The sequence below is a fragment of the Amblyraja radiata genome, chromosome 11 (genome assembly GCF_010909765.2).
Source record: "Amblyraja radiata isolate CabotCenter1 chromosome 11, sAmbRad1.1.pri, whole genome shotgun sequence".
Taxonomy (NCBI): domain Eukaryota; kingdom Metazoa; phylum Chordata; class Chondrichthyes; order Rajiformes; family Rajidae; genus Amblyraja; species Amblyraja radiata.
Window position 1 is genome coordinate 29114711 of NC_045966.1, and position 144179 is coordinate 29258889.

The following is a 144179-nucleotide window of genomic DNA, read 5'->3' on the forward strand; positions in this document are numbered from 1 at the left end:
GGATGCCCTGAGTACAGGTATCTCTGCAAGGTCCTGAGGCGGAGAGCCGCCACCTTGGTGCGAATGCACACCAGCGACTGACCGCCCTCCTCGATCGGGAGACTCAGGACCGCTGCAGAGACCCAGTGCTTTCCGTTGCCCCAGAAGAAGTCCACCAACTTCTTCTGGATGATCCCAGCAAAGGTGGCTGATGGGACCAATGTGGTCAATCTGTACCAGAGCATGGAGGCCACGAGTTGGTTAATGACCAACACCCTGCCCCGGTACGAAAGCACTCTGAGGAGACCCGCCCAGCGCCCCAGCCGGGTGACGACTTTCACCTCCAGCTCCTGCCAGTTCGCCAGCCAGGTCTCCGCACCAGGACTCAGGTAGACTCCCAGGTAGAGGAGGTGTGTGGTACTCCACGTGAAAGACCTCATCTCCTCCGGGAGGGAGTCCACCTGCCAGGGACCCACCAAGAGTCCAGAACATTTCCCCCAGTTGATCCTGGCAGAGGAGGCTGCCGAGAAGACTCGTTGGCACTCATGCATCCTCTGCAGGTCGACGGGGTCGGTGACCATGAGGAGCACGTCATCGGCGTAGACCGAGAGGACCACCTCCATGACCGGCTCGCGTAGAACCATGCCCGTCAACTTCCTCCGAAGCAGACTAAGGAATGGCTCCACGCAGATGGCGTACAGTTGGCCAGACATGGGGCATCCCTGACGTACTCCTCTGTGGAAGGGAATGGGGGCCGTCAAGGATCCATTGACTTTCACGAGGCACTCTGCGGTGGCGTATAAAAGTCGGATCCGGGACACAAAGTGCGGTCCGAACCCAAACGCCCGCAGAGTCCTCAACAGATACTCGTGATCCACCCTGTCAAAAGCCTTCTCCTGGTCGAGGGAGAGAAAGGCAGTGGGTACACCGGTCTCCTGAGCCAGGTAGACCAGGTCCCGGACCAGATGGATATTGTCCTGGATGGACCGGCCTGGGACCGTGTAAGACTGGTCAGGGTGGATCACTTGAGCCAGCACTGGGCCCAGGCGGTTTGCCATTGCCTTGGCAAAGACCTTGTAGTCGGTACAGAGGAGGGAGACTGGGCGCCAGTTTTTTAGACGGCGGAGGTCGCCCTTCTTGGGCAGAAGGACCACGACAGCCCTTCACCAAGACAGGGGCATCTCTCCGGTCGCCAGGCTCTCCCTCAATACCATGGTGTAGTCCTCCCCAAGGATCCCCCAGAAAGTGCGGAGGAACTCTGCTGTCAGTCCGTCTAGGCCAGGGGATTTGCCCCTTCGGATCTGATGGAGGGCCGCGGTCAGTTCATCCAGTGTCAGGGGGGCATCCAGACGCTCGGCACCCTCCGGGTCGACCGTGGCTAGACCTTCCCACAGATCACTGCACTCGTCCCCGCCAGAGCTATCTGGTGAGAACAAGGTCCCATAAAAGGAACGAACTGCTGCGTTAATGTCCTCTGGTTCAGTGACGGAGGAGTCATCATCAGCGAGCAGCTCCACTAACTGCTGACGGACTCCCCGCCACTTCTCCAGCGAGTAGAAGAAGGGTGAACCGCGGTCCAAATCGTGGAGCAATTGGATCCGCGACCTCACGTACGCGCCTCGAGATTGCTCCAACTGTAGCTCCTTCAGCGCGTCCTTCTTCTCCTGGTATTCCCTCCAGAGGATCGTGTCCCCGACGGTCTGACTTAGACGCGAATCCAAATCGAGCAGCTCGCTCCCGAGCTGTCTGATCTTGGAATCGCGTCTCTTGGTCGACCCTCTAGTGTACTCCTGACAGTAACTCCGGATGTGGGCCTTGCCCACATCCCACCATAGCCGCAGGGAGTGAAATCCTCCCCGCTTCCTCTTCCAGGTATTCCAGAACCTCGCAAACGAGTCCCGGAAGCGGCGATCCTCCAGCAGCCGGTTGTTAAACTGCCAGTACGCGGACCCTCCCCTCGTGCGCAGCGGGTTAAACTCAGCCCACACCAGGTGGTGGTCCGAGCACGGCACCGGCAGCATGGAGGCGCCGCGACGCGGGAGACGTACGCCCTAGAAATGTACAGGCGGTCGATGCGAGACCCACCCCCCTCTGACCTTCTGGAGAAGGCCCTAGAGTCGGGGTGGAGGTTCCTCCAAGTGTCTACCAAGTCAAAGGAGCCCACGAGCTCCTTCAACTTCTTCACCGACTCCTGACCACGCTGGAGACCGGAACGGTCTCCTTCCTCGAGGGTACAGTTGAAATCCCCCCCGAGGATCACGCAGTCACCAGGGTCGATGGAGCTCAGCAGCGCAGACACCTCCCGGAACAGGCGCGTCTGCAACACGGCGGGCTTGGGGGCGTACACGTTGACAAAATGCAACGGCACGCCATCCAGGCGCACGGCCAAGTGAAGCAAGCGGCCTGGCACCAGTTCCTGGACCTTTAGGATCTCAGGCCGGAAATTCGGGGCCAACAAAATGGCCACCCCACTGGAAATGGAGCTGAGGTGGCTCATGAAGACCTCGCCAGTGGACTTGTCTCCTGGGGTGGTGTGGGTTTCCTACAGGAAGCTCACCGCATATTTCCCATCCCTCAGGGTTGAGAGATGGTTAAACCTGCGGAGAGGCCTCCTGCTGCCATTTATGTTGTAACTGGCTATGGTGATCGCCATGTCAGGAGTACACTAGATCCCCTCACCAGTCCCCCGGTCGCTGACAGCAGAGCTGCTCCTCCCCCTCCGGACCCTACGTGGATTGGCGGTAGGTTTTACCTTCCGGATCCTGGCTACAAGGGACGCTCTACGGCTCCCTCTACCCTCAGCAGGAACGACGCTGCTCTCGGCCTTGGCGTCCTTCTCCAGGTCATCCAAAAAGGACCTGAGCTGACGCCGGTCGTTCCCCTTCACCCCCTTTGACGCCTTGCCCCTCACCCTCTTTTTGAGGATGAGTTTTAGCGAGCTAGTGAGCCCTTTTATGTTCGGCCACCGAAGGGAGGCCAGTCTGGGCCGATGTTGGGCTCCTTCGGTGGCCGTGATGAACTCGCGGATCTCCTCCACTGAAATGAGTGGAGTGGCGTCAGGGGGAGCGAGAACATCCATTGACTCATTGCCCGAGGAGTCCCCTTCCACCTGCTCACTGCAGATGGAGTCACCATCCCCAACTCCGGACACACCTTCTGTGCTCAAAACACCCGCCTCACCCTGTGCCCCACCCGCTGGTCTCTCCTCCACCTCAGCCCCAACACTGGGATCAGTGGTAGAGGGGCCTTCCCCAGATGTACCCGGGGATTCAAGACCATCGGCAGTGGGGGTGACTATCCCTCCCCCAGTTGGGCCCAGAGAGGACTCTGGTGCATCAGACTCAGGGAGTCCCTCTGGAGCCAGGTCCTGAGGCAGAGAAGGGCTGGGTTCCCCACCCCCCTCTCCATCTACAGTCTCTAACTCCAGAGGTGTACTTTGCGCCTCGTCCTGGGTGGGTTGCTTCTGGGCTTCCTCAGGTGCCTGATGCGGGAGTCCCTCCCCAACAGGAATCTCCCCCTGCTCCATAGCACCGGAGTGGTCCCCATCACCACCCTCCCCAGAATCCCCTCCAGAACATGGGACCGGGGCCTGAACCAGAGGGTGGGAGTCTTCCTCCACCACAGTACTCCCCTCCCCCCTGGAGGATTCCCGTTCGTCCCCCTTCTGCTCCTCCCCAGAGAGATGCCTCCTCCTTTTCTTCACAGGGGAGGAGCTCACAGGCTCTGGTGTCGCCTTAACAGCCTTTTCCTGTGGCTCCCCCTCCTCCCGCCCGATCCCCACTGCCCCCGGCTGGATTATGGGGCTTGCGGACTCCCTAATGGGAGGTGACGGGATGGGTAGATTGCTCTTGTCCTTGGGGTTTTTGTTCCCCAGGTGCTTCACCTTCTTTGCCACCTTGCCCCCCTTCTTTTGAACCTCCCCACCCCCACCCACGCTCTGCGCAACCCCAGGGTTCGCTGCCTCAACTACATGGGGGGTGGGAGCAGGGGGGAGAGGGGGGTTAGTGGCACTGGAGGCGGAGGCCCCCGCCCGGGATTTGGGGCAATTCCTCCGAATATGCCCCACTTCCTTACAGGCATGGCACCTTGGGCGCTCCGATGTCCAGAAGATGGTAAAGTCACGCCCATCCTGCTGGACACAGAAGCGCCCGTCAACTACCTCCTCCTGGTCCAGCATTATTGACAGCTGGCGCCGGAGGGAAAGAACGTGCCGCAGCTCCTTCCTGCGGAACCCCTGGGATATCGGGGTGATGTCCGTGAGTACCTTCCCCAGGGTGTGAAGGTGGGGAAGGAGGGCCTCATTTGTGATGCAGGGTGGGACATTGGACAGGACCACCCGCTGCGCAGTGGTCACCAAGGGCTCAACCTGCAAAAACATTCCCCCCACTGTGACCCCTTTACTCACGGCCGCATTCACCCCCTCAACAGACTCAAGGAAGAGCACGGCCTTCCCAAACATTTTGCCCACATACAGGACACCTGTGGGCTTGGCCGCCACGGCAACGGCAGCCGAGCAGTCCTCCAGGTTGATCTGGGGGGGCAAGTAGCACCTTATCCCATGCTCAAACGGCAGGTTCTTCATGGGGTACCGGGCCCCCAGAGCAGTAGCCGAAGCAGCTGAAGCAGCCGCCTTTGCATAGCTCCTGGAGGGCCCCGCTCCCCCCGAACACTGACCCAGCATAGTATCAGGTGCTACAATTTTAAAACATACCACTGAAAACGACACACAGTCCAAATGGCACGAGGCCAAGTCCAAAGACAAAAAAAAAACAAACGAATGGAAGTTCGAGAGAGGGAGGCAAATTGGTGTCGCCTCAAACGCTGATAATGGCAGCTCCCCCGGAAAACTGCTGCGTCACCACCTCTTCGCTGGAAAACTCTCGGCTCTCCTGCGTTCCCTGGCGAGCTGCTGACCTTCGCAGGCAATCCCAGCTGTTCTTCGCCGCTCCTACAGCAACAAAAGGGGGACTTGCCTGCAGTCTTGTTGTTGGAAGCCTCTTATCCCTCTCGGTCTTACCGAGAGAAAGGAGGCTTCGTCGTCAGCTCCACACTCCAAGGCCGCAAAAGAAGGTCGAGATGGTGGAGGTGCAGAAAACCTCCCACACCCCACGAAAACCAGACGAGTCAGTAAGGGGGTTGTTCTGGACGCAGTTGTACAAGTCCAGAAAGAATTTTCTCCCCTCTTTTGGTACACAAAGCAGTTTCCTGGCAGGTTGCCAGCCACCATAGTGGGAGCTACGCAGTCAGTTGATAAGACTGCTCGCAGTCCCAAAACAAGCAGAAAACTTTAAAACAAGTCTCTGCAGCGTTGCAGCGATACAAAAAGATGTTTAAGGTACCGCTGTATCTCCTCCGAATTCCATAAAGATGTAAAACACACTAGTTCTTTTATCCGGACGGGAGCTCCTAATCACCACACCTCCTCGCGTAACCAGCTTGGAGGGGATGATGACATTAAACGCCGAGCTGTAGTCTATGAATAACAGCCTGACGTATGAGTTTTTGTTGTCCAAGTGGTCCAGAGCGGAGTAGAGAGCCAGTGAGATTGTATCCACCGTTGACCTGTTGTGGCGGTAAGCGAACTGCAGTGGGTCGAGGTTCTTATCGAGGTAGGAGTTGATATGCGCCATAATCAACCTCTCAAAGCACTTCATCACCACAGACGTTAGTGCCACTGGTCGATAGTCATTGAGGCGCATCACCTTGCTCTTCTTGAGCACTGGTATTATTGATGCCCTTTTAAAGCAGGTGGGAACCTCAGGCCTCAGATGTGGGAGGTTGAAAATGTCCGTAAAAACTCCAGCCAGTTGGTCTGCACAGGTTTTTAGAACACGAATGGGTATACCATCAGGTCCAGGCGCTTTCCGAGGGTTCACCTCCCTGAAGGATCTTCTGACGTCGGCCTCTGTGATTGTGACTGAAATACCATCATGGCGAATGGGGGCTCGGGAAGGCACATCAGTGTTCTCCCTATTAATGCATGCATAGAACGCATTGAGCTTGTCAGGGAGTGATGCTTCGCTGACATTTGAGCTGCCTCCTGATTTTGCCTTGTAGGAGATGATGGCATTCAAGCCCCGCCACAGTTGCCGAACATCCGTCTCATCATCCAGCTTGGAGCAGAAGTCCCTTTTGGCCTTTTTGATGGCCTTACCAAGGTCGTATCTGGACTTCTTGTAGACCTCTATACCTCCAGACCTGAATGCCTGGGATCTGGTCTTCAGAAGAATGCGGATCTCATGGTTCATCCAAGGCCGTCCCCCCCCCCCCCCCCCCCCCCCCCCCCTGACCAACTCTGTACAGTCTTTTATCTCCCACAGTATTGCTGCTCCAATGGTGCACCATCTGTACAATGTAGCTCTCCCTCTAAATTGCAATATTTCTTCAGTAGTGTCCCTCTAGTAATACAGCACTCCCACAGTGCCTCCCCTCTTCTTTTGAATATTTGGGACATTTATATAGGTGGAGTTTTTTAAGTATAACAACATGAAAGATGTTGTTGAATTGCTCTTTTGTTCTTACTTGGCAAACTACCTGCTGTTATCAATCTTTGTTAAAACCTAAAATATTGGATACTTTTCATAAGGTACCACTTTAAAAGTTTAGCAAAGCTGCCTATTATGGGACTGGCAGACAGATACAAATATTAAGATGAATCGCAAAATAGCAATATTGGATCCACATGGATCCAAATAAAAAATGAAAGCTGGAAGGACAGCAGGCCAGGCAGCTTTGAAAGTGATCTCTCAAAAGAACCGAGGAAAGAGAAATCCATTTTAAGCCTGTTGTTGATTGTCATTATCAAAGATCTGAGTTGAGCCAACAGGAGAATGCGTTGGCTTGTTTATGTGATACAACATTCAATATTGACAAATGTAACAAGCTGCAATTTGGACTGACGTGATTCCAGGCACGTATACAACAAGCAAAGTTAGTAGGAACAAAAATTGAGGGCTGAAATTCTCAGATCAATGAAGGTCCATCATCAATATCCTGAGACAGTTGTGAAGTTAAATAAAGGATCATTTAAATCTTTATAATTAAAAAAGGATTAAAATCAGGCAAAGGCAGATTTGCTATTTAAGTAAGATAGAAGGGTGGGAGTTATCAATACAGGCTATGAGAGCATAAAGTTAGAAAGATTCAAGAAGAACTCTCTTCAGAACAGATCAGCATAAGACATAGGAGCAAGAGGCCATGGCCAATTTCAACTGACAGCTTGCATTGTTTCCGCCTTTTCCATTCCTCCTTTTGAAATGTTTCTATGTAACCACCATGTGCAAACAAAACCAGGCATTGTTAGGCTGGACTGTTTACTAGTGACATTTTGTAACAATGGAAATTCCTACTTACTGAAGCAAATTCCTGCTGTGTCCACAAAGCATGTGAAGCCACAAACCTAGTTCTGAAATGTCAGTTCAACTTAAAATGTAATGAAGATTAAGGGTACCACTGGCACACAATAAAGTCACCTCAGAAAATCTTGTTTTAAATTGCATTTTGCCACTGTTGTTGTCAGATCATCAACAAAACAAAGTACAGACACCAACTGCTGCAGCAACTCAGCGGGTCAAGCAGCATCTCTGGAGAAAAGGAGGCAAGGGACAGGTATAGGGAGGTATAAACTATTTGCAATTAATGATTTTTGATTGAATTTGCACATAATTGATATCTCCTTTCCTTTTCCATAAGTCACTTTCTCTATCATTCATGTATGACCTGTAGTTCCTTCCTACACAAAACAAAGTACAGGAAATAAATCAAGATCCTTATATCATGTGGTCAGGACAATAACGTAGCTCTTGACGTCAACAAAATGAAAGAGTTGGTTATTTTCCTAAGGAAGTGAGGGGTTGAACACCACCCTGACATAATTAATGGAGCTGCTGTAGAGATGGTCAATAGCTTTAAGTTTCTAGGTATCCTCTTCAACATCAACCTAACCTAATGCCTTCAAATTTCCTCTGCATCTGAGAAGATTCTACATGTCCATAAGGATTTTCTCGAACTTCTACAAATGCACGGTAGAGTGTTCTGACGGGATGCAAGTCAGCCTGGTATGGTATCTGCTTTGCTCTTGACTACCTGAACCACAGAGAATGGTGAACACAGGCTTGTCATTTCATTCCATTCAATTCATCTTCACAGTGCATTGCAGCATGAAGGCTGGAAGTATCATCATCGACACAGATGCCTGCCACCTTGGCTACTCTTCTAGACTACTATTTTCTCTCTTCTAGCTTCTGAGAGATACAGGAACTTGAAAGCTTGGACATCCAGATTTCAGAACAGCTTCTTCCATACAGCTATCAAACTCCTCAACAAATCATCTATTTCACGCCCACTTCACAGAGGTACTGCCATGTTCTCTTACTGTTAACTCTACCACTTTGATTATCCCATTATTATACTTTTATACACTATTTTGGAACGCACTACAATCTTGCACCATTCTGCTGTTTTGCAAATGTTGTAGTATTTATTGTTATATCTCATGCTTCTTCTTATTGTGTCGCTACACTTTTCCAAGCCACTGCATAATGCAGGCTCTGGCACATGGGTTGAAGACCTTGAGATCTTCTGCTTTGCAGGGCTCTGGGAGGAGGAGCAGGTAAGGCACATTCATTTCTTGAGCAGATATCAGCCTGGGGATGTTGCTTGGCTGCTGAAAGGCCTTCAATGTTGGCTGAGATGACTGTCAGTGCCGGTCCTAACAAGGACATAGCTTGCCAACATCTTGGGCCGGTTTGTACATTTTCATGTTACAGTTGGTTAGTTAGTGTAGCGTGGTAGAAGGATTCGTGGGTGTAAACCTGACAGGGACCACAACGTGAACGCTCCTTCTTTGGCCCCCATCTATCGTGCTGTACATACACTGTTTACTCTGTGTTTCATATGAATAAGGAATTTTATTGCAACTTGTTGTTAAACTACTCTGAATCTGATCTATTTATTTTACAGATTAACTCTGATGACACAAGCTAGAAGAAAAAACTTCCTGAAATAGTGGTAAAACAATGTAGAGTCCACCAACATGTTTACATATCATTGATTTTTAAATGCATTTCCTCCTGAAGGATTTTGAACAGTTTTTCGGGAACTTTAAGTTCTGGAATGCAAATGCAGTACATCCAGTTCTTTCTCTGCCCAATTTGTTCAGTAAACATTTGCATCCATCATCTTTATTGGTTTGATGGTTGGTGAATTGATTGCCTTCTAACTACCTATGTAGTTAATCAGTCTATGCTCCTCCAAACATTCAGCCAAATTAAAATGCCTTTAGAAACAAGGAACTATAGATGCTGATTTACAAAAGGAGACACAAAGTACTGGAGTAGTCAGCGGGTCAAGCAACATCTCTGGAAAACATAGATAGGTGACGTTTCGGGTTCGGACCCTTCTTTACATGGTCTATTTCTCCCATATTATGTCATAGTCAAAGAGTTTAACAGGAGTACCTTCTGTTCCCACTCCTGCATGCTACAGCTGGAGCCTATACCCCCTCCCCTCTGCCAAGTACATATCTTTGGCCTTCCTCATCTTCTTTTCAACCGTCTCCTCCTTCGTGATGTCAATGCAAATATGACATCAAGTTTCACATGAACATTCATGACACCAAAATCTATCTCACCAGCACCACTCTTGCCTCCTCTACTAGCTCAGATTTATCACTGTGTGTTTGACATCAAAAAATGAATGAACACTGACATTGGTTTACTTGCCTTTGCAGAGAAACTGGAGGATTTTGCAGAGATAGTGTTGGTAGTATCTTTAGTGTGCTTTGAGGTACCTGCAGGAGATAGTTCAGGTCTCAGGAGTATAGAGGATGGAAAGTATCTCCACTACCTGGTAAGTCCATGAATGTGTCAGTTCAGAAGTCTTGATACTCTCAACTTTTTTTCCTTAATTAACAAAAAAAGGTGTGATGTAGCATTAAAGTCAGTGGTGAATATTATCTCTTAGGTCTTGCTTCTCTGAAAGTGGATCATACGATATTGAAAATGGTTCATATCTTACCTGGGTATTGCTGTAAACATTTTATTGTTGGAGGTTCAATGAGAGCGAGTGGGTAGAGAACTTCTATTTGCGGATGTGTGTAAGATCCATCCTCTCATGTGCTTCTGAGAGCGTCGGCTCTGACTCGGTGCTCGGCCTCCATGCATCATATGAATATTGCTGAGTTCAGGTTAACATCCCAAGGTCCATGCCCCAGTAAAGAGGCCCTACTGAGGCAGCCTCGCCAGCAGCTGTCTGTCCTTTCACCTTTTTTGTTATTTTTAGTCTGTCTAAATGTTTCTGGAGGTCTTTTAATCTTTTTTATGTGGGGGGTGGGGTGGGGGGAAGGGGGAAACCGTTTTCTCAGTCACTACCTGGTCGAGGATGCGTCTATTCTACGAGCCACGTCTTCGCCCCCCCCCCCGTGGCCTACCATCTGGATTGGCACGACCATTCCTGCCGGAGACCGGCCTGAGCTTCAGCAACGGCACAGCACTGGATTCCATCGCGGAGCAGGACGATGCCTTACTGTGTATCGCTAGAGCTCTGGAGTGATGGGACTGCTGTTTAACACCATGGAGCTGTGGTTTGAGGAGCTTTCAGCTGCGGGCGGCGCCGACTTTAACATCGCGGAGTCCTGGGGACCTCTTGCTGAGGTCGCCAGCGTTGAATCTCCGCCCAGCTCGGCCTGTGGACTTCGGGAGCCGCGGTCTCCATTAGGAAGTGGCCAATTCGGAAACTCCAAGCTGCTGAGAGTGTTCTCCGTTCCGACGCCGGAGCTCCGATCATCCCGGCAAGAGGGCCTGAAGGCCCCGACCACGGGTGAACAAAGAGGAAGATGACTGAACTTTATTGCCTTCCCTCACAGTGGGAAACGTTGATTCTGCTGTGTGGGGATGTTCATGTTAAATTCTATCGTGTATTGTGTTGTTTTTATTCGTATGACTGTATGGTAATTCAATTCTCACTGTACCAATTGGTGCAAGTGATAATAAATGTCTCTTGAACTCTGGAACTCTTAATTACACATGTTCAGCTATATTGGACTATTTGATTTGCATGTCCAACACCAGCTTCCTGAAGTGCTGTCATGGGGAGATCTGCATTGGCCACCTCTTGTTCCAAATGTGGAAGAGCCTGTGATTCTCACATTGACCTCATTAGCTACCTCAGAAGCCACAAAACTGTCCTGGAAACAAGTTTAGTATAGTTTACTGTTACATGTACTGAGATACAGTGAAAAGCTTTTTTGTTGCGTGCTGAGCAGTTAGCGGAAAAACTATACATGATTACAATCAAACCGTCCACAATGTACAGATACAGCATAAAGAGAATAACACTTAGTGCAATATAAAGTCCAGTAAAGTCCGATTCCAGATAATCCAAGGAGGTAGATGGTTGCTCAGAACTGTTCTCTGGTTGGTTCAGTTGCCTGATAACAGACGATAAAGTAAACTGTCCCTGAATCTGAAGTTATGCGTTTTCACACTTCTGCACCTCTTGCCTGATGGGAGAGGGGAGAAGAGGGAGCGTCTGGGGTGAGATTCATCCTTAATTATACTGATGGCCTTGCTGAGGGCAGCGTGAAGTGTAGATGGAGTAAATGGAAGGGAGGTTGGTTTGCATGATGGTCTGGGCTGCATCCACGATTCTCCGCAATATCTTGTGGTCTTGGATGGAGCTGTTCCCAAACCATGCTGTGATGCATCCCGATAAAATGTTTTCGGGGGACATGCCGAATTTCCTAAGCCTTGTAAGGAAGTAGCGGCATTGAGTGTGCTTTCTTGGCCATTGCTTCAATATGGCTGGCCCAGGACAAGTTGCGGGTGATATTTACACCTAGGAACTTAAAGCTTTCAAACATCTCTATTTCAGCACTGTCAATGTATATGTGTATTGCTTCGCTTCCTGAAGTTTATCACTATCTCCTTTGTCTTGCTGACATTGAGGGATAGGTTGTTGGCTTGACACCATGTTACGAGGTCCTTGATCGAATGCCTTAGAAGATTGCATGAACAGAAATGTTCTCAAGCAAAATAGTAGGAAGACTAAGAAAATTGCTTTCAGCCTTCTATACCAATTACTAGCCATCAATTGCATCTGGTATCAGTCTGAGGCTGAATAAATTGTTTTTAACCTTGCTGACATCAGGTTGACCTTGCAGCTACATAACATACCATCACCCACGTCACCCACTTCCATCAGTGCATTTTGCTCTCTTACTCCCTGCCGCAGCTCATCTACTGTTGAAACTTCCATCTAGAAATCTATTACACCGTCAATTGTGTGAAACACCTTCGGATAATTTACTGTGAAAAAGAATATCAATGCATGTTGTTGTTGAGCTTTTCTGTATTTTTCATCCTCTGGTAAACAAAATATTTATGTATAACGACATATTTTATCCTCCTTAATTTCTTTCCTCAATCATCCCAGGCCAACATGACTGATCAATAACTCAAATGGGGAACCTGCAAAGTAAAACATTTTTTTAAGGCAACATATTAAGGTAGTCTAATAGGAGTGTCAATGTAGCCAAATTTGAATGACAGATGCATTGAATTCACTCACAGATGCCAACCATGGCTCAAAGGCACATTATCAGCGCAATTTGCAAGCCAGAAATTGATGATGATGGCATAATCGAATTGAGTGGTAGGAAGTTCCATGACAAGGTAAATGTGAAGATCTGTTCTTCAGAGCTGCACCATGGTAAAAAAAAAAACATAAGTTAAATGAAGAAAGGATTCCAATTTAAACTGATCGATCCTTTCTCCTAAATCCAAAATTAATTTTTCTGAACAAGTGCAAATTTCATTGTTCCGTTTCAGGACATATGACAATAAAACACTCTTGACTGCTGATAATATTCTCCAACCTGCCTTTCATTCGAACTTCATTTTGTTTTCTGAAATCGTGTAAGATTTCTTTCAATGTGGTGTGGAAGTCATATTGTATTGTGGAAAAAGTGTATGATTTATTTCAATATGTTGGAGAAGTTGAAAATCAGCTACCATCTGGATACTTCTTGTTTCCTTTGATAGGATGCAGGATCAACAGAGGCTCCTCCTTTGGGACCACAATGCACATTATCCTTTGAATTAAGCCAATTTTCCTGCAATAAAATTAACATTTCAGTTCTGCATCCAGACAGAAAATATCATTTCCAAGCACTTTATGATCCCTCTGGGATCATCAGATCATTCTTCTGTCTGAGATACATTTTCCAATTCCCTGTGTTGTACAAGTTATGCATGTGGATACCCCTCTACATCACGTGCACTCTAAATACAGTTTCATCACTGGGTTTACCAATTCCTCTTTGTGAGAATTTTTTGATTTCAGATCCAGTCTTCAGATGGAAATGTTGTTCAGTCATGACAGCCTTATATGTTCAATTGTGGAAGGAAACTTGTAGGAGGGCACAAGCTTATTACAGGTTTTATAGTCATGGAGAGATAAAGCACATAAACAGACCATTTGGTCCACCAAATCCACACCAACCATGGATTACACTAGTGCTACATTAATCCAATTTTTATTCTCCCACATTCCCATCAATGCCACCCTTCCAAATTCCACCACTCACTTACTTGGGTTTACTATGGAGCAGCCAATTAACCAACCCACATGTCTTTGGATTTATCCCTGTTTGCGTTTACTATTTCTATCTAACTTTTACTTTGAACGAATGAGAGTTGCTGTTTTTGTAGTTTTTATTCCATATCAATTTTCCTTTTCTTACTCTCCATAAACCTGACATCATCCAAAATGCTGTTGCCCTTCTGTAAACACCAAGTTCAGTTTACCAATGGCTCATATTTTTAAAATTCCCAACCTTGACTTCAAATCCCTAATGCTTTAACTCTCTCCAGTGTAATCCCTCCAGCACTACGACACATTGTGCTCCTCCATTTCTGGCCTCTTGATCAAGTCTGAATATAATCATTGAACCATTGGTGGCAATTGTTTTTATCTACAAGGCACCTGGCCCTGGTTTTCCTTCCTAAATGTTTTTTACCCTTCGTCCTATCTTTCCTGCTTTAGGAAGATCGTCTCTGATCAGACTTTTGGTTATCATCCCTCATAGTTTACAATATGGTTTGGTGCCAAATTTTGGTTGACAACACTTGTGCATTTATTTAGAACATTTTACATTTAGACGTGTTACTTGGATACTGTTGCCCTGATAATGAACAATTATAAGGACAAACAGTACAGTACAGGAACAATCCCTTCAGCCCACAATGTCTGTGCCGAACATGATGCCATGACCAATTTTTATATGCCTGTACATAATCCATATACCTCCATTCCCTGCATAACCATATGCGTATCCAGAACTCTCTTGAATGCCACCATCTTATCTGCCTCCACCACTACCTGTTAAGGTACCCACCGTCCCTGTGCATGTGTAAAAAAATGACCATGCACAGCTCCTTTAAACTTTGCCCCTCCAACCTTCACTATGCCCACTAGGATTTCATAGTTCCATCCTTAGAAAAAGCTTCTGAATGTCCACCCTATCTATGCCTCTCCTAGTTTTATACACCTCTATTAGGTTTCGAAATGCACGATTTGACTCTTTCAGCGATGACTGGTACATATCTTATGTTGGGGCACATGTTTGGCTTGAAAGCCATTCATGAAAGTGTAACAATTGTATTGAAAAAAATAACATTTGCAGAACAACCAAATCAAGTGCTCAAATAAAAATATGAAATGCAGGTTACACAGAATCCATGAAAAGAGAAATAGTTAATGTTTCAGATGAGGGACTCTTCATCAGAACCAAGAGCTTTTCTATTTACTGTATCTTTCTCTATTAGACAACATCCAGCAATTCAGCTCTTACAACTATCAACAGTTGGAGGATCTTGATCGGCTTGGACAAGTTGGTCAGAAGGGCCTGTTTCCGTGCTCTATGATGTATAACATGTAACAGGGAACTCATTGAATAGAATCGAGCCAAATTTCAGAAATGGTGTCAAACATGAACAACCAAATATAAATCAATATTTTCCACATTCAACCAAGGATAAATTTCCATCCCAAAAAACACAAACTATTACTTGGGGGAAAAAGTTCATTTGCTAAAGGCCCTGAGGAAACATTATCACGCAAGTGTAGTGGACAGGATTAAAGTAATGAAACACTCTGTTTCTCTGTCCATAGATGCTGCTTGAAAGTATCCAGAGTTAAAATAATGGCCCAGCATTTGCAGTTAGTGGTGATGAACCCATGCTCACTGACAGCCACTGAACAAAATTCATATTTAACCTGTGTATTTCCTCCATTGGAAATTTCTAATTTGGAAATTACTTGTTTGCTCATTCTGAGATCTTGCTTATCAACAGGGCCTTCATAATGTAATGGGATCATGCAGGGTTGCCAGAGCAAGCGAGTTACCTGAGCAACCAGTCAAATGTATCAGATATTATTGTCCATTTGAAACAGACCTTTTGGAAAATATTAATCGAATTAGGTAGAGTCAACATGGATTTATGAAATGGAAATCTCTGTGACAAAGTTTTTGGAATATTTTAGATTGTAAACTAACAGAACAGAGAAGGATAAAAGCAATTAATGTGGTGTATTTAGTGTTTCAGAAAATCTGCAATAACACATCACACGAGATTATTAAACACATTTTAATTTCAGATTACTGTGATAATATAATGGTGTGATTTGAGCATTGTTAACTCACAGAAACCAGAGTGTAGGAATAAATGGCACAATACATGTTTGGGAGACAGTGATAAATTTGGTGTCATTCAAAATCTACATAAGTAATTTGAATAAGGTGGGGGGTTGTCAGGTGTATTATATACATCCAGATTTTCCAACGATACTAAACTTTGTGCAATGTGGCCTTGAGGAAAATGCAGATTAACTTGCAGAGTAGGTATGAACAGGTCCATTTTTGAGTGGGTACTGCAGGATTTATTGCTTGGATCCCAGTTTCTTTTGTTAATGATTTAGTTGATGGGGTTAAATGTAACAAATTCAAATTTGCTGAAGATAGAAAGTAGGGCAGAAGTGTGACGTGGGGAGAATGCAGACACTCCAGCTTGATTTGGCAGATTTAATGAGTGCGTAAATACATGGCGGATGCAGTACAATGTGCATGTACGGTTATCCATTTTTTGATGGAAAAGACAGTAAGGCAGATTATTATCTGAACAGTGAGACGTTAGCAAAGGGGGAGGTGCATTGAGATCTGGTTATCCCTTACAGAGAGATTTGTGGAGTAAGTAATAAAGGCGAGAGGTGAAAAGGGGACAAAATGGTGTCAGAGAAGGAGGAGAGGAGTAAAATGTAATGCCACAGGGCTATAAGTGGAAAGGGACAAGGGGGAATAAAAGGGAAATTGGGGACTCAGCGATGGGAAATTGTACAAAGGATGGGAATAAGTTGACTGGGGTTGGAGATGGAGAGAGAAATGGGAGTGCACCAAGGTGGGGGTTGACGTAACTCGGCCTCGCGACGCCCGCAGCCGTTGATAACTGCCAGCTGACAACAGCCCTTTAAAGCCGCTAAGGCAAGACGCGTTCGCCCAGGAGCGAGCGTTCACAGCAAAGAAGCACCGGCTTCTGTCTCAGCTGGAATGAGCGCGCAGGGCTTCGCGAGCTAAGCCGGCTGTGAGGAGAAAGGTCAGCGGTAGCGGAACAGAGCTGCAGAACTTATGAGGAGAGTTCAGCGCGTGAGGAGTCGCTGCCCCGAGATCTGTAAAACATAGAAGCTACAGCGGAATGCAGCTGTAGAATCTTTGTTCTGCAGAACTTTCTCGATATATCTGCGCCTTTAATCCACAGCGGCGGGCGAGCGGGGCCAGGACGCAGGTGGGCCTGGATTGGTCGGCATGTGGGCATTGTGACGTCAGCAGCAGGTGAGAGCCGTTTATATTTTTTAAATTGAGTTTTGTGATTAATTTTATTCAAAATCTGGGGAAATAATTGACCAAGGAGTGGATTTCTGCTCATAAGATAAATCCATACCAAAATTGTAAAAATCTCAGCGTTTGGCGTCTGGTTTTCGAGGAGATACGTAGCAAAGGCAAAATTCTGTACACCTACACACACACACAGTTTTAAAAGTATAAAGATAATCAGGTTTCCAGAAACCTCAAAATAGACACTTACTAAAGAATCCCCCTAAAAACAAAACCAAGCTGGGCTCATTAAATGACAAAAGATCTATTCTGAAATGCAACAGTTGGACAAGAAACGGAGGATACATCTTGAACTTCTGACAAAGGTAAAGGTGTCAAAACATTAAATGTGTACAACGGAACAGCAGATGCTGTCGTACACTCAATATTGATGTGGATAGAGAACTGGCTGGCAAACAGGAAGCAAAGAGTAGGAGTAAACGGGTCCTTTTCAGAATGGCAGGCAGTGACTAGTGGGGTACCGCAAGCCTCAGTGCTGGGACCCCAGCTATTTACAATATATATTAATGATTTGGATGAGGGAATTGAATGCAACATCTCCAAGTTTGCGGATGACACAAAGCTGGGGGGCAGTGTTAGCTGTGTGGAGGATGCTAGGAGGCTGCAAGGTGACTTGGATAGGCTGGGTGAGTGGGCAAATGCATGGCAGATGCAGCATAAGGTGGATAAATGTGAGGTTATCCACTATGGTGGCAAAAACAGGAAAGTAGACTATTATCTGAATGGTGGCCGATTAGGAAAAGGGGAGATGCAACGAGACCTGGGTGTCATGGTACACCAGTCATTGAAAGTAGGCATGCAGGTGCAGCAGGCAGTGAAGAAAGCGAATGGTACGTTGGCATTCATGGCAAAGGGATTTGAGTATAGGAGCAAGGGCATTCTACTGCAGTTGTACAAGGTCTTAGTGAGACCACACCTGGAGTATTGCGTACAGTTTTGGTCTCCAAATCTGAGGAAAGACATTCTTGCTATAGAGGGAGTTCAGAGAAGGTTCACCAGACTGATTCCTGGGATGTCAGGACTTTCATATGAAGAAAGACTGGATAGACTCGGCTTGTACTCGCTAGAATTTAGACGATTGAGGGGGGATCTTATAGAATCTTACAAAATTCTTAAGAGGTTGGACAGGCTAGATGCAGGAAGATTGTTCCCGATGTTGGGGAAGTCCAGGAAAAGGGGTCACAGTTTAAGGATAAAGGGGAAATCTTTTAGGACCGAGATGAGAAAAACATTTTTCACGCAGAGAGTGGTGAATCTCTGGAATTCTCTGCCACAGAAGGTAGTTGAGGCCAGTTCATTGGCTATATTTAAGAGGGAGTTAGATGTGGCCCTTGTGGCTAAAGGGATCGGGGGTATGGAGAGAATGCAGGTACAGGACACTGAGTTGGATGATCAGCCATGATCATATTGAATGGCGGTGCTCGAAGAGCCGAATGGCCTACTCCTGCACCTATTTTCTATGTTTCTATGTTTACATCGAAGATAGACACATAATGTAGGTATTTTACAATACTTACCTATTCTGCCACTGGCATTGTGCGCGATTTTGGCGCCTTTGAGGGGGGGGCGGAGTTAAAACGCGTTTTTTTTCCTACCTTGTCCTGGATTATATTTGGTTGGAGTGCAAGCTTTTGCTGAAGAATCGTTCCGACGACCGTTCTGTGTATTTTTTTTTTAATCGCCCGACTAGTTCAGCGCTGGAGTCATTTTAAAATCAGCTTCTAAAGCCGACAACGGGGACGGATTTCAAGGTGACAGGTAAAAGAATGCCGTTTATTTTTATGTATAAATGTGGTCCTTAAGATGTCTTTAGTTCACATTTTAAGTTGCTAAACGGTGATTTAGTCCTCATACGAACCGGCATGCCGATATGGGGGGTTTAAATCACCGCAAACCGCAACGTTCCAAATGATCGCGTTCCAGAAAATCCCACTCGCAAGATGATTTAAATGGCCATTAATTTACAGGTATTAAACATTAAATTCCTTCCATTTGGCCTATAAATCCATGACAATGAGATTTTAAAATTATGTTATATTGTGAATTCATGTGTGAATGTTGTAAAGAAGTGAATCTCACACACTTGTAACTTTACTTAACTCTTTAATAAACACACAGATTAAACATGATCCAGCACTAACTGCACGCAGTCTGTCACCGTGCTGGAGAGAGAGAGAGATAGGATAAGAGAGTGTTATTATACTTGATAACTAAGGCGTGGTTAGTGGTACTGAGGTAGCTACATTATTGGTTGCATGCATAAACCATCTACATCCTTCCCCTTAGAAATCAGAATTGAAATAGAGCCATGGCAGTGTGATTATATAAAATATACGAATCTAAACAAAGTCACCATAGCGGACAGGCGGCTTAACAATGCGACCTGAACGCGTGCATACAACACCTTCCCCCCCCCATCGGAAAGAAGAGAGGGCGCAGCAGAAGTAGGCGAGAAAGTTAAAACAGGAGGAGACGCATCCGTAACAGCAGTTAAAGCAGGAGGAGATGCAGCCGGAGCAGGAGAGACGGGAGGGGAGGGAGAACTTGCAGGATGGGAGGCAAACCGGCCAGAACCCGGCGGCAGAGGAGAACGCAACAAGTGAGGGGTCCGGGGCATGCAGGGATCAACAGGAAAGCCGGCAGGGGCAGGCTGGGACCGCAGAGGTGGAGCATAAGGACCTGCAGGTGGAGGCTTCGGCTCGTTCACAGCCAACAGGTGTTGACGGCTCCGACGATAGACAGTCCCTTCATAGCCCACCAGGTAAGAATGAAGCGAATCAGCCACACCAACTACGGTCGCGAGACGGGAATAGCCGGTGCTAGTTTGCAACCGAACGGCTTGCCCGGGCAGTAGGGACGTCAACGGGCGGCAGGACCTGTCGTGGGAACGCCGTTGAACCTCATGCTTCTGTTCAATCCGCTGCTGGACAACGGCAGGCTCTAATACCTTAGGTAGCAGGGTTTGTTGAGCGATCGGCATAGGTGGCCTGGTTGTTCGCGACATCAGACGCTGGGCAGGGGAACCCATGGTCGGGTCACGGGAGATATTACGGAGGTTAAGTAAGCCCAGGTAGAAGTCGGAGTTAGACAGGCGGGAATGCTCAAGCAGACCCTTAGCACTCCGCATGGCTCGCTCTGCAAGGCCGTTGCTTTGTGGATACTCAGGGCTGCTAGTGTAATGATGAAAGTTCCACTTGGCAGCGAAAGATTTGAATTCAGCGCTGATAAATTGTCGGCCATTGTCAGTTTGTAAACGGACAGGGGCACCGAAGGTGGCGAAGTGCCTGCGCAGTCTGCTAATGACCATCTCGGAGGTGATTGAAGGAAGCAGGTCCACCTCGAACCAGTTGGAGTACGAGTCCACCAGGACAAGAAACTGCTTGCCCCGCCATTCGAATATGTCGGCAGCCAGCGATGTCCAGTGCATGGCGGGCGCTGGTGCTGCAAAAGGGGCTGTCGCTGCTGGTGCGGGGCGAGGTTGTTGCAGGTGGAGCAGGAGGAAACTCGGTCCTTGATATATTTGGCCATACCAGGCCAGTAGAATTGTCCCTGAGCGTGAGAAATAGTGGCATCGACCCCAGGATGACCGCTATGGGCTGCTTTGTAGTAGAGATCATACAGAGAGGCCGGAACCACGACCTTGTGGCCTTTGACGATAACACCATCTTGGAGCACCAGCTCATCGCGGACCAGAAAGAACGGTTGGGCACCTGATGGCAAAGTTGTCCGTCTGTCGGGCCAGCCGCGCTTGATGACAGCTGCAAGCTGCTGCAATGCAGTGTCAGCGGCGGTGTGTTCGATCAGGCACTGAAGTTGCCTGGTTGGGACGATGTTGACGTTCAGCACCAAGAGGTTTTCTTGCTCGTAAGGGTGGTGGTCACAGGTGGCCCGTGGGGCACGAGATAGAGTATCGGCCACATGCATTTCAGTGCCCTTTTTGTAAACCAGTTGGAAATCAAAACGTTGGAGCTGCAGCATCATGCGCTGCAGTCTGACAGGGGCAACATGTATGGGCTTGCTAAGAATTGTCACTAGTGGCTGGTGGTCGGTCTCGACCGTGAATCTGCTGCCGAAAAGGAAATCTTTAAATTTGGAACAAGCAAACACAACCGCGAGGAGCTCCTTCTCGATTTGAGCATACCGTTGCTCCGTGTCGGTCATGGTTCGCGAAGCATACGAAACAGGTAACAGCGATCCGTCGTCAAAGAGTTGCAGGCAAGCAGCACCGTCCAAAACGGGAGGCATCGCTGGTAACAACAATGGGACGGCGCAGGTCAAAGAATTTAAGTGTCGGGGTGCTGGTCAGCTTAGATTTCAGAAATTCGAAAGCCTGTTGGTGTTGTGGGAACCAGGACCAGGCAGTGTCTTTTTTAGTTAGTTGCCTCAGGGGCGAGCTCAGCTCGCTGAGATTAGGAATAAACTTGCCGAGGTAATTGACCATGCCCAGAAAACGTTGCAGACCGAGGACATCGGTTGGGGCTGGCATCTCGGAAATTGCAGCAGTCTTTTGTGGGTCAGGCTTTAGTCCATCAGAAGTGAAGATGTGTCCGACGTAAGGCGCTTCAGAGACGCAAAATCTGCACTTTTTTACCTTCAGTTTTAAATTGATCTGTCGAGCCCGGTCCAGGACCCGGCGCAGGTTTTTGTCATGTTCGGCGGCATTCTCCCCGTAGACTAGGATATCATCCACGATGATGGCGCACGGCATGCCAGCGAACAGCTGTTCCATGGACCTCTGGAACACCTCGCTGGCAGAGTTGATTCCGAATGGCATCCGCAGGAATTTGAATCTGCCATAGGGAGTAGCAAACGTTGTAAGATCGGAGGAGCCTTTGTCGAGTGGTATTTGCCAGAAGGAACTTTTGGCATCGAGGACGGAGAAAACCGTGGCCTGGCCGACTTGAGCCGCAACATCTTCCACGGTTCTCATGGGGTAGTGTGGTTGCCTAATTGCGAGGTTCAGGTCCTTTGGGTTGATGCACTCTTATCTCGTTCTTGTCCTTTTTTAGCGTGGCAACCATGGTGGAGACCCACTCGGTGGGCTCGCTAACTGCCTCCAGCACTCCCATCGCGACCATGCTCTTCAGCATCGATTCAACCTTGTCCTTCATAGCGAGGGATACTCTGTGTGGTGCACGGACCACAGGCGCCACCTTTGGGTCGGTGGCGATCTTGTAGACGAAAGGCAGTTTGCCCAGCTCATTATCAAACAGGTCCGGGTACTCAGATATCGGATCCAGCATCACCCGCACCTCATGGACAGTGCGGTCGAACGAGACTAGTCCCAGGTCCTGGCATGCCTGGTTGCCCAACAAAGTCACACAATCAGAGTCGAGAACATAGAACGTGAGAGCCCGCGATGACCTCTGCAGCACACAATTGAAGATGGCCTTGCCCACTGGTTTCAGCACCTCGCCCCCGTAAGCATGTAAAATCGAACGGTCAGCGCTTAGTTGCTCATTGTGCCTAATCTTTCTGAACAGGCTTGTTGACATAACATTGACCTTCACCCCCGTGTCAAGCTTAGCAGAGAAGGTCGAATTGTTGACAGTAACGAGGACCGAAGGATCCGCGAGTCGGGCAGGTGCGTGTAGGAGTGTGAAAACACTAGCATCTCCTTGAGAACTAATTGGCTCAGAGTCGTGGGCAGTGTCGAGAGAGGACTGGGAACCAAACTCGCTATCAACTTGCACCAAGTTGTTTAGGACTTGTCTAGAAGCTGGGGGAAGTTTCCCACGGGAGCGGCAGACAGCCGAGAAATGGTTCAATTTCTTGCAGAAATTGCAGGATTTTCCGTAAGCCAGGCACTGCGACTGCATTGAATGCACATAACCGCAATTAGGGTATTTTTTAACGCCTTGGCCGCCGGGGACGTAGATGGCCCGCGACATGGGTCTGGTGTTAACTATGTTAGGACGTTGAGACCTGTTGAGACCAGTTAAATTAATCGATTTATTATCAGACCCCCGCTGTCCGAACAGCGGGTCAACGACTTCGGCTAACCTGCATGCGTGCATGGCTTCGGTTAGAGTAAGATCTGGTTTCCTTAGTAGCTCCGATCATAATTTCTGATCGAGCATCCCTGTCACTAGAATGTCTCTAGTAAGCTGTTCAGTCATATTATCAAATCGGCACCTCTGAGCGAGGTAACGCAGATCAGCAATAAAACATTCAACAGGCTCATCATGCTGCTGCTTTCTCGTAAAAAACTTGGCTCTCTCTTCTGGTCGCCAATTGGAGGCATGGGTTCGAATCCCACTTCTGACACCATGTAAAGATGTTAATCTCACACACTTGTAACTTTACTTAACTCTTTAATAAACACACAGATGAAACATTATCCAGCACTCAGAGAGTGGTAGCTGTGTGGAATGAGCTTCCAGTGAAGGTGGTGGAGGCAGGTTCGTTTTTATCATTTAAAAATAAATTGGATAGTTATATGGATGGGAAAGGAATGGAGGGTTATGGTCTGAGCGCAGGTATATGGGACTAGGGGAGATTATGTGTTCGGCACGGACTAGAGGGGTCGAGATGGCCTGTTTCCGTGCTGTAATTGTTATATGGTTATATGGTTATATGGTAACTGCACGCAGTCTGTCACCGTGCTGGAGAGAGAGATAGGAAGAGAGTGTTATTATACTTGATAACTAAGGCGTGGTTAGTGGCACTGAGGTAGCTACATTATTGGTTGCATGCATAAACCATCTACAAATGTTATTTGAACACTTAGGCTATTTAAAAATGTTAATCTATTCTTAAGAAATTGATAGATGTTTAGATCTAGTAATTGAATTTTGTAATTAGCTACAATTAGATAACTAATTATATGCTTTAATTTCAAGTCATCTAAGTAAGATTGTTTCATATTTGTTTCAGAATGCTTCAATCTATAATAACTGGAAATTTATTTTAGTTCTCTTAATTTTTAAGAAAGTTATGACCATTTGACTGTTCTCGATCACAGCTTTTGTGTTAAGCCAATGGAAAAGCAATAGGGAACAAGATGCTAATTTCCGAGTATGAAAATGGCCATAACTTTTTTTAATACTGAAGATATGAAAGTGAATTAGGTGTCAAATTAAACTTCTTTTTATGCTTTATCTGATGGGATAAATTGCAGACTTGATTTTTAAAATCTCAAAATGTTGTAACATTGCTAAAGGGTCTATTCTGAAATGCAACAGTTGGACAAGAAACGGATGATACATCTTGAACTGACAAAGGTAAAGGAGTCAAAACATTAAATGTGTAAGAAACAGCAGATGCTGGCGTACACCGAAGATAGACACATAATGCTCAGCGGGACAGGCACCGTCTCTGGAGAGAAGGAATGGGTGAGGTTTCGGGTCGACATCCTTCTTCAGTTACACAACTTTAAATGCTTCGCTCTACACAGATGAATCTGCCAGCTTCCAGCATCTGCCTATTTCCTTCGCTCCATAGATGCTGCTGCACCCGCTGAGTTTCCCCAGCAGTTTTGTGTAGCTTCCAGCATGTTCTGTGTTTGTTTATACCGACCGGCGGTGCTCTGCGGTGGACGGACGACACAGGGACATCAATCACAGGGACAAAGCGGGGCGGTCACGTGGGGCTCCGGCCGCGCCGTTAGGGGCGGGCTGTTGCTCGCGCGCCCACGGGGAGGGGGGGGGGCGACCTGAGGAGTGTGACGTCAGGAGGGGCGTGGCCGCCACTCGGCTGCCTTTTAAAGCGGGAAGCGGCCGCCGATCGGGAGAAAATCGCGACCATGTACTTGAGGATGGGTAGTAATGCGGCAAGCAAGCGGCTATGGAAGAGCGGGAGGTGAGTGAAGATGTGGAAAGGGGTTGAGTGACTGAGGAACGGGGGCGAGGTTGAGGGATGGAGGCATTGATGAGTGCAACGTTAAGTGAGGGGGAAGATACCAGTTGGTGAATGGGGATGTGAGGAGGATTGGTAAACAACTGGCTTCTGGGGCTCTTCCCAGTGTACGCGGCTCTCTAAGCTTCCATCCCCCTCCCCGATCTCGGCGCGGTCCCCATTCGGCCGCTGTTCTCTTGATCCCCGGGCAGCCTCCCTCCCTCATCCGTGTCCCCACCCAGCCGTTCTTCCCCCTTCTCCCCAAACGGCGCCGTCGTAATCCCCGTTCCCAGCCGTGTTTCCCCCCACACTCTCCCCAGCCGTTCTCTGCAGTACCACCGACCCCCCCCCCCCCCCCCCCCCCCCCCCATTCCTCTGGCCTCGTCGCCCTCCTACTCTGGACCGTTATCCTCTCCCCCCCGAACTCCTCGCCGTTCCCACCAACGCTCCTTCCCCCCTCACCTCCCGACCCCTCCGTGATTAAGAGGTTGATCGCGGGATATGGCTGCCTTGGTGTCTGCTCTCCCTTGTTGCCGACAGTAATGCGTTGCCTTTGTCTGATCCGCATGCTGATTGCATGTCTGAGGGGAGTCTGTGGGGATGGGGTCAACATTCTCCCTCGTTGCCGACAGTAATGCGTTGCCTTTGTCTGATCCGCATGCTGATTGCATGTCTGTGGGGATGGGGTGTGGGTCAACATTAATTTACGCACCAAGCATCCCCCAAAATCAATAGCTCCTGAAGTGGTGTATAAACTGCTGCCTTGACCCCGAGTACGATATTGGCCAGGTTGCAACTGGTTTTCGCATCGTGCTGATCCTCACGTACGCACTGGGGTTTGTCCATGAAACAGAAAACCAAATGTAAAGTCGCCAGAAATCCAAATTCCTTTCAATCTAAACCTGGATTTCAATATGTCTGTGTAAGTGACATGTGACTTCACTGGATCGCCGTTTAATTTCGAGCAGATTATAGCAAAAGTCGTATAAACGACGATTAAAGTCAAAGGCACTCCTTCGTGCTCGTCTTGTAAATGAGTTGACTATGAAACGTGGTCACAAATTAAGAAATCTATAATTTCCAGTTACATATTTTCAATATGAGCATAGGTCGGGTGGGGAAAAAAGGCTGGAAATTCCTTTGTGTGATCAGACATTTTGCTGCTGCTTCATCGACGGTAATTTCCCTGGTCCGCAGGGGAGTAGAGGATCGCGGGGCGGTTTTTTCCCCCTTCAACGCCATTAAACTGATGTTACAAGATAATGTCAACGCTTTGTCAGATTCCAGGAACTCTAATAGATTGCAGATTATTTTGATGGTGTCTTTTTCATTGTAGCCATCTGTGTTGCTCACTAGTGATGTTAAATAAACACTCTTATCAAATTATCAAACTACCAAAGAGCAGAACCTACACAGTAAATTTCAGGCCTCTGGGTAGTGTTGTAGAGCAGAGGGATCTTTATTATAGAGATAATTCTTCTGCCATCAGCTGTGGAGGTTTCCTTGGCCTGCCAGTCCCTTTGTGATTAGTAAGCTCACCAGTGCTCTCCTAATGATGGTCCCAACAGTTGATTTTGGTAAGCCTAAGGTTTGGCTGATGTCTCTAACAGTTTTATTCTGGATTCCCAGTCTCATAATGGCTTCTTTGACTTTCATTGGCACAACTTTGGTCCTCATGTTGATAAACGCCACTAAAAGTTTCCAAATGGAAAGACAAGGTGCTGAGAGCTCTCTTATACCTGCATAAGGAGGCAATTAAACACAACTGAGCAATTATAAAATCCTGTGACGCCATGTGTCCCAAACATTATGGTGCCCTGAAATGGGGGGGAGGGATGGGACTATGTATGAACACAGCTGTAATTTCTATATGGTAAAACAAAAATGTATAAAAATGGCCTTTATTAAAATGTGACAATGTGCACTTTAACCACATATGATTTTTTTCCTATTACAAATCTCAGATTGTGGAGTACAGAGGCAAATAAATAAATGATTGGTCTGTCCCAAATATTATAGAGGGCACTGTAGGAGTACTGGTGCATGGGTAGATGCTGGCCTTGATGTGCAGACAGTGTGTTTGGCGAAACCGCTGTCTAATCTACACACGAACTGTACACTGCAAGGGCCATGAAGCGAGTGGGTATGTCCTTTAATTCTGAGGGTATGACCTCTAATCCTAGACTCTCCCACTAGTGGAAACATCCTCTTCACATCTACTCTATCCAAGGCTTTCACTGTTAGGTACGTTTCAATGAGGTCCCCCCTCGTACTTCCAAACTCCAGCGAGTACAGGCCTAGTGCCGTCAAACGCTCAGCATATATTAGTCATATGCTGTCATAGACAATTGGTTGGCAGATTGGAAACAGTAGGTATGAACAGGTCCATTTTTGAGTGACAGGCAAAGGGCACTGCAGGATTTATTGCTTGGATCCCAGCTTCTTATTAATGATTTAGAACTCAGCAGATTGAGCAGCATCTGTGGAAACTAGTGAATAGTGGGCAGTCTGATTCAAGATCTTGCATGAGGTCCCAATGTCGGGAGTTGATGCAGGAGTTTTGCCTCTATGGATGCTGTTTGATACACTTGCCAGGGATTAAAACCACTTTTTCTGATTCCCAACGATAATTAAGGTGTTAATAGAACAGCATGAACACAGGCGGTTGGGAATAGAAAACTAATTTGAGGTGCTGTCTGCTATTCCCAATGAATTGATAACATTCAATTTAAGACTGATGTTTCATGTTCAGTGTAGTTTATCTGTGCATGAAGTAAGCCATGATCGTAAAGGTGCATGTAGTACGTTTATTAAAGTACATTTATATGGTGGCAAGACTGCCAGAATGTGGAGAATAGGATTAGGCACTATGTCATGAAATAGTAAAAGTCCCGTGAGTGCTACTTGCATCTGAAATCCAGCATTTAAAAAAATGCCGTTTAAAGAATTGGGTGCAGAATTACAGGGTGGCAGACATGCTGTATGCACTCTCCTGCACGTACAGTTAATGGTTTTATAATTCACAGCTGCCCAGTAAACTGAGTGCTAGGTGTCTCATTGGTTCTGGCAATTTTTCCTTTCAGGTGTGAATATTTGTAATTATCTTCTGCTTTTGAGGCTTCATATCTGAGAATTGTTGGGAATTATGTTATATTCTGTTACCACAGACTTTGGTTTAGGTTGAGATTAGGGCTCGGGGGTGGGGGGTTATCATGTTTATATGCTACTGAAGAAAGTAAATTCACATTTTTGCGAAGAAAATGCAAATGGCCTGGTTGTTCTTGGCAACAATCCCTTAAAATAAATACTCTAGTTTCTGCTGTGAGGCAGTGAGTGGTGTGTATGGTTTACTGGTCTAAGCTTTCAGCCTGACCTGGTGGTAAACGATAATGTGCCTCGCCTCAACTACATGAGAACACGAATGAACCTTTTTTTTTTAACTAGTCATTTAACATACTAACCTCTTATAACTATACAAATTGGAAGGAGCAAGACATCAAGTATGCTTTGCCGCTTTAATATGATTGTAGGTGATGTGATTATAACCATTGGAAGTAGAACTGTTAGATTGCATTGCATAAATACTATGGAATATTCTAAGGCTGAACAATATAAATTGAATTTATTTCTAAATCATGTGCTATATGTTTGAATTCTAGGAGTTTTTTGACCCTCTGTGCTACTCCTACTCAACACAAAACTGAAGAAACTCAAGATTCATTGAATACTGCAAAGGCTCATAAGTGCTGTGCTGAAAACACAGTGCAGCACAAGACGAATTCTAGTCCCTGTGCCAGTCAAAGAATGCTGCGACTCCAATTGAATGAGTTGGACAGAGAATATCGGACCTTGCAGGCAAGTCTTACTTTGGCAGGGATTGCGACAAAAATAGAATCTGCAGCCAAGCCTCTATTTGCTACCATGTTTTTAACCCACACTTTTCACTGGTTAGAAGTTGCTCACCTGGTGAAATTCAGTGCTTGATAGTAACTTTATAATGGGAGCAGTTATTTGCTGTCAAAAGTTGTATCGTAAATTTAAGTTTTAGGTTCTAAAATCTATTTTGTAGTAATTTCAGATTAATAATTATGCATAGACAGGTCTGCTACTGATTTTCTGGCAACTGGTGGCTCATCCCCTCCAATCTGGACAAAATTAGGTGACCACACATAAAATCCACGCACCCCTCCCCAAAATGTGGTACCTAGGCCAGGGGAGCTGGCTAATCTCTACATCATTTGGATTTCTGCAGCTGATTGGTGGGTTGGACTTGCCACCTGTAGCCGGGCTTTAGAACTCTAGCCCGCCCAGAGCCCGCAGATCCGTCCCCATAGCCAACTTTGCGGGCCAGTATGATGGCTCCCTGACAGCCTCAGTGGACTGTTCCGGTACTATTGGACTACTGAGGCCGTGACCTCTGGTCTAGCAAGACGGATATCCAGAAAGGCTCTGGAGCCAAGGGTGCTGGAAATTTGATGGTGGGCCTATTTATTACAAATTTGGTGAATGCTGTGTGTCATGTTCTTCTCCACCCACATACCCAGTCTCTCCTCTGCTGATATCTCTCTGTACCCCTGTTACAACCGACACTGACTCCCAGCTTAGTATTGTCAGTAAACTTAGATGAGGGAATCTGGGTTCAAAGCATTTTTTTGTAGATTACGAACAGCAGTGGTCTCTGCTGCAATGAGTTGTGACAGCCCCCAATAAATTCTTATTTTCTCTTTTATACATTCACTGATTCTTAGTTCACACCAATATTCTCCACCCCCCCCCCCCCCCCATACCGTATTCCCTAGATTTGTTTAATAATCTTTGTTTAGTTTTAGAGATACAGCGTTGAAGCGGGTCCTTTGGCCCAACGAGTCCACGCCAAACATCGATTTCCTATACTGTAGTTAACCCACTTTTGCAACTTGCACACTAGAGGCAATTTACAGAAACCAATTAACCTACAAACTTGGCCACATGGAAGAACCTTGTATCTTTCACAGAAGCCATTAAATCTCTGACTGCCTTTTGGTGGTACAGTATTTGATTTGATCAGTCACCTGCATACCATCATTTGAAAACAAAAAAAAACTGCAGATGCTGAAAATATGAAATGGAAATAAGTTCCTGAGGCAAAACTGTGATAAGGCACTTTATACTAGTGCCTTTACAAAGAAAAGTGAAATAACATTTTAGGTGCCGGCCAGGCAGTTTCTGCACTTTTCAACGGTACTAGAAAAGACCATTGGCCTGAAATCCAAGACTTTTTCCATTTTTTAATTGAATTGAAAGATGCAGTGTGTCGCCGACTTAAGGCAATGGCCTTCTGAAAGATCACTGACTTGCGGCAATGGCTGCTTCTCTCTGCAAAGTCTAAATGACTTGCTGAATATCTCCAGCTTTTCTAACTATTGTATGCATGTCTTATCCACAGCACATTTAATTTGTCATTGGCTGATTAAATTACAAATGCTTTAAATTCAACAGTTCAGATTGTTGATTATTGGCCAGCAAGGCACACATTTACTTTCAAGATGCTTAATAGAAGCATTACATTTTTCATTGTTGATTTTGATTTGCCTTATTGACAATAAACGATCGCATGTAATATGATATACAGGTAAACTTTTTTGTCTTTTTATGGTATTGAACAAATATTTCATTTTATTTTGTTGCGGCTAGTTTGTAATTAGCTCCCAAATAAGGAATTGTATACAGTTTTAACATTGGTGTGAGCAAATGTTACTTGAAAGTGATATTTAAAGTGTGCTGGATTATAACCTTGCATTCTAATAATTGAATTGTATTCCTGAAGCCAAATTTCAGGCCTATGTGGAACATCAGAAGTTTGGATTCTGCACCGGACCATCCGAATGCTATCTGCAGTGACTTGCAGCATCAAGGTGGATGAGCGATTGTTATGAAACCCGAGTTGCAGGGGCTCGGATTCTTGAAGTTGAAGGTGTGTTGTCAGGAGTTTGTTGAGAACAAGCTCTTGATTCTGAACAAATCAAGCCAACTTCATGTGGGGAAAATGGTGGCAAACTGGGAATTGGTTGCAATTTTTTAGGAAGCAACTTTACTGAGTAACTTAAGTTAATATTTTATGTAAGTTGCATTGCACTATATATGTTAAATATTATAGGTGTTAAATTACGCGTTTTCCTGATCTGCCTGTGTTTTCAAGTGTAATTTTGACAGAGCCAGATTATCAGCACACTCGTCTGCGATTGGCTCATACAATAGGCAAAGGACAAAACCTTTGATTTTTGTGCTTCAGCTGATCATTGATGGATAGTCATAGAGAAGTAAAGCGCAGTAACAGGCCCATCAACGCACCACGTCCATGCTAACTAGTTTGTCCATCCAATTCCATTTGCCCACGTTGGATTCATTGAGCTATACGACAGTGTCATTTGCCCTTCATGGCAACTTGTCCATGCTGACCAAGTTTCCCAACTCTGCTCGTCCCAGTTGCCGGTGCCTGGCCCATATCCCTCCCAATTTTTCCTTTCCAAGTATCTTTCCGATGTCAGAATTGTACTCCTACCATTTCTTCTGGCAGTTCGTTCATTCCATATATGCATTGGCCTTTGCGTGGAAAAAGTAAACCTTTGTGTTGGGTCCCTTTTAATGCTTTCTCTTTCCTTAAACCAATGCCCCGTGATTCCGCTGGGAAAAACTAATTATTCACTGCTACATGGGGGGGAGGGGGGGGGGAAATCCCATCTAGCCTCTTATAATTCATTCTCCAGAACCAGTAACGTCCTCTATGGCACGATTTCTATGCTTTGCCTATTTAAGAGTCTGTCTAAATACTTTGTAAATATGGCAATTGAGGATATTTGCACTGTTTCCTCTGGCAGAGTGTACTAGATATTGAGTGCTGTCCGATTGGTCGGGGGGGGCGGGACTTGATTGCCTCATGATTCCAGTTAAAACTTAAAGTTGTATGCTCTTGTTTTTGAACCCTTCCCACTATCTGCATCCCATAATTTTATGCATTTTTATTAGGTTGCACCTTTGCCCCTTTGCTTCAAGGAAAACAAGCCCTGCTTGTCTATTCTATCCATAACTCTTATCCAGTCAGCTTCCTGGTGAATCTCCTGCAACCAGCACAATTGCACCGTTCATGGAGTGTGATAACCAGAACTGCACACAATACTCTAAAATGCAGCTAAGCTTGTGTTTTGTTAACGTTGCAACAAAACATCCAAACTCTTGTAATCTGTTCCCCGATCTATGAAGGCAAAACTGCCATATGTCTTCATCATATTCACCTGTGGTGGTTTATTGAATGATTGTTTTTTTATCCCTCTAGATTTCTTCAGCTGCTTACTGAATATTTGGAAAATATATTGAACTGCGCACATTTCCAACTCGATAGTGTTTGTTTTGAAAGACTGAAGTATTAGTATTTTACAGAATGATCACTGAACAATTTGAGGAAATAGGTGATATGGGCTTAAAACAAGCATCCCTGAATAAAGTATAATTGCCTTGAAATGGAACCCAATGTATATTTTGGAATCTTAACTGTATGAACTTTTTCTACAAAAATATATTTTAAGTGTTTGTTTAATCTCGTGTTTGGTTTTGTAGGAGAATTATAAAAGGGTTTTAGCCCATGCTGAAGACACCAATAGGCGAGTTCGAAAAAGTGTAGAAGATGCCAGAATATATGGTGAGAAGCTTTTCTAGTGTAAATTTTTGTACGGCTTGAGAATTAATGTAAGGATTTCCTGCAAAATAATGACTAATAGATAGATAGATAGAATTTATTGCCACACAACCAGGGTCGGTGGAATTTGGGTTGTCAGCAGCAGTACAATAATAAAGAACACACAGCCACAATAAAAATGTAACACAAACATCCACCACAGCATTCATCACTGTGGTGGAAGGCACAAAATTTGGCCAGTCCTCCTCCATTTCCCCCCCGTGTACAGGACCAGAGTCCAGAGTTAGTCCAGGATCGGCTCTTCCTCACCGGAGAAGTTGGTGTAGGCCGCAGGCCGGCGGTCGAGATTTAAAGTCTCCGCCGCAGCCAGAAGCACCGTAGACTGCAGGGCCCGCGGTCGAAGCTCCCCTCCAGGGGTGATGTTAAGTTCACGCTGGGCCCGCGGTAGAAGTTGGCCGTGGGCCGGCAGTGATGGCTTCTTCTTCCCGTCCCCCACGAGGGATCCCGGGCTGTAGACTCCGCGCCAGCTGGAGCTGTGCAGACCGCGGCTGCCGGCTGCCGCGGGCTTGCTAAACCGAGCGCGGGCTCACCCGCTCCACGCCGAGAGTCCACGCTGCGCCCGCCGCTGAAGTCCCGGGCGCGTCTCCGTGGAAAGGCCGCGCCGATCCTTGATGTTAGGCCACGGGGGAGGCAACCTGGAAAAAGTCGCCTCTCTATGGAGGAGGCGACCAAAGCGGTTTCCCCCTTACCCCCCCCCCACACAAGACACACCGAGAAACATCAAACACATACTTTAAAACATACTAAAAAGTTGAAAAAACTTTAACGCGCTGCTGACATGGCTGCTGCCAGAGCAGCGCCCCCTACGAGCACTAGCTACAATAGAACAACTTCATAATCTTATCAATATAAAATGAGTTGAAAGTGAGATTTTGATGTTATTGCAGTGGGATAGTAGCATGGAACGTCACAATTTGATTTAATAGGAACCTGAGGGATACCCTTTTCACACAAAGGGCGGTGGGTGTATGGAACTAGCTGTTGGGGGAGGTACTATCACAATGTTTAAGAAACATTTGGACAGGTATATGGATAGGACAGGTTTAAGTAATGGTGTAGGGGCAACTAGGGATTGAATATTAGCTTGTTTCCTGGTTTCTCCTGATACAATTGAAGATACTTTGGTATATGTAAAAAAGTGATTAAGATGCGAGTACAGGAAAAAAATGGACCACTGACATTCCATAAATTTGTGAAGAAGGGGAATAAGGTTATCTTGTGCCTAAGTTTTTTTTTTTTAACTAGTTAATATGCTTTGGAATGCATGTTAATGCAGATTATTGTGCTCAGAGATTTATTGGAAATCTTAGTTTGTGTTGATCTAGTTCCAATTAGAAGATTCTACAATTTGGATGTTTTTACAGAAGCTTTATTTTGCCTCACTAGGTATCCATAGTTTTTGCAAAGATATCCTGGCAGTGGCTGATTTGCTGGAGAATACAACACAGGAGGTAACTGAGATGGAGCAGGCTAATACTAATCCAACAATGAAGAACCTCCACGAAGGATTGTGCTTGATAAATGAGAAATTATGCAATATATTTGTCAAGTATGGGTTGGAAAAAATGAGCTCCATTGGTGTCAAGTACAATTCAGCGGAACATGAAATTGTTTTGCGTGTTCCATCTGTGGAAGCTTTACCTGGCACTGTAGTAAAAATAGAGCAAGAAGGCTATAAGCTTCACGGTAGAATCCTAAGAACTGCACAGGTTGGGCTGGCTATTGAAGCTCAGCCACATTTAAGAAAAGGCAGAAATGGGTCTTGACAAATGCATGATGGTCACAATGATTAAGAGAACTATAATTTATGAAAAGCTTACTGAGGCTTTTTGGTATCCTGTGCTTCTTATGGCTAGCTAGAGTGTATTAGGCTTTAAAATGATAAAGATTTGACTTTGGTGCAAACTGGGAGAAAGTATGAAACTTTACAACTTCGTAAGTGCTTTCCATGGAAATGGCTAGGCCACTTTCATGCATGCACTAAAATCAAACCAAATTGACTTCCTACAGTACTTGAAGCTAGGGGCCTTCCTGAAATTGATGTTTTCTCCCTGTCATTGCCAAAGACCCACTTGTTGTGTCCATTCACTTGTTGTGAATGGCAGATGGAAATGGAAAAGGACACTTCCCAGACAATGCTTCCAATCAACAGTTGGACCCTAAAAGAATTGTGGGTGTGCTCTTATTTACAGTGATTGTAGCTTTGGTAGAATTTGCCTTACCATGGGGGGGGGGGGGAAATATTTTCTTACTTATGATTACTGCCCAGTAATCAAATTCATAGTGCCCTTGTGGAGTTAAACTTCATCTACACAGTGAAGAGATGAGCAATTCCCTATGGTTGCATTGGGTGGTCAACGGGTAATCTGTTGTGTGCAGTACAAGAGGGAATGCATGAGGTAAAAGTAGAACCCTTTCACTTTTCTAATAAATCTCCTTATTTTTAATAAGGGTTACATTTCTTTAGACTGCTTTTGGAGCTGTAATTTGATACTAAATTGTCGCTGGAGAAAGCTAAATAGAATATGGAGGAATTACATATCTGTAAACAAGAAAACCACACAATGTCGCTCATTTTTCTGAATTGATAATTTTGCTGCTGTTACATCTTGACTGCTACTGTTTATTTCCTCTGCTCTTAATTTAAGTGAAGCAGTTTGTTCAAAAGTTTGTTTAAATAAGTCCTGTCACTCTCCATCACTGATTTTGGAAGTGTGCACTTGGTTATTCGTTTTTATATATATTTCACTTGAATTTCGGCTTGTAAGAACCCATTTTGTACTTCCATGTAAAATTGCATTTTTCTTCCTGATCTGTGGGAAAAATAGTATGTTATTTATTACAGTGATGTTAAACTGTAAATGCATTTATAACATACCATGACATGCAAGATTTTATTTTTTGTAATCAAATATTGTAGGTATGCTAGTGAAAATTGTAATATATTTGTACCATATCTGGATTATTTTGTCATTTATGTAGATTGAAACTTATTGTGTGCCAAAATCTTGGGTTATATTGAGCCAATATCTTATGTGTTACTGCATGTGAATGGGGGGGAAACAAGCTTAAAACAAAATCACATTGTTGACCAGAAAATATTTTCTTGTAATAAAATGAGTTTGGGAAAACCTTAAGCTCTTGTAAATTGAACTCGCACTGTCTTGCTTTCTAGATTTATAAAAGTTGAGTGCACCATTGGGAATATCTTGCTATTGTTGCACCAAAGATAAAGGAATAAAGTATGAAAAAGACTTTGCATTTTCCTTTAGATGTCATTAGGAGATAAAGGAAACTTCATCCCGAAGATAATCTAGCTGTAGGTGTTTCATTAAATTATCTAATTTGAAAATGCATGATTCATCTAGAATAAAGGTACGTTTGTGTCAAACTATATGTTTCCTTTGACTGGGCAGAGTAGGTGAGATGCGTCTCATCTGCATTCAGAATTTAGTTTTGATTTATAGTGAGCATGATTTGGGAATGCATATTTTATTTATTTTTGTCAGAAATACTCTTATCTGGGATTTATATTTGTACTGATAAAAGTCTGTGTATGGAACAAATGTCAACCATACATAATTTTTAATTTAGATACATTTTTCCTTGAGTATGCTATATGTGGCTTTCATGATGTACATTGTGCTAATTTGGTATGTGATGAACACTGATGAAATATAAACATCAACAGAATCTAATGAAAACATAGAAGCAGGACATAATTTGAGTCATGGTGCAGTTGGAGACTGTAATGAATTGGGATCTTCCTGCTAAGCTGTTTAACAGAAGAGTTCCTACAGCCAAATTTATCACATCCATAGAAACAGAACTGTAGCACAGCACTAGGCCCTTCAGACCACAATGTTTATGCCCAACATGATACCAAGACCAACTATAACCTACATGCACATAATCCATATCCTCCATTCCCTGCATATCCAAAGTATCTTAATTGTGACTATTGTACCTGCCTCCACAGTTACCCATTCAGATTCAAATTTATTGTCATTGTGCAGTGTACAGTACAGAGACAACGAAATGCAGTTGTATTTGAGTTGTATAGAATAAGCCCATGTGGCTCATTCTAAGCACTCACCTTCTGTAAGAAAAAAGTTAACTGCCCGCCTCCTTTGAACTTTGCCCATCTCAGCTTAAAGCTATGCTCTCAAGTATTTGATGTTTCCATCCTCTGAGAAAGGTTATGACTGTCAGCCCTATGATGTGCCTATCGTGCTTCTGTCAGAGGTCTCTGCAGGGTTGCAGTGAAAACAACCGATGCGTGTCCAACCTCTCCCTGTAACTAATACCCTGTGATCCAGGCATCATTCTAAGAAACCTCTGTGCCCTTTCCAAAGCCTCCACATCATTCCTGTAACCGGGCGACTTGAACTGCAGTACTCCAAATGCAGCCCAACCAAAGAACTATAAACCTACGACATCATGGCTTCCTGCTTCTTGTACTCGATGCACTGACAAATGAAAACGAGCATTATATGCCTTCTTCATCTAGTGCCACTCTTGGTTCTGTTTTCCGGGAGTTAATGTATTGGAGCAGAAACCTGAAATAAAGTATTTATAACCTGAGGTTTCTGGGAATGACTTGCGATGCACTAGACTAGAAGCATAGTGGGTGATTAAAAATAACTGCCTCGGCCCCGAAATGCACGGTGCATTAGCTGTAAATTGAGGAATTGTGCTTGTAGCAATTCCTTCAATTTGGTCATATTTTTCAGGAAATTTCTGCATGATCCAAAGTTGAAGGTTTGTGGTTTATGGTTGTGCACAGATTACTGTGAATTTACAGGGATGTATGTACAAGGCCCCACCACTTATTGAGAGTCGTGATAATCATAGAGGATAGAAACTTCACTCGACCGACAGATGGGCACCCATCCAACATAAATCCATCTTTCAGCACCTGGCCTGTAGCGTTTATACATAGGTGATTTAAGTGCTCATTTAGACACTTTTTAAACATCAGCAATTCTGCTACCAACTGCATTCCAGGTATTCACAATATGTGGGTGAAGACGTTTCCTCATAATCCCCTCTTAAGTTTATGAACATCTTAAAATTGTGTCATTTGGCATTATAGGTCCCCTCTGACAAGACAAGTTTCCTGCTATCTACCCTATTTATACCCCTCTTCACTTTATATATCTCAACCACCTCTGGCTCGGAGGAAAACTTAGTCTCATATCTGAAATGTCCAGGCAACATCTAGTGATGTTACAAAACTTACCTTCAGCGGCGCTACAGTTCTGCCACTGGCCGTGTACGCAACTTTGGTGCCTTTGAGAGGGGGGGGGGGGATTAAAATGCCGTTTTCTCCTGCCTGTCGGAGGCGAACTTCCTCGGGCTGCCAGTTGCTGAAGTACAATCGACCAGACTTCCGTTCTCGATATGTTTTTTTTTAATTTAATCGCTGGATTAAAATAAAATGCTACTTCTAACGTCAACGCCTACAACGGGACGGATCTCAAGTAGGGGACAAAACACGGGGTAAGTCTTCTAGTTTACATATAAACGTGCTTCTTGGGATGACTAATCAAAGGTTACTTTGTGAAAATGTGATTTTGGCCACAAACGAACCGGCAGTGTTTTTCCTGCCGATATGGGGTTCAAATTCACTGCAACCGCAACATTCAAATCGATCGCGTTCCACAAAAACCCACTCGCAAGATGATTTAAATGCCCATTAATTTACGGGAATTAAACATTAAATTCCTTCCATTTGGCCTATAAATTCATGACAATGAGATTTAAAAATCATGTTATATTGTGAATTCTTGTGTGAATGTTATTTGGACACTTAGGCTATTTAAAAATGTTAACCTTTTCTTAAGAAATGGATAGATGCTTAGATCTAGTAATTGAATTTAGATGAAACTGATGAATATGAATTTCTTGTTGGGTATTTACTATTTGTTTTAGCGTTTAACTTTATTATTTCTACTTTTTTTTCTAAAACTGCAAATAATAACTTGTTTCTGTTAATGCTGTTAGCGACAGCTGCTGCCTCACCAGAACCAATGCCATCGACATCTAGTGTTTCAACAAGATGTAGCAGAGAATTTCTAAGTCTTTCACCAAGAAAACAGAAATTGAAGAAAAGACTAAACTTTCTGTCCGAATCCAGGGCTGCTCTTACAATAAAGTATCACACAAAGATCAGTGAAGTTAGGGCACGGTAGAAAACTCCCAAACATGTAGTTAATCAAGCCTTAAAGAGAAAGCAAAACCAAATAGATTTAAAGGACAGAAAGATTCAGGAACTCAAAACCAAATTACGTGGGAAAACTTTTGCAAGAGAGCTTGCTGAAACCAAGGCAGAGCTTTTGAGACTTAAAAAAGCACACAGACAATTGCTGATGTTTTATGGCAGTAAGAAAAAGAGGAAAACTGTTTCAATTCACCAGCACAGAAAAGTTCATGAAAATTTAAAGGACAGTGAAGAGGATGTGAGATGCCTCGAATTTGACAATCTTGTCCTCAAAGAAACAATCGAAACTCTGCAGGCTGCCAGTATTGTCAAGTCAAAGGTGGGCCAGAAAACTTACTCCTCAGCAACAAGGATGCATGTGTTTGACTGTATTGTAAACAAAACTCCCACAGCAAACATTCCAATCCTGATAAGCCAGTTCTACAACCGGAGCGGACTTCATCTGGTTCATGTTCCTCGATGCAGTGCAGTTGAAGTTATGGCCCGAGAATTGGGAGCTATTGATGAGTTGCAACAGCAAAGATGATCCTAGCAGCAAAGGGTTTGACTGGGTTTTGATGCAACCACCCAGGATGAGACCCACATTAACAGTGTACACTTCACCACCACAGACAAATGTCTTTCTGCAGCAGTCGATGAATTGGCTGGTGGGACGGCTGAGGACTATGCACTATATATTTGCGAAACAGTTGACAATTTGTGTAAAACTTACACTTATTTCAATGAGCAAGCAGATTTTCAAGATACCAGGCAAAAGATAATCGACAACATTTCAAACACAATGAGTGACAGGTGTGCAGTTAATCATGCTGCTACAGGTGCACAACCTTTTATCCGAAAGCCTTGGGACCAGACACTTCGTAATTCAGAATTTGTCGGCCTTCGGAATGGAAATTTTTTAGCGTAGATTTTAATGGCTGGCTCAGTGGTAGAGTGCTCGGCTCATATCCGCAAGGTCGCGAGTTTGCGCCTTGATCCCGGCAGTTACTCGGTCGCGAGTTTGAGTCTTCAATGTCGTTTTTTCTTGCAGAATAAATGTCTGTATGAAATGCAGTGTAGGAGAGGTGTACTGACTGTGTGGGCAGAACTTTGGAAGTGATTGCCCACCAGTCTAAAAAGCCGCTGTGTCTCCCTGTCTCTGGGATAGCAGGGGGCGACCAAACAGCACAATACCCCCCTCCCCCTCCAACTCCAGAGGAATCCGCTCCCCGATGGGCCGCTACGGCGACAAGTGGCAGTTTGCCCACAGCCCGAGCTGCGCCCCCTCATCCGCCACCCCAAGAACAAGACGTACCTTGCACATCATCAGCTTCTGCCCCTACGTGTTCCTCTGGAGTTGGAGCGGGGCTGGGCTGGAGTTGCTGCTGGCTGTGGGTCTCTGGGATCTCCGTGCTTGCAGTGGGCCTGGGGGTCGGTGTCCCGTTGGTCCTGACGTCTCCGGCCACCCCCCTGGACTGGAGCTGAGACTGGGAACTGTACCGCCCTTGCCCCCTCCCTCTGCAACTGCAAACAACCCCACTCTCCTGCAAGGGCGGTACAGTTCCCGGAGGATGGCAGGTGGGTACAGTTCCCGGAGGATGGCAGATGGCCGGAGACGTCAGGACCAACAGGAACCCGCTCCCCGATGGGCCCCTACGACGCCCCGAGCTGCGCCCCGTCATCCGCAACCCAGGTTCCTCTAGTTGGTGCGGGGCTGGGCTGGGCTGCTGTTGGCTGTGGGTCTCTGGGATCTCCGTGCTTGCAGTGGGCCTGGGGGTCGGTGTCCCGATGAGGGGGCGCAGCTCGGGGAACGGCTTCTGGTGGTCCTGACGTCTCCGGCCAGTTTGCAGTTTTCTTCTGGAGTTGGAACGGGGCTGGGCTGCTGCTGGCTGTGGGTCTCTGGGATCTCCGTGCTTGCAGTGGGCCTGGGGGTCGGTGTCCCGTTGGTCATGACGTCTCCGGTGACTGGCACTGACCTGCTGTCATCGCCGACGTGAAGACAGTGCAAAGCCCCCGCGCCGGTGCAATGAGCGGGGAGCTGGAGAGGGGAGGGAAGGGGTCACACACATGGCCGGGAAGCAGAGGGATGTAGGTGGGGTGAAATTGAAGGGAGCGACAATCTGCTGCTGCCTGCCCGCTGAGTTAAAAAGTTCCCACGCAAGACTCACGATACACTGTGTATCGTGAGTCTACCGTGGGAACTTTTTAACTCAGCGGGCAGGCAGCAGCAGATTGTCAATTATTAACCCTCCCGCGCAATATACCCTCACCTTCTCTTTTATGAATGGGGATTTAGTTCCCCTTTCTTCGAGGACCGACCGGAGGTTCTGCTGTCACCTCTGCGGGCCGCCCTCGGTGAACGTTTTCAAGGACCTTTCTTCAAGGACCGAAAAAATGTCCGCTATTCGGAGGTTTTCGTTATTTGGATCTTCGGATAAAAGGTTGTGCACCTGTATTAGGATTGTAAGTAGTAAGTGGGGTAAATCTTTGAATGAGCTCTACTGCCACTTGCATCCTCTTGACTCCATTGCAACATCAGTTCGCTCAGCCCTCAAAATGCAGAAACAATCCGGAGGAAAATTCTTGTTTGAGAAAGACTGTCTAGCAGTAAATGCCATACTGCGGATGAGCAAACTTCGGTACAAGAATGGAAAAGGGGACCCAAAAGGATTTGCTGTATTTTTGGATGACAGGAACATCCTCCCACGGTACCGTGGCAACAAATTGCACATACTGTTTCATATTAGTGGCAAGCTCCTAGAACATTATGATGACTTTGTTGCCCTGCTGAATAGCGGAAAATCCTGTGGGGGGTTGAAAAGCGCCATCCTCCATGACTTCACTCAGGATGAAGCAAAAGTAGAACTTCAGATATTATGCTTACTTGGCAAATATCTGACTGGGCCTTGGATGAAGCGCTTCTACTAGCAATGTTACAAAATTTTGAGATTTAAAAAATCAAGTCTGCAATTTATCCCATCAGATAAAGCATAAAAAGAAGTTTAATTTGACACCTAATTCCCTTTCATATCTTCAGTATTAAAAATGTTATGGCCATTTTCATACTCGGAAATTAGCATCTTGTTCCCTATTGCTTTTCCATTGACTTAACACAAGCTGTGATCGAGGACAGTCAAAAGCCCACAGCTTTCTTAAAAATTAAGAGAACTGAAAGAAAATGTCAGTTATTATAGATTGAAGCATTCTGAAACAAATATGAAACAATCTTACTTGGATGACCTGGAATTAAAGCATATAATTAGTTAGTTACCTAATTGTAGCTAATTACAAAATTCAATTACTAGATCTAAACATCTATCCATTTCTTAAGAAAAGATTAACATTTTTTTATAGCCTAAGTGTCCAAATAACATTCACACAAGAATTCACAATATAACAAGATTTTTAAATCTCATTGTCATGAATTTATAGGCCAAATGGAAGGAATTTAGTGTTTAATTCCTGTAAATGAATGGCCATTTAAATCATCTTGCGAGTGAGATTTTGTGGAATGCGATTGTTTGGAACGTTGCGGTTGCGGTGAATTTAAACCCCATATCGGCAGGGAAAATACTGCCGGTTCGCATATTTATATAATCACATTTTTGCAACGTAAAATTTGGATTAAGGTAATCCTAAGAAGCACGTTTATATGTAAAATAAACGGCTTACCTTTAGCTGTCCCGTACGTGAAATCCGTCCCGGTTATCGGCGTTGACGGCATTTTAAGCGGATTTTTATTTTACTCCAGCGCTGAAATTGTCCTGCGATTTAAAAGAAAATTCACAGAACAGCAGTCGGAACAATTCATCAGCATTAGCTAGCACCCCGAGAAAATATATCCAGGACAGGCGATAGAAAACCGCATTTTAACCCCCCCCCCCCCCTCAAAGGCACCAAAGTCGCGCACACAGCCAGTGACAGAACTGCAGTGCCGCTGAAGGTAAGTTTTGTAACATACCTACTTCTACACTTCAAGCCATGATCAGATCAACCATGTTGATGGCATCAAAGTGGTTAAAGAGGTGATTGCTGCTCTAAAGGAAGCCACAGACAATCCAGACAACTTGATATTTGCAAGGGAAGATTTATTCGGTGAGAAGATACATCTTGATGCCACATTGACAAAACTTCGGGAGCTACCAGTACATCCACAGTTCAGTTCAAAGATGAGGAGCTGTCTTCAAGCTGTTATCACTGTGTTGGAGAGGCAGTATAGTAAATACTTTGAACTTGATGTAACTGAGAAACTGAAGGAGGAGCCTGCATCAGCAAGATCACACAACATTGATGCAGAGGAGATTATAGGGATGTTTAGCTCATCGAAACAGAAATCTCCCAATGCCACCATGTGTTATTTGTCATGTAGGATGCGAGCCTGCAAGAATAGAACAGTCAATTACCTTGATAATCTCAAGGAGCATTGTATGGAGGAGGTGCTCTGTAAGGCAGTGACATGGGGGAGAGTGCAGAGGAACAGACGGAAGAAAAAACAGAAGGAATTGAGAGCAGAAATCATCTAGCGACAGAAAGGCAAGGAGCATGCTCGGGACACGAAAGAGAGGAAAAAATTGAAAGAGACTGATTTAAACAGCATTCGCAAAGATTATCCGAATTTGGACTACTCCAAATGTGATGATCTACAGGACATTCTTAATGGGAAAGTAGTGGGCAGAAAGGCATGTCATGCGTGGTTTGAAGAGCAAAAACTTGTAGTTTACAATGCCAACATTGAAAAGTTGAGGAAATACAAGGTGTACAGAGTTGCTTATTGGTTGCAATCTGAGGAGTATGATGATGCTACTGATTTTGATATACCAATGTACAAGCTAGCAGCTGATCTTCTCCATAAAGACTTTTGCTAGAAATAGTAAATTATTTACCTATCTATAATGAACTTACAGCATATAATACAATAATATTAAAGTTCTGATCTTGAGAATATCACATTTTTGAAATTTCAAAGCAGTCTGGGTGTTTATTACTATTTCCGTCAAGTGTCAATTTTGTGATTAGCTTCAATTAGGTAATTAACTAATTATGTGCTTTATTTTCAGGTCATTCAAGTAAGATTGGTTCATATTTGTTTCAGAATGCTTCAATCTATAATAACTGAATATTTCATTCAGTTCTCTTAATTTTTAAGAAAGTTATAGGCTTTTGACTGTCCTCGATCACAGCTTTTGAGTCAAGTCAATGGAAAAGCAATGGTGAACAAGATGCTAATTTCCGAGTATGAAAATGGCCATAACGTAAAATACTAAAGATATGAAAGTGAATTAGGTGTCAAATTAAACTTATTTTTATGCTTTATCTGATGGGATAAATTGCAGACTTGATTTTAAAAATCTCAAAATGTTGTAACATTGCCACAACATCCTGATAAATTTTCTTTACACGCTCCCCAGTGCCAACACATCTTTAGTACGATGGAAAGAACTACATGCACTACTCCACTTTAAATTTGAAGAATGTTTTATAAAGTTGGAGCAAAACCTCACTATTTCTGTATTCATTACCCCAACAAATTAAGCCAAGTATCTACCTTCTCTGCCACCTTCAAAGATCTTTGGCCTTGTATAACATTACCATTCATGGTTTGTTCTAGCCTTATTGTTTCCAAAATCAAATACCTCACATTTATCAATAATAAACTCCCTTCTGCCATTTCTTAGACTATTTCACCACACATCAATATCATCCTGTAGCCCGAATATCCTCCACAACTTCACTAATCTTTGTCATCTACAAACATACTGATCATGCTTCCTACATCCACGTCTGAACTATTCACGTATATTAAAAACAGCAAGGATCTCAGCACCAATCACTGTAGAACATCACCAGTCATAGGCATCCAATCACAATAACAGCCCTCTATAATCATTCTCCTATTTCCAAGCCAACTTTAGATCCAATTTGCCAACTTGCTCTGTGGGGGTTTGCAGATCTTTTAGTTGAGGTTTATAGAATGGATGTGGTTTATTACAAACTGCTAACTCATTGAAAAGGACAGTTTGTGAACTTCAGCACAGAGACAAAAACATCTTGTGAATTCAAGGTTATAACTGATAAGAACTTAGAACTGTGAACAACAATCCTTTCATGGTACAAAGGTGATGAGGTAATGCCCACTGGCCACTGAGTTCAGGAGCAATAAGGAAGGGACACAGCATTGGTGATTAGTTTTTGAACCAGTAAGAGACACCACAAGTATTGATAGCCTAACATATCCACTTCATCCTATATAGTCAAAGAAGCTTGTTTTCAGCTGAATATTCAGTGTTTTTTTGTATGTTAGTTTTTAGTCTCTAGTCACGATTCCTCAGTCTTTAGTCTGTTAGTTATGTTATGTCCAGTCTTTTAGCTATGAACTGTAGACTTTTTAGTCTAGTTTAGAAGCACGGTATGGAAACGGGCCATTTGGTCCATCGTGTCCACGCTGACCACTGATCAATAGTTCTGTTATCCCACCTCATCAACTCCCTATACACTAGGGGCAATTTACAGAGGCCATTTAACCTATAAGCTTTGGATGTGGGAGGAGACGAACATCTGGAAGAAACTCACGTGGTGACAGGGAGAACGTGCAACTCCACACTGATAGAACCCGAGGTCAGGATCGAACCCACAGCGGTCTCCAGTGCTGTGATGCGTCAGCTATATCAGTTGCGCCACTGTCCAATCTTCTCTGTCTTAATGCTTTGCTCTGGTACCATGTAACAACTATGCTTGAATAAAAAGTTTTAAACATTAACACTGGCCTCAGCAAATCATTGAGAATTTAATAATCTAATCGTTGGCATAGTCTTCAGAATTGCTGGAGGACTAACAGCGAGACCACCGGACACCGAACCCACACTGGCACCCAAGAGGTAAGGACTACTCTTTATTAAAAGTTCTCAGTCATTGTCTGTCCCGGATGTGCCTTCACATGATCTTTAAGGAATCTCCAGTTTGGTAGAAGGCTCTGGGTCCAAAACAGACGGCTAAAAAACACTGTGGCAGCAATCCAGTGAAATCTTACCGACCTGGTAAATGGGTCCACAACTCCTGAACACAGAAAACTTTAAAGCAACGTCATGGCAAGTAAACTAGATGAGCAATTGCCCACAATGGTGAAAGGCGGGCAGGCTGCGCCGAATGTAACTGATAGTGAGATTTTTGACAGATTAAAAGAGATTATCGAACAACAATTTGACCTGTACAGAAATTGAACAAGATTTCATGGTGCCTCCAAGGGACTATGGGCTTTGGAAGATTTTAAAAGAGCTAAGGAACAACTGACTACAATGCATGAACAACTGCAAAAAGAAAGGCAAAGAACGGAAAAAGAAAAGCAGAAACCTGAAAAATTAGAAGCAGAAGACGGGGAATTAAAAAAACAATTACAGGGAAAAACTCCCATGTATAGTACTCGCCCACCCACTGCTTTAACTGTGGTAACATGGAACTATACAACAAACAGGTTTTATAATCCGAGTCCAATCATAATCAGAGTTTGAAATGTGAGAGTTTTGATTGTTGCACTTTAAACATAATGAATATTTACTTGATCAATAACTTCCAGCATTTCTTTGCTTTAAAGTGTTAAAGTCTAAATATGTCCTTATTGTTTAATTGTCATGTTAACTGCTTAACCCTGTCAGTTTAGGCCATTAACTGGTTTAATGTATGAAGTATCTGTGAGTAGGTATTGAAGGCTGTCTCTTAAAATATGGAGACCATTAATGATATCTAAGGATGTGTGCTTGTGCTCCCTTTCTTTAGAATCCTTAATTGGGCGATTCATTCTTTTTGGTATTGATCAAAGAATCAAAGAGGGGATTGTATGGGGTTTGCAGAGGATTGTTGGAGTTTGCAGATATTTTAGTTGGGGTTTGCAGAGGATGGATGTGGTTAGTTTATTACAAACTGTTAACTCCTTGAAAAGGACAATCTATGAACTTCAGCACAAACAGCTTGTGAACTCAAGGTTACAACTGATAGGAACCTAGACAGAACTGTGCAAAACAACCCCTTTCATAGTATGAAGGTAATGAGGTAATGCTCACTGCTCCCGTGGAAACAGGACCAATAAGGAAGGGACACAGCATGGGTGATTAGTTTTTGACCCATTAAGAGGGCATCACAACTATTGATAGCGTAATACATATATATCTATATTACTAAAAGTCTGATCTTGACCACTTCCTGTTGTTCTGTATACTGATTTTAGAAAAAACGTTGCCACTCACGGTTGTGATTTTTGGCTATCTTACTCAGAGTCCCCCTCCGCTGCGCAGGACAAGAGGATTTTTCCCATCGATGAAAAATAAAAGATTTATTAGAGTTTTAAAAATGTTGAGATTCTCTCTCCTGTCAATCATGCCAAGAAGGCTACGCCCCTTCTGGTGGGAGGGGGGAGGGACTATATAACCCAGGGCGTGGCTCAGTCTCTGCAAGATAGAGAGATCACGACTCACTGTCTTTAGTGGCCTTGCACCCTGCTGGAAATGGTATGAAACTGCACTTGAATTTGGTGGCGTTGCACCCTGCTTAAAATGGAACTTCAAGGAATAGCTATGAGTCAACTGCCAGCCCATCAGCCGTGAGTGAGTGAGCTGCCAGCACAACAGGCTTCAGTGACTGAGCTGCCAGCCCAAGAATCCATTTGGCCCACAATGTCCATACTAGCCCTCTGGAATCCAGTCCCTTTAGCCCACAACACCCATACTAGCGCTACAGAAAGCGCCCCCCCACCACTGGTCACCAATTGGTGGAGAGGTGAAATATTGCATTGGGGGACCAGCCCTCCCGTGTGATGCTGGGACCTAATGGGTCCCACTTAGTCTAGTATATATATATATATAGCGTGTCATCCTATACTTTTGTCTATTTTTTTTTGTCTTTAGTTGTGCTTCCTCAGTCTTTTGGCTGTTAGTTATGTTACATCAGTCTTTTCGCTATAGACTGCAGGGCTTTTAATCTGTCTTTAAATGTTTCACACTGATACCATGTAACCACTGTGCGTGAATAAAATGTTTTTCAACCATTGGAAATGGTTACCACTGGAGTCGACGAATCAATGATCCAGCTTGCTTAACCCTCTAGGATCCTTTAAGACAAGTTTCCCATGTGGGTCTTTTTTGAAAGCCTTAACAAAGCAAAGTCAGACACCCCGTATTGCCCTTTTGGTTACCTCCTGTTGTCCTTTAAAAGTTTCCCAATTCTCTGGCTTCCCGCTACTCTTTGCTATGTTATACACCTTTTTTTTTCGTTTTTATTCCATCCATAACTTCCCTTGTCAGCCACGGTTGCCTCTTACTCCCCTTAGAATCTTTCTTCCCCTTTGGAATATAATGATTCTGCATCTTCTGGATTATGCCCAGAAATTCCTGCCATTGCTGTTCCACCGTCATTCCTGCTAGGATCCTTTTCCAGTCAACCTTGGCCAGGTCCTTTCTCATGTCTTCAGAGTCCCCTTTGTTCAACTGCAACACTGACACTTCTGATTTAACCTTCTCCCTCTTAAATTGCAGGTTAAAACGTAGCATATTATATTCACTACCTCCCAGTGGTTCCTTTACCTTGAGTTGCCTCTGGTTCATTGGACAACACTAAATCCAGAATTGCCTTCTCTCTAGTAGGCTCCAGTACAAGCTGCTCTAAGAATCCATCTTGGAGGCACTCTACAAACTCCTTTTCTTGGGGTCCAGAACCAACCTGATTTTTCCAGTCTACCTGCATATTGAAATCTCCCATAACCACAGTGGCATTATCTTTGTTACATGCCAATGTTAACTCCTGCTGCAACTTGCACTCTATATCCAGGCTACTGTTTGGGGGCCTGTAGATAACTCCCGTTTGTGTCTTATTATCTTTACAATTCCTCAATTCTATCCACAGCGACTCTACATCGTCAATCCCTATGTCACCCCTCACAAGGGACTGAATTTCATCCCTCACCAACAAAGCTACCCCACCTCCTCTATCACTTGGCCATACTCTCCTATCCCTTTGTGAGCTTTCTGTCCCATTAATTCTGATGTATTTCTTAACTTTACCTATACTCTCTTTCCCTTTAACTTGATGGGCCTAACCCATCTTTAGTTATCTATGCCTGCTATAAGCTTCCTTTTTTTACTCTTTATCCAACCCTCATTATCCCTTAACATCTCTGTGATAAAGTCTGACCTTCTGTCTGCTTTTAAAGAGGTGGCTCAAAATATATTTTTATGTCTTTTTATAAATAATGTTTACCAAGCAGAAGGCAATTATGAGGAACAGAGACACTGTAACTTCAGGAAAGATTTGTTTTGGTTTATTACACGTCACTGAATCTCTAAATGCATAATTTTGCAAAATTTCCCAAAGTACTGCAGAAATCAATTTTTAGATGCATGCCCTCTCGGCCCGCAACAAATCTAAAGTATAACAGCACTAGCTCGCTAGAAAAAGGCAGCGTTCAAGTGATCAGAAATAACTGATCTTTTTACGTTATTGACATTTCCCATATCTGATGCAATACAGAGCCTTCCATCTCTTAGATCATCAGTAACTGCAAACTTTGACAAGATGTTTGCCATGATTTGATTTTTCGATTTGCTAATTTGGACCGGCATTTCAACCCCAATTTTTATATTTATGTATTTAATAATTTTGTATTTTTGCAAGCAAAGAAAAGAATGTCCAGAGTATATTAAAGGAATTTTGTTTATAATAATTTTGCTTCTCTTTATAGAGACTGAAAGCTGAACATTTTTTAAATAACTAAATATATACCGTACTTGGAAAACCAAGAAAATGATTACTGGACAATAATATGAAAAATTCAAGCATCATTCATTTTGACTGCTACTAAAAAAGAATGAAATGTATTCTGTTGTTAGTTTTAATAATTCCTTTGTTTTATGTTCACTCTTCACCCCACTGCAACAGTTCAAAAATGGTCCTTAACTGTTTTAAATGCTGTAACAAAGTGTTGACTGTCATTATTAAATGGCAAAGTGTATAATTAAAAAAGCTTTAACTTGAACAAAATGTTTTTCCTGTGGTTAACATTCATTGCTGGCTAAAGGAAGTTGTTGGATGCTGAGATTTTACAATCAGCATCATTAGGGTGCTCATTGCTATTGTAAATTAAAACCTGCTGCAGACTAGAATTTTCAGACAAACGGCTTACAACTTCATGCCCTAAAAGTGAGCATTCAACCACAAATCTACACCCATTTGAAATGCCAATTTCTAATTTCATTATATTCCTCAATTCTACCCCGGCCTTATCTCTTCAGCCACGTTCACCATTTTCTACTCTTTGTTATCTCTCCGCTTGACTAGTCTAACACAGTTTTGGCTAACCTCTAATATTTCATTTCCTCAATAAAAGTATCCAAAACTCTGCTCCCCATGTCCTGTCTCGCAAATTGTTCTGTTCACAAACCGGATTTACAGTGGCTTGCAAAAGTTTTCATACCCCTTGAACTTTTCCACATTTTGTCACGTTACAACCACAAACGTAAATGTATTTTATTGGGATTTTATGTGATAGACCAACACAAAGTGGTGCATAATTGTGAAGTGGAAGGAAAATGATACATGGTTTTCAATTTTTTTTACAAATAAAAAACTGAAAAGTGTGGCGTGCAAAAGTATTCAGCCCCCCTGAGTCAATACTTTGTAGAACCACCTTTCGCTGCAATTACAGCTGCAAGTCTTTTGGGGTATGTCTCTACCAGCTTTGCACATCTAGAGACTGAAATTTTTGTCCATTCTTCTTTGCAAAATAGCTCAAGCTCAGTCAGATTGGATGGAGAGCGTCTGTGAACAGCAATTTTCAAGTCTTGCCAGAGATTCTCAATTGGATTTAGGTCTGGACTTTGACTGGGCATTTCTAACACATGAATATGCTTTGATCTAAACCATTCCATTGTAGCTCTGGCTGTATGTTTAGGGTCGTTGTCCTGCTGGAAGGTGAACCTCCGCCCCAGTCTCAAGTCTTTTGCAGACTCTAACAGGTTTTCTTCCAAGATTGCCCTGTATTTGGCTCCATCCATCTTCCCATCAACTCTGACCAGCTTCCCTGTCCCTGCTGAAGAAAAGCATCCCCACAGCATGATGCTGCCACCACCATGTTTCACAGTGGGGATGGTGTGTTCAGGGTGATGTGCAGTGTTAGTTTTCCGCCACACATAGCGTTTTGCATTTAGGCCAAAAACTTCAATTTTGGTCTCATCTGACCAGAGCACCTTCCTCCACATGTTTGATGTGTCCCCCACATGGCTTGTGGCAAACTGCAAACGGGACTTCTTATGGCTTTTTTTCAACAATGGCTTTCTTCTTGCCACTCTTCCATAAAGGCCCGATTTGTGGAGTGCAGACTAATAGTTGTCCTGTGGACAGATTCTCCCACCTGAGCTGTGGATCTCTGCAGCTCCTCCAGAGTTACCATGGGCCTCTTGGCTGCTTCTCTGATCAATGCTCTCCTTGCCCGGCCTGTCAGTTTAGGCGGACGGCCATGTCTTGGTAGGTTTGCAGTTGTGCCATACTCTTTCCCTTTTCGGATGATGGATTGAACAGTGCTCCGTGAGATGTTCAAAGCTTGGGATATTTATTTATAACCTAACCCTGCTTTAAACTTCTCCACAACTTTATCCCTGACCTATCTGGTGTGTTTCTTGGGCTTCATGATGCTGTTTGTTCACTAATGTTCTCTAACAAACCTCTGAGGCCTTCACAGAACAGCTGTATTTATACTGAGATTAGATTACACACAAGTGGACTCTATTTACTAATTAGGTGACTTCTGAAGGCAATTGGTTGCACTGGATTTTATTTAGGGGTATCAGAGTAAAGGGGGCTGAATACTTTTGCACGCCACACTTTTCAATTTTTTATTTGTAAAATAATGTGAAAACCATGTATAATTTTCCTTCCACTTCACAATTATGCGCCACTTTGTGTTGGTCTATCACATAAAATCCCAATAATATACATTTACGTTTGTGGTTGTAACGTGACAAAATGTGGAAAAGTTCAAGGGGTATGAATACTTTTGCAAGCCACTGTATACTCGCGGGTATACATTGTGTCTGGTCTACCAACACCTTGAGTCTGAAGAAGGGTCTTGATCTGAAATGTCCCATAGAAAAATAGGTGCAGGAGGCCATTCGGCCCTTCGAGCCAGCACCGCCATTCAATATGATCATGGCTGATCATCTAAAATCAGTACCCCATATCCCTTGATTCCTTTCATCCTAATAGCTAAATCTCTCTCTTAAAAACATCCAGTGAATTGGTCTCCGCTGTCTTCTGAGGCAGAGAATTCCACAGATTCACAACTCTCTGGATGAAAAAGTTTTTCCTCGTCTCGGGACGACAGATGGTGGGGACGACAGATGGCACAATGGGCTAAGTGTTCGGCTGGTGACCGGAAGGTGGCCGGTTCGAATCCCGCTTGGAGTGCATACTGTCGTTGTGTCCTTGGACAAGACACTTCACCCACCTTTGCCTGTGTGTGAATGTGTGTGAATGTGTGTGAGTGATTGGTGGTGGTCGGAGGGGCCGTAGGCGCAGAATGGCAGCCACGCTTCCGTCAGTCTGCCCCAGGGCAGCTGTGGCTACAGAAGTAGCTTACCACCACCGAGTGTGACTGAGGGGTGAATGAATAATGCGATGTAAAGCGCCTTGAGTATTAGAAAGGCGCTATATAAATCCCATCCATTATTATTATTATTATTATCTCAGTCCTAAATGGCCTACCCCATATTCTTAAACTGTGACCCCCAGGTTCTGGACTCCCCCAACATCGGGAACATTTATCCTGCATCTAGTCTGTTCAAGCCCTTAAGAATTTTATGTTTCTATGATCCCCTCTCAGCCTTCTAAATTCCAGTGAATATAAGCCCAGTCGATCCATTCTTTCATCATATGTCAGTCCCGCCATCCCGGGAATTAACCTGGAGGTTAATCTTCTATCACGATTCTACCCCATCATAATAACACACAGAATACCGGGAACATGATGCTAGGGGTGGTGATTGAGGCAGATATGTTGGTGGCATTTAAGAGACCTTACAAGAGACTCCCTTGTCAATTCTTCCCTTCCCTCCCGCTCCACCCCTTCCCCAGGTACTTTCCCTTGCAACCGCAAGAGATGCTACACCTGTCGCTTTACCTCCCCCCTCGACTCCATTCAAGGACCCAAGCAGTCGTTCCAGGTGCGACAGAGGTTCACCTGCACCTCCTCCAACCTCATCTATTGCATCCGCTGCTCTAGATGTCAGCTGATCTATATCGGTGAGACCCAGCGTAGGCTTGGCGATCGTTTCGCCGAACACCTCCGCTCGTTCCGCACTAACCAACCTGACCTCCCGGTGGCTCAGCACTTCAACTCCCCCTCCCATTCCGTATCCAACCTCTCTGTCCTGGGCCTCCTCCACAGCCAGAGTGAGCAACACCGGAAATTGGAGGAACAGCACCTCATATTCCGCTTGGGTAGTCTGCATCCAGGTGGCATGAACATTGAATTCTCACAATTCTGTTAACCCTTGCTGTCTCCTCTCCTTCCTACCTCAGCCCTCGGGCTCCTCCTCCTCCTTTTTCCTTTCTTCTCCCCGCCTTCCCCCACCCCCTATCAGTCTGAAGAAGGGTTTGGGCCCGAAACGTTGCCTATCTCCTTCGCTCCATAGATGCTGCTGCACCTGCTGAGTTTCTCCAGCATTTTTGTGTACCTTCGATTTTCCAGCGTCTGCAGTTCCTTCTTAAACACTATGAACAAGCACATGGATATACAGGGAGTGGAGGGATATGGATTATGTGCAGGCAGATAAGAGTTTGCCTTGGCATCATGTTCATCACAGACATTGTGGGCCTGAAGGTTCGTATGCTGCACTGTTCTATGTTCTATAATTAAACAGCTCTGATCAAAGTGACAGATTATATCCTTTATGATTCTGATAAAGATACTCTTGCATCTATTATTTCTAAATACAAAACAACGTGGATGAGCTTGACGCGCAGTTAGGAATTAGCAGGTGCGACGTTGTGGGCATCACAAAGTCGTGGCTAAAAGTGGATCAGATCTGGGAACTAAATATCTATGGATACAAATCCTATTGAAAAGGCAGACAGGTGATGTAAGGAAGAAATGGTACTGTGGTCATGTGCAAGTAGACTGGGAAATTTAGTGTAGCAAAGTATACAGTTATACATTTTGGTAGAAGGAATAAAGATGTAGACTACTTTCTAAATAGGGAGTGGATTCAGAAATCGGAGGTACTGGGAACAATGCATCCCTGCCAACAAGCTCAATGTTGTCTATGTTAGTTTTGAACTTGTCAGTAGAATGATGTCACCCGTCCCAGCCTCCGATTCACCTGTACTCACAGTCACCATCAGAGTCATCAGATCAGTGGCATGAGTGTCAGCAAGCATTTTTAACCTCTGTGAGGGGCAAGGTTTAAAGGAGATATGCGGGGCCCTTTTTTCCCCCCCACACAGAGGGTATCAAGTGCCTGGAACGTGTAACAGGGGTTGGTGGTGGAGGCAGATATGATAGGCACATGAATACTCATGGAATAGAGGGATATGTATTATGTGCAAGCAGATAAGAGTTGGTCGGCATCATGTTCGGCGCAGACATGTTCGATGTCCTCCGTTCGGAGGTTCCCATCTGCTTAAAAAAAAAACATTAACATCCTGGTACCACAGAGATCCAAGGTAACATGCTTAATGACTCCTCTTTGGTGGCACTAACCATCATGAAATGTTTCAAGAGGCTGGTCATGGAGCCAAATTTAGCTCTAAATCAGTTTACAGGTTTACAGATAACAAATACAGGAAGGAAATAGAGAACTTAGTAGCATCTTGTCAAGACAACACCCTCTCCCCCAATGGCAGCAAAACAAAGAAGCTGTCATTCGTCTTTAGGAAACGGGGTGGAGTACATTCTCCTGTCACTTTATCACCTCCAGCCTTGGTTGCTTCCTGTACCCCTTTCCCCTCCATCTTATCAACTACCAAATTATTGACTTTAGGAGGTCACATAATGGAGAATACGCCCCAATCTCCATCTACGGGGACAGTGTGGAGAGAGTGTCCAGCTTTAAGTTTCTGGGCACTCACATTTCAGAGGACCTCACATGGTCCACCAACACCGCTGCGCTGGTCAAGAAGGTACAGCAACGACTGTTCTTCCTGAGGACATTAAAAAAGACTGGTCTGCCCCAACAGCTGCTGACAACCTTCTACCGCTGCACCACAGAGAGCATATTAACGTATGGCATCTCTATGTGGTATCTCAGCTGCACGGAGGCGGAGAGGAGAGCTCTTCTGCGCGTCGTCCACAGGGCGCAGAAGATCATTGGGACACAGCTACCAGCCTTGGAGGGCATCTATCACACACGGTGCCTCAGGAAGGCTGTCAGCATTCATAAAGACTCCTCACACCCGTGTAATGGACTGTTCGAACTACTTCCCTCCGGCAGACGTTACAAGGCCTTCTACGCCCGAACCTCCAGACTCAGGAACAACTCCATTCCCAAAGCTATAGCGGCTCTGAACCGGCCCTGCTGAGTGCCCCCCACCCCCCCTGGACTGTCTCCCTCGGATGGTCACGTCGCGCAGACACATCTGCACTTTAGTCTGTTTGAACTGTTTTGACTATTTTACTGTTCTTTTACAAACCATGTTCTCGGGGTATCTAAATCTAAATTTTATTAGTTATTTATGTTATGACATCGGATAGAGGCTGCATACCAAATCTCGTTGCGCTTATGTGCAATGGCAATAAAAGATATTATTATTATATATTATTATTATTATTATCATCAACCCCTCATCACCTTGATCCATCTATCACACGCCACCTCTTCCCCTCACTTCACTCAATCATCTATCTCTCCTCTGCTTCATCAGACTTTAAACGTTGTCTGTTCACTCCCCCCACTCAGATATGCTGCCTGGTCCCACAGTTTCTGCAGCAGTGGCCGCCTGGGTTTCCTGCTGGCAGCCTGCGCCTGCGCGTTCCTCCGTCTTTGTCAATGCTGCGGGATTCTGCAAAATCCGGCAGTGGGATCACCTCCTGGATTGAATTGAGTGTCTTAGTGGAGAATGCAAAAACAAAAGTGATTCCCGGGAATCTGACCGTTTAGATGGGTTTTATCAATTTAATTCTCATTATTGCCTCCAAAAATATAGCGTGTGACAGGCTGGAGCCCAGGACTGGATATGGGTAGGAAGGAACTGCAGATGCTGGTTTACACCGAAGATAGACACGAAGTAGACTTGATGGGCCGAATGGCCTAATTCTACTCCTATCACTTATGACCTTATGAAAATGCTGGAGTAACTCAGTGGGACAGGCAGCATCTCTGGAGAGAAGGAATGGGTGATGTTTCGGATTGAGATCCAAGTCAAGTCAAGTCAAGTCAAGAGAGTTTATTGTCATGTGTCCCTGACAGGACAATGAAATTCTTGCTTTGCTTCAGCACAACAGACATTAACTACAAAACAGATCAGTGTGTCCATATCTCATTATATACGTAAATACACACATGAATAAATAAACTGATAAAGTGCAAATAACAGATAATGGGCTATTAATGTTCAGAGTTTTGTCCTTCTTCGCACTGAGGCAGGGGAGAGGAAGATACAGAGATAAGGATGTGTAAGCAAGGGTCCGCAACCTTGTTCTGCATTGGGGTTGGGACGCATGTCTGTGAGCGGATGGCAGGCCACATCTATCATGTGTGCACATGGATCCCACCCCAGATAGCAGGCATCAAATCACGTGTTCACAGAAGGTATACAATAATGCTGGAGAAACTCAGCGGGGGAGGCAGCCTCATGCAATCCTTGCATGTCTCACCCGCTGAGTTTCTCCAGCATTTTTGTCTACCTTTGATTTTTCCAACATCTGCAGTTCTTTCTTAAACGTGTTCGCAGAAGGTGCGCGGCCGTGCCGGCGGCTTTGCGCAGGATGTGGTACAGTCAGAGCTCGGCGCTCGGCCGCTGCTCGGGGGAGTGCTCGGCGGGCCGGGTGATTACGGGGGAAAAAATCCGCCTGCGCGCTGGATGATTTCGTGTTACGGGCCGCATTCGGCCCGGGGGCCGTAGGTTGCTGACCTCTGGTGTAAGGTGTATAAACGAGACAAGGATGAACTTCAAGTAAAATGTAGAATAGATCATTGTTAGCTAGGAGAAGGTAACAACAAAGCAGACAGATATAAGCTAAATATGAGGTGCTGATCCTCCAATATGTGCTGCGCCTCACTATGACAATGGAGAAGGCCCAGGACAGACAGGTCAGTGTGGGAATGGGAAGGAGAGTTACAGTGTTTAGCAACCGGGAGATTAAGTAGGTTTAGGAGGATATATGGATACATCTTCTCCATATGGATACGGATATGGCTCATGTTGCGATCCGGCTCCGGGTTTTGTGGAAAGCCCACTCTCTCAGGCTGTGGGCGAGCAGCACGGAGTCAAACGCACCATTGATCGAACTCTCCCCGGCGCCCAGGCTCGAGGTTGCAGAGGTTTCCTATTTTGGGCAGTTTCCTGTCACCTTGTATGGTGCTGTCCGATACAATATGGCTGTTGGAGCTAGGCTAACACTTGTATTCCTAATCAACACTGGAGTCATCCTGTGCCATCTGGAAGAAACGCCTCCTCGAAACATAGGTAGGATCTGAAGGTACACAAAATTGCTGGGGAAACTCAGCGGGTGCAGCAGCATCTATGGAGCGAAGGAAATAGGCGACGTTTCGGGCCGAAACCCTTCTTCAGAGGATCTGTGCCCGTTGTGTGAATTTGATTGCAGGAGCTGTCCATGAAACATCTTATTTGTATTGTTGATAATGCATGGTAAATTGTCATCCTAATCATGCCAGTAATAATATTTAGTGTAATGTCTATTGGTATCCAAATAAAATGAGAACTGGCCATTAGCCATTTGCAAGTTCGATACATTGTGAAACCGATGCATTATTGTATTTGAGTTACATGGGTTGGAGAAAGCGGCATATGAGGTTGAACAAGGGTCCTGCTTTAATGCTGTTCACAAACCTGACCAAAGTGGCAGTGTTACCTCCCTGGAGGTTCTTTGCTTCCTGCTTTAGTCATCTGATTGTGTCTTCAAGAGGATAATCACTGCCTCCTACTAAACAAAACTTGAAGTTATGCAAGAGATCTTGCAAGTGCGTTGTAGAGACCTCAAGAAAGAATAACATGGATTGCCAGTGATTAAATGGCGTGGAAGATGTTTCTAGCTGTATATGGATGCATTTGGTATGGCGATTGTACAAATGCTGGGTTATTAAAACATAAGGGGCTGCAGATGTTGGAACCTTAAGCAAAGCATGAAGTGTTGGAGTATCAGACAGCCTCTGTGGAGGAAATGACACCTTCCCGATAGCAGGAGTGAAATGAGAATGTGGCCAGGATGGTGTGGGTCCTTATGATGCTGGCTGCCTTTTTGAGGCAGTGATACCTGTAGATCCCTTTGATGACGGTGAGGTCTGTACCTGTGATGGACTGGGCAGTGTTCACCACATTTTGCAATCTTCTTCATTCTTGGACATTTGAGTTGCTAAAGATGGCTGTGATGCAACCAATTAATATGCTCTCTACTGTACACCAGACCTTTAAGAGTATTCATCAACATACCAAATCTCTTCAATCTTCTAAGGAAGTCGAGGCAATGGAGTTTCTTTATTATTGCATCAATGTGCTGGGTCCAGGACAGATCTTCAGAGATATGCATGCCCAGGAATTTGAAGTTTTGGCTCTCTTCATCACTGTGTGGTTGATGAAGTCAAGTTTGTGGATCCTAGGCCTTCCTCTTCAGTGGAGTTAATGGAAGAGTCAGTGGCTCGATGTTATAGGAAAGGTGTCAAGCTGGAAAGGATACAGAAAAAAATTATACGGGTGTTGTCAGGACTCGAGGGTCTGAGCTATAGGGAGAGGTTGAGGAGGCTGGGACCCTATTCCTTGTAGCGCAGGAGGATGAGGGGTGATATCTTATCGAGGTGTATAAAATCATGAGAGGAATAAATCGGGTAGTTGCATAGAGTATCTTGCCCAGAGTAGGTGAAACGAGGACCAGAGGATATAGCTTTAAGGTGAAGGGGAAACAATTTACTAGCAATCTGAGAGGTAACTTTTTCACCCAAAGGGTGGTGGGTGTACGGAACGAGCTGCCAGAGGAGGTAGTTGAAGCAGAGACTATCCCAAAGTTTAAGAAACAGTTACATGGATAGGACAGGTTTGGAAAGATATGGGCCAAACGCAAGCAGGTGGGACTAGTGTAGCAGGGACATGTTGGCCGGTGTCGGCATGTTGGGCAGAAGGGCCTGTTTCCACGCTGTATCACTCTATGACAGTGAAGGTTCCTTCTCTTGGTGAAAGTGAGTCACTTCCTGTAGAATTTGCTTATAGGTGCGCACACGTCCGATGAGGCAGCATCAAGTTGGATTATGATAAAGCTGGTGTGGATTGACATTTCGATGCGCACTGTTTAGAGTCACAAAAATTATTTCAAAACCCTAGTACATAGTTATACCACTCTATATCACTGTTTAGAATTAAAAGATCATTTCGAAACACTTGATGCGGTAAACTTTATTGATAGAAAGGTAAACCAATTTAGTAAGTGGGCTTCTGGAATACAGTATCAAAAAAAGTAATTAATTATCCCTATTGTTTAATACTCAAGACCACGTTTCATTTTATTCCAGAGCACAATTGAAGTATCTACTACTGGACATTTTGTCATCCAAGATTTTCAAGAGGAGAATCTTTGCTCTGATATTTGTTGACAATTAGTTTAATCCTTTGTCAATTTTTCCAATTTTTTTGAGACTGCCCTTTATGTGAATGTTGTTTTAGAAGTAAAAATATAACCAAATTCAGTACACTAAAATTTTCTTCTACCTATCTCCCGCAGCTGTAATAGGTGCCGGGATTGGGGGATCTTCAGCTGCTTATTTCCTCAGACAGAAGTTCGGTCACAATGTTGGAATTGATGTCTATGAGAAAGGAACCATTGGAGGTCGGCTGGCGACAGTTACTGTAAATGGCCAACAGTATGAAACTGGTGGCTCTGTCATTCACCCACTCAACCTTCACATGCAAGAATTTGTCAAACAGTTAGGTAAGGCGATGGATGGTAATTCTGTTTTTCTCAAAGTTTTCAGCAGATCTTCTTTCGAATTTTTCTAGAAAACACTGAGGATACCTTAAATCCAGAATTCAGAACCATAATGTAGAAACAAGGAATTACAGATGCTGGTTTATACCAAAGAATTACAGATGCTGGTTTATACCAAAGATAGACACAAAGTACCAGAGTAACTCAGCGGGTCAGGCAGTACCTCTGGAGAAGATGCTGCCTGACCTGCTGAGATACTCCAGCACTTTTGTCTATATTTAGAATCATAAGTTTTTTTTTGAGCAAGCACCCACAATATTTGTTATAAAAAGTCAAAGTTTTGATTTGCTCTGTCAGCCAGACGTTACGATGCAGGCAGGTTGTTGTCTTACAATCTACAAAACGCACATTGTCTTTGGTGTAGGAATGTCACACTATTCAATATTGGACCGCTTTTTTAGTTTAGTTTAGAGACACTTCCTGCTGCTTTTGTGACAAAGTTGTTCTGGTGACAACATTAGGCTGGTACAGTACCGCAGCGATAAGGTTGCTGCCTTATATTGGCAGAGACCCGGATTCGATCCTGACTATAAGTGCTGTCTGTATGTAGTTTGTATGTCCTCCCGTGTGGGTTTTCCCCCGGGTGCTCCATTTCCTCCCACACTCCAAAGATGTACAAGTTTGTAGGTTAATTGACTTTGATAAAAATTGTAAATTGTCCCTAGTGTGTTGTATAGCAGTAGTGTACGGGGATTACTGGGCAGTGCAGACTTGGTGGGCCAAAAGGCCTGTTTCTGTACTATATCTCTAAACTCTAAATTAGCTCATATTCTAGTGTCTTCAGTGAGGGAACAGATTCCCTGATTGTTAGGTCTGTAATACTAAACATTTTGTTTACAAATGCCATGCCTGTTTATAAAGTTCACAACTAAGTAATTCTTATACAATAGATTTGCTCGCACATATCATAGAAACATATAAACATAGAAAATAGGTGCAGGAGTAGGCCATTCGGCCCTTCGAGCCTGCACCGCCATTCAATATGATCATGGCTGATCATCCAACTCGGTATCCTGTACCTGCCTTCTCTCCATACCCCCTGATCCATTTAGCCACAAGGGCCACATCTAACTCCCTCTTAAATATATGCTAGCTAATCTTCCACCCAGAGAAAAACCTTGCATTGCTTTTTCTTACTCCATTTCTGTCCAGTTGCTTCTGCCAGCTTGGTCTTGCCTGCTGCTGAATCTTTTATGTTTACTCCTCTCTAGTGGGACATTGTTGGCCAGTGTGGGCGAGTTGGACCGAAGGGCCTGTTTCCACGTTGTATCACTCTATGACGCTATAACTCGATGCAAATTTCAGAATGACTTTCCTTTAATTCAGTCTCTCCAAACAAAATGCATTTCCATTTCCCCAGCAATCATGAAGGCAGAAGTGACCAGTTGAGCATGTTTAAATCCATTCACAGGCGTTTCAGTCCTTTGCTACAGTCCCCTGTGTATGCAGCTACACCTGCCGATGGATGGCTGATAGCTTAATTTGTTTTGGCAGCTCCCGTATTATCTTCCAATAACACGAACACAAGAAAAATAGGAGCAAGTGTAGTCCACCTGAACCCCTCCCCCCCCCCCCCCCCCATGATTGCCCCACCATTCAATGCCGTCAAGTCAAATTGAGTTTATTGTCATATGCACACATATGATGAGATACAGGTGCAGTTAACATCTTGTTTGCGGCAGCATCACCGGCACAGACTCAAACACACAAAACTATAAATTATGTATAAATGACACAATTGTGTATAAATGACACATAAAATTCTGCAGGACAGAAAAAAAAGAAAGAAAAGCTCTGCTAAAAAATCAAATCATTAATGCAAAACACAATTAGAGAAAAAAACATGTCTATGGTAACGCAGTGTTCATTTTTGAGATAGGGTATGGTTGTCTGGACGAACCTAATGGTTGTAGGAAAGCAGTTGTTCCTGTTCCTGAACCTGGTGGCATGCAACTTAAGGTCTCTGCCTCCTGCCTGCTGGTAGCAGTCAGAAGAGGGCATGGGCTGGATGCATGGTATCCTTGATGATTGATGCTACCTACTTGAGGCAGCACCTCGTGGATTTATTCAATGGAGAGGAGGCCGTGAGAGACTGGGCTGGGTCCACCACTCAGTGCATTCCTGTGCATTGGAATCACAGGCCATGATGAACCCAGCCAAGGTACTTTCTACAGTACATCTGTAAAGGTTTGTTAGAATATTTGGTGACATGCCAAATTGTAACAAAATAGATGCATGGTGATGCATGCTCCTGCATTAAAGGAACTTTGCATATTTGGCTAAAGTGGTGACTTGATATTTCTTGGCTGGTCTCAGTGCCTCTTTCATGTAAGATATAACCATATAACGATTACCGCACGGAAACAGGCCATCTCGGCCCTTCTAGTCCGTTCCGAACACTTATTCTCCCCTAGTCCCATCTACCTGCACTCAGACCATAACCCTCCATTTCTTTCCCGTCCATATACCTATCCAATTCATTTTTAAATGATAAAATCGAACCTGCCTCCACCACTGCCACTGGAAGCTCATTCCACACTGCTACCACTCTCTGAGTAAAGAAATTCCCCCTCATGTTACCCCTAAACTTCTGTCCCATCATTCTCAAATATAGGATCCTCTTGTTTGAATCTTCCCTACTCTCAATGTGTCCTCGATTCCTTATTGCTGGGCAGCTCTAACAATCAGGATCCTATATTTGAAGATACAATGTGTCATCAGCCATCTGGTCTGGAGCATCTATCACTGCCCAGATATGACTTGAGGGCAAAAGCAGCTGGATTATTTTAAGCAATTTGGAGTTTCTGACATGGCCAGAGATCACAAAGCAAATCTCATGCTTATCGTGATGAGATGCCATACACAGGCATCTCCTGTGGCCTTGCAGGAAACTAGTGAGTTTGTCCTAGGAAACACAATTAAAATCCAGCTCAACCACAGCCAGTGGAATGCAAGCCAGACCACTGACTGCAAATGTTTACTTTTTCTAATATCTGATCCTACTGACACCTTCATGCTTAGTATGATTAGATGGAACAGGAACTGCATGCTGTGCCATCTGCACTATCCATGCAACTTGCAGTCAGTCACTGCCAACAAGTCCCATGCTTCCAATTCTCAGGGTCCATGTAGTAATAGAGACTCAGGCTGATGTGATCCAACCCAGCACAAAGAATTTAAACTTTCCCTTGATGTCCAATGCAGGTAGCCAGGTTCCAGTGGGCTCAGCTCAGGTAGCCAGGTTCCAGTGGGCTCAGCTGAGGTAGCCATAGTCTAACACATAGTCTACTGGTGCAGGGCCCCTTTGGTTCAATATTATACTGTTTAATAATTTCTACCACTGAGTTGTCCTTAATGCTGAAATTCTGAAAGTGGTTCTTAGCATCTGCCTGTTGTGAATCTGGGCTTGGTATTTCAATACCAATGCTGATCTATGACAAGGCTACATAAATCTGTCCCCTTTATACCTAACATTTGTAAAAGCGCTGATTAATTGTAGTTTCCAACAGCATAAAAATACACAATTTTACATCCATAAATCTTTAAAGAACGACATGCCAGATCAACAATTTGCATTTGTTGGCAATTATGTTTTTTATTGGCAATCATTGTACGAAGAAACTCATTGAAGTTTTATTTGAAGTGCTTTTTCTCCTATTACTTTCTGTGCTGTGTTATCTGTGTTTGATCAACAAGCAACCTTGTAAATGTGATTGGTTTTATTAAAATGCCACATGTATTGCCTCGTCCTTACTACTTCCCACCCCTCCCCCCCCCCCACGTCAGTCTGAAGAAGGGTCTCAACCCGAAATGTCGCCTATTCCTTCTCTCCATAGATGCTGCCTCACCCGCTGAGTTACTCCAGCATTTTTGTCTACCTTCGATTTTTCCCGCATCTGCAGTTCTTTCTTAAACTTATGTATTGTTTGAGCTGTTCCACAAGCACAATCTTTAAAGTAGTTAATTCACACACTGCATGTTATTTTTTTCATTTGAGTTATGGATCCCTATAGTTTGCAATGCAAACAATTTTGATGATGAATGCAGTGCTTTGTTAATACTTTTCTTCCTGTAACCAAAATAAGCTTAGGAACAAAAATTGTTAGATGCACTTCCAGAAGATTTAAAGTCTGCTTTTTTGTTTCTATCAGTTTCTGGCCCTTCTCCACTTTCTATCCTGGCAACCAGGACTGTTGAATCAAACCAAATGTCAATCAAGGAATGCGAGCCAGGTTGGAATAACTTCCTTTCCAATTTCAACTCCAATTCATGATGCCAAAACCAGCATCAGTCCCTCTGCTACCATCCATAGCACAAAATACCATGAGCACACGTGGAAAATGGATCCAGACTCTTTTTTTTTGTTATTCACTGTCTTAAACGGCACAGCAATTAGAGACCCCTTTTATAGTTAAATCTAGCTGGGGCAGCGGCCCGGAGCGGAGACTGCGGGACCCGGAGCTGGGGCGGCGGCCTGGAGCTGGGGCGGCTGCCCGGAGCTGATGCTGTGGCGGGCCGTCTCGGAGCGGAGACGGCGTTCCGACTTTCGGCGGCGGCGACATCACCACGGAGGTCCGCTGGACTGGAGGGCGGCATCTCCGTCCTGGATCGATCGCCTCAGCGCAGAGGGAGAACAAGGAGGGAAGAGACGGAGACTAAGACTTTGCCTCCATCACAGTGAGGATGTGCTTGGTGAACTCACTGTGGTGGATGTTTAATTTGTGTTTATTGTATGTTTTGTTTTTATTGGTTCTGTGTATGGCTGCAGGCAACATAATTTCGTTCAGACCGAAAGGTCTGAATGACAATAAAGGAATCTAAAATCTAAATCTAAATCTAAATCTAGCTGGATAAAAGCCCAAATATTTCTTATAATCATAATCATACTTTATTAGCCAAGTATGTTTTGCAACATACGAGGAATTTGATTTAAACATGGTTGATTTAACTGACATTTTTCTTCTTATCACTATAGCAACATGGTATTTGTTAATCTTTCTTTCCCTCTCTGTTCAAGGACTGAAGCACAGAAAAGGTGTTCCAGAGAAGGTTGCAATCTTCAATGGAGAGCACTTTGTATTTGAAGAGACCGACTGGTATCTCCAGGATATGTTTAAATTGTGGTGGCGATATGGGTTTGGTTTACTGCGCCTGCAGATGTGGGTGGAGGAAATACTCGAAAAGTTCATGAGGTATGGGTGTGGTGTAATTCTTATATTATCGATTGTAGCTGCAGAGTAACTGTGAAAAATGTGCTTGCCTCCAAAGAACAGGCACTTTCATGTGATTTTTTTTTTTTTCCATTCCATTTATCAATCGTGCAAATTCAATGAAAAAGTAAATTTGTATTGATAATGTGTTTTCCATGATATCAGGATATCTCAAGGTAGTTGTAATATGGAGGCTGCGGTAACGTCAATGGCAACAACTTGTTTGAGTACAGACTACCCTCAAACAGCAGTGAAATAAATACCAGAGATTCCGTTTTTGAATAGAAGGAGAAAATGATGGAAATAGTAAGCAGGCCAGGCAGGATCTTCAGTAAGACAAACAAAATTAATGCTTTAATTCTGAACTGGAAAGATGTTAGGTTTTAAGCATGTATGGAATTGTAAAATGGTGGAAGGAGGAAGAACAAATGGCAAGTTCCTGAAAAGCATCAAGTTCCTGGGAGTGCATATAACGGATACCTTAACTTGGACTACAAACATCACATCTCTGGTAAAACGGGCACAGCAGCATTTGTACTTCCTCCGCAGGATGAGAAGATCACACCTCCACCCTCCCATCCTCACCACATTCTACAGAAGCACCATTGAATCAGTCATGACCAGCTGCATCTCTATGTGGTGCGGCGGCTGTACAGCTGCGGACTGGAAGTGCCTTCAGAGAGTGGTGAGGACAGCGGAAAAAATCATTGGGACTTCTCTTCCTTCCATCATGGACATTGGTTACAAACGCTGCCTGACAAGAGCTAAGGGCATTACCAGAGCCCCCACACACCCACAATATGGACTGTTTACACTGCTGAACTCTGGGAGGAGGTACCGCAGCATGAAGAGCGGGACAACCAGGTTCTGCAACAGCTTCATCCCCCAAGCCATAAGACTATTGAACTCACAATCAAACTGAGGCTAGAACTTTCTTATACATTGCCACTTTTAAAAACTTTCCTACATATCTATTTTACAGAACTATGCACATGAAGTACTTTTTATGGACACACTAAGCACTTTTACTGATCGCCTGATATAAATGTTATATTCTGCTGCTACTTGAAGAGTCAATGCAACGAAATTTCATTCAATGTGCACTGTGTCTATATGTATACCTGAATGACAATTAAAGTTATATTCAATTATATTCAATATTCAAAAGGCGTGTGAGAGAGCAAATAAGATTGGATAACAAAAGCAAAAACTAAACTGCCATAGAAACTCAGCAGGTCAAGCAGCATCTATTGGGGCAAAGGGATAGAAACATAGAAAATAGGTGCAGGAGTAGGCCATTCAGCCCTTCGAGCCAGCTCCGCCACTCAATATGATCATGGGTGATCATCTAAGATCAGTACCCCATTCCTGCATTTTCTCCATATCAATAGAAATAGAAAATAGGTGCAGGAGGAGGCCATTCAGCCCTTCGAGCCAGCACCGCCATTCATTATGATCATGGCTGATCGTCCCCAATCATTAACCTGTCCTGTCTTCTTCCCACGAGGAATCCCTCGATTCCTTTAGCCCGAAGAGCTAAATCTAACTCTTTCTTGAAAACATCCTGTGAATTGGCCTCCACTGACTTCTGTGGTAGAGAATTCCACAGATTCACAACACTCTGGGTGAAAACAAATTACTTCATCTCAGTCCTAAATGGCCTTATTCTTATACTGTGACCCCTGGTTCTGAACTCCCCCAAAATCGGGAACATTTTTCCTGCATCTAGCTTTTCTAATCCTTTAAGAATTTTATATGTTTCTATAAGATATCCCCTCATCCTTCTAAATTCCAGCGAATACGTTGATGTTGATGTTGATGTTTTAGGCCAAGACAATACATCAGGTCCTGATACAGAGTCAAGACCATCTGTGGAAAGATGAAACAGAATCAATGGAAACATTTTGTCAGAACTGAAGCGGAGACAAAAGAAGCTTGTAAAGCTGCAGGGAGAAAGGTGTCATTGATGGTGTGAAACCAAGGTCCCGTTAAGTGTAAACAAATGACGATAAACTGTAAATGAGCAGCAATCAGCGAACACAAACATGCATAAAGGACTGTGGGAGTTGTGAAATGCAGAGCAGGAGGATAAGGCCAGCAATTATCACCTTGCAACTGTCTGTGATATTCGTTCAGGTAGTTTTTTCCTCGCTTTTTCCTCTGGAAGTAGAGCATATACTGAAACCTGACCTGCTGGCCATTTCCTCCTGCTCTGCACTTCACAATTTTCTAATTCCCCCCCATTCACTGAAGTGATCAGATAACCTGTTTACGCATTATCCCCATGTCTCCATGGTTTCACCCTGCCAGAGACATCACCCCTCCCTGCAGTTTAGCAAGCTTCATTTACTTCCTTAGATGACCTAAAACGTCAACTGTTTTTCTTCCTGTCGATGCAGCATGACCTGCTGAGTATTTCCAGCATTCTCTTTCCGAATAGCCAACAATGATTTCTTAAAAAAAGAATGTAAATTGTTAAATTAATTAATATATCAATTGAGTTTAAAGTTGCAAATAAAAATAAGTCATAAAAGTTGTAAAGGAAAATAAGTAATTTTATGATATAATTTGGCACAGGATCTACAAGTACCAGACCCATGGCTATGCGTTCAGTACAGTGGAGGAGATGATGCAGTCATTGGGTGGGGAGCGTTTCATTAACCTGACCCAGCGCTCTGTGGCAGAAACCCTGCAGGAACTGGGAATCTCTCAGCGCTTCGTTGATGAAATAGTGACTGCAGTTACCAGAGTCAACTATGGTCAATCACCGTCCTTGCCTGCATTTGTTGGTATGTATTCCTTTTGTATCTGAATACTCAACAAACAACAGGTATAAATTAACAGGTATAAAAAGTTATACAGTTGCAATGTAATAAACACTGAGGTTCTGTTCATTTATATTTTTTAAGTTGATTGTTTAATAATTTAAAGTTAGAAACATGCAGGAGAACATTATTGCTGATAATTACGGTCCTGGGTATAAATGGCATGCAATAAAAGGCCCCAGGTGGTCAAGATGGGAAGATATACATCGAACACCCTCACCCTGAACACAGGATCCCCCTGGGGTTGCGTCCTCAGCCCCCTACTGTACTCCCTGTACACACATGACTGTGTGGCCAGGTTCAGCTCCAACTCCATAATCAAGTTTGCTGATGACACTGTGATGGTGGGCCTGATCTCCGATAACGATGAGAAGGCCTACCGGGAGGAGGTAGTTGATCTGGCACTCTGGTGCACTGGTGAGTAAGGTAAAGCAGCGCCTTTACCACCTCAGGCAGCTGAGGAAATTCAGAGTCTCTCTGAGGATCCTTCAGTGCTTCTACTCTGGGGCTGTAGAAAGCATCTTGGCCGGCAACATCACAATCTGGTTTGGGAACTGCTCTGCCCAGGACAGGATGGCTCTGCAGAGAGTAGTGCGTTCGGCTGAACGCAGTATGGGAACTAAACTCGCCCCCCTGCAGGGCCTACACATCAGAAGGTGCAGATCCAGAGCCAGCAACATTATGGGGGACCCCTACCACCCCAGCAACGGGCTGTTCCAGCTACTACGGTCAGGCAAACGCCTCCGCTGTCATGCTTTGAAAACAGAGAGAATGAGACAGAGTTTCTTCCCACAGACCCATCAGGACTGTAAACTCTTACCTCACCAGAGAGTAATTTACTGTACTAATTTACAGTTATGTCTTTTTTAAATTGTTTTTTTTCTAACGTAAATATGATTCTGTTCTATTCTATTCTGTAGTTTTTGCACAATCCGTAGGCATAGCCACTTTCATTTTACCGCACATCTCGTAGGTGTATGTGACATATAAAGTTGACGACAATATTCTTCTGTTCCTAATTGGGAGTGTTGAAACAGCACAGCATAGCACAACCTAAATTATTGCACATTTGGTACGTTTAATCTCAGTATATGGTAAACCAATATCTTTGCATATCTATATATTACTAAAAGTCTGATCTTGACCACTTCCAGTTGTTCTGTATATTGATTTTAGAAAAAGCGCTGCCACTTATGGCTGTGATTTTTGGCCATCTTACTCAGAGTCCCCCTCCGCTCATCAGGTGCCGAGGATTTAACCCATCGATGAAAAATAAAAGAGTTATTAGTGTTTAAAAAATGTTGAGATTCTCTCTCCTGTCAATCACGCCATGAAAGCCACGGCCCTTCTGGTAGGAGGGGGGAGGGACTATAAAACCCAGGTGTGGGCATAGCTCAGTCTCTGCAAGATGGAGGAGGGAGAGGTCACGACTCACTGTCTTTAGTGGCTTGCACCCTGCTTGAAATTGTATGAAACTGCACTTGAATTTGGTGGTCTTGCACCCTGCTTGAAGTGGTCAGAAACTGCACTTGAATTTGGTGGCCTTGCACCCTGCTTGAAATGGAATTTCAAGGAATAGCCGTGAGTCAACTGCCAGCCCACCAGCCGTGAGTGAGTGAGCTGCCAGCACAATAGGTTTGAGTGACTGAGCTGCCAGCCCAAGAATCCATTTGGCCCACAATGTCCATACTAGCCCTCTGGAAACCGACTGTAATCTGCAATTGAAAAGAGGTTTAACAAAGTGTAGGGGGAATTCTGCCCATTTCCAGATCTAGTAGTTTGGGAAATTTGAGTCCTGGCTTTTCAGCATTAAATTTATCCCAATAATGCCAACGGAAGATTTTTTGCCTTCCAGTGTGATTTTTTTTCCTCCCCCATGTGCAGTTCACTCCTTACACGGGTCTCTGGAGAACATTGATTTGTAGCGTTCCGGACCCTGCTTCGGAAAGGCATCGATCGCTAGTCGGCGAGGACTCCGAGCTGTATCTCTCAAAGAAGTACATGTGAACATTTTCTCACGGACCATAAAAATGCCTAACCTTTCAGTAAAGTCCCTTTTAAAGTCCCTTTTAAAGATTATAGTTATTTTCTTGAATCTCATTAACATAACTCATGAATAAGTTGATGTCCATATGCGGATGCAAATCTTTATTTTTATTTATTTTTTAAATTCAATCCCACAGAAGACAATTTTTACTCACCTTCTGTCCCCTCTGTCCAGCTTCCGGGTTCACCGTTCGCAGGAGTTCCCACGGTACCCGCAAGAGTTATTACGGATATCGCACTGGCCACTACGTCCATATAATGTTGCAATGCTCAACCACAAGTGTACAAGTCACTCTTGGAGAAATTCAAACTTTCTTGAATTTTCTCCCGAGTGACCAAGATACACGACTACCTGCCGTTAGCGCTACGGTGGTCCACGAATGCCGTACTGTTATCGCACGAGGTTCCCACGATGTTAAACTCTGGTTAACTCTTGCGTCAAGTCGCCCCGTGAAAAGGCCGCTTAACAGTGCTTAGAGAAAATCAGGTATCCTTAAAATACTGTTCAGTAACTGGCTGCAAGTATCTTTTACACTGACAAATTTCTTGCTTTGCAGACCATGTATTCTTTCAGCAGAATAATTTAAACATGGATTTCTTCTCGGGTTAGTTTTCTCAGATAAGCAAGACCTCTTGATTTTTTTCCCCAGTATTTTCTTTGTGCTGTCACTAAATTAAGACAGAAGGGAAGCTCTCCAGATTTTTGGATCTGCCACCTGCACATGACAAGTGTGGAACTGAGAGGGTCTGTATAGACTGAGCTTCCGTCTAGCCAGCCATTTGGCTGGCAGCAATAAATATCGGTCAGCTGTCTCAAATAGCAAAATAGGTGCTTTCATGGTCTGCCTCTCCTGCCTTTCAAGATCAGATGTGGTTTACAGTGGGCTATAAATGAAGCTCATGTGGTACTTCATTTGTACTAACTGTCTATACGGAAGTCTGTGGAATTCTCTGCCTCAGGGCAGTGAAGGCCGGTTCGCTGGATACTTTCAAGAGATAGGAGTCTTAAAGATGGCGGAGTCAGGGGATATGGGGAGAAGGCAGGAATGGGGTACTGATTGGGGATGATCAGCCATGATCACATTGAATGGCGGTGCTGGCTCGAAGGGCCGAATGGCCTACTCCTGCACCTATTGTCTATTGTCTATTTTCTAAATTGTAAATGAGCCAAAGTTTAACAGATATTTAAAGGAGGTGCCTGTAACGCATTGCCAGGGTTGGGTGGTAGATGCAAATAGGACAGTGGCATTTAAGAGACTTTTAGATAGGCACATGGAGATGCAGGGTATGGATTATGTGCAGACAGGTGAAATTAGACTAGTTTGTCATCATGTTCAGCACAGACATTGTGGGCCAAATAGCCTGATACCGTGCTGTATTTTTCTATGTTCTAAATCAAGGGTTCCCAACCTGAGGTAAATTTACCCCAGGGGGTAAATTTGTTGATTCTGGATTTGTACATATTTTTTCTCATTGACTGAGTTGTTCATAAATAAGTGAAATAACCGTGTGCGGACGTAGCGTAGAAGGACGAGAAGCCGAAGAAAAGAAGTGGAAGCCAAATAACCGAATGGAAACTAATTCGAAACGCCAAATAACCGAAAGCATACGAAGCCGAAACGCCAACTAGCCGAAAGGGTGGGACGCCTAAATGCAAACTAACCTAAAGGGCGGGACGCCTAAAAAACAACTAACTGAAAGGCGGCGTCGCCTAAAGGCAAACTCACCGAATGGCCGCTCTGCCGAAACGCCACCTAACCGAAAGGCTGCGTGGCCTACAAGCCAACTAACCGAATGGCCGCTCAACAGAAAATTCAAATAACGGACATGACGTCGCCAAGGGGACGGGACTGGTCAGTGATTGGTCCAGACCCCCGCGTCCATCACATCACTGGCCGGTGGAGACGGGAGGGTGGGGGTCATTTTCCCACACAAGCCATAGCAAACTGGGCACTCTGAACCCGAGCACCAAGTTTTAAGCGGCCGAAGGAGCGCATCCCTCGGGACAGCCCCCACTCTCCCACGGCCACGGCCGCCCTCCGCATCATCTCCCCAGTGCGGCACTGCACTGACGGGCCGTGGGTCGGGTGGAGCAGAGGTGTGGGATAGGCTGGTCCCTCCGCCCACCCAGAATCACTGACTGCGATGCACTGTCATCGGACCCCAACCCCCACACCAGAAATGCCACCCATTCCTTTTCTCCTCGGCTTTGTTTCCATTCGGTTATTTGGCTTCCACTTCTTTGCTACGGCTTCTCATCCTTCGACTCCACGTCCGGGTAGCGAAGTAACATTGTTATGTGCTATTAAAGTTGCCAGGGGTAAACGGGACGAAAAAGGTTGGGAACCCCTGTTCTAAATGTATGCATGTCTTATAGCTAACAGGGCAGTAAGTCAGTCCATAGATTTGGAAAGTGTCAAGATAAAAGGCCTTCCTGAGGCATCACAATGAGAGCATCTGAGGCATCACAGTTCTCATTCAAATATTCCTATTTCTTTCTTCTCTGAAGTGCCTCAGCAAAGTGAACTGAACTATCTATGTGGGTAGATCGGGGAGCACTGAATCTATCTGAGATGCTACATCTCCATTCACTGCTATCCACAGCACCACGATAGCAAAAATCAATTGGTCTCATTGTTGGAAATTTCCACGGGCAAGAAAGTGAAGCAAAAAATTATTAAGCTCAAATCTATATTAAAAAAACATGCCGGAGTTAAATGGAGTGAAATAAGATAATCTGATTCCATTGTAGAGTGGAAATTGCCAGCAGCAGATATGGTCAAAGAAACTGAAGCAACATTAGCAAAATCTTTATTGAAACGAGTGATTGGATTTGTAATCAGTCATCATCTGATAGTTGTGTTCAAGAAGGAACTGCAGATGCTGGAAGATCGAAGGTACACAAAAATGCTGGAGAAACTCAACGGGTGCAGCAGCATCTATGGAGCGAAGGAAATAGGCGACGTTTCGGGCCGAAACCCTTCTTCAGACTGATATTGGGTGGGGGGGGGGAGAAGGAAGGAAAAAGGGAGGAGGAGGAGCCCGAGGGCGGGGGGAGGGGAGGAGACAGCTCGAGGGTTAAGGAAGGGGAGGAGACAGCAAGGGCTAGCAAAACTGGGAGAATTCAACGTTCATGCCATCGGGAAGCAAGCAACCGAGGCGGAATATGAGGTGCTGTTCCTCCAACTTCCGATGTTGCTCACTCTGGCAATGGAGGAGACCCAGGACAGAGAGGTTGGATTGGGAATGGGAGGGGGAGTTGAAGTGCTGAGCCACCGGGAGTTCAGGTAGGTTATTGCGGAGGTGTTCGGCGAAACGATCGCCCAACCTCCGCTTAGTCTCCCCGATGTAAATCAGCTGACGTCTAGAGCAGCGGATGCAGTAGATGAGGTTGGAGGAGATGCTGGTGAACCTTTGTCGCACCTGGAACGACTGCTTGGGTCCTTGAATGGAGTCGAGGGGGGAGGTGAAGGGACAGGTGTTGCATTTCTTGCGGTTGCAACGGAAAGTGCCCGGGGAGGGGGTGGTACGGGAGGGAAGGGAAGAATTGACAAGGGGTTGCGGAGGGAGCGGTCTTTGCGGAAGGCAGACATGGGGGGAGATGGGAAGATGTGGTGAGTGGTGGGGTCACGTTGGAGGTGGCGGAAATGGCGGAGGATTATGTGTTGTATTTGCCGGCTGGTGGGGTGAAAGGTGAGGACTAGGGGGACTCTGCCCTTGTTGCGAGTGCGGGGATGGGGAGAGAGAGCAGTGTTGTGGGGTATGGATGAGACCCTGGTGCGAGCCTCATCTATGGTGGCGGAGGGGAATCCCCGTTCCCTGAAGAACGAGGACATTTCCGATGCCCTGGTGTGGAATGTCTCATCCTGGGAGCAGATGCGGCGTAGGCGGAGGAATTGGGAGTAGGGAATGGAGTCTTTACAGGGGGCAGGGTGGGAAGACGTGTAGTCCAGATAGCCATGTGAGTCAGTTGGTTTGTAGTGTATGTCGGTCAGAAGTCTGTCCCCTGCGATGGAGATGGTGAGGTCAAGGAATGGTAGGGAAGTGTCGGAAATGGTCCAGGTGTATTGGAGTGCCGGATGGAAGTTGGTGGTGAAGTGGATGAAGTCAGTCAGTTGTGTGTGGGTGCAGGAGGTGGCCCCAAAGCAGTCAATGTAACGGAGGTAGAGGTCGGGGATGGGGCCCTGGTACGTCTCGAACAAGGATTGTTCAACGTACCCGACAAAGACGCAGGCGTAGCTGGGGCCCATGCGTGTGCCCATAGCTACGCCTTGTGTTTGGAGGAAATGGGAGGAGTCAAACGTAAAGTTGCTGAGGGTGAGGACCAACTCCGCTAGGCGGAGGAGGGTGTCAGTGGCTGGGTATAGGTTGCTCCTCTGGTCGAGGAAGAACCGGAGGGCTTTGAGGCCATCGTGGTGGGGGATGGAGGTGTAGAGTGACTGGACATCCATGGTGAAGATGATGGGGTGAGGGCCTAGAGAGTGGAATGCGTGGAGGCTGCGGAGAGTGTCTGAGGTGTCTAGAACATAGGTGGGAAGGGATTTGACCAGGGGGCATAGTATGGAGTCAAGGTATGTGGAGATGAGTTCGGTGGGGCACGAACAAGCAGAGACAATGGGTCTGCCGGGAGAGCCGGGTGTGTGGATTTTGGGGAGAAGGTAAAAATGGGCCGTGCGGGGCTGGGGAACGATGAGGTTGGAAGCTTGGTCGGGCAGGGCGTGGGAATTGATGAAGTCGGTGATGGTGCTAGATATGGTGACCTGGTGCTCGTCAGTGGGGTCATGGTCCAAGGGTAAGTAGGAGGAGGTGTCCGAGAGTTGGCGCGTGGCCTCAGCTTTGTAGAGATCGACGCGCCAGACTACCACGGCACCTCCCTTGTCGGCTGGTTTGATAACCCAATCTGGGTTTTTGCGGAGTGATTCGATGGCAGTGCGTTCAGGGGGGGAGAGGTTGGAGTGAGACAGGGGAGTGGAGAAGTTGAGGCGGTTGACGTCGCGGCGGCAGTTCTGGATAAAGAGTTCCAGAGCCGGGACTTTACGAGAGGGGTTCCACGAGGAGGGGGTGCGTTGGAGACGGGAAAAAGGGTCATCATTGGGGGGCGAGGACTCCTTCCCATGGAAGTGCGCTGTGAGGCGGAGGCGACGGTAGAAGCGCTCCAAGTCATGGTGGGCGCGGAACTCATTGAGATGGGGACGGAGGGGGACAAAGGTGAGACCTCTGCTGAGGACAGACTGTTGGGTGTGGGAGAGGGGGAGGTCGGGGGGGATGGTGAACACCCTGCAGGGATGGGAGTTGGGGCCAAAGGAAGGCAGGTGGGTAGACTGGGGACGGGGCGATGTGTGGGGGGGGGGGGGGGGGTTGTGGGTGTTGGAGGGGTGGGGGGGGGGTGAGAGGGCTGTAATGTGGGTGGGGAAGAGCGGGGGTGACATAGTTGGAGGGGGATGGGGGAGAGTCAGTGGAACAGCCACTGAGGTTAGCAAGGCTGGGCAGATGGGCACTAGGACCCAGTGGAGTTAAGCCCAGGAGAGTGGGAGTGAGCAGCGTGGAGGCTCCAGGCCCAGTGCAGAGTCCAGGCTCCAGTCCAGGCTCCCATCCCCCCGCCCTCGGGCTCCTCCTCCTCCCTTTTTCCTTCCTTCTCCCCCCCCACCCCCTATCAGTCTGAAGAAGGGTTTCGGCCCGAAACGTCGCCTATTTCCTTCGCTCCATAGATGCTGCTGCACCCGCTGAGTTTCTCCAGCATTTTTGTGTACCACCCACCCTATCATCTGATAGCTTCCCGGATATAGAATTAGACAAGGATCTGGGACAACTCCAGATGCTGGGAACACTAGGCTATAGTTTGTTCTACAGCCCTGTGCACTGGTATTGGAGGGAGTGAAGGTGGAGCATATGGTATCAATCTGTCAGGCTGCTTAGTCCTGGATGGTGTTTAGCTTCATGAGCGTTGTTGACCCTGAATTCAGGAAAGTAAGCAGTATTCCATCGCCGTCCTGACATGTATTGTGTACGAAGGCAGAAAGATTTTAGGAAGGGGGTCATTGTTCAAAGTTTCTAGTGTCTGTCTTCTTCATGTATTTAGTTGACTACTAGTCCATAATGATTTCCCAGAATGTTAATAATGGAGAGTTTGATGATGGTAATATAGTTAAATTCTTGTTGGATTTAACATATAATAAAAATAAGTAATAATCATACACATGGGACAGGAGCTCAGAATTTAGTGCATTAGAAGTTTTGAGCTTGAGATTGTAATGGCTGCTGGTATCTAACATTTTTATTCTTCCTTTCATTTTAGCTCGATGGAATCTGACGCAAAGTGCTAGAGCAATTCACTGGGTGAGGCAGCATACCTGGAGAACATGTACAGGTGATGTTTCAGGTCGGGTCTGAAGAAGAGTCCCCACCCGAAACATCACTTATCTTTGTTCTCCAGGAATGCTGCCTGCCCCACTGTGTTCCTCCAGCACTTTGTTTGTTTGTTTTTGTAAACCTGCATCTGCAGTTCCTAGTTTAACACATCAATAGGTTGGTCTTCAGTAACTTCCCAGTAAAGGGCCTGTCCCACTTTCACGACTTAATTCACGACCTCTGCCGAGTTTTCCCTTGACTCGTACTCGCAGCATGGTCGTCACGAGGTCGTAGGTAGGTCGTAGGTAGGTCGTGATGCTAGTCATTGATACTCGTGGCATCAAGTAGGTTGGGCCGTTTTTCTAGCCTGATGAGAAATATTCACAAGTAAAAAAGGTCGTGAATTAGGCCGTGAAAGTGGGACAGGCCCAGTCCTGAACTTTCCCAAACAATGGTGGGTACGTTTATAGGGCGAGACCCAACATAATTTGTTGCTTTGCTGAATTTTTGTTATTAGCAATTGTCCTTGTTCTGTGTCTGCACAGTAATCTATTATCTGTTAACTGTTATTGAAGTAAAAAAAAATTAAGCTGCTTTTCTCATAGAAACTTACTCAAAATGTAAAATTTAAAGGTTAACAGATAATTGGATTCTTATAGGACTGTGAACCAATTTGATGTCTTTGATTTAAACTGAAATATCTATTGAACCTTTGCAAATTCTCCTCCAGATTGAAAATCACCAAACAGGAAGAATGTGCTAAATGAGGTTAAACCTGCTTGTTAAATATAGCCCCTCCCCCCCCCATTATGGTACATGTTCCAACATATTTTCAAGCCGTAGATGTGCCATCTGATCCTTTCATTGATTGGGTTCCGAAGGTTACCAAGTTTGTGAGGCACGCGGTGGGATAGGGAATATGTGGGGGGAGAAAATTAATTTGGGTGCAGTTGATCTCCAAGGTAAAACTGGCAGTTAAGTGTTTGTGGGTTGAAGAAAAGATAGGACTGTTTTGGAAGGAATTTGGACAAACCATACAGGTTGGAAGGTGGGTGTAATCATGGAGTCAGAGTTGTGCGGCTTTAGCGCAGTGAAACAACTCCGTGGAGTGGTTCTCGGAGGGTGTTATTTCATTGTGGAGGTATTGAGAACCATAAGTAATTTACTTACCTGCAAACCTACAGTTTGATACTAAATTTGGCAAGACCATGTTGTCACACAAGTGGCCCAACTATGTTCCCCAGGACAACGGTCAAAGCTCCCTCATAGAGCTAGTTTCCCTAATTTCCTGTTCTGTAAGATATTGAAATGGTAATCTTTCGAAAAAGCTAAGTACTAAAGTAATGTAGTTATGCACACTGATTGTGGCCTGGATCAATTCCCTCGCCACGCACATAAGTTAGTTGCAGTGCTCAAGCAAGAGCAGCCTGGGAACTGAGAAACCATGTCAGCATTACAGAAGCAACCGCCTTCTGTGTGTGTCCAGATTAATTTTCTGGATCTTGTGTAACAACCCTGAAATTATTTTTAAGTGTTTCATTGTGCGCCATTTTGTTTAATGTCCAATTAAATTTCAATGCAGGTGAAATTGATTGGGACCACAATAAATGGACAAAAATACATTACTTTTGTACTGGTGTTTTTCAAAAGAATAACATTTTTAATTATTTCTACCAGGATGCATTACCAAGCACTTTGCTATGCTGTATTCCATCAGGCACTTCTTTACCCACTCTCCCTACCTGTCCAAATCCGTTTGCCGGCTCCCTGCTTCCTCAACAATACCAGAATCAGTTCTGAGTACTTCAAGCACATTTTATGTTTATTTACTTAAACCAATAATTTTAAGAAGGATGAATTAGTTGATTAATCATATGATCTTCAGTTTACTGGTACCTTTCAGATATCACTTCTTCCTTTATATCTGGTGACCATATCAGGCTCGATGGGTTGCCACTGAAGAAAGACACAAAATGCTGGAGCAACTCAGTGAGAAAGGCAGCAACTCTGGAGAAAAATAATAGGTGACGTCTCGGGTCGAAACCATTCTTCAGACTGAGCATTTGGGGGGGGGGGAAGGGAAACTAGAGGTATGAAAAGGTTCCGAAAAACTCAGAGCTGGCACCGATGACCTAGGAAAGGTGGAGCCCACAATGGTCTGTTGTTGGCTGTGAAAGAGGTGATAAGGAAGGGATATATGGATGGAAACAGTGGAACTGGCAGGACGACCAGAGTGGGTGGGGGAGGGGCAGAGAGACAGGGAATGCAGGGGTTACTTGAAATTAGGGAAATCAATATTCATACCGCTGGGTTGTAAGTGCAACCACATGGCCAACTCGCGTTCCTTTCCAATGAATTGCACAGTGAACAAAGTTCTCCAGATCACTGATAAGCACGAACAAGTTGACCAGAGTCCATATCACTGGCAACTGAATGTGTCTTGGTGCTAATATTTGCAGTGATAGCTGGAAGAGGCATGCACTTTCTTATTTGTGACTTGGAGATTTAGCAGGATATATTTAATGGAAGCACTACCTCTGAAAATTCCACCCAGCAGTTCAATTCCACAACCGCTGAATAAACTTTTTATAAACACCTGAAGTTGAAGAAGCAATTGATATTAGTTAAATTAGCTCCACTTACCACGCCAATGACTTGCAAACTAACAATTCAGTATTGCTATAAACAGATGCAAGATGAAATCTTACAATTTGCTTCTTTTATTTAAACTGTATGTTGCAACTTTATAAAAACAAAACAAATTGTATTACAGGATTTACACATTAATACTTAAATTGTCTTCTAAATTAGGAAGGAAATGAGGCAAAATAAATTATAGGCCGGTTAGTCTGACTTCAGTGGTTGGTAAGATTTTGGGGTCATTATTAGGATGAGATTTCAGGGTACTTGGAAGCATCTGATAAAATAGGCTGAAGTCAGCATAGTCCCAGCAAAGGGGGATCTCGTCTGGCAAATCTTTTGGAATTCTTTGAGGAAGTAACAAAGAAAAAGTAACACGCAAGATAGACAGTCAGTGAATGTTGTTTACTTAGATTTTCAGCAGGCACATGATAAGGTGCTGCATGTGAGGCTGTTAAACAGCATAGTAGCCCTTGGTATTAGAGGCAAGGTATTAGCATGGATAGAAGATTGGTTGACTCGCAAGAAGGCAAAGAGAGGGAATAAAGGCGTCTTTTTCTGAGTGGCTGCCGGAGACTAGCGTTGTTCTGCAAGGGTCGGTGTTGGGTCTGCAATTTTTCACGTTTTATGTTAATGATCTGGTGATGGAATTGATGACTTTGTGGCCAAGATTACAAATCATACAAAGATAGGTGGAGAGGCAGGTGATATTGAGGAAGCAGGGAGCCTGCAAAAGGATATGGACAGGTAGGGAGAGAGGGCAAAGAACTGCCAGATGGAATACAGCATAGCAAAGTCTATGGTCATGCACTTTGGTTGAAGGAATTAAGACATAGACTCGATCAGAGATGCAAAGGGACTTGGGAGTGCTGGTGCACAATTCCCACTGGTTAATTAGCAGATTGAGTCGGTAGTAAAGAAGGCAAATGCAATGTTAGCATTCATTTTGAGATCATTTTGGGTAGCACGGTGGCGCAGCGCGGGAGACCCGGGTTCGATCCTGACTACGGGTGCTGTCTGTACGGAGTTTGCACATTCTCGCCGTGACTGCGTGGGTTCTCGAGATCTTCGGTTTCCTCCCATACTCCAAAGACGTACAGGTTTGTAGGTAAATTGACTTGGTATAAGTGTAAAATTGTCCCTGTGTAGATGGTGTTAATGTGCGGGGATTGCTGGTCGGTGTGGACTCAGTGGGCCGTAGGGCCTATTTCTGCGCTGTTTCTCCAAACTAGACTAGAATATATTAGCAAAGATATAAAGCTGAGGCTTTATAGGGCACTAGTCAGACCACGTTTGGAATATTGTGAGCCCCATTTCAGAGGAAGGATGTGCCACCATACAGATAGTCCAGTGAAGGTTATGACAATGAGCCTGGGCATGATTGGATTGACGAGTGTGGAGTGTTTGGTGGCTCTGGGCCTGCAGTTGCTGGAGGTTTAGAAGGATGAGGGCGATCTGATTGAAACCTACTGGATAATGAAAGGCTGAGCTAGAGTGGATGCCGAGAGGATGTTTCCCGTAGTGGGGGAGTCTAGGAGAGAGGACACAGCATCAGAATTAATGGGCTTAGCTTAAGAATGGAGATAATGAATTTATTTAGCCCGAGGATGGTGAATCTGTGGAATTCATTGCCACAGACAGTTGTGGAGGCCATCATCAGTTATTTCTAAAGTGGAGATTGTTAGGTTCTTGATTAGTAAGGGCATCAAAGGTTACAAGGAGATGGTGGGACAATGGGGTTGAGGAGCAATAATAGATCAGCCATGATCGACTGGCTGAGCAGACTCGATGGACCAAGTAGCCTAATTCTGCTCCTATGCCTTGTCATCTTATGATCTTGTACAAAGGTAGGCTGTGCAATATGATAAAACTAAAGTAATTTGCAGCATGCGGCTGCAATGGCTCCAGCTTATTTTGCTCCACTAATTGAAGTATGACCCATCTTCTGCACATCGTTGTAATGAATAACTTTGTAACTTTCAACTTAATGTGTTAATGTGTTCAACTTAAAAGGTTGATAATTACAAATTGTAATTGATTAATTGATTGAAAGATACAGCATGAAAGCAGACCCTTCGGTCCACCTAGCGACACCGACCACAATCTCCTATTCACGCTAGTTCAATGTTATTCCATGGTGGAGACTTTGCAAGCAATTTTTTATTGCAGGTTCAAACAAGCCCAGCTCTCAAGCTTGTACTAAATGCAGCTCATTTATTAATTCAGCAGAACTATACACCCACAGAAACCTGCATTCAGGGGAATGTAGGGGCTCTAACCAGCTATTAACTTTTTTTTTTAACCCTGACGTCTATAACGTATCTTCACTCTGGTGACTATATTGGCTGCTTTCTAGATGTCAAGCTTCAATGTTCCCTTTCTCTCTTTCTCTTTCTTTAAAACTTTTACGTATTTAAGTGTTTTATCATGTCACTTTTGGTTTTATTTCTGTCCAACATATTCTACTTTAACCTTGTGATGATTAAAAGGTTGTTAATTACAAATTGTAATTGTTGATTGATTGAAAGATACAGCATGAAAGCAGACCCTTCGGCCCACCTAGCCACACCGACAATCAATCTCACATTCACACTCATTCAATGTTATCCCACTTTCGCATCTACTCCCTACACAGTGGGGGCAATTTACAGAAGCTAATTAACCTGCATGTCATTGTGATGTGGGAGGAAATTGGAACACGCGTTCACAAGGAGAAAATGCAAACTCAGGCAGACGACACCCCAGGTCAGGATCGAACGTGGGTCTCAAATGTAGAAACTTAGCATCCAATTCTGCAACCATCAGTCTCCCTGAATCCAGAATGTGCGACATATATAAAATAGTAAGATTAAACGAGAACTTACCAGTTTGAAGTTTGATCTGTATTTTACGAGGAGTTACGATAAGGGATTACGTGAAGAGCCCGCTCAGCACGCATGCACGGCATACTTCAAAGCAGCGGTGTGGAATCACAGATAGACACAGTTATTGAAGTAAACATAGTAAAGACAAGGAGACATCAGTTTATCAGTTTGATCCATATTATTGAGGGTGGGAGCGGAGGGCACGTAATCCCTCATCGTAACTCCTCGTAAAATACAGATCAAACTTCAAACTGGTAAGTTCTCGTTTAATCTTACTATTTTACTTCGGAGTCACGTGAGTGATTCCGTGAAGACTTCAAAGCTCTGTGATTTCAAACCGTGTAACAGTTATTACTTCACGCACTGCCGAAGTCCTTGAGGGAGGAAGTGTGTTATCGTAATCAACCAATTAATCTGTTTGTAGAAAAACACAATGGTAATTTTTAACAATAACAACAAAGAAATTAAATTGCTCCCCTGGGCTTAAATTAAATATTTGCAGTCTGTAAAATCTTTCCTGCAAATAAAACAGGTTTTGCCAACGGCTTATTATAAAATTTCTGAACGGTCTTTCCCCCGACCATCCTGCTGTAGCCAGGATGTGGTCTATAGGCACGTCCATTCTTTTAGCCGTCGACGTGGATGCTGCCCTGGTGGAATAAAATGTGTACATGTTAGTGTTTATCCCAGCAGTTTTTAGCACCTGCTTGAGCCATCTCGCAATGGTTTGGCTCGTCACCCGACCATAAGGTTTTTTATGACTGACCCACAAGGCTTTTCATCTCCCTCGAATATTTTGGTTGTGTCTATGTAGGATAGTAGGTGGGTCATGGCACATAACCGTGGTTCTGGCGGGTAAGTCCGGAATTCCACGACTGGATTAGGTGTTCCTGGTCTGCTCTGTTTGATCAGTCCCTGGATAACGACAGAGATCTGGTCTGGAGCTGTGAGCATGCTGTCCAGTCGCAATAGGTGTAGTGACTGGACCCTCTGTGCAGATACAAGTGCCATCAACATGACTGTGTTGAGCATAGATTGTTCCAGGTTGAGGGATCTGGCTGGTGGCCATCCCCTGAGGTATGTCAGGACCACACTGACATCCCATGTATGGGTGTACCTTGGTCTAGGGGGTTAGAGTTGTAAATACCCTTCATTAGTTTGACCACCAGCGGGTGGGACCCCATGGCCTGTTGTCCTGGAGCTGGTTTTAAATAGACAGGCAGGGCACTTCTAGCTGTGTTGATGGCTCTGTAGCTGAGTCCTTCATCATGGTGAAAGTTCGCCAGGAATTCCAGTACGTTGGTAACTGTAGCGGTTGAGTAGGTGGTCCCTGTATCCAAGCAGTACTTCTCCCATTTTTTGATGCTGGACAAGTGCTGTTTTTTAATGGATGTTCGGAGGGATGCTGACATGGTGTCGACGGTTTGTTATGATAATCCCAGTCCCAGAAGTGGTTTGTGCAGAATCTGCAACCCAGGTGTTTGATTTTTTCATGGCACGGGTGGCTTGTGCCCGACACTGGGTGTTAATAACTCTGGGTCACTGGGGAATACCATCGGAGCTTCAACAACCATGTCATGGAGTATTGGGAACAGTCGGTGTACTATCAAAATGTGTAGGCCAGTCGGGTACTATCAAAATACCTGAAGCAGAGTCCATTTGTATTGTGCGTAGTCCCCGACTGATGAGGCAGAAGGGAGGAAATGCATAGAAGAAGAATTTCCCCAATCCAGCGCGAACACATCTACCGCTGCTGCCTCAGGGTCTGGTTCCCAAGCGACATACATAGGTACCTGGTGATTTAGCCTTGATGCAAATAAATCGATATCTGGCGTGCCATATTGCTTGATAACTTTTGCGAAAAACGTGACCTGGTGTCTGCCACTGTATTTAGCTTACCTGGCAGGTAAGTTACTGATAGCCAAATATGTCTTTGGAAACACCATTGCCAAATTGTGTTGACCAACTTGTCGCATGATACCGATTTTATGCCGCCCATATGGTTAATGTAGGCCACCACCGTAGTATTATCTATTTGTAATACAATACAATACAATACAATTCAATTTATTGTCATTTGGACCCCTTGAGGTCCAAACGAAATGTCGTTTCTGCAGCCATACATTACAAACAAATAGACCCAAGACACAACATAATTTACATAAACATCCATCACATTGCTGTACCGTACATGCAAGTGATGCATATTTATGCATATGCTGTTAAACCATAAAAGTCACCCAACATCTCTAGATAATTAATGCCCAGTGTAAGTGGTAACGATGACTCTGGGTTAGTCCATCTACTACTTGTGCTGGATATAGAGTTAGTTGCTCCCAAGCCTTGAGCACTGGCGTCTGTTTGGATAACTGACGTAGGGTTAGTGATGATAATAGGCTGAAACTATGCCAAACGTTTTTGCTCACCACTGTAGTTCTGATATTGCTTCAGTGGGTAACTTCATGACACGATCATAATGACCTGTATGTCGTTTTTGGTGCAAAGGTCCGAATTATGTAGCATGAAATGCTGCTACCATTTTCGCAATTACTCTGTTACTTGTCGAGTAGTTGGTAGTTTGTTGACCATTAAATTGTTGCATGATTGTGCCAATTCAACTATTTTGTCTCTTGGCAATGTTACAGTCACGTAGACTGAATTAATTGTGAAGCCCAAGTAGTCCATGATTGTGGATGGCTTCAACTTAGATTTATCTGGATGTAAGACAATTCCAGGGTTTCGAATAACTGTTTGGTAGCTGATACAGCTAACATAGTCAATTTCATGGTCTTGCCTACCATTTAAGATATCATCAAGATATGCCATGACAATATGTTTTTGTCTTCTGAATATTGCCAGAGCTGGTTTTAGTGTCTTGGTGAACAATCTTGGGCTGATGTGAACCCATTGGATAACGCTTTAAACTGCCATAGCTGCCCCATCCAGGTAAATTTCAGGTATCTGCGATGTTCCCTGTGAATGGTACTAAATAGTAAACATCTTTAAGATCAATGCTTGCCATGAAGCATCCTTTGGAATTTAGTTGTTTGGCAGTAACAACCGTTTCCATTTTGAAATGTATATACTTAACAAACATATTTAGTGAAGTTAAGTCAATGATGATGCGACATCCACCATCTTTTTGGGGTTTAGTGAATATATTTGATACGAATCGCAAGGGTTCAGGTTTTCCCATGATACCCTTTGTAATTAGTCTCACCAGTTCAGCTTGTCCCTCTCGTTTCTTTAACGGAGAGGGGAAAATACCCTCTAGGGTGAATGTTGACCTGGTGGCAATTTTTCTAGTATGAATTGTATTTGTATCCACTAATGCCATTGAGTATATACTGATCACTCGTGATAGACTCCCATGTGTTAGTATTACTCTATATGCTGGTGGGAACCAGACCCACCTACCTCCATGGTTATGGGTATTCTTCTGTTTCCTGCCGGTCCAATGAGTGTTGCACGTCGCCTGACATGGCGATGATGTTGGGGGGTGGCACATTTTCCATGGGGTCTGTTCAGGGCCCTGGTATAAAAAAATACTTTCGGTGATAGAATGCGAACCCCGAGCTTTCATCAGTCCCATATGGTAGACGTCGACTGATGGACGCGATGGGGTGCTGCTGCGTAGGAATTATTGTTTTTGGTTTGCTCGTCCCGGCCCTGCCCTCATGAGACCAAAAGTTTTTTAAAACCTCTTTCATGTCCTTCATATGCTTTGTGAGGTTTTTGCCAAAGAGCAGTGGGCCTGGCTCAGTGGCTGGGGTATGCACAACCCCGCAAATGTAGGATTTTTATGGCAGGTCTTATGATTTGTTTACGAAGGTTGTGGTCATCTCCGTATTTGTCCACGGAACGAGGAAAACGATGTGATGGCTGACGTCAGGCTTTTAACGGCCTCCTGCACGTGGGGTTGCCACGTAGCGGTCCACCACACCTAGCAGCTCTTCCTGTTCCTGCAACCCTTGCATACTCCCAAGATCTTCAGCGATTGTCCCCTGTTCTTGACCAGCCCAGTCCTGGTCACCAAGAGCCGCTCCATGCGGCTCAGGCGGCTGTCTCCCCTCCCTGTGCGGGTGGAGAGACGTCCCCGTCCGACAAGTCGGAGCCACCGGCCGGACGCCTCTTCCGTGGCTTTACTTCCAGCCTGCTGCTCAGGCGTTAGCGGGCTGTGCTCGGCACGGTGTCGGGGTATAGCGGAGTGCCCGGTAAGCGGTCCTACCGCCTTGTTGCTGCCCCCGCCAGATGGAACGCTCCTCCGTGGAGTCGAGCGGGGGGCAGGTCTGTTCAGGCGGCTGTCTTTACTCCCGTGCGGGTGGAGAGACGTCCCGTCCGACAAGTCGGAGCCACCGGCCGGACGCCTCTTCCGTGGCTTTACTTCCAGCCCGGATAGAACGCTCCTCCGTGGAGTCGAGCGGGGGACAGGTCTGTTCTGTTGCTGCCCCCCCCTGATGGAACGCTCCTCCGTGGAGTCGAGCTGGGGACAGGTTTGTCTAAGAGCCTTTCTTCTCTGCCTGAAAGCAGAAGGCTCCCTGTGAAAGAAAAACCCGACCACAGAGCTTACCTGACGGTCCGTTCTTTCACCTCCGTAGCGGGAGCGCCTGACTCCCGCTGCGCCACTGTTGCTCTGCTGAACGTAATGCCGCGCATACGTGCTGAGCGGGCTCTTCACGGAATCACTCACGTGATTCCGAAGTAAAATTTGACTCGCATTTAACATTTTAATAAAAAACTTGCTCCAAAGCATTATTCAGTTTTTGCCCATTAAGATTCAGATGGATATCCCATGCTCTGAAGCATTTTATAATTAATCTGCGTTTTATTAAATACTTAAATATATGACTTTCAAAGTGTTTTTTTCATTTTGGTGTGAGTTTTCATTGTTATCTCTGTGGGCAGAAATTTATGCCACTCACTGCATGTTTAATGGAAACTGTCTTGTTCAGTTTTATTTAGAGATACTTCTTCAGTATAATGCTCCACTGGTTAAAATTGTGGTGGTAAGCAGAGGAATGCTGGTTCAGGCACTGTTCGTGTGAGACCATAAACCAATCCTCTCATGTATTAACAATATGTTAACCCACAAAACTGTTACAATTCAGATAGTCATTTTCTCTGAAAAACTTCAGGGCACTCGCAATGTGTAATCATGTATTTAATGGAAAATTAGGTGCAATCAGCAAATGGAGAAGTTAAATGTTCTTGACGTCATGTAAAATATGGTTTCCACGGGAGGTTACTTCCTCCACCTCTTTATTTTCAAAAGGGTAAAGCAGACTGATCATATGACCTAAATCAACAATCAACCAATTCACCTGTCGATGTTATTATTTGCCGTTAATAATCTTATTTTTCTGAATTGCAAGCTTGCAAGCAGTCATGATATTTAATATGCGTGGCTTGTTCTTAAATGCAGAATAACCCATAATTTGACCTAACCTGCTTGTGCCTAATTTTGCATTTTGCCCCATGATATTCTCCATGGACTTCACAAAACATAAAACTGGGTTGTGTGTAGACCCCGCACTGTCACCGAGCATGTCACTATACCATGGAGAGTATTGGGTTTAAATTACCCCCCTTGAAAGAAACATAATTGACAGCACTGCACAGTTTTGCAATTTGCTGTTGGCAATATTATTTTCCAAGATAGTGCTAGCTTCTCAATCTTTTTTGCTTGTGGAGGTAAACGCTTCTAAACTCCAGCATGCACCAGCCAAGCATGTCAAATAACCTAGGTACACACAATTGCTGGGGAAACTCAGCGGCTGCAGCAGCATCTATGGAGCGAAGGAAATAGGCGACGTTTCGGGCCGAAACCCTTCTTCAGACTGATGGGGGGTGGGGAAAGAAAGAAGGAAAAGGGGAGGAGGAGGAGGAGCCCGAGGGCGGGCGGATGGGAGGGTGGGAGGAGACAGCTAGAGGGTTAAGGAAGGGGAGGAGACAGCACGGGCTAGCCAAATTGGGAGAATTCAATGTTAATGCCATAAGGACGCAAGGACCCCAGACGGAATATGAGGTGCTGTTCCTCCAATTTCCGCTGTTGCTCACTCTGGCAATGGAGGAGACCCAGGACAGAGAGGTCGGATTGGGAATGGGAGGGGGAGTTGAAGTGCTGAGCCACCGGGAGGTCAGGTAGGTTATTGCGGACTGAGCGGAGGTGTTCGGCGAAACGATCGCCCAACCTACGCTTGGTCTCACCGATGTAAATGAGCTGACATCTAGAGCAGCGGATGCAGTAGATGAGGTTGGAGGAGATACAGGTGAACCTTTGTCGCACCTGGAACGACTGCTTGGGACCTTGAATGGAGTCGAGGGGGGAGGTGAAGGGACAGGTGTTGCATTTCTTGCGGTTGCAACGGAAAGTGCCCGGGGAGGGGGTGGTGCGGGAGGGAAGGGAAGAATTGACGAGGGAGTTGCGGAGGGAGCGGTCTTTGCGGAAGGCAGACATTGGGGGAGATGGGAAGATGTGGCGAGTGGTGGGGTCACGTTGGAGGTGGCGGAAATGGCGGAGGATTATGTGTTGTATTTACCGGCTGGTGGGGTGAAAGGTGAGGACCAGAGGGACTCTGCCCTTGTTGCATGTGCGGGGATGGGGAGAGAGAGCAGTGTTACGGGGTATGGATGAGACCCTGGTGTGAGCCTCATCTATGGTGGCGGAGGGGAATCCCCGTTCCCTGAAGAACGAGGACATTTCCGATGCCCTGGTATGAAATGTCTCGTCCTGGGAACAGATGCGGCGTAGGCGGAGGAATTGGGAGTAGGGGATGGAGTCTTTACAGGGGGCAGGGTGGGAAGACGTGTAGTCCAGATAGCCATGTGAGTCAGTGGGTTTGTAATGTATGTCGGTCAGGAGTCTGTCCCCTGCGATGGAGATGGTGAGGTCAAGGAATGGTAGGGAAGTGTCGGAAATCGTCCAGGTGTATTGGAGTGCCGGATGGAAGTTGGTGGTGAAGTGGATAAAGTCAGTCAGTTGTGTGTGGGTGCAGGAGGTGGCACCAAAGCAGTCGTCAATGTAGCGGAGGTAGAGGTCGGGGATGGGGCCCTGGTACGCCTCGAACAAGGATTGTTCAACGTACCCGACAAAGAGGCAGGCGTAGCTGGGGCCCATGCGTGTGCCCATAGCTACGCCTTGTGTTTGGAGGAAATGGGAGGAGTCAAATGTAAAGTTATTGAGGGTGAGGACCAACTCCGCTAAGCGGAGGAGAGTGTCAGTGGCTGGGTATAGGTTGCTCCTCTGGTCGAGGAAGAACCGGAGGGCTCTGAGGCCATCCTGGTGGGGGATGGAGGTGTAGAGTGACCGGACATCCATGGTGAAGATGAGGGGGTGAGGGCCCAGAGAGTGGAATGCGTGGAGGCGGCGGAGAGTGTCTGAGGTGTCTAGAACATAGGTGGGGAGGGATTTGACCAAGGGGGATAGGATGGAGTCAAGGTATGTGGAGATGAGTTCGGTGGGGCACGAACACGCAGAGACAATGGGTCTGCCGGGAGAGTCGGGTTTGTGGATTTTTGGGAGAAGGTAAAAACGGGCCGTGCGGGGCTGGGGAACGATGAGTTTGGAGGCTTGGTCAGGTAGGGCGTGGGAATTGATGAAGTCGGTGATGGTGCTAGAAATGGTGGCCTGGTGCTCGTCAGTGGGGTCATGGTCCAAGGGTAAGTAGGAGGAGGTGTCCGAGAGTTGGCGCGTGGCCTCAGCTTTGTAGAGGTCGGCGCGCCAGACTACCACGGCACCTCCCTTGTCGGCTGGTTTGATGACCCAGTCTAGGTTTTTGCGGAGTGATTCGATGGCAGTGCGTTCAGAGGGGGAAAGATTGGAGTGAGACAGGGGAGTGGAGAAGTTGAGGCGGTTGACGTCGCGGCGGCAGTTCTGAATGAAGAGTTCCAGAGCCGGGACTTTATGAGGGGGGTTCCACGAGGAGGGGGTGCGTTGGAGACGGGAATGTCAAATAACCTGTCCATTCCAGGTGTTAACATACTAAACCTCCTCTGAAATGCTTCCAGCACCTTAACATCCTTCCTTAAATAAAGAGACCACTACACATAGTACTCCAGGTGTGATTTCACCCGTGGCATAAATTCCTAATGTGTGTGTAATTTCTCTGGCAATAAACCATTCTTTTAGTTTTCCCAATTATTTGCAGTCTTGCATACTTGCTTTTGTGAATCAAGCACCATGACAACCGACTTTTTTGCATCTCAATTATGCAAGCTCTCACCATTCAGATCATATGCTTGTTTTTAGTTTTCCTGTTAAAATGGACAATGACACAATTTCCTCTCTGTCTATCATTTGTCAGATCTTGGCAGACTCTCATAACCTGACTGCATGGCTTGCTTATGTCCGCTTCACAACTTGCATTCCTGCCAATCTTTGTGTAAGGGGCACATTTAGGAACTACTGATTTTGCATCTTGAGGTCTTGGCTCTTAATTCCATCCATATGTATTATCCAGTGTCTGCAACTGAATACAATTGTAGTTCTTGCGAGAAGGCTTGATTGATGCTCTCTCCACATTCAGTCAAATAGCAGAGATTGGGGATGTGAACATGAGTCACCTTCATCAGATGAGAGTGAAACCTCAAAGTCACCATCCATCAGGTAGCAGGTTATTCTGCTGATATTTTGGAGATTAGTTGAAAATTTTGTAAAGTTTGCATTTTGCAACTATAGTTTAAGTCACAGCAGCCTTCATCTGATATGCTATTTCTGAAGAGTACATATAAGTGAAATGAGATATTCTTACGTTGCTTTTTGTCTCTGTGCAGGAGCAGTAGCGTTGGCAGGTGTGCAGTCAGGCCTTTGGGCTGTGGAAGGAGGGAACAAACTGGTTTGTTCACGGTTGCTTGAATCAGCAAAAGTCCGTGTCATCCACAACATGGTGACTTCCATCTCTCTGCAGCAGTCAGGTAACAAAGAAAAAACATTTACATGCCGCAGGAATTCAGATCACTTTGAAATTGCATGCAAATAATTGTTGAAATATCCAGTAAACTGTTCATTATCAGCAAGGAGCCAATTCTATTTAAACTTACATTTGTTTAATTGATGTTACAATGCCTACTAAATTATGATTGAGATGACTAGAATCATATGCAAACTACATCCTTTAGCTGCAATGAATAGTGTAAATCAAGAGTCAAGAGTGTTTTGTTGTCATGTGTTCCAAAATGGAACAATGAAAGTCTTGCAGCAGCACAACGGATATGTAAACATTGCACTCTGTAAAACTCATAATAAGCAATAGTAAAATAGGTCCAGTATACATAAAACAAATAAACAATAGTAGTGCAAAGAAAAAAATATTGCTCCCAAGTCTATGTAGTTTGGAGCTTATTTGGAGGTTGCAGTGTTTAATAATAGCCCGAAGGTTGTAGTGAAGAAACTGCTCCTGAACCTGGACGTTACAGTTTTCAGGCTCCTATACCTTAATTCCAGTGGCAGAAGTGAAATGAGAGTGTGGCCAGGGTGGTGTAGGTTTCTGATGATGCTGACTGCCTTTTTGAAGTAGCGTCTCTGATAGATTCCTTCGATGGAGGGGAGGATGGTGATGGACTGGGCAGTATTCACCACTTTTTGCAGTCTTCTTCCGTACTGGGCGTTCAAGTTGCCGAACCAGGCTGTCATGCAACCAGCCAATATGCTCTCTACTCTACACCTGTAGAGGTTCAAGAGAGTATTCGTTGACATTCCGTATCTCCTCAATCTTCTCAGGAAGTAGAGGCATTGATGGACTTTCTTTATGATGGCATCAATGTGCTGGGTCCAGGACAGATCTTCATGGATATTAATGCCCAGGAATTTGAAACTTTTGACTCTCTCCACCACCGTCCCGTCAACGAAAACAGGCTTGTCGATCCTTGTTCTTCTAATGTCCACAATCAGTTCCTTGGTCTTACTGATGTAGAGAGCAACGTTGTTGTTCTTGCGCTATTTGGCCAGTCTGATCCATCTCCTCCTATACTCTGATACATCATCATTTGTAATTTGTCCAACAACGGTGGTAAACTTGAAGATGGAGTTGGAACTGTGTCCGGCTACACAGTCATGAGTATAGAGCACGCAGCCTTGAGGTACTCTTGTGCTGATGGTTATCAAGAAGGAAGGAGTCCAGAACCAGGGGCCACAATTTAAGAATAAGGAGTAAGCCATTTAGAACGGAGACGAGGAAACACTTTTTCTCACAGAGAGTGGTGGGTCTGTGGAATTCTCTGCCTCAGAGAGGCGGGTTCTCTAGATGCTTTCAAGAGAGAGCTAGATGGGGCTCTTAAGAAGGCAGGAGCGGGGCACTGATTGGGGATGATCAGCCATGATCACATTGAATGGCGGTGCTGGCTCGAATGGCCGAATGGCCTACTCCTGCACCTATTGTCTATTGTTGCTGCCAATTCGTACAGATTGTGGTTGATGAGGATGTCGAGGATCCAGTTGCAATGGGATGCATCAGTAACTTCACCACCAATTTACATCCTGCACTCGAATTTACTTGGACCATCCTGCACTCACATTTATCTCCTCCGTCGACTCTGTCCAGGGACCCCGACAGCTCTTTCAGGTTAGGCACAGGATCACTTGAACCTCCTCCAACCTCATCTACTGTATCCGTTGTTCAAGATGTGGACTCTTATACATCGGGAGACCAAACGCAGACTGGCCGAGCTCCACGATGTTAAAGTCCGCAGGCTCCCGCGGTTGGAGCTCCCGAAGTTGGTCGACAGTAAAGGCCGCCAACTCCTCAATGTTGGGTCGCAGTGCGGACGGAGATAAGATATGGAAACAAATCGCATCTCCATCGAGGCAAGAGATTTAAAAAAGTTTCCCCCAACCCACCCTCGACGTAAAACCAGTTAAAGAACACTAAAACAATCAGTTAACACATACTATCAAACAACAAAGCAGGAAGGGACAGCCATTGCTGGCGCCACCCAGTAGAAAATTAGTAAAAGAGTTGGGATTCATGTTGCAGATTAATAAAACATTGCTTATCCATTCCCTCCACTAATGCTGCCTGACCTGCTGAGTTCCTTCAGCACTTTATGTTTGTCACGGCTAAACATGGCAATTATGTGCTGTTTTCTCTCAATATAAAAGTATGTTCACTTCAAAAGTGCTTGTCTAGCCATAAAGCACTTCAGAGCATTCTTAAAGAGCTGTGTGATGCACTATAAATAAATCACTGCAGAATGGACCCTTAAACTAATTTCAGAAGATGGATGATGTTTATTTCAGCATACACCTACCAACTGCTGTGTCAAAAGGGCAAAGGATGAGCGCCCAGGCCCTTCAATGAAACATTATTTGCTTTTTAAAGACAAATGAGGACTTGTAGGAACTTTCTCATCTAGCTGACCTAAGAGTTTTACGTTGTGGAATATAAGGTGGAAGAGCATGTTGCATGAGAGTATTAGGACAGCAAAGGCCGCCAATGGATATGGTTAGTTTGAGTGAATGGGTAAAAACACTTAAACATGAAATGAAGATATCTACTTGGGTAAGAAGAATTTAAAGATGGAGTATAATCTAAATTGAGAACAAATGCAGATTAGCAAAGAACAGAGGGATCTTGGTGTTCTTATGCATAAATTACTAAGGACAGCAGGCAGGTGCATGGATAATTAGGAAGGCAAATGGCAAATTTATTGTAAAAGGGTTGGCGTTTAGAGATGTGGAAGTATTGTCACATTTATACAGGGTTTGATAAGGCCACACCTGGGACACAGCATTCTAGATCACCTTAGTCAAGTAAGGTTATGTAAATTGCTCGTTCTAAGCTTCCCCCCAGTCTAGTTTCAGTCAAAAATCACTGAGTCAAGCACTTGCACATCTGAACTTTATTTTGACAAAACACAATTTTAGTTCCAACTACTGTACCTAACTATCGCAGGTTCGATCGTCGTATCTGCCTGATCAAGCCCTCTAGGCCTCGCTCAAACAGAGACACTCCAGAAGGTCACATAGTCCCAAGCGCTCTCCCAGAAGATCGACACAGGACCTCATGGCAGTGGACTTTTATAGGTCCCTGGACCTCGAGGGGCCAAACCACATGGGGGTAGTCTCTTTACAATCCAATTACAGATATCGATTAACCCCAGACATGACAGACATTTCCCTAGCCCAATATTACAGTGGCTAATACATTGTATTCAAACAGTATTTCTCAGAGGAAACAAACATCGCAATATTTGCCGTGATATGCAAGAAAACCAGACAAGGCTGAATACCTCATCCAATCAACCTTCAGCAAAGTAAAGCTTTGCAACATTATTTACAATTATTTACAAAGTGGATGTCGGTTTGCATTCATCCAATCCATTCTTTGCATTTTGCACCTAATTGTCAGGGTCTGCAGATGTTCCCATTCTCTTCCTGCAGCTCAGATCTAGGCTCTAGACAAACTGGCACCATTCTGCAGCTTGTCCCATTTCTACAGAAAGCACTTTTAAATTGATAAAATGGCCTAGCAGCCCTGAAACCAGGATTAACAGATATACTGACAAAGGCTAATTCCTAGGGACGAACAGTTAAAGAAATTAGAAATTAGATTCCGGATATTGTGTTGGCCAGAACATTGCGAGTGCTTAACGAGAATGCAGATCATTTTTTAAAGATTGTGGAATTGAGTGGGGCATGAGGAGATGAGGCCAGGGGCAGATCAGCCGTCGTATGGAATGGTGGATGGGCTTCAAAGGTCAAGGTGCTTGCTCTTGTTCCAAATTTGTTACATTTTGCTGAATATGTCTGGGTCTGAGTGGAATCAAATTAATGTCCTGGTTTCCCAAAGACTGTGTCAAAACTGAGGGGTTAACATCTGTAGCTCTGGCTAGAGTTTGGCATCAGCGTATTAACCATCTTCTTGAAGATTATGAACTTTTCCCAACCCACAAACTGCTCTATAAATAAATGGAAGCGTGAAGTAAATTATTGCAAATATATCCGAATTATGATGTTTTATGTTCAACCAATTAGTTTTTAAATCATTTTTATAATGTATAACCCCCTCAAGAATGGCTTGGATGCAGCATAAGTAGCCAGTCCCTTCTGTGGTGTTGCTATGTGGGTGGCCTGATCAGGTGCAAACAGCTCATACTCTTGTGCAAGTGGGGAGCCAAACCTAATGTGGGTTGTGCCTCACAGCTGTTTCCTGTCCAGGAATATTTTCCAGGATGGTAAACTGGTGTTAATTAAATTCCAGGCCCACGATGTTAAAGCTGTACTTCAGTGTGGATTCTTAGTTGTGCAGATCCTTTCAGATCTGTGCTATTTATACAGGAATGACAATGAGCAATGGGATCTTGCTAGAAACAAACACTTATTTGAGGTATGGGCGGTCAAATGTACACCAGAGCCACCTGAAAGTACCAATAATCAACCTGCTAGAGCAGGGGACTTCAAACTATGGCCCGTGGACCACATCCGGCCTGCCGCGAGACTTTATTTGGCCCGCAGCAAGCTCTTAACACGTTCCATGTAGCGGACTATTTAGCGGGTTCTGTGCTAGCAAGATAAAACAGCACCTCGGGGACCCGACAGCTCCACGGGTAAGTATTCTTTTCTACCCCCACTCCACCCCCCCCCCGGGCAGGCCATCGCCGGGGAGAGGGGGGGGAAGGCGGCGGCGAGTGTCGTGGAGCCGGGAGAGGGGGAGGCCCAGGGTACCCGGCGCGGTGTCTCCCCACTCCCGGACCTACCCGTCGCGGCCTCTCCCCGCCCCCGGTCCCCGCACTGGCTGCAACACGAGGTCGGGGAGACACCCCGCCAGGTACCCTCGGCCTCTCCCTTCCGCTCTCTCGCCCCCCCCCCCCCACCCGACATCATCGCCGCCCTGCTGGATAAGACGGAGCCCGCGGTAGTTTACATCGAGACAGAGAGAGGGACAGAGAGAGAGACAGAGAGAGAGAGACATTACATTTATAAAACTGCCATTTCTTTTTCCCACGTCCCGCAAAAATGTGCCAAATATATAATGTAGCCCTCATACTGAGAAGTTTGTAGGCCTCTATGCCAGAGGAACTCATAGGGTCGAGCAGCATCTGGGGAGAAAGGAATTGTCTGTGTTTTGTGTTGGAACCGATGCCTCAGGACATAAAGGAGGGGGACGATTGGCGGTACAAAGTGGAGAGGTGGTCAGGGGCCAGTGGGTGATTGGTGGACTGAGATGGGGTGAAGGATAATGGGCAGATGGAGCTGGGTGGGTGAGGCGGTTGCAAGGGGTGGGGGGTGGGGAGATAGGAAACATAGGCAAGTGGATGGGAGTCAGTCAAAAAAAAGTGGATGAAGCCTGGAGGGGAAGGGGAGGTAGAGGCAGCTGGGAGGGTGTTAAGCTGGAACACAAAGGTTACCAGTGCTGGAATCTAATAAGCAAGGAATATGTTGATGGGAACCATTAGCAGAGTCAGGGCTCTCAATTTTTTTCTCTGTTGCCAGCCGGGCAACCTAGGCAGCTTTTTAGGTTGCCAAATGACAGTTTAGATGGTCATTTAAGACGGCTTGCATGACGCATGCGATAATGTGCTCGGAAGAAGTGCGTAGTTACCAGTCGGAATTATGGTCAATGAAGCATTCACATATTATTTCTGCTACAAGTAAAGTCACAAACTAAACATATTCATCAATCAAGACATGATATATACCACAATGACATGCAGCAAAATTATAATACAGTATCTCAACTATTTTTACATGTGAATTTTACAATGAATGTAATTTCTATTATTTTTTCCACTTCCAAACAAAAATCTGGTTGAATTATTCAGCGCATGATCAACCTCGGTGAGACCAAGCGCAGGCTTGGCGATCGCTTCGCACAACACCTGCACTCAGTTTGCAATAACCAACCTGATCTCCCAGTGGCTCAGCACTTCAACTCCCCCTCACATTCTGAATCCGACCTTTCTGTCCTGGGCCTCCTCCATGGTCAGAGTGAGGCCCACCGCAAATTGGAGGAACACAGCACCTCATATTTTGCTTGGGCAGTTTACACCCCAGTGGTATGAACATTGGCTTCTCCAATTTCAGGTAGTCCTTGCTTTCTCCCTCCTTCCCCTCCCATTCCCAGCTCTCCCACAGCCTACTGTCTCCGCCTCTTCCTTTCTTTTTCCCGCTCCCCACCACTCCCGACATCAGTCTGAAGAAGAGTCTCGACCCGAAACGTTGTCTATTCCTTCGCTTCATAGATGCTGCCTCACCCACTGATTTTCTCCAGCTTTGTCTACCAACGGGATCCCACGACTGGCCACATCTTCCCATCTCCTCGTCTGTCGGCTTTCCACAGAGACCACTCCCTCCATAGGTCCCTGGTCAATTTGTCCCATCCCACCCAAACCACCCCCTCTCCTGGCACTCCCTTGCAACTGCAGGAAATGCTACACTTGTCACTTTACCTCCCCCCCTTGACTCCATTCAAGAACCCAAGCAGTCTATCCAGGTGTGGCAGTGGTTCACGTGCACTTCCTCCAACCTTATCTATTGCATCCGCTGCTCTAGGTGTTAGCTGCCCTACATCGGTGAGACCAAGCGTAGGCTTGGCGATCGCCCAACCTGATCTCCCGGTGGCTCAGCACTTCAACTCCCCTTCCCATTCCGAATCCAAACTTTCTGTCCTGGGCCCCCTCCATGGCCAGAGTGAGACCACCGTAAATTGGAGGAGCAGTACTTCATATTTCGCTTGGGCAGTTTACACCCCAGCGGTATGAACATTGACCTCCAATTTCAGGTAGTCCCTGCTTTCTCCTCCGCTTCCCAGGTCTCCCTCAGTCCACTGTCTCCGCCTCTTCCTTTCTTCTTCCCTTCCCGCCCCCCCCCCCACCCGCACCCTCACATCAGTCTGAAGAAGGGTCTCGACCCGAAACGTCGCCTATTTCCTTCGCTCCATAGATGCTGCCTTACCTGCTGAGTTTCTCCAGCATTTTTGTCTACCCATTCACCCAAGTTCTGTTGTCCCACTTTCCTCACCCACTCCCTACACATTAGGGGCAATTTTACAGAGACATGTTAACCTACAAAGCCAATGCTTCTTTGGGATGTGGGAGGAAACCCACACGCTTGCAGGGAGAATGTGCAAATTCAACACAGACAGTGCCCGAGAACAGGATCGAACACAGATCTCTGGCGTGTGAGGCAGCAAGTCCACCAGCTGTGCACCTATATTTTATTTTCCAAAACACAAAAAATTATACGTTGATAACTTTGGTTACTAAAAAAAAAGAAACTATCCATTTTCAGTCTTAAATCTTTATGTGACGCTATGTCCCCCTTTACAGCTACTGTATGTTTTAATTCAGTTCAATACTATGGGGCAGTACATTGGCCATAAAGTTGCTGCCTAAAATTGCCAGAGACCCGGAATTGATCCTGAATATGGATGCTGCCTGTATGGAGTTTTGTTACCTCGTTTATAACATTGTTTACAGAATACTATGTTTACATATTCTGTTGTGCTGCTGCAAGTAAGGATTTCATTGTTCTAACTGGGACGTGAGAGAATAAAACACTCATGACGCGTCGCTAATGTCTCGGATAGAACTAGTGTACGGGTGATTGGTGGTCGGCGTGGACTCGGTGTGCCGAAGGGCCTGTTTCCACGCTGTATCTTTAAATTAAACTAAAACCACTAAAACCAGAGGAAATCTAAAGAAGGGTCTCTACCCGAAACGTCACCCAATTTCTTCTATCCAGAGATGCTGGCTGCTCCGTGGAGTTCCCCCGCACAATTAAAGCATGGAATAGTCTTCACCCTACCATAGGTACCAACCAGACGCAACTAAGTTAGCTCTTTTTTCCCCAAGAACCCTTTTTTGCTTAAGTCCAAGTCAAGAGAGTTTTATTGTCATGTGTCCCAGATAGGACAATGAAATTATTGCTTGCTGCAGCACAACAGAATATGTAAACATAATACAGAACAGGAGATAAAAGTTCAGTGAGTCTATATACCATAGACCATATATATACACAATAAATATACAGATAAAATGCAATTGGCTATTATTTTTCAGAGTTTGGAGTTTGGTTGTGGTGGGTCCACTCCAGTTTAAATTCCATTTGGAATATTTTTGGAGGACCAGGAAACCAAGAAGCAAGAGTTACTCCAGAGTAAGTCTGCGTTGGTTTTCAGCAGTCACGGTGAGGTGATGACCGGACAGCAATGGTGGCCAGATCTCCCACAATGCTACGGGAGGGAGAAAATGGCCGACGCCGACCAGTTGTCGTGGCAGTGTGCATGTGCAGGGCGGCACATGCGCATAACCATGGCCAATGTTGTGCTGGCCGTGGTTGTTCGCATGTGCAGGGGAGGATGTGCAGGCCGTGGCAGTGCGCATGTGTAAGGCGGCCTGCCGTGCCGAGAGCGGAGAGCGGAGAGCGGAGAGCGGAACACGAATGGCGGGCGGAGATAGAGAGTGACAGAGAGAGAGATAGAGAGGGGGCCGCTCAGAATTGAACGATAGGTGTCCCGGGTGCTTGCCAAGCCGGGCAAAAAGGCATGGCTTTCAGGTTGCCCGGCGGGACTAAAGGTTGCCATTGGCACCCGGGCAACCGTTAATTTCGAGCCCTGAGAGTGGTGTAGAGCAGATGGAACCAGAACTAGAAGGGGGACTGTACATAAGTTGGAGGGTAAAATATGTGGGTACTGGGTGGATGGAACCATGATGGAAATGGGACAAAATGGGTGTTGGGGGCATTGGAGGGAAGTATGGAGGGAAAGAGGTCAAAATGGGAGGACTGGAGGTAAATTGGAAGCGGTTTGTTGGCGCAGATAGACAGGAGACAAGGGGTACTTGAAAGTGTAAAATTCAATATTTATACTGGGTTGTGGACTGCCGAGGTGGATTATTAGGTATTATCTTTGAGCCACGGATCAACTGGCTTCATCCACTTGCTCTGCAGTGGCAGGAGCTAAAGAATGAAAGGTCTTTCTGTGCATAAAGTAATCACGGTCCTTTCAGGTACAGGACCATTATAGAAAGGGATTATTTCACACAGAGAATGTCTATCGAGAGCACTGTCAGGACTCAGTTGCTGAGTGATTCAATTTAGATGTTTCAAAATTAAAGGAATGGAGGAATATGGAATGTACAGGAAAGTAACATCAAGTTAAAAGACAAGTCTTGATCGTAATAATAAAAGGCAGAGAAGATTTGAGGTGCCAATGGCTTGCTCCAGCTACTTATTGTGTTCTTATGTTCATATTCCATCTATATGCCTTCAACCATGCAGCTGGGATAGATTCAAAACTAAACAAAACTACTGTAAACAAGCACATGTTACTGCATGTTGTAATGTAAGCAAAATTAGCTTTAAAAAAATATTATTTCACTGATATCCTGCAGTTAACACAAAACTGATATTCAATCTAATCAAGTATCATCCATTTTAAATGCATGTAACTGCTTTTTAATCTTGCGTAGTTCACTACTGTGACTACGTTCAAATTATTGGATTCTAATTTGTATTGCTGTTTTTCAATTGCTTTTACTGGAAAAGGTTCAGAGAAGGGCAACGGGCTTAAATTTGAGCCTCATCTTTCATAAATTGAGAAGCGGATAACCTGACTTCGTTTTGACGTTTTGTAAAATGTCAAGTTATCCCCCCCAAGAATTTGAAATAATGTAAATGCAAGCAGAATAAGAGATGTTTGGGCTGGTAATGAGGCATTGGAAGCAACAAGTAAGATTGCAACATGTAAAGCAAGGTGATCGTTTTGCTGAACGCCTCCGCTAACCAAGCGCAGGCTCGGCGATCGTTTCGCTTAACACCTCCGCTTAGTCCGCCTTAACCTATCTGATCACACGGTTGTTCAGCACTTTAACTCCCCCTCCCATTCCCAATCTGACCTTTCTGTTCTGGGCCTCTTCCATTGTCAGAGAGAGTACCGCTCTTAGGCAGTAATCAACGTGGAATAAATAAATTCTGTTGAACACGCTCATAAAGCAGAGAGGATTTGATGGAAGAGGAACTAAAGTTGATGGAGGTTCTAACATGGTTAACCAGGATTATGCTGCTTAACCAAAATTATCAAGTTATAAAAATAATGTTTTGGACTAACATTGTTTTGACAGGAAATGAATAGGTCGGTCAGATCTCCATTTTGACAGTTGACTCTTCTGACTGCATATTTGTGGGCTTGCTATGAGAAGATAACAGGAAAGTGGAAACAACAAGCAGAGTTGCTGGTTGAATTCCACAATCTACTCTGTTATTAGACTATGCCACTAGTCCATTTCATGCCTGGATAGAAAAGGAGGATTTGTTCTTTTACAGGATTAATTAATGACACTTTGTGCAAGTTCTATCTATTTCTGTAAGTAATTCTAATATTTTCTTTCCATAGGTGATAAAGCTGCTTACCAAGTGAGGTATGAAAATGAAAATGAAGGTGGTTATGATTTCTACGATATTGTTGTCATTGCAACTCCTTTGCATCATGAAACAACAAATATCACCTTCAATGATTTCACATCACCAATCACACCATTCCCAGGTCACTACCAACGTATGATTGTTTCTGTAGTTCATGGTTACCTTAATTCCTCGTATTTTGGGTTCCTAGATCCCAAACTCTTCCCATTTGCAGTCATTCTGACCGTAGAAAGTCCAAAGCTCTTTATGTTTAGCACGGGGAGTATTTGCCCAGTGAATATCACTGCTAAATACAGAAGAAAACAACCACAGGAAGCAGCAGTATGGAAGGTCTTCTCCCCCGAACCTCTCTCCAGAGAACAACTAAAGACCATCTTTCGCTCCTACTACTCTGTGCAGGTCACTGATTGGCTGGCCTATCCTCAATACAACTCTGCTAAAGGGATCCCTCCAATAGTTCTCCATGACAACCTGTACTACCTGAACGGTGTCGAGTGGACGGCAAGTGCCATGGAAATGAGTGCCATTGCTGCCAAAAACATAGCTTTGTTGGCATACAATCGGTGGAACCAACATCTGGATCTGATTGATCAGAAAGATTTGGTACATAAAATCAAAACTGAACTGTGAACAAGGGCATAGGTAATTTAAAGCTGAACGAACAAACATTTTTTGTGTTACTTGAACCTGTGAATTTCTGTGTAGAGTACAACAGATTCAATTTCGTTATATCTAATGGTAATTTAATACAGAATTACACCCTGTTCTTGATTGCTAATCTAATGAATGGATTTAAGTCATGATTTTTTTTAGAAGAAGAAAGTTGTGGCTTGGGTTTGAATTTTGCATTTCACAAAAGTCTAAAACTTGTGTTTAGACAAGGGAAAGACAATGAAAAGCAAATAGATGAGCAATGATATGAACAGCCAGCTTGACTACCTCTCAGCAATCAAATTTATTTGCCATCAGCCTTGTTGCAATTTTTAATTCACCTTGAAATGTGCAAAGCTATATTGCAATAACACCTGTAAAAACACCTGTGTTTTGTGGCCTAATGTATTGTGTGTGCATTTAAACTGAAATATTAGTTGCACTGGTTTACATGGTGGAGGCCTTGGACCTCGGATATGTTAACGTATTACTGTGGCATTTGGATTAAGATTTCATCTATGATCCTCCCTGTGTAAAATTACAACAAATGTAGTGGAATGTGGCAAACGCACAATTTGCAACTGCAGTAATGGTAATTTTTCTCATTTTATGCAGGCCTCTAATAGTGGTGTTCTAGTCTTTGAGTCAGGTTTTTAAGTATAAGCACCACCCCAGTGTCAGGATCACCGGTCTCTGCCCACGATTTAATACATCATTAAGGAAGTGCAAAACTACTGAAGCTGCAATTTCAGATGAAGCACTTATGACACTGTTTTGAAGAGGGGTAGTGGACATCTTCCGGTAGTCCTAGCATATAGTTATTTCTCAATAATCATCATGAAGCAGATTCTCGCATTGTGAAATGTGGTCAGTGGACTGGAAACTCTAAACTGTTTCATTGATTGTAAAATGCTTAGAGATGTCGTAAACTCAAGAACGTTGCTGCTTATAAAATGCAAATGCTGTTTTTATTTTTATGCTTATATCTTGCAAATAATGCTGCTTTATTGTATCTGATTTATTAACATAAGGTGTGAAGGAATTTAATATAGTAGGGATGGGGAATGCTCTCTTTATAGTTAAGTGACGGGAGAGAAAGTCATTAAAGTTTTGAACCATTAATATTTGTTGTTACATTGCCTGGATCAACAACAATGAGTGCAATGTTGGACTGGACTTGTGGAATTTGAATCCTTATGCCAGATAATGTTAATTTGCCCATCCTTGTAAAACTGCTTGTGCTACCATAAATGAATCGTTGTATTTATGGGCCACGGAACCGGGGGGGGGGGGGGTTCAATGTCTCAATGTTTCAATGTCTCCGGCTTTGAACGAGGCACTGCTGTGCTCTGAGCAACCTGCTCGTGGGTGTTGGAGAGCCGGGGTGGAGGGAGGGATGGGATGGAAGCAGAAGCAGCGGCGGGGCCAGATGCGGACTGGGAGCCGGGGCTGGCGAGTCGCTCGCTGCAGCTCCGGCCATAGAGCAGCCTCAGTGCAAGAGTCCCGGGCCGTCGGAGGCGTCGGAAGTGTTGCACCGCTGCCGTGAGAGTCTCTGCACCTGGTGACCGGCATGGACCAGGCTGCGGCTCGGTGCATCCTGGAGGACAATCAGTGGCTGCTGGAAGTAGGTACCAAGCACTGGGTAGAAGCGGTGGAAGATAGTGGCCTTCAAATGGGGGTGGTTGGAGAAAGCATCCTGCTTGCCTGCTAGATTTTCACTTACTGTAACTGCAGGAAAAATGTTGCCGATGTTGGGGAAGTCCAGAACCAGAGGTCACAGTTTAAGAATAAGGGGTAGGCCATTTAGGACTGAGATGAGGAAAAACTTTTTCACCCAGAGAGTTGTGAATCTGTGGAATTCTCTGCCACAGAAGGCAGTGGAGGCCAATTCATTTGATGTTTTCAAGAGAGCGTTACATTTAGCTCTTGGGGCTAGAGAAATCAAGCGATATGGGGGGAAAAAAGTAAAGGGGTACTGATTTTAGATGAACAGCCATGATCATATTGAATGGCAATGCTGGCTCGAAGGGCTGAATGGCCTATTCTTGCACCTATTTTCTAAGTTTCTATGCTTGAGTATTGCCTCCTCTGGCAGCTTGTTCCATGCACCCATGTGGAAAAAGTTACCTCTCAGATTCCTATGAAATCTTTTCCCCTTCACCTTAAAGCTGTCCTCTGGTCCTCGATTCACCTACTCTGGACAAGAGACTCAGTGCATTGAAATGTATATTTCTATTGCATTTTAGATTGCTCGAAAGTCTTACTTTTAAAAAAGGTAATGTTTCCACAAACATATACCCCCTTTATTAATGTCATGGTTTGATGATTCTAAGATGAATCAAAATGTCAAAATACGTCAAAAGGAGAATGCATACTTTCAAAATACTCTGATTTTTTTTTCTCCGAGCAAAACATAATTTGTATGACTTTGCAAAATCAGGAAATGTTATGATTATTTCTTGTGCCTTTTCCAACTACAAACAAAAAAAATAGCACTTGAAATTATATCACATTTAAAAGTTTTTTTTTGTCAAATTTTCTGTAAGGTGGAAGGCACTGGCGTCGATCCAGGAGGGGGATTGGGGATATATCACCCTCACTTTTTGACGTGGGGGATGGCCTGTATTATTATCCCCCAATTTTTCGAGGTCGAGCAATAACAAAAATAATAATCATCTGCTCCTATCTCTCAACACCTATCCCTACATAATCTTAAAAATACTTCAAACAAAAAACATTGAAATCATACTTCTACAATGCACTAAAACATGATTTTAATACATAAAATTTCAAAAGGTCCCACACCCCCCCCCCACTGGGTCACTCCACTTCCTCGCCAGGTACCCCCAAGGCCAGTGATCAGCGATCATTCTGCATTACACTTTCAAAAACACTCCGCGCCCCCTGGGATTCTAACACATTCCCCATGGGAGGAATAGAGAATCATACAACAGGCCTATCTTTGCTGGGCTGTTAGAGCGTAATGGGTCACGCCCATTGGGTTTAAGTCAGCTTTCAGGAGTTAACCAAACCCCCACATATTTATCTGTCGCCTACTCTTTTTCATTGGCCTATCATCTCCACACTGATTCTCCTGCCACACACCCAACTAGTCAGTAGTGAGCATGTCTTTGGGATGTTGGAGGAAACTGAAGTATCTGGGCATAGCCCACATGGCTACAGGGAGAACTTGAAAACTCTACAGACAGTGCAGAGGGTTGGGATCACTACATTCTGTGCCCCCCCCCCCTCCTCTCTTCGCAATGTGAGTGGCCTGATGCCACTGCAAGGTACAGATACGTTTGAGACAGGAATGGCCCTGTAAGGTGTTCAAGTATGTCAAGCAAAATTCCTGAAAGGAATAACAGACATAGAAAACATGATTGAGGCTCTATTTAGGCTAGGGCAGTCAAATGTTGTCGTTGAAACTTCATTAAAAGGAGCCTTACATTTTTTTCAGAGAAGGGGAAGAAGAGAGTTCTTCTCCAGAGAACACAGGAAATTACAATACAGGAACCTGCCCTTCAGCCCACAATGTCTGTGCTGAACATGATGCCAAGATAAACTAATCTTATCGGCCTGATTATGATCTATATCCCTCCATTCCCTGCATATTTGTGTGCCTAATAAACGCCTCTTAAATGACACTATCATATCTTCATCACCATCCCTGGCAGTTCCATATACCCATTACCCTGTGTAAAAATAAAACCTGCCTCGCACATATTACCATACTTTCCAGAACATGTATACACATCAATATTTTACATTTGCTACTGGAACTGCAGAAATTGTTCTACCTTTGAATTAGCCTTCTTGATTTGATTACAAATTATAAATGCATCATAAGGTAAGATTTCAAATTTCGAAGCACTTTTAAGTCAAAATGCTCATTCATTTTATGTTGTTGATATACAAACGCATTCAGATACACTGGACATTATGCTGTCATTTTTCTAATTTTTGGCTGTTGAAGATTGGGACATTTTAATATTCCATTATAAAGTTGGGATATGAACAGAGTATCCACTGTACACTATAACGTCATGAGAAGTGGAAGGCAGGAAAATAATGGGCTAGAAGACATTCTCCACATAACGTGGCAAATATTTTACATTAGTCCTGTAGCCGTGTTAACAAAGTGGAGATAATAATTCACACTAAAATAAGTTACATTATTTAGATCTGTGAAAGAACCCAAAATATTTTAATGAAATTTCTGATATTCAAACTGAATTGTTAAAATAGATGTAAAGCTAAGATTGATAACAAATAGGATTCTATTTTATGTTAATGGTAGGACATCTGGATACCTCAGAAGTTTACTTTTTATCTCCACAAATTATTTTAAGAGCTGCACAATATTCCTTTGTGTATGCCTGGATTTTTTTTGCAATTGTATTTCAGTCTGTGAATGTTTCCGAATCTGAGGTTCAGAGTGTTGCTATATCAAGGACAATTAAGGTTTCTCTGAAGGGTTTGCTTTGTGCATTCAACAACTAAGATTCAAATAAAGCCGAATGATCACAGAGAACATTATAACAATATTATTTCATGTTTGCTCATAATAGTAAATTGATTGCCAATAATGAAATAATGATCTGGCCTAAGTATTACTTGACATTTTTTATTGAACAGCGGTGTTTTTAGTTTGCATTTAGATTTGCATATACGTTATCTCATACAAATTCATGATTAACTCTGCCATGTAACATTTGTACTTGTGCACCTCTGGGACATTGTCAGAACATACTCCTATCATCAGTCTTATTTCAGAAACTAGAAAGATTCAATAATGAACATGTTATTCAGAAGGAGAGACACCCAGGATGGAAATAACCATCTTGTAAAAATTAGTTTATAATCCACCTCCTACATGGGGGTGTCTTTTTTATAATCCTCTCAGATTTTTAATGTTATGTAATTTGAAATCCATCTGCACAATGTATTAGTGAAAACAATGAAATTTGCCTCTGACTTAAGCACCTCTGCACAGAATTTCCATCAGTGGGTTTAGTTTCCATTTTGTAAAAGGTATTTGGTTTATTTTTAACACCACTGGATTGTGAATGCCTTCATGACAGATCGTGAGCTATGGATCCACATGACGACGCTTATGGGTTAAGACCTGAGAAAACAAACATGGCTGTGGTAACAGGCCTGGGTTCAGTCTGAAAAAGGGTCTCGACCAGAAACGTCACCAATTCCTTCTCACCAGAGATGCTGCCTGACACGCTGAGTTACTCCAGAATTTTGTGTCTACCTGATGATGTTTATTTTGGTTCCTTTGAAGAACAACATAGTAGAAATGGACCCCTAGTTGTAGTTTTCACATCCTCCCCAGTGCAGGGATACGGACGGTCTTACCGTAGTGGAAAAGCTTACAGTGCCCTCCATAATGTTTGGCACGAAGACCTATCATTTATTTATTTGCATCTGTACTACACAATTTGAGATTTGTAATAGAAAATCTGCGCATTGTCAGATTTTATTAAAAGGAATTTTTATACATTTTGGTTTCACCATGTAGAAATTACAGATGTGTTTATTTCAAGGCACCTTACTGTTTGGGTCACATGGCTTCACGGGCGTTTATAATTGCTCAGGTGTGTTTAATTGCCTCCTTAATGTAGGTATAAGAGAGCTCTCTGCGCCTAGTATTTCCTCCAGTCTTTCCATCACCTTTGGAAACTTTTATTGCTGTTTATTTACATGAGGATCAAAGTTGTGCCAATGAAAGTCAAAGAAGCCATTAGGGGACTGAGAAACAACAATAAAACTGTTAGAGATATCAGGCAAACCTTAGGCTTACCAAAGTCAACTGTTTGGAACATCATTAAGAAGAAAGAGCGCACTGATGAACGTACTAATTGCAAAGGGACTGGCAGGCCAAGGACGACCACCACAGCTGATGGACAGAATTCTCTTGATAATAAAGAAAAACCTCTAAACACCTGTCCGACAGATCAGAAACACTCTTCAGGAGTCTGGTGTGGATTTGTCATTGACCACTGTCAGCAGAAGACTTCATGAACAGAAATACAGAGGCTACACTGCAAGATGCAAACCACTGGTTAGCCGCAAAAATAGGATGGTGGGTTACAGTTTGCAAAGAAGTACTTAAAAGAGCAACCGCTGTTCTGGAAAAAGGTCTTGTGGACAGATGAGATGAAGATTAACATATCAGAGTGATGGCAAGAGTAAAGTATGGAGGAGAGAATGAACTGCCCAAGATCCAAAGCATACCACCTCATCTGTGAAACACAGTGGTGGGGGTGTTATGGCCTGGGCATGTATGGCTGCTGAAGGTACTGGCTCACTTATCTTCATTGATGATACAACTGCTGATGGTAGTAGCATAATGAATTTTAAAGTGTATAGACACATCCTATCTGATCAAGTTCAAACAAATGCCTCAAAACTAATTGGCCAGTAGTTCATTCTACAGCAAGACAATGATCCCAAACATACTGCTAAAGCAACAAAGGAGTTTTTCAAAGCTAAAAGATGGTCAATTCTTCAGTGGCCAAGTCAATCACCCGATCTGAACCTAAGTGAGCATGCCTTTTATATGCTGAAGAGAAAACTGAAGGGGACTAGCCCCCAAAACAAGCATAACCTAAAGACGGCTGCAATACATGCTTGGTAGCGCATCACCAGAGAAGACACCCAGCAACTGGTGATGTCCATGAATCGCAGACTTCAAGCAGTCATTGCATGCAAAGGATATGTAACAAAATACTAAACATGACTACTTTCATTTACATGACATTGCTGTGTCCCACACATTATGGTGCCCTGAAATGGGGGGGGGGGGGGGGGGGGACACTATGTATAAACACTGCTGTAATTTCTACATGGTGAAACCAAAATGTATACAAATTACCGTTATTAAAATCTCGCAATGTGCACTTTAACCACATGTGATTTCTTTTCTATTACAAATCTCAAATTGTGGAGTACAGCGGCAAATAAATAAATGATGGGTCTTTGTCCCAAACATTATGGAGGGCACTGTAGATGCCTAATTTCTTTGCTTCTTGATTTTTCCTCTGATATAAAATCTCAAGCATCAGGAGTGTTAATTGTCATATGTAGAGCCTGGATTTTGCCATAAATGTCATGTGCCTTTTCATGACGTTTTTGATGATTTCACCAGGATAATGCCTTTTCGCGATCGAGTGCCTAAATCAGCCTTTTTTTTGGCCGTTTAGTTAAAAGGTTGTGTTATTTTCTCTAGTACCGTGATTACAATTATGTTTTCTATGTTAACACGTTAATATTAATGTTATTATTAACGTGATATCATAGTATAACTTACAAGAACATTTCAACCACCAGGGCTAAACTGGGGGCGCCACCGTCGGTCATTCATTCGTTCGTGCCGCTGCCCGCTGGTTCAGTCTACTCCAAAATCTATTTAAGAATGAAATGCAGATGCTGGAAAAATCGAAGGTAGACAAAAAATGGTGGAGAAACTCAGCGAGTGTGGCAGCATCTATGGAGATAAGGAATAGGTGACATTTCGGGTCGAGACCCTTCTTCAGACTGATGTGGGGGTGGGGAAGAAAAGAAGAGGTGGAAACTAGGATTAGAAGGAGAGCTGGGAAGGGGGAGGGGAAGGATGGAGAAAGCAAGGACTATCTAAAATTAGAGAAGTCAATGTTGATACCGCTGGAGTGTAGACCAAGCGAAATACCCAAGCTTGTCTCATCGCTCCATTTACTGCTGGCTCCAGTCGCAAATCAGAGTTTCCGACTGATCTGTGTCAGGCATTCATTGGTGCTGGAATTCCACTGCGGAAATTGGAAAACAAATCTCTCAAAGAGATTTTTTAGAGAAATACACAAAGGAACACATATACCAAGCGAGTCATCATTACGGAAAAATTATGTTGACAGCAACTTCAACTTTGTTGTGTAGAAAATTAGAGATGAAGTTGCATGCTACAAAATATAGATCTCAATAGACGAGACAACCGATGCTGTGCGGAGATATGTTTCCAATGTGGTCATCGTTGCACTGGAGGCAGGTCAACCATCAAAGGAGTATTTGTTGACATCGGAAGTATTGGAGGTCAAACAGCTCAACTATTGCTCAGTTGTTTACATCTTCACTTGCTGTACTTTGGCCAGAAGGTATAAAACACGAGAATGTTCCTCTGTTTATGACTGATGCAGCTCCATACATGAAAAAAGCTGCTCGTGCTCTTAAAGTTTTATTCCCCAAAATGATGCATTTGACATGCTTAGCTCAAGGACTTCATAGAATTGCCAAGCACATACGTAGCTTGTTTCCAAATGTCGATCGCCTAGTTTCCAATGTCAAGAAAATCTTTCTCAAAGCACCATCACGTGTGCAGTTGTTCAAGGAAATGGGACAGGAGATTCCGCTACCTCCTCAGCCCGTTTTGACTAGGTAGGGTACATGGCTCTCTGCTGTACTCTATTATGCTGAATATTTTGTAAAGATAAAATAAATCGTCGACTGTTTTGAAGAAGAATCTGCTGCAGTCAGGATCGTCAGTGAAATCATGCAGAAAAAGTCACTCCACAGCGATCTTGTGTTCATTGATTCCAATTTTGCAAACTTCCCACAAGCTATCACTTCCCTTGAGAAACGTGGTGAAACATTAGGGAATAACTTGAAGGTGTTCAACAAAGTAAGTGATGATATTCGTAAAGTTCCTGGCGATGTAGGTAAAGAAATACAAGGAGAATGTGAGAGAGTGATTTTAGCTAACACAGATCTTGAAGAAATACAAAACATAGCTAAAGTTCTCAAAGGTAGTTGTAATGCACAAGATATCTACATGAATACAGAGTCTGTAGCTTGTTTCGGGTATGCACCAGTGACCTCAGCCTAGGTAGAAATAAGTTTTTCACAACTGAAGCATATTCTGTCTGACAGACGGCATAGTTTAACACCAGATAATTTGAAAAAAATGCTAATAATTATGTGCAACCAGGCAACTTTGGTCATTTAATGTAGTATACCTTTATATTATCATTTTAACCATATTTTGGTGGTGGAAATAAATGCCTGTTATGACTTTTTTTGTCAATAAATGCCTTTCCCGTGCCTTTTTTGTAATTTTATTATGCCTTTTTGCATGCCTATTTCAGAGTTTTTTAGTGCCTTAACATCCTGGCTCTAGTCATATGTATTGACAGGGGAACAAAGACATTCTTGCAGAAGTGTAACGGGTCTGTAAATACAATACACATAGATAATAATATATAATAAACGGAAATTCAATAAATTAGTAGCCCTAATATTAGTGCCCCAGCTCTTCCTGCCTTTTATTGGTTACATTGAACAGTCCTTGTTCCAAACATACACTGGTACCATCCCCCAGCTCTTTCTTGACTATATCAATTATTGCACTGTGCAGAACGTTGATTTAATTAACATTACCACTAATATATCATTGTTTCTGTGGAATTATAGCAGCGAGTCGCCTCGTTGAATCTGCAGTTTGTCTGGTAAAGGTACTCCCACAGTGTTGTTGGTCAGAAGTTTCAAGATTTAGACTGAGCAATCTTGATGGAATGGTGATATATTTCCAAATAAGTATGATGTTATCCGAAGTCGAGGGGAGACCTGATAGAATTAGATTAAGCTTTGAGAAACAGTCAGAACCTTTCTCCCAAAGTGGAAATGTCAAAGACTAGAGGGAATAGCTTTAAGATGGGAGGGGTGTTTTTTACACAGTGGAGGATGCCTGGTGTGCGGTTAGCGGTGGGTTCTGACAAACCTGCCATCCTTCATCTCAGGGGTAGAGGTTGCAGATTTGGGAAGCCTGGGCGACTAACTGCGATGCACTTTGTAAATGATGCAGCCACTGTGCGCTGGTTGTTGGGGGGGGGGGGGGGGGGGGGGGGGGTGAATGTTTGCTAGTCAAGCAGGCTACATTGCCTAAATGCTGCCAGGCTTTCTTGGGATTTGTTGATATTGCACTCATCCAAGAATATCCCATCATATTCTTAACACGTGGCTTGTAGAAAGCAGAAACACTGTCAGAAGACAGGTAAATCAGATGGAATTGTATGAGATACTCAGCAGGTCAGGCAACATCTATGAAGAAAGAAATGGAGTTAACATTTCAGGTCGGGGCTGGGAATGCTTCTAGCTTTAATTTGCAGAGAAAAGCGGAGGGAGAACAAATCCAAATTATGAAATAAGAGACAAAGGAGAGACTGAATGGCATAATTGGTATGTGAAAGAAAGCCGTAAAGGTTTGTTTAGAGGAAGTGCATATCATAGGAGATGAATGAAATCTGAAATTAACTAGAGAATAAAATGAATTGTGGAAATGTGCGATACAAGATTGGAATATGGCTGCTGACTTGAAATTGTCATATTCGGTGCTGAACCCTGAAGTCTGTAATGCATCGTCAGAAGCTTACACTGAGCCTTATTTCAACACTTCAGAAGAGAGTGGGATGAAAGCAGAAAGTGACAGGCAACTTAAAGCACAATGGCACCCTTGCAGACTGAACGGAGGCATTCAGCATAGAAGCCAATGAAGGGGAACAAGATAAAAGACGAATGAAAATCTTGGCAGGCTTCAAGATATTGCTGGAAAAGAAGCAGCTATGAAATTACCAGTAATCCAAGCGGCAGCACAGAAGACTGAGGTCCCATGAGTCTTGGGTCATTGCATGTGTTGAGTGATGATAGTGGCTGAGTCAGAGGCTCCCACCCCCGCAGGAAGAATCTGCCTCCAATGGCCATGGGATTGAGTGGGATGCAACAAGCCCTTCATTGATCATCAGTGGACTGATGTTTGCTGACATCAGGCACAAGGTTGGCAGCTGAACATTCTCCAGAAAGAGGTTTAATGGAGACCTGATAGAAGTTTGTAAAATTATGGGAGACATGGATGGGGATGACAGTCAGAACCTATTTCACAGGGTGAACATATCAAGGACCAGAGGACATAACTGTAATGTGAAAGAGGCAAAGTTTAAAGGAGAATTGCTGGGCATGATTTTACACAGACGGTGGTAAGTGCTTGGAACAAATAGTCGGGGGTGGTGGTGGAGGCAGATACGATAGTGGTGCTTAAGTGCTTTTAGATAGGCACATGGACATACGGGGAATGGAGGGATATGGATCACATGGAGACAGGAGATTAGTTTAACTAGGTATCATTTGTGACATGGACATTGTGGGCAGAAGTGCCTGTTTCTATGCTGTACCATTCTATAGAAACATAGAAAATAGGTGCAGGAGTAGGCCATTCGGCCCTTCGAGCCTGCACCGCCATTCAATATGATCATTGCTGATCATCCAACTCAGCACCCTGTACCTGCCTTCTCTCCATACCCCCTGATCCCTTTAGCCACAAGGGCCACATCTAACTCCCTCTTAAATATAGCCAAATGAACTGGCCTCAACTACTTTCTGTGGCAGAGAATTCCACAGATTCACCACTCTGTGTGAAAATAAAATTCTCATCTTGGTCCTAAAAGACTTCCCCCTTATCCTTAAACCATGACCCCTTGTTCTGGACTTCCCCCAACATAGGGAACAATCTTCCTGCATCTAGCCTGTCCAACCCCTTAAGAATTTTGTAAGTTTCTATAAGAACCCTCCTCAATCTTCTAAATTCTAGCGAGTACAAGCCGTGTCTATCCAGTCTTTCTTCATATGAAAGTCTTGACATCCCAGGAATCAGTCTGGTGAATCGTCTCTGTGCTCCCTCTATGGCAAGAATGTCTTTCCTCAAATTAGGAGACCAAAACTGTATGCAATACTCCAGGTGTGGTCTCACCAAGGCCCTGTACAACTGCAGTAGAACCTCCCTGCTCCTATACTCAAATCATTTTGCTATGAATGCTAACATACCATTTGCTTTCTTCACTGCCTGCTGCACCTGCATGCCTACTTTCAATGACTGGTGTACCATGACACCCAGGTCTCGTTGCATCTCCCCTTTTCCTAATCGACCACCATTCAGATGGTAGTCTACTTTCCTGTTCTTGCCACCAAAGAGGATAACCTCATATTTATCCACATTATACTGCATCTGCCATACATTTTCCCACTCACCCAACCTATCCAAGTCACCTTGCAGCCTCCTTGCATCCCCCTCGCAGCTAACACTACCCCCCAGCTTTGTGTCATCCGCAAACTTGGAGATGTTGCATTCAATTCCCTCGTCCAAATCATTAATATATATTGTAAATAGTTGGGGTCCCAGCACTGAGCCTTGCGGTACCCCACTAGTCACTCTAGCCTGCCATTCTGAAAAGAACCCGTTTACTCCTACTCTATTGCAACTGTGTTCATCATATCATATATATCATATCATATATCTATTAAAACTCTGTGTGTGTGTGTGTGTCATTTTGCATGTGAAACGTATCTCCTCAAAAACCAGACGCCAAAACGGGAAAATCTTTACATATTTCAGTAGAGATTTTCCTTGCAAGTTTAGAAATCCACTCCTCGTTACCGTTGGTACATTATTTTCCTGACTTTTTTATTAAAATTGTTGACCAATCCGACCTTTTTTTATAAAATCTGACCGCTGCCCAGCTGCTGATGTTACAATAACAGTGAAATTTTTACATCTTCTGGTAGAAAATTTCCTTATGATTTCAAAAATCCAATCCTCTATAAATTTGGTTGATTATTTCCAGAGATATTTACTAAAACTTATCACGAAACTGATATTAAAAAAAAAATTTAAGGTTGCCCAGCTGCTGACCTCACAATGCCTTTGCACCTGGCCCAACTGATTCCTGGCCCCGCCCGCTCCCCCAGCCTGCCAGGTTGTTGATTCCATTGTTTTTCATTGAATTGAATTATTTCTCACTTAACATCACTAATTCTTAACATTAACCTTTCATTTCAAAGACAGTTTAAAAAAACAAAATTTGCTGTCTTCATTGACAGCTTAGATCGGACCCGCTGTGTGTGTGTGTGAGTGGGGGGGGGTCCTCCCCTGAATTCCATGGACCTGCCGACAGCTTTCGTGCATGAGACGCGGACGCTTCATTTCCAGAACATTCTGAACGCGTGATGCAGTTACATTTCTCTCCCCCATCTCTCCTCCACCCTCCCTCTCCTAAACCCCCTTCCCCCCCACCTCTCCCCCTCCCTTTCCCCCCCCCCTCTCCCCGCGTGTGTGCAGGGGGGGGGGGGGTGGGTGCAGTTAGTGTGTGTGACGCCGCATGTCGCCCCCAGCCGCCCCCCCCCCCCCCTCCCCCTCCACCACACGTTGGGGGAACTGACCCAACGGGTCTTCACTTGGTCTAGTTTTTCTAAAAATTCAGAATGAAACAAAGACTCTTGTGATCTTTAATATTCTGGCAGTTTGAAATACAAACAGAAGATATAGAAGATATGTGGCAAAGTGGAGTTTTTTGTTTTGGATTTCCAGCATATGTGTTTCTTGTGATTTGGGCAATATTTCCTAAGGACCAGTGCAGATGCAATCTTCAAATGTCAGTATTATTAAAATGTTTATGGGTCATTTCTGTGAAAATAATGGTTTCCCCGTATTGGTATACTTCACTGAACTTCTTCACTGCAATTTTGTGCAGCTGCCAACCCTTAGCCAGTCCTTTAAAAGGCCTGCAACTTGCGGAGAGTGGTGCTGTGCGTAGTGGCTGATTTAGTTGGAGGGAGGATACAACAGATTAACTGACAATGAGCTGCACCTACAGGGGGAAAGGAGAGGTCTACATGTCCAGGGAAGCAGTAAAGCTGCTTATAACAATCCTAGTGGGAGTTTGCTTGGGAGATCTCTGCAAAATCTGTGCCTGCCTGTCCTTTGAGGAAGTTTGAAATGCCAGCAAACCATATACTATCTGTCTTGAGGCTGAGGAAAAAAGTAGATGAAGTATTCTATCCTTGAGTGACTGTGTTTAGGTTGAAAACTCGAGTGGTCTCGCAAATACTGGCCCGGAGTGATGATTGAGACTGGAAAATACAAAGTAATGATGACCTTGACCTGTTAGAGCAGACTAGTCATGTGCAAGCCTGTATGCTTGGAGGTCACAGTGAGGTTGGTCTTGGTGAGCTACGGCCTGTGGAGGCATTACTTCTCGATGTAATCTTCATCCAAGTGTGAGCTGGTGGATAAGGTCTTGGAAAAAAGTCCTTCATTGCCTCCTGATATTGCTTGTTGGGTCTACCCCCATACCATCTCACATGAGGAGAATAATGTGCAGACAAATACCCATTGGGAGCAGGCTTTGAGTACAGGAATATAGTTTAAGGTGCAAGGGGGGCTGTTTTGTGATTGTAAGCGGTAAGACTGAAGCAGCCTGGCAAATAATGTGATCTTGGTATTGGTTGTTTAAAATGACTGCTTAGGAGGAGGAGGAGGGGGGGGAAGGGGGTGGCAAAGGTGGTGGCTAGAGAACAGAATCAGTTGGTTGTTCTGTGAGTGAACAAGCGTGGTTGTAAATCATACTGATAACAATGGTGTGAATTTGCAATTGGAAACATGTTTCCAATGCTATCAAAAATCCCAGTGGAAATTCCCTGCGACTTACTGGAAACAAATATAATTTTGCTTTACTCTGGGATTTCAACTGCAGTGTATTTTTCATTGCATTTTGGGAATGGGTTTCGAGACTATACTATGCTTTTACATTATGGACCTAGCAGTTTCTTTGTTTTAAAATGAAGGATCATTATGAGCACTGTGGTACTGGCGTGCATCGAGAATGGAATGAATTAAAGAGAAGCAAATGCTTGTGTAGGCTGCAGTGTTGGGCACCAAGCCTAGATTTTCCATCTGCTAATATATACAGGCAAACCTAGGTTCTCCATGCCCATAATGTTTTGATCATATTCCCTGCAGTTACTATTTCTCCCCTGGAGTTTCTGCTCTGACAATCTGCAATAAGGCCAAGGGAGTGATTCCTTTCTAATATGGAAAGAAAAGTAAGTAGATTGTAGAAGTGGGATGGAGAAAGCTGGAAATGAGGCGAGGGTGGGTCAAAGCTTGGCAAGTGATAGGTGGATACAGGTGAGGGGAGGGTTTTGATTGGCAGATGGTTGAACAAATGCTGGAGATCAAAGGGAAGTCCGTATAAGGTTCATGACCCAAAACGTTGTCTATCCATGTCCTTCAGAGACACAGCCTGACCCGTTGAGTTACTCCAGCACTTTGTGTTCTCTACAAAGTAAAGTACAGGCTGGGAATCTCACTTCCACACTGCAATCAAATTACTATAGATTTAACAGCCTTGCTTAGTCCTAAGAATAATCGTCTATGATCAATTGGTATTATTTCTTCGCCATGAATAATGCTGTTCAAAGAAACAAATAAGATAGAATTTGATATATAGATATAAAAAAAGCGTTCTGAGAAGATCTGAACTGTTGATCCCAAAATTGCACAAATACAATTGTTGCTACAGTAACTAAGCATGGAATTATTTATTCAACATTTTAATGTTTTTTTTTCTTTTCATCTATTTCTTCAGTCGATGCAGTTTTCAAGATATATGAAGGGGTTCCCTCTTGAATTGTTTCTTTTATTAGATACAATGGGTGCTGGCTTTTCCGATATTTGCTCAAGTAGATGGTTCACAGCAAAGCTTATATTCTGATTGCAATGGACTTCACAGTGAAACCTGAGACTGCCTTTGCTCATTTTACTGTAGGGGTTTGTAAATATTGATTAGAAATAAAATGTCCTGGCTCACTGTTTAGCCAGCTGCTGAAATTAGGTGAGTGAATCAGCACACAAGTGGAACTAAATCAAATGGCGTGTCAATGTTTTTTTGTGTGTGGTTAAAAGTATTTAATTTCATTAGAAATATCATTTTACAATACATTTCCAAAGATCTATACTTAATGATTTTGTTGTTCTTTCCAATCCGACAGCTATTAGTTTTTTTTCTTTGAAGGTCTGGGATGTAACCTCAATAGTCAATAAGAAACCAAGTAAAATAATCCTGTTTTGAGCATCTATGCGGGCATTCTTTGTGGTGACAATGGCGCTGTTGAATCACAGCACCGGGGTGCAGGTTCGATCCTGCCTTCTGTTGCTGCCTGTACTGCAATTCCTGTCTGCAACTACTCAAGTTTCCCACATGGCTCCAGTTCCCTCTCCCACATGGTACATTACAGTGACACTGTAAATGTCACCGTTAGTGTAGAATTAATGGCAGCAAAGAATAAAGGTGGCAGGATGAAATGAGGAGGGGGAAATGGGACTGAAGGGGTTGCTGTGCTAGGAGCTGACATGGATCCAATGGGCCAAATGGCCATCTCCTGTGTTGTTGTTTTAAGTACAAGGGAAGACGCATGGTAGAAAGTAGCAATTGTATTAAAGGTTGTTTTCAAAGTAAATTGAATGAGGCAGTGTTTTCATTGAGGTCTATTCTGGTATCAGTGCTGTCTACACTGTCAATAGTTTAGATAAAAGTATAAATGTACAGATTTTCTTAAGAGAGCTGCTAACAGACATTGAGAAATTTAGAAAAAAGGACATTTATGTCTGTGAGCTACACAGAGAGCAGTGAGACTGATAAATGCCCTGTCAAAGACTGAAGCAGAGAGTAAGCCAACATGTGAGAACAGTTACATTGAAACATGGAACATATCCAGGATTTGAGGACAAGAGGTTAGAGTTCCCACTCGTAAAGAGAACACCAGTATAGACATTGTTTTTTTGCTGCTATAAATCCTGTGTGATTGTATGACAGTGAAATCAGATGTTAGCTTTCGCTAGGTACTCCTGTTGTCTCCGATATCTCAAATACATGCTTATTGACATCTAGAATCAAATATTTGCTTTTAATTCACATTTAATTCTTGTCATTGCTGAGTTTGTTAATTGACAAGTGACATTACTTGTATTTTATTCTCCACCATAAGTGAACTTGCTGTGTGCAGGGTCTGGAGAAAAATTACAGTAGAATCCGAGGAACTTATTGAACCAGTAGCTATTGCTTCTTACTTTTGATGCCTTGTTTTTGCTTTTTGAACCTCCTGTCATTATGGATGCAAGAAAGATGAATGTCATTAACACCTTAACTTGAATAGAAATTTGAGAAGAGTAGAGATTTTGTAAGAGTAGAGATTTTAAAAAAGCACTTTATTTCAATGATCGATTGTGATTTGTTTTCCTGACTGGCATTTTATGAGGCAAATCAAACCTTTGCATTCATTGTTCCCTGATCTAATTTTACACTGTCGATCTGGTTTCAATTTACTGCTGTATGTTTCTACAGAAGCTCGGAGACTTGATTACCTCAAGTAAATGATCAGGGTATAATTTGGAAAATAAAAAGCGCTACATGTCTACATACATAAACTTTCCATTACTGTTTCTTATTAAAAGACTCATTCAGAAGATTTGACATATCCCCATTGTAGGACAACTGTGTAGTATATAATACATTTCATGGCATAAATTCACAGCATGATGCCCATACCCATCTCAGTTTTAAATTGTAATACTGCTGCTATTTTCTTTGTACATCCCCTGTGTTTACCATGCAACAAGATACATTTCTCATTATTGAAATATGGTGATGAATATATGTTGCATGAGGTACAATAATGTCATGTTATGTTGTATTTTCCAACAATAAGTTTAACCCAAGTTTTAGATATTTAAAATTGAAAACAATTTCTTAAGTGTTTTAATGCAATACTTAAACTACATACTTTACATTTAAAAAAATCAACTTCACAAGCGCCCTTCAGGGGAAGAAATCTGCTACCCTTATCTGACCTGTGTGATTCCTAAAGTACAATGGATGATGTGGTTGACTTTAAATGTCATTTGAAATGCCCGACAAGCCATACTGTTCAGGAACAATTGTGAAAGGGCAATAAATGGTGACCTTGTCTGAGATGTCCGCTTCTGGAAAACAAATATATAAACTGTGGGTCATGAATTCAAGGTTTTGAGTAAGAGATACAGTAAGGACAGTTAAAAAAAAAAGTGGTGATGACCTATGCTTGCTGCCTGTGTGGGTTGTCAAATGGGACTTAATTAGAGATTTAAAAAGAGATTATAGAAATAAACTTGCAAGGTTATTTGGACCGAGACGGGGAACGGGACAGATTGGATTGCTCTCCAGCAGAGAGAGCCAGCAGACTTGATTGAGGCATGTTTCATAGTATAGTGCTCCACCCAGTGTTTGCATATTTAACAAAGTGATAGCAGAATTGTGTTCATTTATTTTCCAACAGTAAGGCTTGCCTGAGGATTTGTATAGGAGAACACAAATATTTGTGGTACATTGGACGAACAGTCAAAATAATTGAACTTAGTGTTCCTGTTCATTAACTTGAAGCATGTTTGTATTTAGTCGTGCTCTACATTGAATTAAATGTTTCAAAGAACTGAAATACTTAATGCAAGAACTGATTTATAAATAGACTAGGTAGACTAGCTTGTCTTTCAAATATCAATGAATCATTTCACCAACATAACTTCTGCACGATTAAACGATTATAAATAGTTGTTCAATTACAAGGGGAGTAAATATCCATATTTTCACATGTAAGTTAGAGGCATAGATAGGGTAGAGAGTCAGGGTGGAAATGTTAAAGGCTCGAGACGGTAGCTTTAAGGTGGGTTCCTGGAACGCACTGCTGGGGATGGGGGTGGAGCCAGATACAATAGTGGTGTTTAGAGGCTTTTGGATAGAGACATGGTTATGCAGAGAAAGGAGGGTTCTGGACCCTGTGCTGGCAAAAGAGACCAGTTTAACTTGGCATCATGTTAGGCAAGAACATGGGCCAAAGTGCTGTGTAAGAAAATTTAAAGGAAGGCAGTAGTTTATAACATGATAGAAATTTCAGAAATGTATTTGCTATGTTGCAACAGGAAAGGTCCTTTACACCAAAATAGAGCAATGATGAATTTGATTTTAACTTTGCAAACCCTGATGGTATTCTGCAATGTGCCTGGAGGAGGTGGGTTTTAAATAGATTTTCATTGTGCTCTCCATACAGCAGTTATATTTTATATTTTCATGTGGCATTGTGATTGGGTTTCTTGGTGAAACATTTAGCTTGTGTGTTTGTCAACATATAAATAGCTTATTACTGAATATGAAGTTAGTTATTCGAGCGGTGCTGGCTCGAAGGGCCGAATGGCCTACTCCTGCACCTATTGTCTATTATTGTCCTGTAGCATAAGTGTGTAGAAGTAGTTTAGATACTTTGTCATTGGGTTTGGTTTTCATGGTTAAGTGTTATAGCACAAGTACTTTGTATTTTAAAAGTAATAATTATAAATACTAAGTGGCCTTAATTTGAACAGTCTATACAAGATATCTCTTAACAAATGTAAACTACATCAGGGTGTGCAGGTGGATTTGCTTGAAACATTATCCTCTGGGCCAGCAATCAGGCTTTCTCTCTCCTATAGTGATGAGAGTGTGGTATATAATTGCCGATTATAATAGGTTTAAGGTTTACCAAGTTATGTAGGAGTCAGAGGACTGCAGGTGGCAATCGGATTACACTGTTCTGCATATAGATAATCAAGTTACAGTGCCCTCGATAATGTTTGGGATAAAGACCCATCACTTATTTATTTGCCTCTGTTCTCCACAATTTGAGATTTGTAATAGAAAAAAAATCACATGTGGTTAAAGTGCACATTGTCAGATTTTATTAAAGGCCATTTTTATACAAAGACTGTAGCGGCACCTAGTGGTGGGGTGGGGAGGTCAGAACCCTCATCATTGGTCGGTTCCGTCACGCGACCGCGGGGGATCGTTCGCGGGCTTTTCTGGGGTGTGTTAGTCAGTCAGCGTTCCTCCTAGTAACCGGAGCTATTATTGTTAGTTCAGTCAGACACACGGACTTCACGAGTTTTGTTTCATTTTTATTAAAAATAAAAATCACTGCCCGCTCAACAGAACGCAGTTGCACTGAAACTGCCTGTTTTCGGGGCGGTACAGCCTCATGTGTGGTCCGAGCTCCGCCAGATCGTTGCGGATGCTACCCGCTATTTCTACATGATGGGTGGGCTCAGCCCGGGAGACTGCTACGCGGATGCTGCCTTTCCTGCAAAATCCGCCCACTTTTGGCAAGTACGAGGGGCTCAAGGAGTTGCTGCTGCGCACCTTCGGGCTCAGTCGCCGCGATCGCATGGCTCGGCTGCTGCATATAGACGGTCTGGGTGATCGTAAGCCGTCAGGTTTGATGAGCGAGATGCTAGCTATCATGGACGGCCACCAGCCTTGCCTTTCCTGGAGCAGATGCTCGATGACATCCGCCTGCTGCTCGCCGGGTCTGATTTCACTGATCCCCGGCAACTCGCTCAACGGGCGGACGAGCTGTGGCTAGCCAAGCAGCAGGACGGCGGTTCCATCAGCTGGGTGTCCGCATCTTTGCCGCAGCAGACTCGCCGGGCCGTTCCTCCCACGGATGACATCGCTGGGCCATGGTCGACCACCGTGGTTCGCAGTAAGCGCCAGTGGTATTATTATCACCAACGCTGGGGTGCAGCGGCCCGCCAGTCCCTCGCCCCCTGCTCGTATCTGGGAAATGCTTCAGCCGATCACCATTAGAGGCTATCGTGGAATGCCAGAAACATCGCCTCCACATCAGGGATCGCCATTCCAGACTTTGTTTCCTCGTGGACACTGGGCTGAGCTCAACATCCTACCTCCGACCGGCCTCGATACCCGTGCGGGTAATCGTGGCCCCGCCCTGACCGCCGTAAATGGTAGCCCCAGCTGCTCCTAAGGGACTCGGACTTTTTCCCTCGTCCTAGACTCTCGCCGTTATTCGTGGCCCTTCACGATCACGGACATCGCCCAGCCGTTGCTCGATGACGATTTTTTGTGGGCCTTTCCCCTCATGATGGACGTTCCAGCGGCTCCGGGATCACGGCCTGGTCGTTAACGCCGCCAAGTGCCAGTTCAATCTCAGCTCCATTTCCTTCCTTGGGCACCTTGTTACAACTCAGGACGCCACCCCTCTTCCCGGAAAGGTAGAGGCGATTCGGAAGTTCCCTCGGCCACTCACCGTCAAGGGGCTGCAGGAGTTCGTGGGGATGGTGAACTATTACCAACGTTTTGTGCCGGCAGCAGCTCGGATCATGCGGCCCTTGTTCCAGTGCCTGGCCGGTAAGCCGCGTGATCTCATGTGGGACGCCGAGACCGAGGCCGCTTTTGATGGTGCCAAGGAGGCGCTGGCCAATGCTACGCTGCTGGTGCACCCACGGGCCGCTGCCCCCACCGCCCTCACCATTGACGCTTCAGATATTGCTGTCGGAGGGGTCCTGGAGCAGTTTATCGGCGGTCGCTGGGAACCGCTTGCCTTTTTCAGCCGGCTACTCCGCCCTCCTGAGCAGAACTACAGTGCATTCCACCGTGAGCTTCTGGCTCTTTATTTGGCAGTCTGGCATTTCCGGTATTTCCTGGAGGGCCGGGCGTTTACTGACCACAAGCCTCTCACGTTTGCCTTCGTGAATGTGTCCGACCCCTGGTCTGCTCGTCAGCAGCGGAACATGGAGCATACATTTCCGAATTTACCACTGATGTTCGGCACATGGAGAGCAAACGGAATCAGGTGGCAGATGCTTTGTCTTGCCCTGGGGTACATGCTGTACTGGCCGAGTCCCTGGGTTTGGACTATTCTGGGCTGGCTGCTGCACAACGCGAGGGAAACGAGATGCAAGGCTATCGGAATGCCGTGTCGGGATTGGTGTTGGCTGCTGATCCGTTTGGTCCTGCAGGTGTGACGGTCCTGTGCGATGTCTCCACTGGGCAGCCGCAAACCTATCGTCCCTGCGGGTTGGCAGAGGCGTGTGTTTGACTCTATCCACGGGCTGGCTCATCTTTCCATCCGGGCAACTTCTGCGTTGGTGGCGGCCAAGTTCGGATGGCATGGCCTTCGCAAGCAGGTTGCGGCCTGTACTCGAGCCTGCATTCCCTGCCAGACGTCCAAGGTCCAGCGGCATGTACGTGCGCCGCTCCAGGATTTTGTGGTCCCTCCTCATCAGTTTGCTCACATTCACGTTGACCTGGTGGGTCCTCTGCCGCCGTCTCGTGGTGCCACTCACCTGCTCACGATTGTGGACTGTTCCATGAGGTGGCCTGAAGCTGTTCCGCTATCCTACATCTCCGCCGCGACGTGTGCCTGTGCCCTTGCGGCCCACTGGATGGCGCATTTTGGTGTGCCTGCTGACATCTACACCGATCGTGGTGCCCAGTTCACCTCTGCCATGGCTCAGCTGTACAGTGCGCAGCTGCATCATACCACCGCATCCACCCTCAGGCCAACGGGTTGGTCGAGTGGTTCCACCGGCATTTGAAGTCGGAGTTGAAGTCACGGCTCACGGGCCCGGATTGGGTGAACCAGTTGCCTTGGGTATTGCTGGGGATCCGCACGGCTCCTTTGGCAGATTTGGACACCTCTTCCGCGGAGCTGGTGTACGGTGCCCCGCTGAAGGTGCCTGGGGATTTCCTTCCTGCGACTCGAGGGTTTCTGGAGTCCGCCTCGTCTCTGCTGGCGCATCTGCTGGAGAAAGTGGGTGGCCTGGCTCCCATCCCCCACCTCTTGCCATGGGGTTGTTCCTACGTATGTTACGCCAGTGCTTAAGGACTGCAATTTTGTATTTGTTCGCAGGGACTCGCATCGAACTCCGCTCCAGCGCCTTTATGAGGGGCCTTTCCGGGTGTTGAATTAGAATTAGAATTAGATTCCTTTATTGTCATTCAGACCTTTCGGTCTGAACGAAATTATGTTGCCTGCAGTCATACACAGAACCAATAAAAACAAAACATACAATAAACACAAATTAAACATCCACCACAGTGAGTTCACCAAGCACATCCTCACTGGGATGGAGGCAAAGTCTTAGTCTCCGTCTCTTCCCTCTTTGTTCTCCCTCTGCGCTGAGGCAATCGATCCAGGCCGGAGATGCCGCCCTCCAGTCCAGCGGACCTCCATGGTGATGTCGCCGCCGCCGAAAGCCGGAACGCCGTCTCCGCTCCGTGACGGCCCGCCACAGCATCAGCTCCAGGCAGCCGCCCCAGCTCCAGGCCGCCGCCCCAGCTCCGGGTCCCGCAGTCTCCGCTCCGGGCCGCCCCCCCAGCTCCGGGTCCCGCAGTCTCCGCTCCGGGCCGCTGCCCCAGCTCCGGGCAGCCGCCCCAGCTCCAGGCCGCTGCCCCAGCTTCGGGTCCCGCAGTCTCAGCTCCAAGCCCCGCTGCATCAGCTCCAGGCCGCCGCCGAAAGCCAGAACGCCGCACCAGCAAGTCGGGCCACCGCTGCCTCAGCCCCGAAGATGGCCAGCCACTTGTTGGTAAGTCCTGGCTGGCTCTGCCTCCGGATCCTCGGGGTCAGTTGCAGGCTGGAGGCCGCCAGCTCCGCCATTAGGCCTCAGCGCAGACGGAGGCAGAGAAGGGGGATACGACACAAAAAAGTCGCATTCCCCCGAAGGAAGAGACAGAGAACATGTTTCACCCCCCCCCCCCCCATTCTAACACAACCCAACAAACTAAAACTTAACCAAAACAAGACAACAACAAAAACAGAAAAAAGTAAAGACAGACGGACTGCAGGCGAGCCGCAGCTGTTAACAGCGCCGCCACTTGGAATGTTGTGGCCTGGTGTTGTGACCTTTGTGTTGGATGTCGGGGGTCATGAGGAGATAGTTTCTGTGGCCCGCCCATCAGGATGTCATCAGCCCGGTGGTGGTGGCCAACCCTGGCTTAGGGGTCGTCCGCTGGCCGTGCCCCTTTCGCTAGTTGCACCTGTTGTGCCTGTTCCACCTGTTGTGACTGTTTCGCCTGTGGCACCGGTTGAGCCAGTCCCTCCTGTCTCCACTCAGTCTGGCCGCCTCATTCGGACGCCCGCTCGTTTCCTTTCCTCGGGTTCCGTAGCGGCACCTAGTGGTGGGGTGGGGATGTCAGAAACCTCATCATTGGTCGGTTCCATCACGTGACCGCGGGGGATCGTTCGTGGGCTTTTCTAAGGTTTGTTAGTCAGTCAGCGCTCCTCCTAGTAACCGGAGCCATTATTGTTAGTTCAGTCAGACACGTGCACTTCACGAGTTTTGTTTAGTTTTTATTAAAAATAAAAATCACTTTGCTCAATCTGTCTGGGCCTCGCGACAAGACCTCCATTTCAGGGCACCATAATGTTTGGGCCACATGGCTTCACAGGTGTTTGTAATTGCTCAGGTGTGTTTAATTGCCTCCTTAATGCAGGTATAAGACAGCTCTCAGCACCACGTCTTTCCTCCAGCCTCTCCATCACCTTTGGAAACTTTTATTGCTGTTTATCAACATGAGGACCAAAGTTGTGTCAATGAAAGCCAAAGAAGCTATTATGAGACTGAAAAAAAAAAAGAGTAAAACTGTTAGCGAGACATCAGCCAAACCTTAGGCTTACCAAAATCAACTGTTTGGAACATCATGAAGAAGAAAGAGAGCACTGGTTAGTTTACTAATCGCAAAGGGACTGGCAGGCCAAGGAAGACCTCCACAGCTGATGACAGAAGAATTCTCTCTATTATAAAGAAAAATCCCAAAACATCTGCCCGACAGATCAGAAATACTCTTCAGGAGTCAGATGTGGATTTGTCAATGACCACTGTCCGCAGAAGACTTCATGAACAGAAATACAGAGGCTACACTGCAAGATGCAAACCACTGGTTAGCTGCAAAAATAGGATGGCCAAGTTACAGTTTGCCAAGAAGTACTTAAAAGAGCAAACAGTTCTGGAATAAGGTCTTGTGCATAAATGAGACGAAGATTAACATATCAGAGTGACGGCAAGAGTAAAGTATGGAGGAGAGAAGGAACTGCCCAAGATCCAAAGCAAACCACCTCATTTGTGAAACATGGTGGTGGGGGTGTTATGGCCTGGGCATGTATGGCTGTTGAAGGTACTGGCTCACTTATCGTCATTGATGATACAACTGCTGATGGTAGTAGCATAATTAATTCTGAAGGGTATAAACACATCCTATCTGCTCCAGTTCAAACAAATGCCTCAAAACTCATTGGCCGTCAGTTCATTCTACAGCAAGACAATGATCCCAAACCTACTGCTACAGCAACAAAGGAGTTTTTCAAAGCTAGGAAATTGTCAATTTTTGAGTGGCCAAGTCAATCACCCGATCTGAATCCAATTGACCATGCCTTTTATATGCTGAATAGAAAACTGAAGGGGACTAGTCCCCAAAACAAACATAAGCTAAAGATGGCTGCAATACAGGCCTGGCAGAACATCACCAGAGAAGACACCCAGCAACTGTTGATGTCCATGAATCGCAGACTTCAAGCAGTCCTTGCATGCAAAGGATATGCAACAAAATACTAAACATGACTACTTTCATTTACATGACATTGCTGTGTCCCAAACATTATGGTGCCCTGAAATGGGGGGGGGGGGGACTTGTATAAACACTGCTGTAATTTCTACATGGTGAAACTAAAATGTATAAAAATTACCTTTATTAAAATATGACAATGTGCACTTTAACCACATGTGATTTTTTTCTATTGCAAATCTCGGAGTACAGAGGCAAATAAATAAATGATGGGTCTTTGTCCCAAACATTATGGAGGGCACTGTAGCTTGCAACTTGTACATTGTGGCCTAAATGAAGGAAATGCCCATCAAGTGATAATGGAATTGTTGTCCAGTTTTTTTTAATATATCAGTTTTTAAAGTGAGGAATAAATACTGTACAAAAGAAATTAGTTGAAAAATGTCTTTGAGGCACATCTGCTTTATCAATTTGTCATCTATCCATTTATGAATATGTAACTGGAGACTGCTCTCCAATTTTGTCTGGATATTTGGACAATGGGCGAATATTAAGGAAGAATACAGATGGGGTTTATGAGGACTGAAAATTGAAAATGCTGGAAATATTCCTTGGGTCAGACAGCATCTATGGAGTGAAATATTATTTCAACTTGAAACCTGTTCATTTTTAACATTACCCACTTGCAAATTAAAGTCTTTATTCTCGAGGGCTAGAAAGATAAAGGATGGTCCGTGGTGGGTGGAGACCAAGAGAGAATGTACTGACTGAAAGCAGATGGGAAAGACTGGCAAAGAACATAAGCTCTGGAAGAGGTGTAAAGAGGAGACAAATGGAATCTAAAACACTGTAGGATGGGTTAAATGTGATGAAACCAATGCTGCTTTTGGGTGCAAAGGGGAAGATTGCTGGGGCTCAGACAGTTTTCAGCCTTTGCTGGTCATTAGTCAGGTACCAGAAGACTGAAGGATTCAATTCAATTCAATGATTCCATGATACTTTATTGTCACATGTATATCAATAGACAAAAGGTGCAGAAGTAGGCCATTCGAGCCAGCACCGCCATTCAATATGATCATGGCTGATCATCCACGATCAGTACCCCGTTCCTGCCTTCTCGCCATAACCCCTAACTCCGCTATCTTTAAGAGCTCTATCTAACTCTCTCGAAAGCATCCAGAGAATTTGCCTCCACTGCCTTCTGAGGCAGAGAATTCCACTGATTCACAACTCTCCGGGTGAAAACATTTTTGCTCATCTCCGTTCTAAATGGCCTACCCCTTATTCTTAAACTGTGGCCCTTGGTTCAGGACTCCCCCAACACCGGGAACATGTTTCCTGCCTCTAGCATGTCCAAACCCTTAATAATCTTGTTTCAATAAGATAGCCTCTCATCCTTCTAAATTCCAGAATATATAAGCCCAGCCTCTCCATTCTATCAACATAAGGTCATCCCGGGAATTAACCTTGTGAACCTACGCTGCACTCCCTCAATTGCAAGAATGTCCTTCCTCAAATTTGGAGACCAAAACTGCACACAATACTCTAGGTGTGGTCTCACTAGGGCCCTGTACAACTGCAGAAGGACTTTGCTCCTGTACTCAACTCTTGTTATGAAGGCCAACATGCCATTAGCTTTCTTCACTGCCTGCTGTACCTGCATGCTTACTTTCAGTGACTGATGAACAATGACCCCCCAGATCTCTCTGTATTTACTCTTTTCCCAACTTCACACCATTCAGATAATAATCTGCCTTCCTATTTTTGCCACCAAAGTGGACCTCACATTTATCCACGTTAAACTGCATCTGCCATGCATCTGCCTACTCACCCAACCTGTCCAAGTCAACCTGCATCCTCATAGCATCCTCCTCAGTCCATGTATATTGTAAATAGCTGCGGTACCAACGCCGAGCCTTGAGGTACCCCACTAGTCACTGCCTGCCATTCTGAAAGGGACCCGTTAATCCCTACTCTTTGCTTCCTGTCTGCCAACCAATTTTCTATCAGTGTCAATACCCTACCCCCAATACCATGTGCTCTAATTTTGCCCACTAATCTCCTCTGTGGGACCTTATCAAATGCGTTCTGAAAGTCCAGGTACACTACATCCACTGGCTCTCCCTTGTCCATTTTCCTAGTTACATCCTCAAAAAATTCCAGAAGATTAGTTAAGCATGATTTCCCCTTCTTAAATCCATGCTGTCGGACTGCTTCTGTTACTGCTATCCAAATGTGCCGCTATTTCATCTTTTATAATTGACTCCAGCATCTTCCCCACCACTGATGTCAGGCTAACTGGTCTATAATTCCGTTTTCTCTCTCCCGCCTTTCATAAAAAGTGGGATAACATTAGCTACCCTCCAATCCACAGGAACTGATCCTGAATCTATGGAACATTGGAAAATGATCACCAATGCGTCCACGATTTCTAGCATCACTTCCTTAAGTACCCTGGGATGCAAACCATCAGCCCTGTGGATTTATCAGCCTTCAGTCCCATCAGTCTACTCAACACCATTTCCTGCCTAATGTGAATTTCCTTCAGTTCCTCCATCACCCTAGATCCTCTTCCACTCGTACATCAGGGAGATTGGATCCGTATTCACTAAGGAAGAAACAAACAAAGTAATTGTTCAACTTGACTGTTCAACTTGTTCCTCATAATAAATACACCTGTTTCAGTCTTCCAGGGTCCAACTTTGGTCTTAACTATTTTTTTCCTCATCACATACCTAAAGAAGCTTTTATTATCCTCCTTTATATTCTTGGCTAGCTTACCTTCCGTACCTCATCTTTTCTCCCCGTATTGCCTTTTTAGTCATCTTCTGTTGCTCTTTAAAATTTTTAGTTTCCCAATCCTCTGGTTTCCCGCTAATCTTTTATTTTTATACTGTCCCTGACTTTCCTTGTCAGCCAGTCACCCCTTACTTCCCTTGGAATCTTTCTTCCTCTTTCGAATGAACTGATCCTGCACCTTCTGTATTATTCCCAGAAAAACCTGCCATTGTTGTTCCACTGTCATCCCTGCTGGGGTATTTTTCCAGTCAACTTTGACCAGCTCCTCCCTCATAGCTCCATAGTCCCCTTTGTTCAATTGTAATACTGACACTTCCGATTTTTCCTTCTCACTCTCAAAATATATGGTGCGGTGAAATGCTTTGTTTTACATACAACCCGGTAAAATCATATAGCAGACCTCACCTAGGCAGTGCACAAGTCTTGCTGTGTTTCTGACACTGACAAAGTTACATTCACTGAACAGTCCTATCTTCTGCCTGCCGCCGCACGTGGCAGTAGGCGGCCCCCCGCCAGATCCCACCTCCCTCCCAGCCGGATCCCCCCCTTCTATCTGGGATAGGAGATGCGGTACCCTTATTCAAGAACCAACCCAGTTAGTGTAGATAGCGAAGATGGTTTTTGGCCTCCTACCCACTTCCAAGGAGGCTCAAAGACCATGACCAGATCTTCCAACTTGGCACATTACAATCTTCAGAAATTAATGTAGAATTCAACAATTCAGATAATGCCATTATATTCTTGAACCTCTCATTTCCATTTATTTCTCCAGTTTTTACTTTTTGGATATAATCTATTAATCAAATTACATGTTTTAATACTTTCATGCCACAATTCCCCAAAAAGGTTAACTTCAATTAAATGACACCCATTATCAACAATCCCCATCATCTGGGCAAAAGAAGAATTACAAAGCATTAATACCTATAGTAGTCAGCTCTTCTGGTTAATTTTATTTTCTGCGCCTTATTTTTAACCAGGATTTATTCTCTTTGAGCTCTCAGGCATTTCAAAAATAGTATTACAAGATTGAACCTTGTTATTTTTCAACTAGGCTCTGGTTTACTGGATATCATTTCTGACAGGATGATTGACTTCAAGTTCTGAGCTACTTTTTTTTTCTGTGGGATTAGTTAATCTGCAGGATTTCCTCTTCAATCGAGTGTTGAATCTTAATTTAAAATTAGCATGAGACTGCATTTATTGTAGAGGAGCAGCTATTTTTCTGAAATTAATCTTGGCAGTTTAAGCTTTGAAGTTGTGGGAGGAGCATACAATACTTTTTTAGAAGTTTTCTGATGCGTTTGCTTATGTTTGATTTGAGTCTAAATTGTAATGCCAACAGAATTGGTGGACTTTTTAAAGAAACTTAATACTGTTCATGAAACCAGTAGACAGAGCTTAAGACTGGAAATTTAAGGAACTTTCTCTCCACACGCTTTGCAAACATGCACAACAGACCTCAATTGAATCACGTTAAAGTAACAAAGGGGAAAAATTAATCACCTCTTTTTTTCCTCATTCAGATAAGATTGTCCACTGTGAACTTCCAAATGTTCTGTTTACTTCCAGGTTCCAAATCTTAATATTTTGGACTTGATTTTCTTGGGCTCTTCCAACAGAATGCCAATGTAATTTGTGGCCCTGACTGAAAACTAATTCTTGGATTATGATAAGGAAGGCCTTTAATTATTCTTTACAAAGCCAATTTTTTTTATAAAGGTCAGGGTGACGATGGTCAGGGCTTCACTCCTTAGCTGTGAATGTATCTTTTAGTTTGTGTCCAAGATGGCTGTCGGAAGGGAGAGTGGACGCTGGCGCGCTTTAGCTGCCGCTGCTCTCTCTTCACATTGTGTTTTTATTTTTTTGTCTTTGGAGCGAATTCTGTCTTTAATTTGTGTATTGGTGATGTCCTTATTATTTATTTTACTCCGACTATATGTTTTTTCTCTCTTGTTAATTTTCTGTAAGGTGTCCTTGAGACTTTGAAAGGCGCCCGCAAATAAAATTTATTATTATTATTATTATTATTATCTTTTGGGGACCTGGTAATAAAAGCTGCTGGCTAACACACTTGATTTAAGCATTGCCAAAAAGTGAGGAATATCTGCAATTTAATATTTGAATTATCTGCATTTACCCCCATCTATACCCCTCATGATCTTGTACACCTCTATAAGATCACCCCTTGTATTCCTGCGCTCCAAGGAATAAAGTCTTAGCCTGCCCAACCTCTCCATATAACTGAGGCTCTCAAGTCCTGACAACATTCTCAAATCTTCTCTGCACTCTTTCCAGCTTAACATTATTCCCCTAGCAAGGTGACCAAAACTGAATTCAATATTGCAAATGTAACCTCACCAACATCCTGTAAAACTGTAACATAGCATCAACTCTACTCAATATTTATCGACCAGTTTTCTGAAAACCTTCTTGACCACCCTATTTACTTGTGCCACTACTGTCAATGAACTACGTGCCTGCATTCCTAGATCCCTCTGCTCTACAACACACATATGGCCGTCATTCATTGTGAAAGTCCTGCACTGGTTTGAGCGCCCAAAATGCAACACCTTATACTTATCTGTATAAAACTCCAATAATCATTCTTTGGCCCATTTGCCCAACAGATTAAGATTCTGCTGTCGTTTTTGGTAACCATGTTCACTATCTATACTACACCACCCACTTTCGTGTCATCCGCAAACTTACTAATCGTGCCTTCCATATTCCCATCTAACGTATAAATATTTGGCTTTTATTTTTTGTGATTGAACACCGTTAATCTGATCAGAAAAAGTTGGACTAAGGACTTTGGGGTCTTTTTTTTGCACCTGCAAATTAAGCATTGTTGAAATGTTGTTTATATTATCTGTGTATTGTGTTTACATGTCTGTCGTGCTGCTACAAGTAAGAATTGTATTGCTCAGTTGTCAGTACATATGACAAGTATAGATTTCTGACTCTTGAGGAGGAGTCGGAAGGAACAGAAATATTGAGATACACAAAAGCACTTCAGCCCATAACTATTATGTGACATACCTACTCGTTGCAAATAACAAAAACAAGATTTACTGAACATTAGTTAACACTGATTTTATTTTGTTATGCAAAATGTTTGACAATGAAACAGTATCCAGTAAAAATGCATTCAATCAAAAATCCACAGAATACAATCAGCACATCCTTTAAAGATATAAAATCAAACACAGATATTGTATGTGCATAATAGCTATTATTTTAATGGATAATGCATGTTTTGACTATATTCTGTGGCACTAAATTACAAAACTAAATTCAGAAAATAACTTTTGGCAAACAAGTTCTGTAGTCAGAGCATTCAAAAGCAGCTACAAGTTAAGGGATTTTCTTTATGGTGTTTATAAGTAACTTGCTTTATGAAGACTGTTACTATATGTTTATGCTGCTTTCCTTAGCTAAGAAAATGCAGGATCAGCTCTAGATGTTCAAAAACATTCTGCCATTATTTACCAGCATCTATCTACAACCTCTAGTTACAATTCTGCCAACATTGCATTTATGCAGAATTAGTAAATGCAGATTTCTTGATTTTTTTTCCTTTAGATAAAATGCAAGGTCTGTTAAGATTTCACTCAATAGAGATCTTTAAAGAAAACCTGCACCCAGATGTCTTTAATCAATTGAATCAGAAAATTGGTCAGTGATGGAACCTAATATAAATAGAAATGCAAATCGGTCAACTCTCACCATGTCATTTTATAAAGTACTTGAGTACATTGTTAACTATTTTGTATCTTTGAATACATCGGAAAACTTCACTACTACTTAATCTTAGCACAGCCCCAATGTGTAAATAAATAACAGCTGGCAATATTACAGTAAAATTCTGATACTGTTAAATAGAAATTTACCCTTACCAGACAGGCGCTCTGTTCAATCCAGGCCAGAACTATCTGACCTCAGAGTGAGGTGGCAGTATAGATTCTCCAATTGGATTCAGCATATATGTATAGATTTGTGAGGGACGAGACAGGGGTAGGTGGTTGGGGGGGGGGGGGGGGGGGGGGGGAGAGAAGTAATCTTGCTACTTTTTGACAGACGGAAAAGTGCATGTGTGTGGATGTTAGGTTAGGGCACCAATGGATTCAGCTGCAAAGTCCTCTATGGTCAAAAAGTCCAATGACATACATGTAACCAAGAGTGGTAAAGTTCTCCATGAACAAGTGAGAAATGATAGGTTGTCAAGACTTGAGGAAATGTATGAAAAGTGAAATACCAGCATGAGTCGGGGATACCAACCCCCTCCCCCACCCCCCCACATAGTTTCCCACAACAGCAATAACATGCATTTATTTTTATAAAGTATGTACGAACAAAAAAATAAAAATAAAAAGGCACTAAGAAATTGTCACTGAATATGGTTCAACGAAAAAGAAAACTTTTATAACTTGAACCATACACAGTTACTAGTTTATACGCGCATGAAAATGGTCCTTAGGCATGAAGCTATAAGCCTACATTTTCTTTCTTGACAGAAGATGAATAAGCACCATTAAAAGAATATTAATGAAAACAAGTATGGGCACTTGTTTCACAACAATTACATACTATGTCAGGTTAACAAATTACAATAACCCAAATGTTTGCCATAAGTACGAAGATGTTGTACATCAATGGGTTTTAATTACGTGCCAAATAATTTAAGCAGTTTAACATTTTGCTCCAAACTTTTTATTGACTCACCAAGCCAAACTCACAATGTGGCTTATTTGCCAAATTTTGTATAATGGGCATGGGTTTCAGGTACCCGGCTTATGCAATTGCCAAGTCTTATATATTTAATGCCAATGCATTATAAAGATAGGATGTTGTGTTACTTCCAAGTCCAATTTGGGTTCATGGCTTAATTAAGTATAGGTACAATAAAACTTAACATATGCAACACTACATTATCAAGTATATTTATCCATATGCTAGTCAGCTACTGAACACAGTATAAAAATATATTACTCAAATAGAACCTAGATGAAAATGACAAATGGCATAACACACCTAAAAATACTAATACAAAGTAAATATTTCTGTTCTACATTTTAGAACCAGCAAATGACTAAAGGATTAAAATAGCTTTTTAATAATTCACTCTTTCTTTAGTACTTTTAGAAGTATAAAAATGGATAAAATACATGACGCTGCAGCATGTAAGATTTTGCAGGAAGTGTGAAATATTCAAATCAATCACAAAAAGCTAGAATAATTACAGATGGCCTTTGCACAACTGAGAACACCTGTAATGCGCTAAGAATTGAGACATTCTTTAGATTTCTTTTATTTGAAGCATTGTGTGGTGCAACTGTTAAGTGAAAATATCTGATTATTAACAATTAATGTTGCAGTTAAATTCTTGGACTGTAGAATTATTACAAACACCCATACCATGAAGCCCAATCAATCTACTTATAAATATAACTAATTGTGCCAGGCAATTTAAACAAGTTTTTGTTTTTGCTGGCACTAATAAATAAAAATCAGATTTTGCCAGAACCTCATCTCCTAAAGAAAAGTTATTAGTTGACAAAGATTTTATAAATTGCGGTACATATTCTACTTTAAATGTGAGTAATCTTTCTGAACAGGTAATCTGTTCTGGACCCACCAAACAATCACAAATACTGGAAACAGCAAAGTGAATTTAGTTTTCTTTTCCATTCAGTGATAGGTATCACACTATTTAGAATTGCCTAATTTACAGATTCTCTAAGAAACCATAGTAACCATGAACAATACATGAGTTTCTTTGAGCTGAATAGGCAGTCCCTTTAATGGAAGCTGTTCTTTCTGGTGGGGGAAAAAATAAACCAAATTATAATTTAAAACAACCATGGTTTCTTCTAATGTACCCCTATGTTTTACAATCCTTTACATTTCTGCTGAGTTTTTGATCTGTATTCGGATCCTCTGGGCTTACATCTGTTTCATTATGCCTCGTGAGCTGGAAAAAAATAAGAATCTGTAAATGTTCCAGTGGCATTTTTAACAGTCGCATCTTGCAATTTCCCAATCTACGTTTTAAAATATGGTAGCAGCTGTATCAATTTTAGAAGGCATGCCCTCAGATCATACAGCAAAGGTTGTTTCTCAGCCTATGTTGAGCATTGAACCTGTTTCACTAAACAGCACCGCAGACTTTGATCAAATGCACTCATTACAATTCAAATCCCGAGTTAATAGACAAAAAGAGAAACGAGAGACTGATTCTTTGTACTCCACAGAACTGACCCAATGGCAGAATTTCTGTTTTCTCTCAAATGAGAAGCAGGTATTGAACATGGTTGAGATATTCATTGTGGAGTGATGCTATTATCAAGCCACTAGACCAGGTGCGGACTCGTTGACCCCGTCCCCCAAGGAATATTCCACCACTGACCCATAGCCCCCAACTGCGCAGGCGCGGCCGAGGAGTTACCATTGTGACGTCAGAGATCTCCTTTGTGACGCGAGTCACGGCAACCCTCACCCAACTGCGCCTCGCCATCCTACCCCTATCCTCCTCCAGTCCTCCTCATCCCCAGCACTCCCTCCCTCTCCTGTTCACCCTCCCTCTTATTTCTTCTCTCCTCCACCCCTTCCCCACCTCCCCCTCCCTCTCTTTTCCCCTACCCTCAGTCACTCCCTCCCTCCATAACCCCTCTCTCCTCCCTACCCTCCTCTTCTCCCTCTATCTCCCTGCTCCCATTGTGACGTTGAACGCGGCTGACGGGCAGGGCAAGTGGAAAAGTGGTTTAAAAAGTGTTTTTTGTAAAGTTTAAAATGTCAATAACGTAAAATATAACATGAATCCGAACGAAACTTGTTTCTTTTACACCGCAGGACAATGGTGAGTAAGGTGGGCCAAAAATTGTAGCACTATCGTGTACTGTTTTGGTGGGGTTTTGGAATATCACGCACAGGCACGCAAACAAACAAGAAGAGATCTATATACATATATATACACACACATACATATATATACACATATAAAGAGATATATATATATATATATATATATATATCTTTATATGTGTGTATATATATGTATGTGTGTGTATATATATGTATATAGATCTCTTCTTGTTACACATATAAAGATATATATATATATACATATAAAGATATATATATATATATATATATACACATATAAAGATATATATACACATATAAAGATATATATATACACATATAAAGATATATATACATATATACATACATATAAAGATATATATATAAAGATATATATATATAAAGATACACACACACATATATATATATAAATATATGAACATATATAAATAAAATATAAATAAATAATATATATATACATATGTACATATATACACATATATAGATATACATACATATATATACGTATTAGGCATGAGACAGGAAAAAGCTGAAAAAAGAGGAAGAGAGATGGGGGTCCAAGGGGCAACACCCTTGGCGGAGGTAAAAGGGGGCAGTGCCTCCAATAGGCAGAATTTTTTGGATTGTACACTCACAGGGGACCCCCCCTCCCTTACCTTTGCTCACTCACAGGGACCCCCTCACTGCTCACACTCACAGGAAACCCCTCACCTTTACTCGCACTCAGAGACTCCCCCCTCTGCTCACCAGAGCTCACACAGACTCCCTCTACTTGCTTTAAAACGTTTATTGACACAGACCAGGCCCCGGCCCTGCAGCCGTGCCCCGGCCTTTCCCAGCCCAGTGGCCACTCTCCCGCTGCCCTCCCCCGGGGCCGCCGCTACCTGCGCTCCCGGCCCCTCGCTTCACCAGGCCTCGCCTTGTCCCGCCCCCGGACTCCTCCCTCCTCCAATCACTGCTCTCTATCCTCAATCCCATCCCCCCACTTCCGCCTCTGTATGCCTTCCTCGTCCAATCATCGCGCTAATTCATCATATCCCGACCCCCCACTGCCTGCTGACTGATGAGCCTCTCGTCCAATCGGGCCCTCGATCATCAGTCCTGACCCCACTGTCTCGCGGAAAGTCATTTACAGATTTATAGAGATTTAGATTTTTTCTTAACGAATTTTAAAATCCGCGGAAAAATCTCATGCCTGATACATATATGTATAGAGATGCATATGAAAATTAAAGCGCAAGGGGGCCACAGCAGCCCATGCAGTTGAGACAGAGGTTCACGCGCACCTCCTCTACTGTATTCGGTGCTCCATCTGTGCCTTCTATACATCAGCGAGACTCAAGTATAGGCTAGGCGACTGTTTCACCACTTCCATCAAGGCCTGCTGAATCTCCCGGTTGCTAACCATTTCAACTCCCGTTCCCATACTTTCTACCCGGGACCACCTCCATTGGCAGTGTGGGGCCAACATGCAAACTGGGGGAAACAGCACCTCATATTTCACTTGGGTTTTCCACTTGAATTCTCCAATTTTAGGAAACAACCCACGCCTCATTCCTATCCCCTTCCACCTGTAACTTTCCTTCTGGTTTTATATCTCACTCCACCTCCCTCCTTATCTGTCACCATTTTTGTCTCCTTTAGTCCACTTTTCATCCTAAGCCTTTAATCAGCCATCTGCCAATCCACCCACCCCCCACCTAACACTTGCCAGGCCTTGCCCCGCTACACCTCCTTTCCAGCTTACTCCCCTCTACCACAATCCATCTGAAGATGGGTCCCAAACAAAATCATCGCTTACCCACGTCCTCCAGATATGCTGTCTGATCCACTGAGCTACTCCTGCATTTTATGTTCTATGTCACAATTCTGTCACAAAATCCATATTGAATCCTACCACAAATAAGCTTCTGGTTGTGAATTATACAAATCCTATATCAGACATGCATAGAATATTATTTCTGCTTAACTCTTTTTTATACGCAGAGAATAATGTTTTTGAGGTGTGCCTGTCATTGGTCACCACATTTTAATAACACTGCTCCTTCCGAAAATGTCACTCCAGAGTGCAGCATGCCATTTTAGGCACAAGATCACAGAAAGCAGAATATTTTCAAAAATCATTTTACTTACAATTTGTTCTTCATGTAGAGATTTGACATCTATGGAGGTTGTGGTAATACTAGAATTTCTGCAGCAATCTGAATTCAAAGAAAACAGAGGTGAGTTTAATGTACTCCACTACTTTGTGAGCGCCCGCCGGGGCTCCAACACCAAGAGCCCGCCGGGGCTCCAACACCGTGGCCTTGCATCACCCGGCGTGGCTTTAATGGCTGCGGGACATTTAACATCGCCCGCCGGGGGCTTTGACTCTGTCTTTGACTCTGACATGGGGGGGAGAGGGGAGTGCAGGGGAGAGATATGTTTAAGTTTTGCCTTCCATCACAGTGAGGAGGACTCACTGTGATGGATGTTTATGTGAATTGAATTGTGTTGGTGTGTGTCTTGGTTCTTTTTTTGTATGGCTGCAGAAACCAAATTTCGTTTGAACCTCATGTGAGGTTCAAATGACAATAAAAGGTATTGTATTCCCTCATTCCAAGCTTTCGCTTTTCTGCAGATACCGATATCTGCTGATGTTCCCTTCCCCAAGACTAATACATCGAAAAAGCTTCATATCAGAAACTACACAATAAGAACAATAGCTTGAGAATTGAAAACACCGTTCTTCTGTGGACTTCAAAATTCTCTCTGTACATCAGTGCTGTTAAGGGTCGCTATTAATTGCATACTTTCCCCTTACATTCAACCACCTAAAGTGCAACACCTCACACTTGCTTAGATTAAACTCCACCTGCCATTTCTCCGCACATTTCTGAAGCTGATCCATTTTCTGCGGCATTTCCCACAGTCCACAAAAATGAATAAAACACAAAACGTGTCTTTCCATTATCTGGCCTCTTAATCCCCATTTTTTTCTAGTAAGTTAAACCATGGCCTTTTTAGATTAATCAGATCATCTTCGAATAGTTTGGTCAGTATTTCCCATGCAAACAATACTATAAATAATTATTCGCACTTCTAGAACGATGCATCAAACATAATAGCCAATCATTATATTGCAAATGTGACTGTACCTCAAAAATAACTCACTGGAGTAAAGGATTTTAACCCAAGGCTGTGGGCCCCTCTTTCATTGATTGCATGTGTACCTCGGCTAAGGCCTAACCATACAAAAAATGCGGTATATACTCCTCCCCTCAATAGTATTCTATTTCAATCATCTATAAACTGGCCTGTTGATTTTGGCAAAAAACAGTCTCATTAGATGACTAACTGGTACAGGAAGAGAACAAGACCACCTCTGATTTAGCAGATTCACAAAGGATTGCTGCAGTAGGTTTCATCTTGGAGAAAATAAATGTCAAATTTTCCTTTAGAAATAATCCTATATTATAATTCGGAATACCTGTTAATTTGGAATGCCTGTTATGAAACCTGGTTGACAAGGGATAATGAGACTGTGGTCAGGAAAAGGGCAGCAGCATATGCCATACATAGGATACTGGGATAAGTGAGTCCCTTGAGTATAATGGATGAAGTGGTATACATAAGGCAATCAAAAGGCCATGAGATATTGCTCGTAGATAAGATAAAGAAGAATCCTGAAAGATTCTGTAATTATATTGAAAGCGAAAGGGTAACTAGTGAGCGAGTCAGTACTTTTCATGTGGTAATCTACAGGTAGAGACAGGAGATGGGTAAGATCTTAAATGAATACTTCTCATCTGCATTTACTGTGGAACGGACAAGAAAAGCTATTGCATTCAAGGAAGAGAACAGCAATATCCAGAAACACATCTATGTTATGAAGAAAGAGGAATTGTCAGGATTGAAGCGCATAACGGTGGATATATCTGAGGCCCGACTGGGTGCATTCTCACATGTTGTGGGAAGCATGGAAGGAATTTGTTAACGTCCCGGCAGAAATTTTTGTACCGTTGTTAGCCGTGGATGAGGTACTAGAAATTGGAGGAAATGTTTTACCTTTATTTAGGAGGGGTGCAAGGGAACGACAGACTAGTAATCCTGGCATTATTGGTTGTTTTAATTTATTTAATTCTTGTTTATTATATGTAAGTATGTGTATTGTAGATTGGTTTATGCATGATAACCAATCATAGTAGAATAGCATCACTAACCTCACCCTACTGTACGATTTATATTAACACCCACTTCCTGCACTGCTCAGTCTTGGAAGCGGTCATGATGTTCTAGCAACTAACAACCTGCTGTACTGCTATAATTACTGATTAAAGATGATCTTGGATTTCAGATGGTATTATTTAGTCATTTACATGGTGTCAGTCAACTTGGGAGTATTCTGCTTCTGTATATCGGGTTTTATTTCTCTTTATCAGTTTGGTTTTTTGCTTTACGATGGCTCAATCTTGCAGAAAGCCTGCACAGCTTATCTTCGATTCCGACGTCGGCGAGCGATGGCTGACTTTTGAGATTGATTACCAACACTACATGAACATCGTCCACCGAAATGAACCAGACGATGTCAAAGCTTCCCTTCTACTTAACCTTGCGGGTCCCGATGCCATGATGAGGGCTCGGACTTTTGAATATGCCTCTGAAGTTCGCGACGCCAACGACCAGGTAGTTACACCTGCAGAATCTGTAAACGATCCTAATGTTTTGCTGCGTAAATGTAGTGAGATATGTGACCTGCCGTCGAACCGCATTTTAGAGAGAGCCAAATTATTTGCGAGACACCAGCTTCCTGATGAGCCGGTGGAGAAATTCAGTTGTGATTTAAGATACATGGCCCAGAGGTGCCGATTTGAGACAATGACTAATCAGCTGATAAGGGACAAATTGGTGTCTGGGATGAATGATCAAAAGCTACGATTAGAGTTGCTGCGGAATCCTAATTTAACACTCGATGAGGCCGCGCATGCCTGTCATTTGGCTGAGTTTGTCACTCCATTAAGCGAGCAGCGTGACACAGAAACAAAATCTATCAATTTGACTGGGTTCACCAGACCGCGAGCACCGACAGACAACAGAGATTTACGACTGAGACCCCTCGACCGGCTAATCGGGGATTTGCTAATGAGCCTCCTAGGAGATGCCCTAACTGTAACTATCTCCACAATAAGCAAGACCCATGCCCTGCTTATGGGAAGTCTTGCAATTACTGCAAGAAAATGAACCATTTCTCTGCCGCTTGCAGGGCCCGTGGGAAGAGACCCTCGAGTTTAAAGCCTAATCTACACCTGCTACAACAAGACAAAACAATCTCTGCTTCTCAGTACCAGCTCGACTCGGCCCCCGAGGACAGTCCAATTAACTCACAAGGGGAGTCAACTGTGTATTCACTCCTGCACACAGCTGGTAAGATTCTCGATCCTACAGTTTTGATGTCGGTCAATAATAAAGGTTTCAAGGGCAAATTAGACACAGGAGCAAAAGTGAATGTAATGTCTGTACACCTCGATAACAAGATAAGAATTAACGAGGCCTTGACTAAAGACAACTCCACTCTGCATGCTTACGGGGGGGAAGTTCTGATTCCACTAGGAAGAACCACTTTTAAATGCGTGCTGAAAAAGACTACAAGGAATCTCACCTTCTATGTTTTGAATTCTAACTCTGTGACTCTGTTGGGCATCCAAGCATGCCAGGACTTGGGGCTGATTTCCTTTGACCAGTCGGTCCACAAGCTACTGATATCAGTGGACCCGATAAAATAATACCCTGATCTATTCGATGACAAACTAGGCAAGCTGCCTGTGACCTACAAGATATTAATTGACCCCAATGTTGAACCTGTCGTCCGCGCACCACATTGTGTGCCACATGCCATGAGAGACAGGATTGAGTCTGAACTAAAAAACATGGTCTCCTTAGGCGTGCTAGAAGAGATCAGTGAGCCCACAGATTGGGTCTCCACCATGGTTGCTACTTTCAAGAAGGATAAAGACGAGCTCCGCGTGTGCATCAATCCGAAAGATTTGAATTCTGCCATCAGGCGCCCGCACTATCCTATGAGGACTGTCGAAGACGTTGCGGCACAGATCGGACGAGCTACCGTATTTTCCATCCTCGATGCAAAGAGCTCCTTCTGGCTGGTACCGCTGGACGACGAGTTGTCAAACCTCACCACATTTGCCACTCCATTTGGCAGATTCAAGTTTCTAAGAATGCCATTCGGCCTCCCATGTGCCATCATAGTGGACGATATCTTGGTTTATGGCAAAGACACACCGGAGCACGATCACAACCGAAAGATTATCATGGACAGGGCACGTCAGATCAACCTGAAATTCAACCCTAACAAGTATAAATTCAGGATTTCAGAGGTCACCTATGTTGATCATGTGTTCACTCCTGACGGTCTCAGGCCGGATCCAAAGAAACCTGCCACCATCACAGAGATGCCTGCCCCCACCGATGTGCTTGGCCTGCAGCGATTCCTGGGTATGGTGAACTATCTTGGAAAATTCATACCAAACCTCAGAGAACTGAGTTCGCCTCTGCGACAACTAACTAGAAAGGATACTACTTGGTTTTGGTTCCAGCAACACCAAAAAGCATTAGACGTTTTAAAATCGAAGCTGACCAGCGCACCAACCCTGACATTTTTCGACCTGAAGCGCCCTGTGACAGTTACCTGCGATGTCTCACGATTCGGGCACGGCGCAGCCTGCCTACAATCATCTGCCGACGGTGCTTTGCGCCCTGTCTCCTATGCCTCCCGCACCATGACCGACACCGAACAGCGCTACGCGCAATTCGAGAAGGAGCTGCTAGCTGTTGTCTTTGCTTGTTCCAAATTCAAGGACTTTATCTTTGGCAACGTCTTCACGGTCGAGACAGACCACCAATCCCTGGTGACGATCCTCAACAAACCTATTCACGCAGCACCAGCACGTCTGCAGCGCATGATGATGCAGCTCCAGCGCTTTGACTTTGAACTTGTTTACAAAAAGGGTAAAGACATGCACGTTGCGGACACACTCTCTCGTGCACCACGGGCATCCAACGAACGTCACCCCTACGAACGGGATGAGTTTACGGTTCTCGGCATTGACTTTGTTCCTACAAAACAACTACGCCGCCTAGCCGACGCCACCCTCCAAATACTTTCATCCGTGATCAAAAGAGGCTGGCCAGACAGACAATCCAGCGTACCAACAGAGGTGCAGTCGTTCTTCTTAGTCCGCGATGAACTGGTAATACAGGATGGTGTCATAGTTAAGGGCCACAAAGTCGTGATCCCCTCATCGTTACGTGACGAATACTACAAAGAGGCACATGGCGGTTACCCAGGAATTGATGTCACGCTGGCTCATGCACAGAACCTGCTCTGCTAGCCCGGGATGGCCAAGTACATACGGGATAGTACAGCCTCCTGCCCCACTTGCAACAG

General features: G+C 44.3%; 3 protein-coding genes and 1 long non-coding RNA gene across 4 annotated transcripts in view; 2 read left to right on the plus strand and 2 right to left on the minus strand.

Annotated features, from left to right (window-relative positions):
* Positions 1 to 24606: 24606 nt before the first annotated feature.
* LOC116978462 (grpE protein homolog 2, mitochondrial-like) lies at positions 24607 to 35643 on the plus strand. Its single transcript, XM_033029617.1, has 4 exons — positions 24607 to 24727; positions 28423 to 28618; positions 32357 to 32438; positions 33882 to 35643. Exons 1-4 carry the CDS (start codon positions 24672 to 24674, stop codon positions 34259 to 34261), a joined length of 714 nt encoding a protein of 237 aa, XP_032885508.1. The 5' UTR covers positions 24607 to 24671; the 3' UTR covers positions 34262 to 35643.
* Positions 35644 to 41413: 5770 nt separating this feature from the next.
* Positions 41414 to 56678, minus strand: LOC116978463. Its single transcript, XR_004413457.1, has 3 exons — positions 56666 to 56678; positions 44422 to 44428; positions 41414 to 41621 (listed from the first exon to the last, which is right to left on the minus strand). It is a non-coding gene; the product is annotated as an uncharacterized LOC116978463 (long non-coding RNA).
* Positions 56679 to 57120: 442 nt separating this feature from the next.
* On the plus strand, positions 57121 to 102947 carry pcyox1l (prenylcysteine oxidase 1 like). Its single transcript, XM_033029618.1, has 6 exons — positions 57121 to 57357; positions 59621 to 59827; positions 64902 to 65076; positions 67672 to 67883; positions 90590 to 90730; positions 101146 to 102947. The coding sequence occupies exons 1-6, from the start codon at positions 57267 to 57269 to the stop codon at positions 101802 to 101804; spliced, it is 1485 nt and encodes a 494-aa protein (XP_032885509.1). The 5' UTR covers positions 57121 to 57266; the 3' UTR covers positions 101805 to 102947.
* A 29986-nt stretch (positions 102948 to 132933) lies between these two features.
* The window catches only part of LOC116978466 (uncharacterized protein KIAA0232-like), a 69370-nt gene continuing 58124 nt past the window's right edge, over positions 132934 to 144179 (minus strand). The window contains exons 4-5 of the mRNA XM_033029619.1: positions 138872 to 138939; positions 132934 to 135827 (exon numbers count right to left, since the gene is read on the minus strand). Of these exons, the coding sequence (XP_032885510.1) occupies positions 135738 to 135827; positions 138872 to 138939 (158 nt within the window). The 3' untranslated portion in view covers positions 132934 to 135737. The remainder of the gene's footprint in view (positions 135828 to 138871; positions 138940 to 144179) is intronic.

What these genes read in the sequence shown, in the direction of transcription:
- LOC116978462 (XM_033029617.1), top strand. Translation starts at nt 24,672, where the DNA reads ATGTACTTGAGGATGGGTAGTAATGCGGCAAGCAAGCGGCTATGGAAG. An exon ending in GAGAATATCGGACCTTGCAG is followed by an intron (nt 28,619 to 32,356) that starts GCAAGTCTTACT and finishes TTGGTTTTGTAG; the next exon opens with GAGAATTATAAAAGGGTTTT. An exon ending in AGAAGATGCCAGAATATATG is followed by an intron (nt 32,439 to 33,881) that starts GTGAGAAGCTTT and finishes TTGCCTCACTAG; the next exon opens with GTATCCATAGTTTTTGCAAA.
- pcyox1l (XM_033029618.1), top strand. Translation starts at nt 57,267, where the DNA reads ATGGCTGTTGGAGCTAGGCTAACACTTGTATTCCTAATCAACACTGGA. An exon ending in AACGCCTCCTCGAAACATAG is followed by an intron (nt 57,358 to 59,620) that starts GTAGGATCTGAA and finishes TATCTCCCGCAG; the next exon opens with CTGTAATAGGTGCCGGGATT. An exon ending in GTCCTTGCCTGCATTTGTTG is followed by an intron (nt 67,884 to 90,589) that starts GTATGTATTCCT and finishes GTCTCTGTGCAG; the next exon opens with GAGCAGTAGCGTTGGCAGGT.